This window comes from Rhinoraja longicauda, chromosome 1, assembly GCF_053455715.1.
Source record: "Rhinoraja longicauda isolate Sanriku21f chromosome 1, sRhiLon1.1, whole genome shotgun sequence".
NCBI lineage: Eukaryota > Metazoa > Chordata > Chondrichthyes > Rajiformes > Arhynchobatidae > Rhinoraja > Rhinoraja longicauda.
In genome coordinates this window covers 85195859-85317754 of record NC_135953.1, presented here as the reverse complement: position 1 = coordinate 85317754, position 121896 = coordinate 85195859, and the positions used below count along the sequence as shown (strand labels likewise).

The 121896-nt window shown below is 43.1% G+C and overlaps 1 protein-coding gene across 7 annotated transcripts; it reads left to right on the top strand.

Annotated features, from left to right (window-relative positions):
* Window positions 1–6988: 6988 nt before the first annotated feature.
* sec31a (SEC31 homolog A, COPII coat complex component) lies at window positions 6989–91958 on the top strand. Of its 7 annotated transcripts, none has more exons than XM_078401482.1 (29): window positions 6989–7492; window positions 13797–13889; window positions 18313–18436; window positions 19538–19736; window positions 21797–21892; window positions 25485–25625; window positions 28180–28322; window positions 29347–29446; window positions 29699–29860; window positions 33928–34080; window positions 34694–34927; window positions 37203–37277; window positions 37473–37526; window positions 40353–40427; window positions 41444–41549; window positions 43339–43517; window positions 43603–43729; window positions 51967–52112; window positions 55348–55521; window positions 57780–57962; window positions 68651–68740; window positions 71704–71839; window positions 73391–73675; window positions 76730–76768; window positions 79056–79117; window positions 80549–80815; window positions 82403–82522; window positions 84439–84510; window positions 87042–91957. In XM_078401482.1, the coding sequence occupies exons 2-29, from the start codon at window positions 13811–13813 to the stop codon at window positions 87219–87221; spliced, it is 3801 nt and encodes a 1266-aa protein (XP_078257608.1). In that variant the 5' UTR covers window positions 6989–7492; window positions 13797–13810; the 3' UTR covers window positions 87222–91957. The 7 variants fall into 7 exon arrangements, with proteins under 7 accessions (XP_078257608.1, XP_078257627.1, XP_078257617.1 ...); XM_078401501.1 differs by having other exon boundaries at window positions 6989–7497; XM_078401491.1 differs by having other exon boundaries at window positions 6989–7528.
* Window positions 91959–121896: the final 29938 nt, after the last annotated feature.

The window sequence follows — 121896 nt, the reverse complement described above, 5'->3', positions numbered from 1 at the left end:
TGCCATCGCACCTCCATTCCAAACTCTGTTTTTGACCAATTTACACTACGCCAACAGAGCCCACTTAAAATTGACATATAGCATCTCTTGCAACTAGGCACATTGGAAACTCAGGGCTCAACCAAAGTCTGTAGTCTCTTTTTTGCTCTGGTTTATTTTCACCCACGTGTTTAGACCGTAATGGTGTATCCTTATTGTTTTTGATGTGTTTATGCTTTATTCTTAACTGTTAACTATGTTTGTGTTGCACAGTTGTGAGCGGAGCACCAAGGCACATTCCTTGTATATGCATACTTGGCCAATAAACTTGGTCATTCATTCAATACAGGCCTGGCAGAGCATCACCAGAGAAGACACCCAGCAACTTGTGATGTCCATGAATCGCAGACTTCAAGTAGTCATTGCATTCAAAGGATATGCAACAAAATACTAAACGTGACTACTTTCATTTACATGACGTTGCTGTGTCCCAAACATTATGATGTCCTGAAATGGGGGGACTATGTATAAACATTGCTGTAATTTCTACATGGTGAAACCAAAATGCATAAAAATAGCCTTTATTAAAATCTGACAATGTACACTTTAACCACATGTGATTTTTTTCTATTACAAATCTCAAATTGTGGAGTACAGAGGCAAATAAATAAATGATGGGTTTTTATCCCAAACTTTATGGAGTGCACTGTATGTACCAAGATACAGTGAAAAGATTTGTTTTGCATGTTATCAGATCAGATAATACTATATATAAATACAATTAAATCGCACTCAAATAAAACAGATAGAGGAAGATAGTGCAGAATATAGTTCTCAGCATGAAATAGTAGTGTATCAGTTCCATAGCCAAAGTCTGCAATGGGGATAGAGATGAATCAGTTAGTACCCTCGCTTTTGGAAGGACTGTTCAGGTGCTTGAGAAGAGGTGGGGAAAAGCTGTTTGACCTGAGTCTGGTGGTGAAACTTTAAAGCTTCTCTATTTTCTGCCCAACGGGGGCAGGGAGAAGAAGGAATTATCAAGGTGGGACAAGTCTTTGAATATGTTGGCTGCTTTTCTGAGGCAATGTGGTGTAGATATAGTCTTCACTGTCTACTGTACCACCAATGTTGGTAATATCCACAGACTAACCATGCCATTTACATTCTCATCCAAATAAACAGCAAACAAAAGAGGATCCAACATCAATTTCTATGGCACTCCACTGTTCTCAGGCCTCCAATCTGTAAAGTTACTCTCCACTATCACCCTCTGACTCCTACCACTAAGCCAAATTTGTATTCAATTTTACTGGCTCACCCTGGATCCCATGTGATCTAAATTTCCAGACAAGCCTAATGTGTGGGAACTTGCCAAAGACTTTGCATACAACATATACCACCTTATGCTTTTGGTCACCTCTTTAAAAAAACTCCATCAAATTCGTGAGACAAAATTTATCACACACAAAGCCATATTGTCTATCTCCAGCCAGTACTGGCCTTTCCAAATGCAAATAAATCCTGTCTCTCAGAATACCTTCCAGTAACATTCCCACCACTGATGTAGGGACTCACCTGTAGTTCCCAGTGTTTTCCTTGCAACATTTCTTAAATAAAGGCACAACATTATCCTCTCTATGGTCTTCCGGTACTTCACCCATGGCTAATGATGATACAAATATCTTTGTCAGCTCCCCAGCAATTTCTTCCCTGGCTTCTCATGACCTTGGTCAGGCCCTAGGGATTTACTTACTTTTGTTCTTTCAAAGACCACTAGCTCCTCCTATTTTGTAACATGGATGTTTCAAGACATTACTGTTCTCTTCCTCCAATTCACTCGCTCCATGACCTTCTCCACAGTAAATACAGATGAGAAACATTCATTTAAGACCTTGCCCATCACCTATAGTTCCACTCAGATAACCACGATGATCCTTAAGGGGCCTTATTCTTTCGCTGGTTAAGCTTTTGTTCGTAAAAAAGATTATAGAATTTTTACCATTCTGCTTTATCTTATCTGCCAAAGCTACCTCATGTCCTCTTTTTGCTCTCTTTATTTTCGCTCTTAAATGTATTCGTGAATCTCTTATACTCCTCAAGTGATTTGCATGGTCCCATATGCCTATACCTGACATATGCCTCCTCCTCTCTAGCCAGAGCCTCAATATCCCTCATCAACCAGGATTTCGGTCAGTCATGCTCTTCACTCCAACAGGAACATGCAGGCCTTAAACTCTCTATGTCTAACTTGAAGCTCCCACTTAACAGACATCCTTTTCCTTTTAAAAAAACTCTCCCAGCCAACCATTGTAAATTCCTGCCAAATACCAGCAAAATTAAATTTGCCTAAATTTAGGACTTTAACTTGTGGATCAGTCCTGTCTTTTTCCATGACTACTTTGAAACTAATAGAATTATGGTCATTGATCCCAAAGACTCCCTCCACCAACACCTCATATTGTGGTACATAATGCAATGACAGTGTGCTGGTGGTGGAAGGAAGGAATATTTAGAGTGATAATTGGACTGCTTATTCCTCAAGAGTCAAACCACTTGAGCGTTGAATTCATGCCAGCAAGTTGAGAACATTTGATCACATTGGTACAGATTCTACAGATGCAATGGAGAAGGGGAGTTGCTTTTTTGATTAGTCCAGAGTATCCTATTTTCATACTAGACAACCCGTTGGGATCACGTTGTGACGCAAGAGACGCTCGGTTATTTCAAATTCCGTCTCTTCATTCCTTCTGGGCGCGTCGCCGTAGAGGATATCGCTGAGTAAGACACTTGCCCTGTCTCATTTCCCAAGAGGAGATTGAGTGTTGCCTCCTTTCTTGTAAGGCCATCTACCAATTGCTTGAAAGAACTTTCCTGGACACAGTTCTGCCCCTTCTAAGCCCTTAGAACTATGGCTGGATCAGTCAATATTAGAATCTCCAACTATTGCAAGGCTATTATACCTACAACATCTGCAATCTGCCTACATATTTGTCCCTCTCATTCCCTCTGACGACTGGAAGCATATAATGTATTCCTATCAAAGTCAAGCGTGAAGAGTGTTTTATTGACATATAGACCAAGTGGACCTGTTGGGCCCAAACCTCTCCTGCACCCACTCCTCCCGCTCTCCTCTCCCCATCTCCTCCCCTCCCCCACTCTCCCCTCCCTCCACACCCCCCCCCCCCCCCCATCCCCTCACACATATAAACGTACTGGATGTTCTCCTCACCAAGTACTGTCGTGATGTCTCCTTAATCAAAGAAGCAACCCTCTCTTCTCTTGCCCCCACCTCTTTCACGTCTGTATAATTTGTACCAGTGTGATGGAATACTCTCAACTTGTCTGGATAAATTTAACTGCAACGACTCAAGAGGTTTGACCCTGTCCAGGGAAAAGCAGCCCACCCATCACTCTAAAGTAAACATTCATTCCTTCCACCACTGGCACTGGATTACGTACCATTAACATAATTCACTACAGTTACTCATCTAAACTATTCCAACAGCATCACCCGCATCTGTGACCTCTGCCAACAACGGCAAGGACAACAGGCACATGAGGACACTGCCATCTGCAGGTTCTTATTGCTAGTCGCAACTCCATGCTGAAAATATACTGCCGTTCCTTCACTGTTGATGGGTCTAAATCCTCCCCAACAGCACTGCAGGCATGGCTTCATTAGAAGGACTATATTAATTCAGTATGTGACTCACCACCCATTTTTCAATAACAGACGAGGACAGACAATAAATGTATTTATTTTAAGTTTAAACAATGCACAGTAAAACTCTAATAAACCAGCACACTCAGGGATTTGGTGATGTCAGGCGGTCATATTTTCCATTGGAAAATGAAGCATTAGTCATTTTAAAGGGGACATGAAAACTGGGACCCCAGTGATTTGATAGCAAGTTGCCTAGGATGGGCCGTGGAGAGACAGTGAGGCAGCGCCGGCGAGAACAAAGAGGGGCCCAGCATAAGGGGGAGGGGGGTGCCGAGAACAAAGTGGGGTCAACGTGTCTCTAATGAGTACTTTTGTGATTTTGTCAGTGCCCCAAACATGGCAACTCTGTGTATTGTATTCAAAAATAAATAATTTCACTGAACCTAGGTACATGTGACAATAGAGTATCAGTGAGTTCAAATGGCGTGTGGGAACCTGGATGCTGATGAGTTAAAAGAGAGCGCATGAAACATCTCCTGGTGCATTAGATGCCAAACCATTCGAGTTTCTGAATTGCAGTCTGTATTGCAGATTATTGGAGCTTTTCTGTACAACTCTACTTAAAGAGCCATTTTTAATTATTGTGCGCTCCACTAGAGGGTGTTGCCAAAAATAAAATTCACCACTACAGCAAGGACCATAGGGCAAGAATAAAGAATGTTTAATTCTTATGTACCAGCAACAGAACAGTGAAATTCTGTCCTGTTGCAGCTTAACAGGCCTGTTAACGCAATAACACACAGACAAATATATGATAATCAAACTACAATAAATCAATAATCATAATCGAAGGGCCGATTGGCCTACTCCTGCACCTATTTTCAATGTTTCTTTGTTTGAACCTGTTGGTCCTAGTTTTCAGGCTCTGTACCTTTGTCACGATGGTAGTAGTGAAATGTGAGTGTGGCCAGGATGCTGTGGATTTCTGATGATATTGGCTGCCTTTTTGAGGCAGCGCCTCCTATATATCCTTTTGGTTGTGTCACTACCTGTGATGAACAGAGCAATGTCTACCACTCTCTATTGTCTCCTTCGTTCCTGTGTGTTCGAGTTAGCAAACCGGGCCAGATGCAAACAGATAGAATGCTCTCTCCTGTAGAAATTTGATGGCGTATTCATCCACATACTGAATCTTCTTAATCTTCCAAGGAAGGACAGATTTTTTTAAAGCTTTTTTTGTGATTGCATCAAAATGCTGGACCAGGGCACCTCTCACGCTCAGGAATCTGAAGTTGTTGACTCCCTCCACCACTGTCCCATTGGTGAAGACAGGTTTGTGGCTTTCTCTTCCTGTAGTCAACTCCTTTGTCTTGCTAACATTGAGAGTAAGATTATTATTCTGGCACCATTCAATCAGATTATCGGTCTCTCTCCTGTACTCCGACGCTTTGGACAATCAGACAGTACCCTGGTTTATGGGACAACCGTTCAGATGCCTGACAAGAGAAAGGAAAAAGCTGTTACTGAGTCTGGCGTTGCACACTTCCAAGCTCCCGTTCCTTCTGCTAGAAGGTAGTAGGGAGAAGGAATGGCCAGGGTGGGAACGGTCTTTGGTTATGTTGTCTGCTTTTCTGACTGGGCTACATCGACAACTCTCTGCAATTTATTTCAGTCTTAGGCAGCACCGTTCTCAAACCAAGCAATGAAGCAACCCTTCAGTACACTCTCTCTGTTGCGTCAGGGGCTATGGGGCTCAAGAAAGTACATCAATCTTCTCCCTTTTGAAACCTGCATTGAGCCTGGCCTGGCGTGATGCCTCACTGTCACTTGAGCTGCTACTTAGTTTTGCCTTGCAGGAAGTGATGATGTACAAGTCCTGCCACAGCTTCAAGTGCCCTGGGCAATCTCAGCGTAGGTTTATCATAATTATGTAAACATCGTTCAGTTCTGGGCACCATTTAAAAGGAAAGATATTGCCAAGCTGGAAAGGGTACAGAGATGATTTACAAGGATGCTTCCAGGGCTAGAGGGTCTGAGCTGTAGGGAGAGGTTGAGTAGGCCTTGGGTCTTGAGTATCCCTATTCCTTGGGATGCAGGAAGATGAGGGGTAATCTTATTGAGGTGTATAAAACATGAGTGGAATAGATTGGGTAGATGCACTGAATCTCTTGCCCATAGTAGGTGAACCAAGGACCAGAGGACATTGGTTTAAGGTGAAAGGGAAAATAATTAGTAGGAATCTGAGGGGTAACTTTTTCACACAAAGGATGGTGGGTGTATGGAGGTAGAGGAGGTAGTTGAGGCAGGGACTATCCCAACATTTAAGAAGCAGTTAGAGAGGTACCTGGATAGGACAGGTTTGGACGGATATGGACCAAACACTGGCAGCTGGGACACGTTGGCCGGTATGGGCAAGTTGGGCCGATTGGAAATTTATCACATAAATTGGTATCACTGCAAGATTGTTTCAGTACAGTTTAGATTATGAATACCATTGTTCAGTATCACCAAATTATTGTTCCAATGCAGTTTTGATTACAGGTAACATTGTCTGTCTCTGTGCAGGAAGGAACTGCAGATGTTGACTCAAATGTTCAGACAACATTTCTGGAGAAAAGGAATAGGTGACGTTTCGGGTTGACACCCTTCTTCAGACTGGATTGCCTGTGTCTGATTGCTCCCTGCTTTGTTGACAGTTGCACCTACTACATTACTCAGTCTCTCAAAGTGCTGGAATAAACCTTGGCGGGTCAGGCAACATCTCTGGAGGACACGAATAGGCGATGTTTTGGCTCAGGGTCCTTTTTCAGACTTATCAATGTCCTCCAGAGGTGTTGCCTGAGTTACTCCAGCACTTTATGTTCTATGAAAGGTTCCAGCACCTGCAGTTCCTTACACTCCATTGCTCCTTATGTTTCAATTAGAGTCATACAGCATGGAAACAGACCCTCCAACCAACATGTCCCATCGATGCTAGTTCCATCTGCCTGCGTTTGGCCCATATTTCTCTAAACCTTTTCTATCCAAATGTTTTTTTAAACGTTGTGATGATACCTGCCTCAACTACCTCTTTTGGCAGCTCATTCCATACACACACCATCATGTATATAAAAAAATAACCCATCAAGTTCCCATTAAATCTTTCCCTCCTCATCTTAAAGCTATGTCCTCTGGTTCTTGATTTTGCTCCTCTGGGAACATATTCTGTTGTGCTGCTGCAAGTAAGAATTTCATTGTTCTATCTGGGACAGATGACAATAAAACACTCTTGACTCGGTGTATTTACCCGATGTGTGTGTGTGTGTCTCTCTCTCTCTCTACGGTCCCATTGCAGAGACAGCTGAAGGTTGCACCAGTCTGTGTGTGTGTCTGGGTGTGTGTGTGTCTGTGTGGTGTGTCTCTGTGTGACTCTGTGTGTGTGTGTGTGTGTGTCTGTGTGGGTGTGTGTCTGTGTGGGTGTGTCTGTGTGTGTGTGTGGTGTGTGGGTGTGTGTCTGTGTGCGTGTGTCTGTCTGTGTGCGTGTGTCTGTCTGTGTGGTGTGTGTCTGTGTGTGGTGTGCGTGTGGGGTGTGTATGTGTGGGTGTCTGTGTGTGTGTGTGTGGTGTGTCTGTGTGTGTGTCTGTGTGTATGTGTCTGTGTGTGTGGTGAGTCCCGCACTGGCCGGGCCGGGCACTGGGCGTGTGGAGCAGCGGCGCTGGGCGGACTCTGGCGGCTGAGGAAGCGGAAGTGTTGCAGCCTCGACCCAATCTGCTTTGGCTGCCACGTTGGTGGAGACGTGGACTTGTGGCACCGGCGGGCGGCGCGGCAGCGGCACCGGCAGCACAGTCGCGGAGCGGAGCCCCAGATGAGGTGAGGTGAGCCCGGAGCTCGAGCCCGGAGCCCCAGGTGAGGTGAGCCCGGAGCTCGAGCCCGGGGCCCGGGGGCAGCGGCCCTGCTCTGCTCTGCTCTGCTCTGCTCTGGGCAGCCGCTTGCATCGCTGAGGCAGGGGGAGGGAGGGATAGAGGCGAGGCGGCGTTGCCGGGCCGTGGGCTGCACCGGAGGCTTTGCATTTAATTCAGTTGCATTGCATCGGCCTTGTTCTCCCAGATCAGGGTTTGTTTTACCCCTGCCCTGTTAAGTTCTTCATTACTCCGCTCCCCTTCACCGGATCCAACTTTACCTGAGCTGCAACCTCTCCTCCCTCCCGGCTGGCCCAGTCTATCTAACATGCAGTGTTTCAGGTGTCGTGCAGTCTGTGTGTGTGTGTGTACAGTATTATCAGCGGATTACTCACTCACTGTATACAGTGTCACTGCTGCTGCTGCCTGCCTGCCTGCAATGTTTATTACCCCCTCGGTGCTTCGTCCATATCTGGTCCACCAGGGCTTCACTTTGGTGGGTCACTTCTCTTCGTTCTGGGATGTATTGTTGGCCAAATCCCCCCTGTTTTCAGGATGCTGTTTATTTCCGACTGGGTGGGTCTTGTTTTCATGTGTGATCATAAAGACTTACTTGACATTGCATCACAGCATTGAAGTGGCTATCTGAATTCCGCGTTCCAGTCCTGGAACAAGGGTTTGAAACTGCTGACAAGCAAAAATATGCGGAATTGATGGATCACGAGGAGAGTCTGTATTTATGTAGAGTGAAGGCACAAAGTAATTCAATGTAAATTTAAAATCAACACAACAACAACAACAAAGGTGGAAGGAAGCACTGAATCTGGTACAAGCTTGTGGCAGTGCATTGTGAGTTATCACCCATGGTAGCTCAAGCCCAAGTTGACTGTGCACACTCAAAAGATTTTGGCACAAAATCTAGACAGGCACTGAACTGCAGTAGTAAGGGTTTGGTTAAAGTAATTATTTGGATTGCATTAAAATGGTCTGTTGGATGCAAATAATCCTGTGGCACTTAATTCGAAAGAGTAGCAGGTAGTTTTCTTAATTGATTTTCTGGCCAAAAAATATTTCTCAGCCACCAGAGTACATCTATATACTAAAACTCTCGTTTGTTTGTTTGTCCCTGAACTACAGCCAAAACGGTACACGATAGCAAGACAATTTTAGGCCACCTTACCGTCCTCCCTTTGGTGCCAATGGAGAAGTTTCATTGAAATCGGTGTTAGATTTTTTAAAGTTATTCACATTTTAAAGTTTAAATCTATCTCCTAAGGAGGAGGGAGGATAAGGGGGGGTTGAGGGGGATGGAGGGGGGGGGCAGGAAAGGGGAGGGGAGAGGAGAGCTGCACCAATGCAGAAGTTTGGCCCAATGGGTCAACTTGGTCTAGTAGTTAGGAAATTGCAAATGATACTAACGTTGATGTTATAGTGCAGGGGTGGCCAAACCGCGGCTCGCGAGCTACTTGCGGCCCTTTGACCTTTAATATGCGGCTCATGGAAATATGTTGGCTGAGCTCCTTTTTTCATCACAGTTAATATAAAAGGTAAATAAGAAAAAATTTCAAGCTTTATAATTATTTTCTGGGTATGAATTGAGACCCCATTGGAATAAAACGTAAGTTTAATGTTCATGGTTAGTAAAAATATTTAAGTTCATGTCTTGCGGCTCTCAAACATCTGAACTTTATCGTATGTGGCTCTTACATTAAGCAAGTTTGGCCACCCCTGTTATAGTGGGTAGTGAAGAAGGTTATCTAAGAACTAGACCAAGTCTAACTTGGGCCCTAACTTCAAAGTCGTAGCAGATCGCTAACATTTTCTTTTACCCTAAGACAATGACCACGACAATGCCGAGTCAGGTCGATACAAGTAACTTTTTTTTTAACTAGCACCTGGCTAAGAGATTATACCGTCTTCGAAAACTTTGCAAAATTCCCACGCTTATCAATGCTTCTCCGGCGTCCTAATTTTCGCTTAAATCACTGTCAAGTCTGTAATTACTTGAGAGTTTTGAAATATAACATCTTGCCCGGGTTACTGGAAAACCAAGCTTCACGGTAACAAGGCTAAAACAGGATTGACTTCCAGTTTACTAATAGCAGCATTAAGAAATGTCATGTTAAACGTGGTTAAATGGATTTTTGTGCGGAGTGTGGGCATTCTTTGAAAATGTTCGGGAGATGCATATCTGGTTTCTAGGTTGCATATCTGTGTTGGGAGCCTACTTTAAAAGTAATCGCTGATGGCCATAAACATCGCGAAATTCCCACGCTTACCTGAACGTCAAACTATCGCCTCCAATCTACCTGTCAAATGTCCTGACGGTAAATAAATTGGTTAAACACAAGTATTTTATGGTATCTTCAAATGACTTTACTTAATTTAATATTATGTGCTTCTAAATGCATCTGTGACAGCCTAGCAAACCTGAGGACAGCATGCGACAGTGGCCGCAATAAGCAACGATACCTGGCGACAAGCCAGCTGTCGCCGAGAAATTTCTATCTGGACAATTTCTCAGCGACGCGCTGAAAGTAACTACAATTCTTTGAAGACTTCTCACGATCATGCCCGCGACACCCCGGAGAACTGTCGGCGACAGCCTAGTCGCCTTAAAATCGCCCAAGTGGGACAGGCCCTTTACAGGGCTAGTTAGGACGACCACGGTAGTTGCAGAGTGAAGTCATGTACCTTCGGTGTCTCAAGGAGTTGGCAACCATGTCCGCTTGACTGCAGATTTCAGAGTCAAGAATACTTTTTGAAAAATTAGTTCCCTAAGAACTTAAAAAATGTTGATTGATGTGCAAAATCTTGTCAGCACAAGGGACTGCAGATGTTGGAATCTGAAGCAAAAAAAAACTTTTGGAGGAACTCAGCCGGGAGGAGGGGGTGAAAGGAATTGTCAACATTTTGAATCCGATGCAGGGTTTCAGCGAAAACTGTCGATTATTCATTTACCCTCCCTAGATGTTGCAAAATGTGTGTTGGCTTGTTTTATTAGTGAACTTTAAATGGATAAATGAACTTCAAATGTACAGGTATATATCAGTTAAGCAGTCATGGAAAATGATGCCTATGTTTACCTCACGTAGGCACAGCATGTAGCCAGAAGGAATCTAACTCCATTGAACAACTTTCTCTCACCACCCCAGTCATCTTGCTCCTTTACCCTGTCCCTTCTGCTCATCCTCCACCCCTCTGTACTCCTAGTCCCTCATTTCTCTTTTAATCCCATTCTTTCCCCTCCCCCTTGTCCTTTTCCACCCATATCTCTCCGTCCCGGCTTTACATTTCACTCCTTCCAATCCTGTTGGCTCCATTTCACTTCTAGCCTTTGCAACTATCTACACCCACCTGCCAGCCACCTCCCCTCACCTGTATCCACCTATCACTTGCCAGGTTTTGCCCACCCATCCCTCACTTTACCAGCTTTCTCCCCCCCCCCCTCCTACTCCAGCAGTCTGAAGAAGAATACCGACCCAAAACATTGCCTGTAGCATTCCCTCCACAGATGCAACCTGACTCGCTGAATTCCTCCAGTACTTTATTTTTTGCATCACACTGCTTTAGTCACTCCCTGAGGGGCATCTGGTAGAGACTTGACTTCAGATCCTTCCCTCTGGAATGGCAGTGCCTTTTGGGTTGGAAATTTAAAGCAATTTAGTGGAGCATGAAGGAACATCTATTTGCACCTAACCTTCCACACACCACAGCTATATTGTTAGGATTAAACGTGGATGTATTTGAAACATAAAGTAATGGCAGCTGAAAAACATGCAAATTTTGTCTTACAACTGATCTTTGCAGGCAGATTGCAGGCTCCCTGGTTTGAACTTGGTTTGTGCCGATTGAGTGGTAGGCCACAACAACTGGCATAAACACCTCCGTGTCAAGGAGTTAGTGATACCGTTAATGCTCTCCAGTTTACTAGCCATTGTACTTGTTCAATATGCACACAAAAGTGGGATCATGCTTGAACCAACCTCTCCCTGCTCCCCTGTAATGGTTGACTATCCTATTGATACTTGTGTGTATGGAGATGCTTTGTCTCGGCATCAATGTTATTCTACAGTGGGTCATGATGTGACTAGGTTGGTGCCTTCAGCAGACCTGTGGAGGAGATGAGCAGGTGGTAACCCAGATATAAAATGCATGAGAACCTTTGAGTATGTTTTCATTGTTCAGAGCTCAATTTACACTCAGCAATGCTGTAATTTGTAAAAACAACTGTACTCCACAGTGTTCCAATAACTTTGGTTAAAGTTTAATCCTTTGATAATAGCTTTGGGCTCTTAATCTTGGAAATTGCTTTCTCGGATTTAATCATTTTTGAGACCTTCCTTCTTTCTCTCTCGCCGGTCCTACCATCACGCAACTCAATCTAAATGGCGTCATGATCTCTCCTTGTCCCTTTCCTCTAAATTTTAGTTAAAAATTCTGGAGATAAGAATTTCTTCTTTGTTCAGTATATACAGAAAGGGGAAAATTGTTTGATTCTAATAGTTGAATCCTGTAATTATCATCAAAATATTGAATCTTCAGGGAAGTCAATCTGATGTTGGCTGTGGGTAAACATAGGTGCAGCGTGGACACAGGTCACCAAATCTGTGCTGACTTTCATTGGGGATGATGTGAAGGAAGCTTTTCATTGGGTTACTGTATCAGAAGGAACATGTCAACCGAGACATGTTGGATTAAAAATAGAAATGCCGGAAATAATTAGGTGAGGCAGCATCTGTGAAAAGACAAGCAGTCAATGCTTCAAAAGGATTACCTTGCCACACCAATTGGGGTAGGAAACCTACTTCAGTCTGACGTCACCTATCCATGTTCTCCAGAGACGCAGCTGAGTTACTGCAGCACTTTGTCTTTTTTTGTAAACCAGCATCTGAAGTTCCTTGTAAGTGTTAGACAAAACAACTTTTAAAAGGCAGCTCCTTTGAGGCAGCTCCATTCTCTCACTAATTTATACTAGCTAACTCGCCTTTATACTGAAAAGACAAACTGCTGAGCAGTCTGAATAAAGGTACCGACCAAGAGAGAGTTAGAGTTAGATTTAGCTCTTGGGGCTAAAGGAATCAAGGGATATGGGGAAAAAGCAGGAACGAGGTACTGATTTTAGATGATCAGCCATGATCTTATTGAATGGCGGTGCTGGCTCAAAGGGCCGAATGGCCTACTCCACCTATTTTGCTTTGTTTCTGTGACCCAAAACATCATCTGTTTTTTTCCCTCCACAGATGCTTCCTGGTCCACTGAGTTCTTTTAGCAAAAGAAGACTCAAAGTGCTGGAGTAACTCAGTGGGTTGGACAGCATCTCTGAAGAACATGGATAAGTGACATTTCGGGTTGAGACCCTTCTTCAGACTGATGGGGGGGCAAAGGAAAGGTGGAAGAGAGGTGGGGCAGGCCAAAGCATGCCATGTGATGGGTGGATACAGGTGAGGATGGATTTTGATGGGCAGATGGTTGGACAAAGGCCAAGGGTGAAAAGACAGAAAGTTTAAGACAGTTGAGAGTTGTAAATTGTGAAGCTAGAGGATGGAATATAGGGGGAGGCTAAAAATAGGTGCGTCCAGGTGGGGCATTGGAGAGAAGCAAGGAGGAGGGAAAAGGAAGGGGAGGGGCAGTGTTCTTAAAATTGTAGAATACAATATTCATACCATTGAGTTGTAAGCTACCTAAGCAGCATATGAGGTGCTGTTCCTCCAGTTTGTGTGTGGAGGAGATGGAGAAATTGAGAGCAGGGGATAGTGTCTTTGCAAGAGGCAGGAATTTAAGGTGTTAATTCCCAATGTTGATTTTTCCCAAATATTCTTACAACGTGAAGCAACTCAATTACAATTGCAAATGGCTCTTGTTATACTCTTCAGCCATACCCCTAGAATTACAAAAAATCACATCATGAAGTATTCTACTGGCTATCACTACGCTTGTGCAAGACACAAATAATGACCATCTGGGCAAGGTAGAGAAAGGTTGAGTCGCCGTTCCAAACAAAGGCAGTTTTAGAACATTTTCATAAGTTGTTGTTTTTTCTCCTCTGCTCCCATACTTGACAAGATATTAAATCCCAGTGGTGTTAACTATTACATGTCTAGTCACCATTTCTCATCCGAGATTAGTTTTGAACCTTACCATAAACTTTGGCTTTTGTACTCTAGTTTCTTTTTTTTAAGATATCCTCCATACGTGTCTGTGGATCAGTGTGCATTTTAACGTTTTTTTGCTCGATTGTTCTTGTTTATTCCATCATTTTGTTTCCATCTCAGCCTAGCTTACAAGAATGAAGCTCAAAGAGATCAATCGGACAGCTATCCAGGCATGGAGTCCAGCTCAACATCACCCTATTTATTTGGCTGCAGGTAAGAGAATTGCTGGCATGAAAGTTCAAGGGAAAATAGAAACATAGAAAATAGGTGCAGGAGGAGGCCATTCGGCCCTTCGAGCCAGCACAAATTCATTGTGATCATGGCTGATCGTCCCCAATCAATAACCCGTGCCTGCCTTCTCCCCATATCCCTTGATTCCAGTAGCCCCTAGAGCTCTATCTAACTCTCTCTTAAATCCATCCACTGCCCTCTGTGGCAGAGAATTCCACAAATTCACAACTCTCTGGGTGAAAAAGTTTTTTCTCCCTCAGTTTTAAATGGCCTCCCCTTTATTCTAAGACGGTGGCCCCTGGTTCTGGACTCGCCCAACATTGGGAACATTTTTCCTGCATCTAGTTTGTCCAGTCCTTTTATAATTTTATATGTTTCCATAAGATCCCCAAAATGGATTGTTTACTCTCATCTTTGGTACATCTCACAAATAGGGTAGTATCCATATAAAGCATCACAGATTTAAATCTATGAGAAAATGTTGCACTGATTTCAACCAGAGCACCACTAGTTAAAACTAAAAAAATGGATTTAATATTGAAGAAAAGCATTATGGCATGGCTGGTAGAGCTCCAGCCGTAGAGTTCCAGAAATCTAGGTTCAATCCTGACGGGTACTGCACTTATTTTGATGTGAAATTCCCACTTGGAACTATTTAATTGAGATATTTTGAATTTTACTGTACCTTAATTGGTATATGTGACAATAAACTGACCTTGAAACCTTGACCTTGGATAATGCTAAAGTAACTACTGCCCCATGCTCTTGTTTTGCTACTATTCTTCCAATGATTAGTGTGTGATATATCTGGTTATGCAAATATGCGTGGTTTACCTCCAGATAGTGTAATTTCCTCTCGTGTCCCAAAGACATGAAGGTTGGTAGGTTAATTGGCCACTGTCAATTGTCCCTAGTATGCAGGTGACTAGTAGAATCTGAAGAGAACAAAAGAATTTAAAATGGTAATGAATATAGGGATTAGTGTAAACTGAACATTTGATGGTCAACGTGGACATGATGGGCCAAAGGGCTTATTTCTGAAGAAGGGTCTCGTCCCGAAACGTCATCCATTCCTTCTCTCCAGAGATGCTGCCTGTCCCGCTGAGTTACCCTAGCTGTTTGTGCCGATCTTCGGCCTATTTCCATGCTGTGTTTCTCTCCGCTGCCTGGTTGTGATCCTTTGAACATGCGTGGTCTCTGATGCACCTTGGGATTAACCATATAGAATGAACCATTTGGGCAGGGGTTGAAGATTCTGTTTGTTGAAGAATTTGAACCAGTGACCAGGGGGTTTACCAGTCCAGTATTATAACTATTGCATTACTGTACCTATGTGGGGATGTTTGGCATAGAGAAAACAGTTACATTTCCACTTTTCTTCACTGTCCAGTCATCCTGCTGGGAAATGTATATCTTTGAATTAGGAGCGAAGGAAGATCAGACTTGGTGTATTGCTCAATTGAAGTGACTCAGTTTCTAAGTATCCTTAACTGGAGCAAAGTGCAGATGGAGTTGTCAGACTTGGCGCGCCCTTGAGAAAGGCAACTCTGGTTGGGTATTAATTGCTACTGATATGAATTTATAAATCTGTGACCTTGGCCATTGAAATTGCTCTGGTAGTCATAGAGAATGAAAAATGACGTTTCTTTTTTAATCAGTCAAACTAGTTCCATCTAATCTAACAGTATACTGTATACACTCTATGTATGGGTTCCTCACACTAATTATTGTAAGAATAGTAGCAAAATAAGACTACGAGGTAGTAGTTTAGCATTACCCAAGGTCAAGATTTCTAGGTCAGTTTATTGTCACGTTTACCAATTAAGGTACAGTGAAATTCGAATTATGCAAATCAAATAATTCCAAGTGGGAATTTCACACTAAAGTAAATGCAGATAATTTGTGCAAAAACCTTGCTTTGAGTATATAATAGTCTAATATTGTTACCTTTATAGAATGAAAAACAAAATACAACAAAGTTATATTGCATTAATATCTGTGATTTCTGACGATTAAAAGTATATAAAATTCATACACAGGTATTTATGTAAACCCCTACAACATTTAGCATATTTGTCTCTTCTTTGATTACATTTTCTTCACTATTTGCTGGAGCTAGCCTTTTCTGCAATTCCATTTGTGCACACAACAATTTTGATGTAAAATTACAATCACTTTTGTCCCATGTCCTCGTTGTTTTGCAGCCTTAACGTCTAATTTCCTTGTTTTTGGTTGATGCTTTGTTTCCAGTAATTACACGTGGTTCTATTAAAACACAATTTGATCTTAGTATGCAGACATATGGGACACCATGTTGATGCTGAAACATTGAGCAAAAACAAAATGTGCAATATGAGGGTGTCCTTATTTTTTTTTAAACATTAAGCTAGAGATTTGCTCTTACCTCACCAAAGTTCTAAAGCCTACACTGAATGAACATTGGGCTCAGCGGGCACTATGCAATGTGCTAAACACCCTTTGTCTTGCTGGAATCTACAGTGTTAAATTCCCAGTTCCCTTGTGCCCTGTGTCAGTGGACTTCAGCTACCAGTCCTGGGTGGTTACCTATTGACATGCTGCAGGCTAATGTGCTTACCGGTTTTTATTCTAGCCTACCACTGCCAATGTAAACTCTAGGGCTGAGAAAATCTAACAATAAAGCTACATGAATCCAAAATTACAGAAAATTGAGATAGACACAAAACGCTGATGTAACTCAGCTGGTCAGACAGCATCTCTGGAGAAAAGGAATAGGTGATGTTTCGGGCAGAGACCCTTCTTCAGAAAATGAAATTGTCCCCTTTCCTACCAGACTTCCCATCCGTAGCCACTGAACTCAGTGGACACTGCCTGCTGTGCTACAACGTGCTGTACTTGCACAAGGAACACCTTTCCTGTGCAGGGAAGTACAGGCACAATGACTGGTTGGTAGTGCAATTACAGCAGGGCTTTTAGTTTACAGCTGTGTTGATTGACCAATTCTGTAGTACAAACTTTGCTCTCCTGTTTCCTCAATGTTTGTCATGATGTTTAATGTATCTAACTGCAGCCAAACGCCAAAGATTCTTCAGCTCCACATCCAACAGGTGATTCCACTCTTCTGCAATGATGAAAGGAGGTGGTGGAATCACCAGAGAATTGGCATAAGCAGTTATGTTGATCTGTTAATAGACACAAAGTGCTGGAGTAACTCAGTGGGTCACGTAGCATCTGGGCAAATAAAGATCCTTTATCTCCAGAGATGCTGCCTGACCTGCTGAGTTACTCCAGCACTTTATGTCTAGCTTTGTTATAAACAAGCATTTGCAGTTCATTTTTATTACATTTTAATGCTTCTTGGTATTTGGTTTCTAAACCTGTGTATTGTGCTTCTGCGCATTCTAGAGTAGAATACACTGGAATACCTCAAGTTCTTTTTCTGGAAATTTATCTTAGAAAACCTAAAATTATATATTTTTTATTACATGTTATATTTAAAGTTTTTCTTTAGTCTACACTAATTTTCTTTCGTGTGTATGTCGCTCCATATCCTTGTTTTATTACATATCTCAATTTTATTTCTTGGTATTTTGAAGCCCCAGTTATCAAGCATAAGACAGTCAGAGGGTTGCATATTTGGTGTTCAGCAGCAGTAGGAAAGGGAAAAAGCTACTGTTGGCAAGATTAACTTCCTGTTGTGGAGATCAGTTTCAATTGTGGCTGAAGGCAATATTAATTTCAAAATGAATAACATTTCTCTTGCTTGTTTAAAGTTGTCATACCAGTAAATCCAACAGGAAATTGAATGGCCATAATTGTACAAGTTATAATTAGTTACGTCATAGACTAATTTATTTTGTTTCTATTGCGTAAAACTCGTCTTTTGCCTGTGTTTAATCTCAACTTTAAGTCCATCAATAAAGTTCACCATGTAACTTTAACTTGAGACTAAAATAGTCTGTTTTCTGGATATTAAAAAATTTGGGATTGTGTAATGGAGAATCTGTGCATTATCTATTGTGAAGTCACTTATTAAAATTTGTAATTTAATATTCAAGTGGTGTTCTTATAATAACAATGTAGAAATGACGGATAATGTCAGGGTATGGGGTCAGCAGCTATTTCTTAGGAAATCCATTTTGTAATCAACCTGAATAAAAAGTGGGGGTAGAGAGCGTAACATGTAACATTGTTATGGCAGTTACTGGAGGAAATAGCTTTCTGTTGGTTGCGCAGCCTCTATGTTTGGTAAATATTTATTTGAAGACAATAATTGATGTTTGCCAATGACACAACTTGTTCACGTTCAACAATATTTATGGTGATTATGTGTTGGATATGTTACTGTGTCAGATGTGACTGCTTGCTGTTGAAACCAGCCCATTAATTGCTCAACGGTAACACAGAGTGTAACTGTTAACAACAGGCACTTCAGCCCAGCAGCTGGATGCTACCTTCAGCACCAATGCTTCCCTGGAGATCTTTGAGCTGGACCTAGCTGACTCCACTCTGGACATGAAATCCTGCGGTACTTTCTCTTCCAGTCACAGGTAAATGGTACGAGCGAATGACTTTTGTTTGTCATGGTAGATTGACTGACTTTCTCTAATGAAGGAGGTGTCCTTTGCCAATCAGTATTGGCCGGCGGTTCGCCACATCACCTGAAACTATGCCGGGTAGAACTGACTCAAATTGGCACAGGTTCACACTTTTCTTTTTCACACGTTTTGTCAACAACCAGAGAGTAGTCCTGAGCTACTATCTACCTCTTTGTAGACCCTCGAACTATCTTTGATCAGACTTCACCGGACGTTATCTTGCACTAAATGTTATTCATGTCATCCCCTTTCTGTACTCTGTGGATGGCTCGATTGTAATCATGTCCTGTCTTTCCGCTGACTGGTTAACACTCAAGCAAGGTTTTTGCTGTACCTCAGGACACGTGACAATAAACGAAACTCAAATTCCTTGGTTACCCCTCAACCACTCCATTTGCTTATTTCTTCTAGTGCCCCCACCCCTCCCTCTCGATATACTCTACTTATTTAGTGATCTTTCCTCATTTACTCAGTCTTTCCTGCTCTCTCCCCTCCACACAGAGGGTGGTTTGACACGGAGGGTGGTGGGTATATGGAACGAGCTGCCAGAGTGGGTTGTTGAGGCAGGTACTAGAACAACATTTCACACATTTGGACAGCGACGTGAATAGGAAAGGTTTAGGTGGATATGGGCCATATGCGGGCAGGTGGGACAAGTGTAGATGGGGCACCTTGGTTGGGCCGAAGGACCTGTTTCTGTGCTGTTTGTCTCAGAACCCCCTTTCCCTGTTCCTTTCCAACATTTCCCTGCCTCCCCTTTTTTCTTTTCTCTCTTTCTCTTGTAGAATCTCTCTCCCTCTCTCTCCCTCCTCCACTCCCTCCTCCACTCCCTCCTCCACTCCCTCCTCCACTCCCTCCTCCTCTCCCTCTCCCTCCCTCTCCCTCCCTCTCCCTCCCTCTCCCTCCCTCTCCCTCCCTCTCCCTCCCTCTCTTCTCCCTCTCCCTCCCCCCTCTTACTCCCCCTCCACCACCTGTGTTTCAGGTAGATGATGTTGTGCCAGAACTAATTTCTGATTGCACTAACATGCATATTGATTCTTCTCTGTTCTTCAGGTACCACAAGCTGATTTGGGGAGCTCCAGGAAATGGCTCCAATGACCTGTCGTCTGGTGTCCTTGTTGCCGGTGGTGAAAATGGGAACATCATTCTGTACAACCCGTCTGAAATTATTGCAGGAGGCGAGGGGGCTGTGATTGGCCAGAATGATACTCACAGCGGTCCTGTCAGAGCACTCGATTTCAATCCTTTTCAGGTAATTTGGCAGAAAATTTAAAAAATAACTTTTGCGCTAGTGAGTGTTGAGGCAGGGAATGTTGAGGGAGCAGGGAGGCTGCAAAAGGACATGGACCGGTTGGGAGAGTGGGCAAAGTGGCAAATTGAATACAGCGTAGCAAAGTGTGAAGTCGTGCATAGTAGGAATCAAGGTGAAGACTATTTTCTAAATCGAGGGAGGATTTGGAAACCAGAGGTGCAAAAGGATTTGGGAGTGCTTGCACAGGATTCCAAAAAGTTTAATTTAGAGGTTGATAGTACGGAAGGCAAATGCAATGTTAGCATTCATTTCAAGAGTACTAGAATAGAAAAGAAAAGTTATAATGCTGAGGCCTAATAAGATGCTGGTGAGGTCCCATTTGGAAAATTGTGAGCAGTTTGTGCCCCATTTCTGAGGAACAGTGTGTTGGCATTGAAGAGGGTCCAGAGGAGGCTTATGCAAATGATCTTGGATGGTTGGGTTAACATATGAGGAAAGTTTGATGGCTCTACACTTGTACTCGCCAGAGTTTTGAAAGACGAGGGGTAATCTCATTGAAACTTACCGAATAATGAAAGGCCTGGTTAGAGTGGGTGTGGAGCGGATGTTTCCAGTAGTGGGAGAGTCTTGGACAAGAGGGCAGAGCCACAGAATAAAAAGATGAGGATGAATTTCTTTAGTCAGAGTGTGGTGAATCTGTGGAATTCATTGCCACAGGCGGCTGCGGAGGCCAAGGCATTGGGTATTTCTAATGCGGAGATTGATAGGTTGTTGATTAATAAGGGTGTCAAAGGTTACAGGGAGAAGGCAGGAGAATGGGGTTGAGAGGTTAAGATAGGTCAGCTGTGATTGAATGGTGGAGTCAACTTGATGGGCCAAATGGCTTAATTCTGCTCCCAAGTCTTCTGGTCTTATGTAGACAAACCTGGGGTGAAGGAGTAAGTTTTCTTTTCTCTCCTGAAAGTGAAGAATGTCCCTCCTTTAGTTCAGTTAATAGTTTAAGTGCAGCAAAACCTGCGTCAAGTATCAGGACATGGCTTAACTTTATCGGCATCTTTTACCTGCCACAGAAGGTAGTTGAGGCCAGTTCATTGGCTATATTTAAGAGGGAGTTAGATGTGGCCCTTGTGGCTAAAGGGATCAGGGGGTATGGAGAGAAGGCAGGTACAGGTTACTGAGCTGGATGATCAGCCATGATCATATTGAATGGCAGTGCAGGCTCGAAGGGCCGAATGGCCTACTCCTGCACCTATTTTCTATGTTTCTATCTTTGGCATCTTCAGTTGAACATGAACAATGTTACATTATTGGTATAATTGGCTTATTGGTGTTCAATTTCAGTTTCATTTGTGCTTTACATCTGTGCCTAACGGAAACTTGGTTGCAGCAGTATGCATTAATTTCAGTGAACATTAGCATCAGCAGAGAGAATAGACATGGAGAGGTATAGTATGGAAACAGCCCTTCAGCCCATGAGTCAATGCTGGCCATTGTCCAGCCATTTACATTAATGCTGCATGAATCCCATTTTTTATTCTCGCATTCTCATTAACTCCCCAGTTTCTACCACTCATCTACACACTAGCTACGATTTACAGTGGCCATTTAATCTACCACTCATGCACTCAATCTGAGGTTCATATTCAAGTTTTCAATCGAATGATGGTTGTAATAGCCCTGCTGAGCAGTTCATCTTGGCGCTGCTCCAGGGCATAATTATGCTACTTGTCTTTGTACGTGCACAAAAAGTTTGGTGTTTAAAAGAATATGTGCAGGGCCAGGGAAGGTTTTTCTTTGTAACTTACTTTAATTCCAGATTTTCTGGTGATCATTTCCTTGCTCCCAAAGTGGACCTCTTCCAGCAAAGTTAGGACATGCTGTTCGTCAGCTTTCCAACTGAACATGTTGATCTTTTCCTCCCAACTGATCAACTTACTATCGTTCAAATATTTTATGATTTTAACCTAAAGCATTGCTGGTGACTGTCTAACTTTTCCTCAGGTTTATGAGATTATTTTTTCTGAACTTTTAATAAAATGTTATTCTTTCCTTTTCACTAGAATAACCTTGTTGCCTCGGGAGCCAATGAATCCGAGATCTACATCTGGGATTTGAACAGTTTTGATACTCCGATGACACCAGGGTCAAAATCACAGGTTTGTTTATTCATAAACGTTAGTTTGTATTTGACCAACTATTCATTTGCTAGTCATATTGACAAATTGACATGAAGATTATTTCCTCTCTCAGAAAATGAATATAATCCACTGGTGACAATCAATGTTTTTCACTGTAGGGTTACCTAATCATTTTGAGTTGAATGAATATATCCCAGTAAAGCTTACTCACTTTGTTATGCTTCACTATCATAGTGGGCATTGGGATGGTGGTTTATCTGGCCTGCTTTCAGTTCCCTTCAATGTCTAAGTGTAGTCTTTGTGGGCATCTCTTCTATGTAACATTTGAAACTAGGTTTTGTGGATGTCCTGCCCATAACACCAAATTATTGAATAGTTTTGCAGATTTTTGGCCAAATTGTTTTAACTGAATTTGGGCTTATTTGACAAATGATTTTGTCCTTTTGGCTATCAAGAAGCAATGGATCTTGAACAAAAGAATAATTAGAGAATGGATTACCTTTCAACTCGAGCATGTTGTGGTTTATTTGACTTCAATCACCCGGTCTGAAAATAGCTTGTGCTTATAGTGGATGTCACAGCCTTCATTGGTGTTGTTAGCATGCAGATGAGTGCTGACAGGCTATTCAACTATTCAGAGCAAAGCTGCAGATCGGTGCAGATCTCAACAAGGTTTATGGGATAGAATTAGGAGAACTTCTACATCCTCATCCACCACATCGCCTTCCAAGCTCACAGATGGTTTCATCACTTAACTCATTGTAGACTTGCACCCATTTTATACATGAATACTTTCAAGTCAAACTCAAGTATAACAAATAGTGCAAAGTACAAGATACATAGTGCAGAATATCGTTTTCAGCATTGCAGAGCGTCAGTTCCATAGACAAAGTCCAATCCCCCTCAGTGGGGTAGAGTTGAATCAGATTATGCCCTTGCGTATGGAACGGCCGTTAAGAAGCCTGATAAGAGGGGAGGAAGTTGCTCCTGACTCTGGTGGTGCGCACTTCCAAGTTTCTATACCTTCTGCTAGACGGGAGCAGGGAGAAGAAGGAATGATTGGGATGGGACGAGTCTTGGATTGTGTTGGCTACTTTTCTGAGGCAGCGTGGGTGTAGATGGAATCAATGGTGGAGTCTGGTCTGTAATGGACTCAGCTACATTTACAACTCCGCTACATCCACAACTCCTTGGGCGGATCTATTCCCAAACCAAGTTGTGATGCAACCCTACACTATGCTTTCTTTGGTGTATCAATAATTGCTAATCTAATTATTTTGCTTTTGTATTAAAGAGTATTGGAGAAAGGGTTTTTTACAACTCTGCCTAAGGTTTTGCTTAATTGACAAATGCAAGGAATCTTCCCCAATTAGATTATTTTGTTTAAGGCATTTTAATTCCTTTATTTGTTAATTAAATTTAATTACTGTTGCTGTTGCATGGACTTTAATTGCATTTTGTGACTGTGAAAATTAGTTTTTCACACTGTTTATTGGTCAAGAACAATTTTTCATTGAATTTCAGTCCACTGAGAATTAGCTTTGATATTGTCTTTCTCTAACATTTCCATTTTGCCGTTCTTTGCAACATATGTTCTTTCCTTGTTTTATTAATATTCAATAAATAATTAAAGCTGGAATTTTGGTATTTTGCACAACCGTGTAGACCAAGCCTTTTTAAATGAACAAAACTGACAATCCATTTCTGTACATTTGCAGTAGAATCCAGATTATACTGCTGGCCAAAGATGCACTTTAATTTTCAGTAGGTTTTCGATGCCTCTACATTACAGAGAAAATGTAATTAAAATCTGTTGCAGTGGTTCCAGAGTTGAGTTATTAGAGTTATGCAGTTGGATTGGAGAAGCAGGATACATGGAAAACAGACTAGGCAGAGATTTGAGGGCGATATTCTGAAGGATTACGTAACTAAAAATTGATCAATGCAAAAGATTTAGAGACTAACTTTAAAAAAATCTTCCTCAAATCTCCAATAAATCTTCTACCTCTTACCCTAAATTTATGCTCTAGTCATAGACCATGTTTAAGGGGAAACATTGCCAACTGTCTACCCAATCTATGTCACTCCTAATTTTGAATACCTCAGTAAGATCACTCCTCATTCCTTTCTCCTCTAAGGAAAACAAACCCATATATCCCGACTCTATGCATAGCCAACTACAATATTCTAGTAAATATCCTCTGCATTGTCTACTGTGCAGTCACATCCATCCTATAGCATTGCAGCCAGAAGTACATATAGTCCTGTCCTCCACCTGTGGCCTAACTATTGTCTTTTATAGTGGTACTATACCTCATTATTCTTATGGTCCATGTCCCAGCTAACAAAGCTAAATCTCCCATTTTTGACCACCTTATCCACCTGTGCTGCCATCTTCAGGGATTGTTCAACATACACACCAAGGACCCTCTGTTCCTTAGTACACCTCAGGGTCCCACCGTCCACTGTATATATCCTGAGCAGGTTGGTCTGCTGTTGCTTTGGATTGGCAGAATTGGGAGCTTTGATGGGGTTAATGAAGGCAATGTGGAATGGGTGATGCTGATCTCTGCATTCCAGGGGTGCCACTCTCTTGCTTGCCTCAGTACACAAAACACTTGCTTGCCTGAAGACAGAACAACTTCTTAAAAGAGATCCCCTTATTAAGCTTTTGACAACCTCCAAAAATAATTACACGTAATAATTTCAGGTTCTTTCTCTGAGATATTTTTGTTTAATAAATGTGCTGCATAAATGTTGTTTTATTATATTAGAAACTGTCGCTTTTCATATTTGCTTAGTCAATGTTTATGTCTAGATCTGACATAGTAAGTCTTGAAGATGGCTGCCCTTAATTCAGGAAATCAAGAGCATTGCTCATTGAAAACCTAAAATCCCATGACACTTAGTTCTGCAGTTTTTAAATATTCCAAGAACAGGTTTTGCCTTTCCATTTTGACTGGCGTTCAGAAAGGACAACACGTTCGTTCCTACACAATCTCTGTTTTTAATTAATTTGGCTGATTAAATGTCAGGTTTGCATCATCGTGTTTTGTACGATGATGAATCTGACAAGTAGGTTGTTTAGCCTTTTTTATCATTGTGGCTGGTAATGACATGACTCAATGTGCCTTTCCTTGCCCCTTATACATTAAATCTTCACCTTCACAATGGGTTTACAGGTTACAGTTACATGATTACATGATCATAGATCAGAAAAGCAGGCCCTTTGGTCCACTGTGATTGTGCCGGCCATCAAGTGCCATTCCCAGTCCCATTCCACCACTTGATTTGTGGCCTTTTCTGCTCATTGAAAATATTAATATTTTGCACTTGTGAGAAAGGTTTAGGAGAAAATCCATTTCCAAAAGCACAACCTCCAGCTGATGCGGCTGCCAACATTATTGAATAGTCAAACACGTGACCAATGGGTGGAGTATGCCTTTGCGGTGCCGGTGAACTGCGATGATGGACCATTTTATTCGCTGAAATGCATTCAATGATGAACAAATTATCGCCGAATTCTTTGCCAGATAGTGATGTTGAGATTCCAGCAGGCACATGTATCATGCATTTTAGATTCTCCATAATTGTTTTTTTTTTCTCTCAGCCGTCAGAAGACGTCAGTTGTGTTGCCTGGAACAGGCAGGTTCAGCATATCCTGGCCTCGGCTAACCCAAGTGGCCGCGCTGTTGTTTGGGACCTGCGGAAGAATGAACCGATATTGAAAGTCAGCGACCACACCAACCGGGTAAGTGGGTCTCCGGGGGAACCGGTGAAATCTGGGTCCGCCTGCCTCGCTGTTTAATTGCAGCAAAGAATATTAAAGGCATTTGAGAGTGCCCCCAACTAGAATGGTGATTAAATCCAACGGCCTCTCTCCCGTGACTGTTGACGGGGACAAGGTGGAATATTTCTCTGTTGCTTTCCCTTGTGAATGGCCAATGCCTGTGCAATGTGCCGTGTGTACTGCAAGCACTGCTACTGTTGCCATGCCAGTCGCCACAGGTAAATTAACAGAGGCATGGGATTGGCGGGCTCCTAGAAATGTTGTCTTAAACAAAATGCACCATTTCTGAAAATCTGCAACAAAGCTTGATCCATTATTATGTTTGGGCACAAATCTAACGACTCAAAAACCTCTGAGTTATGCTGTGTGTTGAAATCAGACTTTAGAATCCAATCTCAATCCCTATCTGCTGGGATCAGCAGAACTGAGCAATGTGTGATTCCCCCCCCCCCCCCCTCTCTGGCAAGAGTATATTGGTGTTACTTTCCACTTCCCATGTGTTGCTTCAGACTCGTAATCAAGCCCAGGAAATGTGAGGGCCAACGATGACATGTGTAATTGTCTAACCTACAAGATTGGTGAACCATGCAGAGGACATGGAAAGGCAGCCCGTCAGCCCTGGGTTACATAATATGCCGGCAGCTCCAAGTAATTTTCTGGAATTCTTCCACATGTATGAGCTGATGGATTTGCAGCCATTGCGTTCATTGACTTGGTCTTGCAAACCTGCTTCACGCTCCCTCTATGGGCAGAATATCCTTCCTCAGATAAAGAGATCACACACCTCTGGGTCGGGTGCTTCTGCATCATCTAACCAGATAAATCACAAAATGACAGTCTAATGGTCTCCCATTTGCTAACCATTTTAGCTCCCCTTCCCATTCCCATGTTGGCCTTTCTGTGCTGGGCCTCCTCCATTGCCAGAGTGAGGCCACACGCAAATTGGAGGAACAACACCTCGTATTCTTCTTGGGTATCTTACAATCCAGTGGTAAGAACGTTGAATTTTCTAATTTCTTCGACTAACACACTCCCCTCCCCCTTGCCTTCTTCCTTCACTAAAAGCCGGTTAACCAGTTCCACAGTTTGCAACAATGTATGCCTCATGACATCACACCTTCCCAAGCCTACAAATTGGCCTACCAGGGAACCATGCTGCATGAGTCATCTGTTGCCGGCCCTGATTTGTCCTGGTCTACCTATCCCCCCACCCTCCCTCCCTTACTTTCAGTCTGAGGAAGAGTCCCGACCCAAACCCTCACCTATCCTTCATCTCCAGAGATCTGCCTGACCCGCTGAGTTACTCCAGCACAGTGTTTAACCTAATAAAACATTATTTTTTAATTTTGAAGAGATGTTGTCAAATGTAAACAGCTCTCACAAGCACCGTAGGAGACAGTATTCAGACTATCCTGTCCTTCAGTGTAGGAGCGTAAGATAGCTTGACATGTGTTGCCCTGAGGAGGAGTGATCAGAGGCTGAGGCTCTACGTACTGACAGGAGGGATGTGCACGCGGCTCCCTCTTTATAGGGGGTTATTCAAAGGCAGTGGATGTTATCGTTGTCTGAAATCAGAGACTACAGACTATTGTGATGACAATTTGCTTGGGGTCAAAGAAGTTTGATCATCCTCTTAAACTGTGCCTGATGTTATTTGCTGCTGACTCTCTCTCTCCTGCCTTTTTCCAGTTTTCTGCCTTTCACTTCCCTCCTTTTTAGGTGGATGGTGTGAAAGTGAATGGAAATGTCGGTGCTCGACAATACTGTAGGGTTTGTGGGGGAATTGTGGTCATAAATAGTATCTACCTTGCCCCGACTCATCCCTTTTTACCTTCCGGCTACATTTCCCCACCGTTTCACTGCTCGTTCTTCTTGACCTCTCACTTCTTGCATCGTTCTTGTTGACCTCTCACTTCTTCCAGCCCCCCTTGCATTCCAAACCTGTCCTCTTGGCTGCCTTGACCTCTCCCTGGCTTGCACTTGGTTCTCTCAACCTCCATCTTTCCCACCCTCTCCTTCACCCCTCGACCCCCTCCAGTCCCTACCGCATCCCCAACCCCTCTCCACTCCTCTTCCTTCTCCTGACCCCCATCTCCTGCCTGTACCTCTCGCCCATGGCTTGTCCTTATTTCTCCACCTTCCATGCCCACACCCCTCCCCTTCCACGACCACACTCCTCCCCTTCCATGCCCACACTCCTCCCCTTCCATGCCCACACTCCTCCCCTTCCGTGCCCACACTCCTCCCCTTCCCCAACAGATTGGTCATCTGGCAATGCTCTAAATTATCAATGTCATAAGATCATAAGTGATTGGAGTAGAATTAAGCCATTTGGCCCATCAAGCCTACTCCACCATTCAATCATGGCTGATCTTTTTCTCCCTCCTAACTGCATTCTCCTGCCTTCTCCATATAACCTCTGACACTAGTCCTAATCTGTGCGGGTATCTATACAATGTGCTGTGATGCTGGTGTCTCATGCCATCCCGCGTGACTGCCTTGTGCCCATCGGTAGATGCACTGCTCGGGCCTGGCTTGGCACCCCGACATTGCCACGCAGATGGCCGTGTCCTCCGAGGACGACCGAATGCCGGTGATCCAGATGTGGGACCTCCGGTTCGCAACGTCTCCCCTGCGTACGCTGGAAGGCCACACGAGGTAGAGTTCACACCGCCACGACTACACTGCTGGTTTGCTTTTATATCTTGATTTACTTAAGGCATTCATTTTTTTCGTGTGTATTTAGTTTGCAGATATTTCTTGAATCTAAGTGGTTAAGTATTTGGCAGAAAAGGAATTATAGAAAGTTACTGCACCGAAACGGATTGCAGGCCAGTGAGCCCATGTTAAAAACCAACCAGCCCACTTATATAATCCTACCATAATACGATCATTTGGGGCCCGTATCTGAGGAAGGATGTGCTGGCATTGTAGAGGGTGCGAAAGACCCTCTACATGAGAATTATCCCGGGGATGATTGGGTTAACGTATGATGAGCGTTTGATGGCACTGGGTCAGTACTAGCTGGAGTTCAGAAGGATGAGGGGGGACAGCATTGAAACTTATCTAATAGTAAAAGGCCTGTATAGAGTGGATGTGGAGAGGATGTTTCCACTAGTGGGAGATTCTAGGGCCATAGGGCATAGCCGCAAGATAAAAGGGACATACCTTTAGAAAGGAGAAGAGGAGGAATTTCTTTAGTCAGAGGGTGGTGAATCTATGGAATACATTGCAACTGATGGTTGTGGAGCAAGTCATTGGGTATTTTTAAGGTAGAGATTGATAGATTCCTGATTAGTAAAGGTGTCGGGGGTTATGGGGAGATGGCAGGAGAATGAGGTTGAGAAGGAAAGATAGTTCAGCCATGATTAAATGGCGGAGTAGACTTGATGAACTAAATGGCCTAATTTGGCTGATCCTGAACACTAGATCCATGCCAGCATTTTCAGTGCGGTTCTGTGAGAATCAATCGAGTATTTTGGATGGAATATTATGCAAGCGAGGGCTGTTTGTGCTGAGCTACAGGAAGATAACTAACTCTGACACAAGTCTACATTTGAATGAGAGAAGAAAACAGAGGGGAAAAACTGCACAACATAACTTCAAATCCTGATGCTTTCTTTCAAATTTAAAGAGCAGCGTTTGAGTCGTGTTAATGTGATGAACTAACTCTGTTTTGCAGAGGGATTTTAGCCATTGCCTGGAGCCTGGCAGACCCAGAGCTGCTTCTGAGTTGTGGCAAGGATAACCGCATGCTCTGCTGGAACCCCAACACTGCAGAGGTAGGTCAATGGGAAAACTCGGGCACTAGCTGAGGGGAGCAATCTTTCATCTTTGTGCACACTTATCCTTATAGCCAATGCTGAAGATGTGCAGGCATTGCTGAGGACACTTGTCTGCATGTTGTTTTCTGTTTTTGCATTGAATGGTGAAATCGGAAATCAAAAGATTACCATGTTTTGGAATTCCAACAATGTATTACGATCTACCCTGTGGTTTACTCTTGTTATTTTCTTGTTCTTGACTGTGACCAGGTTGTGTACGAGCTGCCCACAGCTACCCAGTGGTGCTTTGATATCCAGTGGTGTCCCAGGAATCCAGCTGTCCTCTCTGCAGCTGCTTTTGATGGTCACATCAGCATCTACTCCCTCATGGGTGGAAATCTAGATGCACAAAGGCAGAAGCAGGTTGATAATGTAAGTGAATATCTTGCAAAGCCAGCAGCGATATATCTCATTTAGTGTGGGTTTTGTCACTGTTCTTTCATCAGGGTATTTCTGTGCTGCATCAGCAGAATTGAAATTCAGAAATCAGTAACCCCCACTGAAGTAGAAGGGTTTTTAACAGCAGCCCATCAATTCTGATCGGTAATTTTCTAACAATAACACGCAATGGTTAGATTTATTCATCTGGCAAGCGCCATGCTGTGTTGAGTTTTAAATTCACAGCATTTATATTTTGCTTTAAAAGGGTATTCCGATTGAATATTGGAAGATCTACCTTGAAGTTAACAGGGGGCTTTTTTTTAGCTGTCATAAGTACCTTTTTTGAATTTTCTCTCAGCACACCATTCCCTGACTGAAGATGTGGGGAAACTGGTCTCAGGTTCTGTCGGCATCGTCTGTCGTCATGGATTGCATCTCAGTGCTGATGTTTAGTGTTTTTTTTATAATTGCAATTTAAAATAATGTTGTTATGAGATAATGGGCTGGATTTTTCTTGATGGGAAATATGGACAATTTCACAAGTGAAAACTAGTGATTGAGCTGTTTATTTTACCCAAGCCATTCATCCATCCCTTCTCACTCTCCCTAAATGTCATCTGTTTACATCTGGAAATGATCAGCAAAGCATTCGACAAGGTTCCGCATGGTAGGCTGCTCTGGAAGTTTAGATTGCATAGGATCCAAGGAGAGATAGCTGAATGGATAGAAAATTGACTTAATGGAAGGAAGCAGAGGGTGATGGTCGAAGTTTGTTTTTCGACTGGAGGCCTGTGACTAGTGATGTGCCTCAGGGTTTGGTGCTGGGCCTGTTACTGTTTGTCATCTACATCAATGATTTGGATGATAACATCCATGGCAAGATTAGCAAGTTTGCTGCTGATACAAAAGTGGGTGGTTTTGCAGATAGCGAAGATGGTTGTGAAAAATTGCAGCAGGATCTTGGTCGATTGGCCAGGTGGGCTGAGGAATGGTTGATGGTTGAATTTAACACACAGAAATGTGAGGTGTTGCATTTTGGGAAGTCTAGCATAGGCAGGACCTTCACAGTGAATGGTAGGGCTCTGTGGAGTGTTGTAGAGCAGAGGGATCTAGGAATGCAGGTGCATGGTTCCTTGAAGGTGGAGTCGTAAGGTGGTCATAAAGGCTTTTGGCACATTGGCTTTCATCAGTTAGAGTATTGAGTATAGAAGTTGGGAGGTCATGTTGCAGGTCACCTGGACCGAATGGACTGCACCCCAGGGTTCTGAAGGAGGTGGCCTCAGAGATTGTGGAGGCATTAGTTGCGATATTTCCAGAACCACTAGAGTTCGGAGTAGTTCCTGCAGATTGGAAATTTGCAAATATCACCCCGCAGCACAAGAAGGGAGCAAAGCAGAAGAGCGGAAACTATAGACCAGTTAGCCTGACTTCGTGGTTGGTAAGATTTTAGAGTCGATTATAAAGGAAGAGGTTACGCAGTACTTGGAAGTTCACGATAAAATAGGACGGTCAGCATGGTTTTGTGCAGGGAAGAGCTTGTCTGATGAATCTGCTGGAGTTCTTAGAGGAAGTTAATAGCAGGACAGACCGAGGGGAGGCTGTAGATGTTTACATAGAATTTCAGAAGGCCTTCGATAAGGTGCCGCAAGTCAGGCTGCTAGGGAAGATGTGAGCCCGTGGTATTAAAGGGAAGATACTAGCATGGAGAGCGGGTTGGCTGGATGGCAGAAGGCAAAGAGTTGCATTAAAAGGTGCCTTTTCAGGTTGGTTGCCAGTGACTAGCGGAGTTCCGCAAGGGATGGTGCTGGGGCCACTGCTCTTCACGTTGAATATTCATGATTTGGATAAAGAGATTGAAAGCTTTGTGGCCATGTTTGCAGATAGTTGGAGGGGCAGGCAGTGTAGAGGAAGCAAGGAGTCCGCAGAAGGACTTGGACAGGTTAGGAGAGTGGGCAGAGAAGTGGCAGATGAAATACAGTTAGCAAAGTGCAGAGTCAAGCATTTTGGTAATAAGAATAAAGGCATAGATTATTTTCTCAATGGAGAGAGAATCATGAAATCGACGCAAAGGGACTTAGGAGTGCTGGTGTAGGACTCCCAAAAAGTTAATTTGCAAGTCGAATCGGTAGTAAGGTTGGCAAATTCATTGCCAGCGTACAATGGTAGCCTCGCCAAAAGTCTGTCTCCTCCTTTTCTTCTTTTGTTGATTTTAGTCTGTTGTTAAATATATGTTTTAGTGTATCTTTAGTTTTGTATTTGTGTGGGGGGGGGAGAAACTTTTTAAAATCACTTTCCTCGACGGAGATGCGACGTTTTCCGTATCGTATCTCCGCCCGCACTGCGGTCTAACATCATGGAGCTGGTGGTCCCTTTGCTGGGGATTGATTTCGGGAGCTCCAACCGCGGGAGACTGCAGACTTAACATCGTGGAGCTTGGTTAGGGATCGACTTTGAGAGCTCCAACTTCGACCACCCCGATCACGGGAGCTTCGATCGCCCCGACTTCGGTCGCCGGCTGCGGGAGCTTTGATCGCCCCGACTGCAGATGGTTGCCCCGACCGCGGGAGAATAGGAGGGAAGAAGATAAAACGTTATTGCCTTCCATCACAGTGCGCTGTGGTGGATGTTTATATTAATTTTTATGTAGTTGTGTGTCTTGTTGTTTTTTTTGGTATGACTGTATTGCAAATCAAATTCCTTGTATGTTTTTACATACTTGGCTAATAAATTAATTACACTACAATACAATACAATATATCAAGAGGACTGGAATACAAAAACAGATGTAATGCTGAGGCCCTATAAGGCACTGATCAGGCTGCATTTGGAGTACTGTGAGCAAATTTGGGCCCCATATCTGAGGAAGGATGTGCTGGCTCTGGAGAGGGTCCAGAGGAGGTTTACAAGAAAGATTCCAGGAATGAATGGGCTAGCATTTGATGAGCGTTTGACAGCACTGGGCGTTTACTCATTGAAACTTACAGAGTAATGAAAGGCATAGATAGAGTGGATGTGGAAAGGATGTTTCCATGGTTGGAGGATTTTAGGACCAGAGGTCATAGCCTCAGAATTAAAAGGTGCTCTTTTAGAAAGGAGGTGAAGAGGAACTTCTTTAGTCAGAGGGTAGTTATTCTGTGGAGGGCTGTGGAGGCCAAGTCAGTGGATATTTGTAAGGTGGAAACGGACACATTCTTGATTAGAACAGGTGTCAAGGGTTCTTGATTAGAACAGGTGTTAGAATCAAATTAGAATTAGAATCAAATTTTTGGTTGGAACCGGTTATCACAAAAAAAAACTTTATTGGCCAAGTTTGTTTTGCAACATACGAGGAACTTCATTTGCCATACAGTTATAACAATAAAAAGCAACAGGACACACAAAATACATTTTAACATGAACATCCACCACAGTGACTCCTCCACAATCCTCACTGTGATAGAAGGTGAAAAAAAAGTTAAATCTCTCCCTTCTTTGTCCTCCTGCGGTCGGGGGCTCTAACCTTTCGTTGACGGGATGATCTTGACTCCCGTTGCCGGTGGTGAGCCTTCCTTGTCGGGGCGATCAAGCTCCTGCATCGGGGGGGGATCTCAGCGCCCCCGCGCCGGCGATCTACCCCGGGTCGGGACCAGTCGAACCTCATGCAGCTTTTGGAGCTCCCGACCGGTCTCAACACGAGACTGCGAGCTCCTGATGTTAAAGTCCGCACGCTGCATTGGAGCGTCGATCCCAGGCAAGGGATCACAGGCTCAGATGATGAATCCACGCCCCCGCGGGGACTCAAGGTCAGCCCCAGGCAAGACCTCCAGCTCCATGATGTTAGGCCGCAGAGCGACCAGAGATACGATCCGGAAAACAATGGCTGGTATGGTCAGGTTGGGCCGAAGGACCTGTTTCCACGCTGCATCACTCTATGATGATGAGCCACTGTAGACACAGTGAGAATATTGAAGCCTTTTGGTCAGGTTACAGCAATAACCTTGGTGTAAGCATCTATCTGAATTCTTAAGTGATGTCTCTTTATTTCCAAATGTGCATTCATGCTCTCTCTTGCTCTGTAGATTTCCTCCTCCTTTGGGAACTTGGATCCATTCGGTACAGGACAAGCTCTTCCTCCCTTGCATCTCCCTCAGTCCATCACCCAGCCCAGTGCCGTGCTGCCTCTGAAAAAGCCTCCCAAGTGGATCCGCCGCCCCGTGGGAGCTACATTTGCTGTAAGTTCAGAAAACTCTCGTCATCTACCACACGGTGCATAATTTGGGAAATGCCTGAGGTTTTCCAGCTTTCTCCCCTCTCCCTGGATTTGATTTTTTTGTGCTGGACGATGCATCTCCAATCTCCAGCTCCTGTTATCCAGCAGAATAACTGAGTAATGACTGAATGAATGGCCTCTGTAAATTGTCCCTCGTGTGTAGGATGGAACTAGTGTATGGGCAATCAATCACTGGTTGGAGCGGACTTGGTGGGCTGAAGGGCCTGTTTCCAAGCCATATCTCTAAACTAAACTAAATTAAACTATATCATTTCATTCTTCACAATTCTTCCATTTTATTTAACTCCCCCCCAAATCACTTCTCTATAATGAGGAAAAACTTGACCATTACCCCTCCATTGACGGAGTGAGTGTAGTTGACAACCCACATTGTATCACACTTCCACTTGTGCTTTTGCAGTGATTTATTTAATGTTGTGATAGCCCATTTTGTTGATTAACTTGACCTATAATTATGTACTTGCCAATGTTGTAAAGTGAACCTAACTCGTGGCCTGTTTTTCTTTCTCTCTGTGGCATATTTGCCTGATGTCCTGCCAATGTTTGTGGTGAAGTTTGGAGGAAAGCTGGTGACGTTTCAGAATCTGAAGCCTCAGGCCCAGGCCCAGCAGCAGCAGGAAGCCCCGTTCCAAGTGTTCGTCAGCCAGGTCGTTACCGAGTCCGAGCTTCTGAACCGTTCCAACGAGCTGCAGAATACCATCCATTCAGGAAGCTTTGTGGAGTATTGTCAATCAAAAATTAACGCTGCTCAGACCGACTTTGAGAGAAATGTTTGGGGGTTCTTAAAGGTGAGAACAAACGAAGGAAGGATTGTTGGGACTCTTGACAACTTGCTTTTGAACTCTAACGTATATTTGTGAACTTGTAGATAAAGTTACTGAAGGCACATGTTTTAAGTTTCCGACTTTGCAGCCCTTTCAAAGTTTCCCTGAATTTATTTTTGTGGAATCTGAAAGTCGTGCAATACCTATTTGAATGCCTTGAGTCAAAGAAGACCCACCTTCAACTCTGGAGCTATCTGGGTGGAGTTTGTATCTGAATGAGCTTCTCCAGGTATCAGAGAATCATAGGTTCTATGAGAGAGATAGGTTCTCTATGTCGCATAAGTTATTCCATATTATTTTCACATTAATTCCACCCTAACACACCTTACACTTCCCACATTCCTTTCAATCATTCCGCTGCCCCTCTAACTTTCAGATTTCACCACTCACCTACATAACACAGGGCAATTTATAGTGACTAATTAACCTATCAACCAATACTTTTTTGAGATGTGGGAGAAAATCAGAGGAGACCTACCTTCACAGGGAGAATATGCAAAATCCACACAGAGAGCATCTGAGGTCAGGATTAAACTTGGCTTGTTGGCTCTGCAGTGCCAGCTGTGGTTGATGATTCAATGTGAGCATGAGTCAGTTTTTCTTCCACATCCCAGAGATGTGAGAGTTGGCATTAGTGATCTCAAAATCCCAGGGTTGTCTGAAAATGATAAGAATGGATCTCCATGTGTACTTTGTTGCAGCCCTTGCACTGTTTGTATCTGTACCTTTCCTGTAGCTGCACGTTTGTGTATAGATGTATAGCCTTATATAGAAGATTTACCTGGACAAAATGCCAAAAATGTTTTTCATTGTATCTTGTTAAACATAACAATAATAGACCCAGGGGGGGGACTAGGATGTGGTCTTCTGGTCCAACGGGACAACTAAATGGAAAGTCATCGGCTTTCATGATTCATTGTAATCTATCAGGTTTCAACTACATTCCATTCCCTCCCCATGGATACTGCATGGCTCCAAGCCCATGTTGTAACTCAGGTAACAGAGGCATGCACAGAATACTTTACGTCTAATTTCATTTGAACTGTGTTGAGTGGCAAGATCTTCTTTCTCTCTGCCACTGTTTTATTTTTTTTGTGTTCAAAATCCATTGTCTTTTTGTGAGATCACTGCTCCACCATTAGTGTAAGAAAATAACTGCAGATGCTGGTACAAATCGAAGGTATTTATTCACAAAATGCTGGAGTAACTCAGCAGGTTAGGCAGCATCTCGGGAGAGAAGGAATGGGTGACGTTTCAGGTCCTCTCTCACTCAGTTCCCTCAGGGTCCTCCCTCACTCAGTGTGAGGCCGTACATTCAATATCAGCAGGCTGTTCAACAGCACAAGCCCTGCCACAGAACCTGATCCTAATCTTGTCCAGTGTTGAAACATTATCCTGCTCCATCGATCATTGTTAGCTGGTAAAGGACAGGAGTGCTGCCCATTTGCTCATTGCTCTACTAAGCAGGGCAGAGGGTAATTATAACTGTGTGACAACACCATCCACGATGAGATTGGCTCACGCAGTACAAACAAGGGATCAAACCTAGGATCGCGTGATGTGGATCCATGTGTGGACACTGAGGGGTTTTGTGAAAGCTGAAGTGGATAAAACGTCAATGAAGTTTGAATGCATGCTCAGGCTTTACTCCATTAAAACACGAAATGCTGGATCAGGTGTACAGTTTAAGCCAATGTAAACACGAGTCCACTCACAAACACATCCTCAGATTTGCCGCCCGACAGCGTCCATTGAGGAAATAACCGCTAACAGTAGCCACAATCTATTCAGACTCACCCTAGGTCACCCTCCCTCATCCTTTATTCACTCAGTCCCCATTTCCCAGCTTCCTGCCCGCCCTTGCTCTCTCTCCCTTTCTTTCCCACTCTTTGCTTCCTTTATTTTCTGTTTTCTCTCCGTCATTTGCAGACTGTTTTCTGTTTTGAATCCAGTATGTACAGTCTTTTCATCTCCATTATGTGACATTTTCTGGCTAAATGTATTGCATAGCACAGCACGGTTACATGGGCTGGCTGAGAACGTTGGTTCAGATTGCACTGCAGTCTTGCATCATTCTGCTGTTTTGCACTCCTCGTGTATTTATCATTTTTGTCGGCTTTTGGCAAACTCTGTGAGCTTCATGTGAACAAAGAATTTCATTGCACCCAGGTATATCTGACAAGCTAATCTGATTCTTAATGTATCGTCACGCATGTTGATTTCTCGGTCTTTTGTGCAGGTTAACTTTGAGAAGGATCATCGTAATAAGTACTTGGAGCTTCTAGGATACAAACAAGAAGAACTTACAGAGAAGGTAGGAACATTTATTACTGATATCAGTGAGGTTAAAAAAACAGACCAGAGGTTAATTGTAGGAATCACTGGTCTATTGGTGAAAAGATTAATTGCAGACATGTACTTGGAAAGTCAGGTGATGACTGCTAGTTTAACAACATGTTTCTCTTGCAGTGGCACCATTTAACCTTGATGTTGTGCATTTTTGCTTCAGATTGCAACGGTGCTGCAAAGTGGTGCAGACAAGATTGGCCTTCCAGCAGATCAGGTATAAAGATTGTATAAAGCAGAGGAAACGTAGCGCAAGTCTCTGCTCCTGCAGGCTGTGATACGAGAAGAATAATTGTGCTAAAAATAACACTCATTCTCAGCTTGTTTCGAATTTACATTCAAGAGATCCTGCAGTCTAGCATACCTATGTCAGTTCTTTGTGAAAAATATATAATTAATGCCCCAGTCCTCTTCCTGCAGATCGCACTTTCCTCTGCTTGAATTATTTATCTACTCTTCCCTTTAAAGGTGTAGTGGTCTTTGCTCTTCATTAACAACTTTCTCACTCGGACATTCCTCTTGAACGTTTTCCCTCACCGCCACTCTGAGTGTTCCTAGTTAGAGGGTGAAACGTGAGACTTTGGTCGGGGCGTGCAATAGATGATATCAGTTCAGTCACTTGTTCCGTACCCTGCATATATCCCGTGGCATTGGACTCAACAGTGAGTACGTTGGGTAGGTTGCTCAATCAGCAGCTAAATCAACATCTCCCAAAAATACTGTACAGGTTCTCAACAAATGATAATTGAGCCAAAGCGGGAGACATCAGACAAGATGATTAAAAGCATATTGGAAGAGGTAGCTTTTTAAGCATGTTAAATCATACGAAATTTCAGATCTCTTGTATTAAAAGGCGGTGAAGGCATGCTTCCAAGTGGTGACCAAAGGGAAGGGGGTGCATGAGACATCAGAACAAGGAGAGGATGGATTGGGATGTCCCTTGTTGGATAAAGGACATGGTGTGGAATGAGCAAGAACTGATTCAAGCTGAGATGTGCAGTGAGCTTGGCCGCATGCTCTTTCAGGGGCTTCAGTTCACCGAGTCCACGCCGACCATCGATCATCCATGCACACTAGTTCTATGTTATCCAACTTTTGCATCCACTCCCAACACACAAAGGGCAATTTACAGAGGCCAATTAACCTACAAACCCGCACGTCTTTGGGATTTGGGAGGAAACCAGAGCACGAGGAGGAAACCCATGCGATCACAGGGAGCACATGCAAACTCCACACAAACAGCACCCGAGGATCAGAATCAAACCCGGGTCTTTGGTGCTGTAAAGCAACAGCTACGCCATTGTGCTGCCTATTAAAACTATTTTCCCTATTTACCTATCAACCCTCTGATTTCTTTGAACGCTCCTTATTTCTCATTACCTTCTTGCCTCAATCTCTAATCGCAACACTACTACTCTGAATTATCATTTTGATTTGACCGAGTAACCTTTTATTAAATTGTGCTAATTACTAAATTAAATCATTGTGTAACCTGAAAAGTCTTTGATTTTAGCTGTTTGATTTGTATTGATATTACTACTATGATACAAACCATGGGAAGAACATTATTCCACAAGAAGAATAAAGTGTGATCAAACTGGCTGGCATATCTCTTAAAGTTAAATATTTAAATGTTTCATTGGGCACAAGGCAATAGTTCCCCCTTTGTGTCGTGAATTTAAATCCAAACTGGAAGAAACAGTTGGATAGTTTCATCCTAAGGGATCAAAACAGGAGGGTAACAAATTAATGTAGTTAGGAATGTTCTCCTGAATTCAGGGAAAGGGATTGCAGGCCGGAGGAGAGGGTGTAATATTATGCTCCTCCTAAGCAGGGCTTGGGTCTGGAGATGAGGGTAGGGTGATATGCATCCAGGTAAGAACATGGCCAATGCAGGCTGTGCAAGTGGCTTACAATGGTAACGATAACAATCTAACCAGTAGGCAAAATGAAATAAATTACTTTTGCCCCAGCTTGGCATGTGTGAATTAAGCAAGCTGAATATCAGATATTCTTGCACTGAACATCCACGTTGTTGGCAATAAATAACAAGGCACCTCTGCTGTTGAGCACAATAACTCCATAAAACCTGAACGCCAAATAGCGTCACCATATTAAAAGTACAAAATGAATAGGTGGGGCAAAATAACAGGGTGTTAACATATTTCACACTGCTTTAGTTTTTTTAAAAGGCCACAAGACCCAGGAACAGAATTAGGCCATTTGGCCCATCGAGTCTGCTCCATTATTCAATGATGGCTGATCTTTTTTCCTTCTCAAGCCTATTGTGCCTTCAACCTGTAACCTTTGACCCCCTTACAGGGGTCATTATGACCTAGGTACCCTGCGCTCATCTTTGCCTTCAGGTTAGAGCTATACGATCAAAATTCAAGCATACAATTTTTATTTTTAATTAAACATTTTAATCTTTTTGGTTGATTATTTTGAACTGTGGGGGGAGAGAGAAGTTATTGTTGAGGGATGCCATGTTTTTAAACACCTTTGCGAGCAGAGTTCTCATGGATCAGGGAAGATGCATAGGTTGCAGAACAAGACGTCCTCTGCTTTGCCTTTATGCTGTGTTTCACTCTCAGGGTGGCCAGTCCTACACTGGTGGGATGAGTGTTTGCTGCACCAGCCACCTAGTGGTCCTTCTAAGGGAGTTGCCATTGCAATGCTGGATTATGTAATAGTTTTACATTAACCCACACGTACCAGGAAGAGATAAATCTGGATGGGACCCATAATTAGCAGCAGCCCATCATATAACTATCTGAGTCATTGTAATTTTCTAATATATTTAGATTTAATATTTAGGTATATCATTAGAATCATTGCAAGTGATGACTTGAATCATTTGCAGTTCCTCGTTAACTTTAATTAAATAGTTTACAAGTCTCCATTGCAGACCTTTGGCATTGTGATCTTTATCACTTGTGGAATAAGTTCCTGACCCCATTTTGGTCCTTGGTATTGTTATTTTCTGGCTTTACTGCTGCTTCCTACTCCTTATGATGTTGTCATCTAACACTTCCACTTTAAGGATCCTGGAGACTCTGAGCAGACAGCAGAGAGTGCTGAAGACAGCCTTGCTATGGAAGATCAGTTCCTAGGGGAGGTATCAAATAAATCCCACTTTATTTCTTTGTCATTGTACATAGTGATACTTTGTGCGAATTGTGCTATTTTTCCTTTAAAATCCCTCATCTCATCTTGAAATTTGCATTTATCGACCTTGGAAGTGAATGTTCCTTCTTAATTGTTTTTCAAATGGGATTTCACTTCCCATTTTCTGCTTTCCGTGAAGATGCTAACCCCTTGGTGGGATAAATTGTTCCTCCATTTCCAAGGGTAAATGGCCCTTACACTACATTCTGGCATGTTTATGGTGAAAGGTCATTGTAAGCGGGTGTATATTTTTCTGATGTCCATGTACATTTCCTAACATGAATGCTAGATGTTACCTGGTGTGAAGGGAGGAACTACAACAAAGATAGACAAAATGCTGGAGTAACTCAGCGAGACAGCCAACATCTCTGGAGAGAAGGAATGGGCTGCGTTTCAGTCTAAAGAATGGTCTTGACCCGAAAAGTCGCCTATTCCTTCTCTCCAGAGATGCTGCCTGTCCCGCTGAGATATTCCAGCATTTTGTGTCTATCTAGATGTTACCTAGATTGGGAGCGACAGCTGACTTTCCTTTCTTTAACTGAGGCCAGTTGTGCTGCTGCTCTGTCTGAGATCAGTTAATGGAATAAACTTGTGAATCGAGCCGTGCTTGTTTCGGTGCTCCAGTAATTCCAGTGCTCACTGCTGGAGAAACTGACTGAACCATCGAGGAAAAGTGTGATCTAGTCTGGAACTGTGTTTGCGGTCTGCCTTAAGTGGGTACATTACAATCTGGAGTTGGACTGTGCTTCACAATCTATTTTATGACTGCATCACAGAAGGAATAAAACTACAAACAGTTATTGATGTTCACGTTATAATAGGTTACATCCCCCACCAATTATGCAAGTAGCAAACTGAACCCATGTAATTCTGTGATTGTATTTTGAGTGCAAATACCAATGATAACATGAATTGTTTGTGCTTTCTATATTATATGCATTTAGTTCTGTATTTGTTGCTCAATAGACAGACGATGAGCATGAAGAGGATGAGGAGGATTTGGACCTAAACATGGCCACATCCGAGAAGCAAGTTGAGAAAGAAACAAAATTCAATATCTCTGTCAGTGGAGGTAATTAGATTGTACAAGGGTTTGATTCGTTTTCAAAAGAAATGTACGCAAAAATCAATACCTTGTAGTAAACCAAGCGTTGTGAATCAAACGGGTTTTATTAACGAAACAGTGGTTGAACACACGCACGCTCAGTTGGGAGAACAGTTAGGTGCTTGTTGCTGTTGAGAGGAGCACCACACGTCTGTTCACTCGTGGACTCGAGCTGAGCTTCTCATCTCCAACTCAACTCTCATCTCCAACTGTCAATTCTCATTTCCAACTGTCAACTGTCATCTCCCTGTCACGTGATCGTCCCAGTTCTGGTGACGAAGGTTTGATTTGTGCACAACCCGCAGGCATTGCCACTTTCATTTCACTGCACATCGAGTATGTGTATGTGACAAATAAATTTGACTTGACTTGACTTGACTTGATCAGTAAGTGGCTTGACCCCCAGGTGGTGCCACAACCTTTTATTTAGGTAACCTTTTTGTTTGATAGTTGACCCAATAAATCTCAGCCCTAAAATCTAAAATTAATTTTTAGATTTTCCAAGAAAAAACGTTTATAAAACTTGTGATTTTAATATTTATAAAATGGGAAGAGTGAGGCCATTTGGTCCAATGTGTCTGCATCAGCTCTTGCTGGAATGGGAGTTGCCTCTGTTTCACCAAATGTTTTAATTTGAATAATGAGCAGAGCCTGATGTTTTACGTCATAAATTATTCTGGCTTTAAATCCCTTCTGGAACATATGTCCAAAACCAGGGAAATTAATCCACCATCACTATTAAAGATCAGCAAATTTGCAAAGTCCCCTTTCTATGTAAAGGGGAATATCACTTGCCCTATGCAGTACCTTCTGTATAAAATATCATTTTGAGCAAATTGCATGTGATTTTTATTTTACTGATTTATTGGAGTGTTGGTAGTCCTCCCGGGATCGTCATGGCAGAGATTGTTTCCTTTAACCTTGCTCCCAAAGCATCAGATTCCTCAGGACAATAATTTCTAACATTTCTTATATAATGATTTTTGTTGGGTCTTTTATTGCATTTAAGTTTCAAGTTGAGAGTCAAGAATGTTTAATTGTCATATATGCTGACAATGGAATAATAAATTTCTTACTTGCAGGAACATAACAGGTTTGTAAAAACACTACTTATAATAACATATAGTAAAATATATATATATTTTTTAAATGTTAATGAAGTAATAACTCCAACCCCAACACTAATGCATAAAAAGCCCAAAGTCCTTAGTTTCATAATCTTCTCAATGCAAACAATAAAAGGTCAGATTCTGTGAATGCATCTTGTTTTTCTTGCCTTTGCGTGCCAATTTCAGTCCTGTGCATAATTAGAATTGTGCAAATTTTGGCTCAGGAAAGGGAAAGAATGAATTTGCTCATTAAGTTTCCTGGATAACACAGGAGATCTGCATCAAATGGATGACTTTTAACACACAGCACTTGGTATAGATTGATGTAGCAATTAATTTGTGCAGATCATAGTCTCACAAACCTCATGCAATAGGTGCTCAGTGAATTGCTTTTAATGGCAGTACTTGCAGGAGCAATGTTGACCGGCTCACCAACAGAATCTGCTGTTCTTGGTCGCGTCTTGGGGTATTTTATATCCACCTGAGCTGAGAGGGGCTCAGTTCATTGCCTCATCCAATAGATGATTCCCCTGATAATGCTGCTGACAATCCTTCAGTTTTATGTTGAAGGGGACCCATGCTGCACAGATTGGACGAAGATATTTTGGCGAGAAGATGTGTTTTAAAAATTCCCTTCCGTTCCGCAGATGTTGACGGGTTGATTACCCAGGCCTTGTTGACAGGCAACTTTGAAGGAGCCGTTGATCTGTGCTTGCATGATAATCGAATGGCTGATGCCATCATCTTGGCGATCGCTGGAGGCCAGGAACTTCTGGCTAAGACGCAAAAAAAATACTTTGCCAAAACAAAAAGCAAGATTACCAGGGTAAGTTGGTTTTTGCTTTGACCACTGTTTTGATTTTTATTATGATGCATTAATATTGTCCTTAACTTTTGGATGTAATGTTTAGTTGATAGATGCTGTGGTGACAAGGGATTGGAAAGAAATTTTACAGTCATGTGATCTTCAGAATTGGAAAGAAGCTTTGGCTGCCTTGTTGACATATGTTGGGCCTGATGAGTTTGCCACACTGTGCGGTGAGTACAATTACTTTGCCCGATGGTCTAGAGTGTCTGTGATGTAAATAACAAGATTCATAAAGTTTGATTCAATACGACCTAAAACATTAACTTTGCCTCTCCCACCAGACTTGCTGCCTGACCTGCTGAGTATTTCCAGCATTTTATTTTGTATTTGTTTCAGAATACCAGCAATTGCATTTTTATTTGATACACAATTCTTGCAGCCTGTGGGGATGAGAGCAGACTGTAGAGAGGATGAGAAAACGGATCCTTGTATCCTAGTGCAATGGGGATATTCTATTTGGGGGAATGGAAGGGAATGCTGCAATGCATTAGCATGCAGGGGCAGTGTGGTTAGGGGGATAGACACCATTCTCTGTAACTGTGACCATGAGTCTCGAAGCCTGTGTTGACGACCTGGTGCCAGGATTGAAGGACATCTCCCCAGGGCTGTAGTGGAACCTGGTGTGAGGGGAAAGATCCAGCTTCAGGGTTTAAGTGGGAACCATTGACAAAGATTGGACAAAGGAGGAGGTTCCACTGAAGGTGTGTGAGTAATTGGGATCCAAAATAAAAAGTCAAACCACAGAGGTGGTAATTGTAAGGTTACTACCCAAGCTATGTGGAAATATGCATGCAGTCAATTAAGGTCGAGAGTTGAACACCTATCTCAGATTGATGTAGGAAAAAATGAAAACTGAAATCCATCAGTTGGCACTGGCACCTGTATGTGAGAAAAAGGGAGTTTCACTTGGACGGAGCTGGGGCTAGCTTTTAAACTCAAACAGTTCGGGGAGAGTTCTGATGAGCTGACAGTTCTTTATCTTAATGCATGCAGCATTTGTTGCAAGATGGGTGAATCGGGCACAAATGGAAATAAATGAGCACAAACTAATCACCATTTCAGATTGCAAAGTGACCAGGGCTGGAAAGTAACCAGGAAACTGCAGGCAAGTGAGCTTTATGTCATAGGTAGGGAAGTTATGGAGAAGGCAGGATTGATGTATGAAAGGCAGGGGCTGACCAGGGAGAGCCAGCATGGCTTTTTGCAGGGGAAGTCCTGTACTGCTAATTTGATTGTTATGGAGGAGGCCGATCCTAAGTAAATTGATGGGCAAATTGCTAAATGTTGTCTACATTAGTAAGGCGGACGACAAGATTCTGCATCGTTGCCTGGTCCAAAAGGTTAACTAATCCATGGCAGGCTGGCTATATAAGAAAATAACTGCAGATGCTGGTACAAATCGATGGTATTTATTCACAAAATGCTGGAGTAACTCAGCAGGTCAGGCAGCATCTCAGGAGAGAAGGAATGGGTGATGTTTCGGGTCGAGACCCTTCTTCAGACAGCATGGCAGGCTGGCTAATTGGACAAAGAAGTGGATTGGTGGTAGTGGAATATCTGGAGGTCTGTGACTAGTGGAACACTGCAGGGATCAGTGCTCGGACCTATGTTGTTTGTAATATATATTAATGAGTTGGATATAAATGTAAAGGGCACCACTTGTACATTTGTAGATGAACAAACATTTTTGGTGTTGTGGATAGCAAGAAAGTGTTTCTAAGTTTACAGCAGAATATAGATCAGATGCAAAATTGTGTGGATTATTGCAGATGGAATTTAATCCCAACATGTGCGAGCTGATGCATTTCAAAATACGGTAGGACATATGCCTAAATAGCAGGGCACAATGGAATGTTGATGAACATAGAGACACCTAGGGGTCCAAGTCCATAGTCCGCTGAAAGTAAAAGCATGGGTGGATAGGGCATGTTGGCCTTCTTAAGTCAGAGCATAGAATACAAAGATGAGTCATTATGTTGCAACTTTAGAAAATACTGGTTATACCACATTTGAAATATTGCATACTAATATTGGTCATCACACAATAGGAAGGATTTAGTTGGGCTGGAGAGAGTGCTGCGAAGATTTACCATGATGTTGCCTAAATGGTGCACGGTGGCGCAGCAGTAGAGTTGCTGTCTTACAGCGCTTACAGTGCCAGGTTTGATCCTGACTACGGGTGCTGTCTGTACGGAGTTATCCCTGGGTTTTCTCCAAAATCTTCGGTTTCCTTCCACACTCCAAAGACGTATAGGTTTGGAGGTTAATTAGCTTGTAATAAATGTAAATTGGCCCTAGTATGTGTAGGATAGTGTTAATGTGCGGGGATCGTTGGTCGGTTTGCATGAGTTTTGCTTTGAAAAATGTTTTAGCAACTCATTGAACTAAAAGCTGATAAATTACAGGGCCTGATGACCTGCATCCTGAAGTTTTGAAAGCGGAGGTCGTGAATTCATCAGTTGTGGATGAGAGCTTCAAGTTCCTTGGAGTAAATATTACCACAATCTGTCGTGGACCAACCACATTGAAGAGACAGCCACGACAGATTGTGGTAATATTTACTCCAAGGAACTTGAAGCTCTCATCCATTTCGGCACCTTTGATTCTGATTGGGGCATATACCCCACTTTGGCATAAAGTCGATAACTTGCTTCCTCATCTTCCTGATATTGAGGGAGAGGTTGTTGTTTAGTTTAGAGGTACAATGTGGAAATAGGCCCTTCGGCCCACTGCGTCCACCCTGACCACAATCACCTGTACACTAGTTTTATCCGACACACACTTGGGACAATTCATCTAATTATATTATCTCATTATTTCTCTCGGATTGATATGCACAGAGTGCCAAAATAGCAATTTTTAAATAAATCTAATATTAATCTTCTGCTCGTATTTCAGTGATATGGGATGTAGTTTCATAGAAATATATTTTATTTTGGTAAAGGTAAGAAAGAAATGCTGATAAGGTGTAAAACTGCTCACATTGTGGTTATGACATCCAAAGTGCTGTCAAGAAAGATCAACTTTCAGAGTCACCTGTTCAGGAACTGAACCTGTAAAATGAGCTGGCAGACACAAAATGCTGGAGTAACTCAGCGGGACAGGCAGCATCTCTGGAGAGAAGGAATGGGTGACGTTTCGGGTTGAGACCCTTTTTCAGACTGATGTCAGGGGAGTGGGTGGGTCAATGTAGTCGGAGGCAGTAAGACTGGTAGGGGAACTGGGAAGGGGGAGGGGATAGAGAGGAAAAGCAAGGACTATTTGAAGTTAGAAAAGTCAATGTTCATACTGCTGGGGTGTAAGCTACCCAATCGAAATATGAGGTGCTGTTCCTCCAATTTGCGCTGGGCCTCACTCTGACAATGGAGGAGGCCCAGGACAGAAAGGTCAGTTTGGGAATGGCAGGGTGGGTTGAAGTGCTGAGCAACCGGAAGATCAGGCAGGTTAAGAGGGACTGAGCGAAGGTGTTCAGTGAAACGATCGCTGTGCCTGCGCTTGGTCTCACCGATGTAAAGAAGTTGACACCTGGAACAGAGGATACAGTAGATGAGGTTGGAGGAGGTGCAAGTGAACCTCTGCCTCACCTGAAAAGACAATAGACAATAGGTGCAGGAGTAGGCCATTCGGCCCTTCGAGCCTGCACCACCATTCAATGTGATCATGGCTGATCATTCTCAATCAGTACCCCGTTCCTGCTTTCTCCCCATACCCCCTGACTCCGCTATCCTTAAGAGCTCTATCTAGCTCTCTATTGAATGCATTCAGAGAACTGGTCTCCACTGCCTTCTGAAGCAGAGAATTCCACAGATTTACAACTCTCTGACTGAAAAAGCTTTTCCTCATCTCCGTTCTAAATGGCCTCCCCCTTATTCTTAAGCTGTGGCCCCTGGTTCTGGACTCCCCCAATATTGGGAACATGTTTCCTGTCTCCAGCGTGTCCAACCCCTTAATAATCTTATATGTTTCAATAAGATCCCCTCTCATCCTTCTAAATTCCAGTGTATACAAGCCTAGTCGCTCCAGTCTTTCAACATATGACAGTCCCGCCATTCCGGGAATTAACCTAGTAAACCTACGCTGCACGCCCTCAATAGCAAGAATATCCTTCCTCAAATTTGGAGACCAAAACTGCACACAGTACTCCAGGTGCGGTCTCACTAGGGCCCTGTACAACTGCAGAAGGACCTCTTTGCTCCGATACTCAACTCCTCTTGTTATGAAGGCCAACATTCCATTGGCTTTCTTCACTGCCTGCTGTACCTGCATGCTTCCTTTCAGTGACTGATGCACTAGGACACCCAGATCTCGTTGTACGTCCCCTTTTCCTAACTTGACACCATTCAGATAATAATCTGCCTTCCTATTCTTACCACCAAAGCGGATAACCTCGCACTTATACTGCATCTGCCATGCATCCGCCCACTCACACAACCTGTCCAAGTCACCTTGCAACCTCATAGCATCTTCCTCACAGTTCACACTACCACACAGCTTTGTATCATCTGCAAATTTGCTAATGGTACTTTTAATCCCTTCATCCAAGTCATTAATGTATATTGTAAATAGCTGCGGTCCCAGCACCGAGCCTTGCGTTACCCCACTAGTCACTGCCTGCCATTCTGAAAGGGACCCATTTATCCCCACTCTTTGGGTGGAGTCGAGGGGGGAGGTAAAGGAACAGGTGTTGCACCTTCTGCGGTTGCTGGAGAAAGTACCTGGGGAGGGGGTGGTTTGGGTGGGAAGGAACAAGTTCACCAGGGAGTTGCGGGGAGAACAGTCTCAGCAGAAAGCTGAAAGGGGTGGAGATGGGAAGATATGGCCAGTAGTGGGATACCTTTGGAGATGGCAAAATGTTGGAGGATTATATGCTGTAAAATTAGCTGCTCACCAAGAGCGGAGAGCCATGGTTTGTTTAGTTTAGTTTAGTTTATTGGCACGTACACTGAGGTACAATAAAAAGCTCAATTGGCAGAGAGCAGGCAGGTGCAGGGTAATAACCCTTTGACTATGTTCAAATTCCATTGATGAATGAATAAGTTTATTGGCCAAGTATGTGCATATCAAGGAATGTGCCTTGGTGCTCCGCTCACAAATGACAACACAAACATACAGTTAACAATTAAGAATAAAGCATAACCACATCAAAACAATAAAGATACAACATTATGGTCTAAACATGTGGGTGAAGATAAACCAGAGCAAAAAAAGAAATTACAGACTTTGGTTATTGAGCAGAACTACAACTCGTGAAAAAAAAGCTGTTTTTATGTCTGGCTGTGGCTGCTTTGACAGTCCGGAGTCGCCTTCCAGAGGGAAGTGCTTCAAAGAGTATGTGGCCAGGGTGAGAGGGGTCAGAGATGATCTTGCCCGCTCGCTTCCTGGCCCTTGCAGTGTACAGTTTGTCAGTGGGGGGAAGGTTGCAGCCAGCAACCTTCTCAGCTGTGCGAACGATCCATCGCAGCCTCCGGATGTCGTGCTTGGTGGCTGAGCCAAACCAGACCATGATGGAGAAGGTGAGGACGGACTCAGTGATAGCAGTATAGAATTGGACCATCATTGCCTGTGGCAGATTGTGTTTCTTCAGTTGCTGCAGGAAGTACATCCTCTGTTGGGCCTTTTTGTTTGTGGAGTTGATGGTGGCTCCCCATTTAAGGTCCCTGGAGACGATGGTTCCAAGGAACTTAAATGACTCCACAGATGTGACTATTATGTTGTTGATGATGAGTGGGGGGAGGGGAGGGGGATCTCTTTGAAAGTCTACAATTAGTTCCACTGTCTTGAGAGCATTGAGCTCCAGGTTGTTACGAAGGCACCAGGATGCCAGCTGTGTCACTTCCCGTCTGTAGGCAGATTCCTCCCCACCCTGGATCAGTCCAATCAGGGTATTGTCATCCACAAACTTGAGGAGCTTGACAGAGGAGTCTGTGGAGGTGCAGTCGCTGGTGTAGAGAGAGTAAAGGAGAGGGGAGAGTACGCAGCCTTGTGGAGCTCCTATGCTGAGGGTCTGCGAGTCCGAGATGTGCTTTCCCAGCCTCACATGCTGCTTCCTGTCTGTCAGGAAGTTGATGATCAACTGACAGAGGGGTTCAGGCACAGTCAGCTGGGAGAGTTTGTAGTGTAGTAGTTCTGGCACAATGGTGTTAAATGCAGAGCTAAAGTCCACAAACAGACTCCTGGCATGGGTCCCCTTGCGGTCTAGGCGCTGGAGGATGAAGTGCAGGCCTAGGTTGACTGCGTCATCCACCGATCTATTGGCCCTGTATGCAAACTTCAGAGGGTCAACAGGTATGTTTGTGATGTTTTTCATCACATGATGTTTTGAATTGTACTGATCTCGAGTAAACCAGGAGAGGGTGTTCCTCTGCTTACTTATGAGTGTAATCAATGAAAGTACAGAGTAAAATCTCTGTTTATCATTAACATTATTCATTTCAGAGCAGACGCTGGTTTGTGGCATCTCTACGTTATGTTTCTTAACGTTTATGTCCAAGACCATCAACATTTCTCATTTCCCGTCAACTGTGGATAATCCTGGAACAAAGCAGCATCTGGCTACCTTCCCCTTGCATTCTTCTGTTAAATGGTGCTGACTTGCACTGAACTACAATTCCAACGTGTCCACAGCTTCCAATGTATCAGTATAGACACTGTTACTGGGAAGCTATTTATTTACCAGAGTTGTGAACAATAGCAGGGCTACAGTCAGCAGTCCAGGTGGTTTGGTGAACAATATAGATGGAGTGGAACCTGGCCCATTTGAGATTTCTGTGGTTCAGCTGAACTGAACAATGCATTCGTCCGTGCAGTTGTTTGTGAAACTGCTGATCTGAGCGTAAACTCTAGCTTACCATGTCTAACGCTGGTGCTAGCTCTCTATTTGGGGGTGAATTAGTGTGGATAAATAAATTCAGTGTCCACACTTAGTTGTTAGTTACTCGACGGTTGCCTGATTTTATTCTCTTATGAGGGAGCGTCTCTCAGAGGACCAGCATCTGTATGAGTCCCGCCTGACTTGGTTACATTCAGTCAGTCTTTATAGGCAGAGACAAACAACCTTTCCGCCTATCTTGTGATGAACAACCTTTTAATGTGTTTTCCTAAGCTAAGTTTAGTTTCTCCAGAAGTCGTTAGCCACTTCCAGAGAAAGCAGTTGTAGTCTTCCCTGTGGCTTGCAGCTTTAGCTAAATCAACCGTACTGTCTCCGTATGTCTGGCATACAAGAAGAAGTGTCTCATCGGTGTTTTTTCTGTAAGCCATGCAACATATTTTTACTCACAATTAGAGATGGCGACAGAGTGATCCTGCCAGTAGAGCCGCTGCCTCACAATGCCAGAATCCTGACATTAGGTCCTTCTGTTGGGAGTTGGACCTTCTCCCAATGACTGCATGGGTTTTCTCCGGGTGCTTCAATTTCTTCTCACATTCCAAAGACGTGTGGGTTGGTTTGTTAACTGGATGCTAAATTGTGGGCGTGTAAGGTGGTGGTGGGAAGAGGAGGGTTCATGAGAAAGTGAGGTGAATAAAAAAAAACAGGATTAATATAAGTTTAGTGTAAACGGTCAGCTCGGACTCGATGGATCGAACGACCTGTTTCCATGCTCCATCTCTTTGACTCTTGAGTGGACACTTCATTTGAGGGAAATTTGATCAGTGGTTAAAACTTGCCTTTTAAAAAAAATACAAATGTGTAAACTCATAACTAAATGTCAATGCAGAATAAAGAAATGAATTAAATTTGAAGGACGGCTTTCAGGTGAGGGAGCTTAAATCAAAATAAAAGTTCTTGAGGTGTATATACATAGCAAAAGAATATAACTGGGAGCATGGCAGAGATGTGAATCATTGGGCCGCTACTCTTCAATGCTGCTTGTCAGAGTGCATCGCTTGGTCACTCATTCACGGCACACATTGCATGAGTTGAAAGGGGCGGGGTATTTGGGAAACAAGTGTAACATGTTCGTAGCGTGTGGTCTGATGTTTGTAACACTTTAACCTTTGGTTTGAGAATGGAAGGTACACTCAGTCTCCAAGTTAAAAGTAGAAATGGAAATTAACTTGAAACAAAAGTCAAAATAAACCTCCAGAGCCAGCACATTGGCATTAGTATTGGCATTATAGATAGGGGTGCCAACTATCTCACTCTCAAATAAGGGACAAGGTGACGTCACCCAGCCAGCGACCACCTGCTCCCGCTCCACCATTGGCGGCCGCCTGGGCCGAGAGGCAGATTGCTATGCAACCTCCGTTAGGCGGTGCCCGGACCTCTGGGCCTACACGGTCCGTGCCTACACTGTCCGGGCCTACAGTGCCCGCCCCGGCTTAATACGGAACAAGAGCAGTCCCATACGGGACAAACCAATATCTAAAGTGAGATATTAAAAAAATGTTTTTCTTTGTTTCATCCAAGATTATTTGGGCGCACGTTTGGAGAGTGAAGGAGACAACAGCCTTCAGGCTCAAGCTTGCCTGTGCTACATCTGTGCCGGTAACGTGGAGAAAGTAGTTGTCTGCTGGGATAGAGCTCAGAATGGCAACTCTCCTCTTGCTCTTCAGGTTAGTCTGGCTGTAAGTCATTGGGGCTATGCTGTTCCCCTTTTGAATCTATTAAGGAAAGAATGGTAGACACAAAATGCTGGAGTAACTCAGTGGGAAACATAGAAACATAGAAAATAGGTGCAGGAGAAGGCCATTCTGCCCTTCGAGCCAGCACCGCCATTCATTGTGATCATGGCTGATCGTCCACAAGCAGGGTCAGGCAGCATCTCTGGACAGAAGGAATGGGTGACGTTTTGGGTCGAGACCCATCTTCAATCTGAAGAAGGGAAGAAGGGTCTTGATCCAAAATGTCACCCATTCCTTCTCTCCAGAGTTACACCAGTATTTTGTGTCTACCTTCTATTTAAACCAGCATCTGCCGTTCTTTCCTATACATATTAAGGAAAGGAGACTGCGATACTTTCTTGAGAGGCAATGTTTTGACGCATTTACATTCCAGTGGGATCTCTTCTCTATTCCCCAGTGTTTGCTGATTGCAGTGCAAGTCCCCAATGGCACTCCCTTTGACTTGCTAAAGTGAAAATTATCCTTGCAAGCTGTTTTTGCATCTGGCTGTTCATCTTCGACAATTATTTATTTAAAAGGCATGAATTGGCTATAATTATCAAGTGCAGAGTCATACAGCACGGAAACAGGACCTTCAGCCCAACCTGCCCATGCTGACCAAGATATCCCATCTACACAAGTCCCTCTAAAGAGGGAAATGGACCAAACGTGGGCAAGTGGGATGAGTGTAGATTGATGGGGCATTTTGGTCGGCGTGATCAAGTTGGGCCAAAGAGCATGTTTCTGTGCTGTATGACTATGAGTTGCATCTTTGTGTGAAAACATCTGGCTAAAGGCAGCCTTGATGACATATTTGCATTTATATCAAGCCTTCCCATAAGTCTGGGCTGGAAGATTTCTGAGCCTGATACCTTCTCGTTCTCAAGTCTCGCCCTGTAATTTTTCCAATAGAAGACTAAGGTTTTACTTTGTTTTTTCCACCAAAGGTGCCACTAGAATTGGCAACTTGAATTATCCCTTCACTTCACAGGACTGTGCAGTGGTATTTCACAGTGTTGAAAACATTCAATGTTAATTACTGAATTGGACCATGTATTTATTCAGCATCTTATTAAATATCTTCTCCACATCCCTGATTAATTACTCCTGGGCATAATCTTGTGGAAAAGTGCAATGATTATTTTTGCACCGAGCCAGATAGCTCCAATCATTAATGCCATGAGTGACAAGTTAATCTGTGTTGGTGCTAGGCCCGTTCACAGAGTAATGTTCACCACGATGCTGGAAGAATCCCTGCACTTTGAACTATGTCATAGCTTCTTTGACCTCACCTGTGCCACTAGAATAATCATGTTTTAAACAGGCTTTTAAACTTTGATTTAAACAGGCTTTCTGAAAGACAGCATATTTCACAATGCAAAGCCTTGCATGCTATTCAACAAGGTGTCATTAACTCTCCCCAAAGGATGTACACTCTGATCTTGGAGTGGTCCTTGAATATTAGAAAAGCATTTTGGGGTGTTTAATTGAGTAGTAATATTAATGGATTTGACTGCGAGTGGGACAGGTTCCTTTTACGTTAGGTTTCCAAACAGATACTGTGCAAGAGAAATGACATCACAGTGGTGCAGCTGGTAGAGCTGTTGCCTCACGGCACCAGAGACCCAGGGCAGCTGTCTGTGTGGAGTTTCCATGTTCCCTTTAAAACTAAATTGTCCCTAGTATATAGGATAGAACTAGTGTATGGGTGATTGTAGGTCGGCACAGACTCAGTGAGCTGAAGGGCCTGTTTCTGCGTTGTATCTCTAAATTAAACTAAACTAAACCGTGTGGGTTTCCGCCCGGTGCTTTTATTTCCTCCCACATCCCAAAATGAGTGGGTTTGTAGGTTAATTGGCCTCTGTAAATATTGAAAACTGATTAGGTTATAGAAGAATTTGTTTTCCTGATCAAGTGGAAAAGATTGGTGTGAGTGTAATGTGTCTGTGATCCCACCAGTCTGAGTGAATTAATGTGGAACTCTGTCCTGTCTTAGCACAGAGACTAATCCAATGGGGAATCTAAAGCCAGTGGTATGTCTGAGGTACTATTCCCCACTGGCACACTGTAGGACTCAAGAGTCTGCACATTGGATGTGAGCCAAGTTTTTAAGTTCAGCATCCTCAATACTCACGAGGCAGCGGTGTCATAAATTGGCTGGATCTTCTGAGCAGTGAACCTTGAAATATGGCAAATATTTCGTACCCACCCAGCTGGCACCACTTCTCCCAACAGGAAATTTCCTCAAGACCTTCCCGTTGTTTGACCTGAAGTAAAGATGCTACGTTTGCCCTGCACCTTTGTTGTGACCTGACTCCAGAATGCCCAGGAGCCCACAGGGTTAACATTATTAAATGAACAAACCTGTACCCAGGAATCCGTAGAGTTAACATTATAAAAATGCATGCTCCTGTGGTCAGCAGCCCATCAGGATAGCAGAATGAAGATTTGCAGCTCAGTTTTTCAAAAGGCTCATATTTTTTAAAGTGTCAAATCTTCCATCAGGTCCTCAGCAGGTTGCAAATGGCCAACTTGCTTACTGCCTGTTTCCATGAGCGGACATTTGGGCGACAGGCAGGATGGGTTTGCCAGGTGGTGCGGGGCTGCAGACATCTTCTGTTGTGTGGAAACTTTGTGGCAACTGCATTTCTGACTTGGCTACTGTTCGGGTTACGAACTGTTCTCCGGAACAGAACCTTGTCGTAATCTGGGTAGGACCTGTATAGTCTATTTCACTACCAGTATTGACGTGGTCTCGTTTGCCTCCATTTAATTGCAAATGCAACCAGTGATCTAACACTGGTTGATGGCAAAGCTATCATCACTGTTGGACGACTCTTCCCACCCCATGCAGGACACTGTCACTGCACTGAGCAGCTCCTTCAGTGACAGACTTCTTCACCCCAAGTGTGTGAAGGAGAGATATAGGAGGTCCTTCCTTCCTGCTGGCGTCAGACTGCAAAATCAGCACTGCTCCCAGCAGACCAGTAAATAAAGATAATTACCGTTATTTTATTTTTTAATGAATGCTTATTTATTTTTGCTATCCACTTTGCTGCTGTAACACTGCAAATTTCCCCATTGTGCGACGAATAAAGGATTAATTAATTATTGATTAACACAGTAGGTACATTTTCCTTTACCAAAATCTTGATTTTGTTCCTTTTTTAAAAAATGGTCTTTTCAGGATCTCATTGAGAAAGTAGTGATTTTGCGTAAAGCCATCGAACTTACCCAAGGAGTACACAATAATGGAGTTGGGGCTGTTCTAGCAGAGAAGATGAGTCAGTACGCTGGTCTACTGGCAGCCCAAGGAAGTCTGGCTGCTGCTTTGTCTTATCTGCCTACCGACGCAAATCAGGTACTGATGCACAGTATTTTGCCCTTGATCCCACTTTCTGTTACATAATCCCAAATAGTCTTGTAAACTATTTTATCAAGATGGGTATATCAACACATTTTTTGGTTCGGGCAAAACTTGCAGGAAAAAACATTCTATAATACCAATGCCAATGTGCTGGCTCTGGGGAAGGTCCAGAGGAGGTTTACAAGATGATCCCAGGAAGTGGGTTAACATATCATGAGCGTTTGACGGCACTGGGCCTGTACTCGCTGAATGAGGAGAGACCTCTTTGAAACGTACCGAATCGTAAAAGACTTGGATAGAATGGGAGTGGAGAGTATGTTTCCACTCATGGGAGAGTCCAGGACTAGAGGTCATAACCTCAGAATTAAAGGATGTCCCTTTAGGAAGGAGATGAGGAGGAATTTCTTTAGTCAGAGGGTGGTGAATCCGTGGAATTCTTTGCCACAAGGAGGCTGTGGAGGCCAAGTCAGGGGATATTTTTAAGGCTGAGTTAGATATAATTCTTGATTTGTATAGGTGTGAGAGGTTATGGGGGAAAAGGCAGGAGAATGGGGTTAGGAGCGAGAGATAGATCATCCATGATAGAATGGCGGAGTAGATTTATCATATCATCATATCATATATATACAGCCGGAAACAGGCCTTTTCGGCCCTCCAAGTCCGTGCCGCCCAGTGATCCCCGTACATTAACACTATCCTACACCCACTAGGGACAATTTTTACATTTTACATTTACCCAGCCAATTAACCTACATACCCGTACGTCTTTGATGGGCCGGATGGCCTATTTCTGCTCCCATCACTTAGGACCTTATGATGCTAGCACTAGCCTACACTCTGGGGATGATTTACAATTTTGCAGAGTCAATTGACCAACAAAACCTGTATTTCTTTGGAATGTGGGAGGAAACTGGGCTCCCGGAGAAAACCCATGCTGTCACAGGGAGAACGTACAAACGAACAAACATACAGACAGCTCAGACTCGATGGATCGATCGACCTGTTTCCATGCTGCATCTCTCTAACTCTGGGTGGACACTCCATTTCAGGGAAATTTGATCAGCAGTTAAAACTTGCCTTTTCAAAAAAATACAAATGTGTAATCTCATAACTAAATGTCAATGCAGAATGAAGAAATGAATTAAATTTGAAGGACAGCTTTCAGGTGGGGAGCTTGTTAGCATATGGGATTATCAGATTGGATAAAAATAAAAGTTCTTGAGGTGTATACACATAGCAAAAGAATATAACTGGGAGCACAGAAGATATTTGAATCATTGGGCTGCTACTCCTCAATGCTGCTTCCCAGAGTGCGGTGTTTAGTAGTCTTAATGTCTAATGTCCAAGACCATTGTCGTTTATCTTCGGTTTAAACTAGCATCTGCAGTTCCTTCCTGCACCATTGTCATAGAGTCGTACAGTGTGGACTTTGTCACGCCGACCAACATGCCCCATCTATACTAGTCTCAGCCCACTCTTGGCCCCTATCCTTCTAAACCTATTCTATCCATGTACCTGTCCAAATGTCTCTTAAACGTTATGATAGTCCCTGCCTCAACTACCTCCTCTGGCAGCTCGTTCCATACACCCACCACCTTTTGTGTGCGAGAAAGCGTTTATTTATTCAGCATAGCTGTATTTAAAATGTGAAAATCCACCAAATTCACACAGTGTACATCACGTCGCTGTATTCTATTAATGTGACAGACTGCAGTTTGATTTATTTATACATTTTTAAACTGCAATTGAATTTGTAGTGATTTGTAAAACATTAATTTTGCTTGTAAAATAAGTCTGCAAAAATAATTGTGGTTTACTTAAGATAGAGATTACTTCCAAATATAACAGCCATGCTAACACATGGAATTATTATGCATCTTTTCCTCTGAATGCAATTCTGGGTTCATTTTTATTTAAAATTTGCTCTTTCCTTATAGAGTTTGCAGTTGGACATTTGCTATTTTTAACCAATGAAGGGAGGAAGAGTTGAAAGTTGTTGTAATAATGGACAGTTTCCTGCATATCTACTTTATTTTTTCCAGAATTAATGACCAGAAAAAAATATTAGCTGCATTTAGTGCAGAATAAACATCCTTAGTTTGACAAGAAAAATATTAATGACTTTTATGGTATGTTGCTAATGTGTCACTTAATCAAAGCTCTCCTCAAAGGAAGGAGAGGTGAAATGAACTGCCTTTGTGGCTTTTCCCTTAAAGTAATATCTCTCTGTTTCTCATTTTTAATCCTGAAAGATGGTAATCCTACATTTACGAGACAGACTGTTCCGTGCCCAGGGTGAACATGCAGCAGGGCAAGAATCAGCTTCTTTATCTCAAGGGAAGCATCAAGCTCCAAGAGGCAGAGCAAGTTCTGGTCATTCACTTTACCAGGGGAAACCACGACATACGGCACCCACCCAGCAGTACTATCCACAGGTGAGACCACGTCTGTCTCTTTTACCCAAGGCTGGCCAACCTTTGATATGGTGTAGAACCTTTGTGATTTTTAAAAGTAAATGAAATAGGATAAATTATGTGTTGAATTTTTCTTTGCGGAATCTCCTTGTGAGAATTACGCAGCACATTTAACAAAATGTTTAAGAGTAATATATGATCCAAGGTAAGTCTCCATGCTCTGCAATATCTTGTTATATGATATTATAAATTTAGGTTATAATATATTTTGAACTGAATTCGATATTGTTACGTCACTCCTATTAATGATAGTCCTGATGTCACAGAAGACTAGTTTCAAAGCTAGAAGGATGAAGGAGCAGTTTGAAAGGTTAATTATTATGAAGTAAGACGTTTAAAATAAATCTGGTGAAGCTCAGTGGAAATGGTAGGCACACATCTTAGATTAATGATGGAAATAGTGACTTTAATTACAAGTCACAGAGATTTAATTGAATTTTCAAGTATTGCCAGAAAACTGGAAGGATACCAACTTAACATCTCGTTCACAAGATAGGAATGAAGATCGGATAACTGTAGGTCAAAAGGCTATTGTGAGTGGGTAAATGCCTGGAGGACATTTTACAAAGTAAGGTGTATTCACCTTGAAAGATATGGATTAATTAAGGATGGATTAAATGACAGGTTTATTTGACAAATTTCATAGTTTTTTGAAGAAATCGTGCACTGGATTGATAAAGTAAATCTGTATGAATTTTGAGAAAAACATTTTAAGAGACTATGCAAGAACCAATCAAACTTAGACATTTAATTATTAATAGGCTTGACAGACAGCTGGAATTGAACAGAGAAATATTGGGACGGAGAATAAAAGATATACATGACTCTTACACTTCAAAAACCATAGAGAATTGTAGGATACATATATGCACACTTAAAATGCGTGCAGAGGTTTCAAATTTAAAAAAAATTAAAATCTGGGATGTTGGATTTAATAAATGGGGCATACAGTATAATAGTAATCCTAAACTCCTGTGAACCACCCATTTGGCCACAGTGAGAATTTTGTGTGCATTTCCACAGGCTTGCAAGATGGATTCAACAATGGCTGAATGGGAGATACCAGAGGGTAACGGTTGACAATTGTATGTCAGGTTGGAGGCCAGTGTCTAGTGGAGTGCCCCAAGGATCTGTGTTGGGTCCACTGTTGTTTGTCATTTACATTAATGATCTGGATGATGGTGTGGCAAATTGGATTAGTAAATATGCAGATGATACTAAGATAGGTGGAGTAGTTGATAGTGAGGTAGATTTTCAAAGTCTACAGAGAGACTTGGGCCTTTTGGAAGGGTGGGCTGAAAGATGGCAGATGGAGTTTAATGCTGATAAGTGTGAGGTGCTGCATTTTGGTAGGACAAATCAAAATAGGACGTACAGGGTAAATGGTAGGGAATTGAGGAATGCAGTGGAACAGAGGGATCTGGGAATAACTGTGCATTGTTCCCTGAAGGTGGAATCTCATGTGGATAGGGTGGTGAAGAAGGCGTTTGGTATGCTTGCCTTTATAAATCAGAGCATCGAGTATAGAAGTTGGGATGTAATGTTGAAATTGTACAGGGCATTGGTGAGGCCGAATCTGGAGTATGGTGTGCAGTTCTGGTCGCCAAATTATAGGAAGGATGTCGACAAAATGGAGAGGGTACAGAGGAGATTTACTAGAATGTTGCCTGGGTTTCAGCACTTAGGCTACAGAGAGAGGTTGAACAGGTTGGGTCTTTATTCTTTGGAGCGTAGAAGGTTGAGGGGGGACTTGATAGAGGTTTTTAAAATTATGAGAGGGACGGACAGAGTTGACGTGGGTAGGCTTTTCCCTTTGAGAGTGGGGAAGATTCCAACAAGGGGACATAGCTTCAGAATTGAGGGACAAAGGTTTAGGGGTAACATGAGGGGGAACTTCTTTACTCAGAGGGTTGTGGCTGTATGGAATGGGCTTCCGGTGGAAGTGGTGGAGGCTGGCTCGATTTTATTATTTAAGAGTAAATTGGATAGGTATATGGATAGGAGGGGATTGGAGGGTTATGGTCTGAGTGCAGGTAGATGAGACTAGGTCAGGGAGAATGGTCGGCGTGGACTGGTAGGGCCGGACAGGCCTGTTTCCATGCTGTAGTTGTTATATGTTATATGTTATATATATGAAATGGTGTTTGAAAGGGCACAAATAAAAATGACTGAAGTAAATTTAATGGCAGGTTATTAAAGCCGAGTTTTTTTTATATGCCAACCATGGAACAATGCACAGTCAGAGAAATGTGTCCAAATATGTTGCCATTAGCTATGAAAAAAATTGGATTTGAGAAATAAATGGTTATAATGTTAATGTTTTTTTCCATATTAATAGTTTTATTTTCTATTGAAGTTTCTGTTTATTATTAAATGGTATTTATTATCGGCTGGAGAGTCAGCCTCGTGAAATACGAGCTTGTAAACAAATGATTGATTGGGCATGAAAGGAACTTGAGGTTCCAGCTCTCCAGAGAGAAAACCATACAAAACACCTGTTGAAGTCAATGGAACATTCTCATTAGCAAAATTCTCCAACAAAAAATTAGCAACTAAACTTATTTTACACTGATGCAGTAAGTTTCTTAAATGGATGGTGAATTAATCATTGCGCAAAGGGGAAAAAATAGAAGGGAAGATTGTATTGACATTTGGTATTGGTTCTGACTGGAACCACCAGTACTCAGCTATTGAATCTGGAGTAAATAAGGTCATGTGATAGGAGTAGAATTAGGCCATCAAGTCTGCTCCGCCATTCAATCATGGCGGATCTATCTCTCCCTCCTAACCACATTCTCCTGCCTTCTCCCCATAACCTCTGACACCTACTAATCAAGAATCCCAAACTTTGGAGCATGCAATGTGGAACATGGAGCCAGCTGATGGATGTGCAGGACTGCAGCTGTCTGTTTGCCATGCTGCAGCGAGCCCAAGCACTGGGCCCAGTCTTGCTGGGATTCCAATCATTGACATGGGTTGCAATGGGGATTATATGGCAAAGGGTGGTGAACCTGTGGAATTCTTTGCCACAGAAGGCTGTGGAGGCCAAGCCAGTAGATATATTTAAGGCAGAGATGGATAGATTAGCAGGGGTATCAGAGGTTATGGGGAGAAGGCAGGAGAATGGTGTTCAGAAGGAGAGATAGATTAGCAATGATTGAATGGAGGAGTAGACTTGAAGGGCCAAATGGCCTAATTCTGCTCCTATCACTTATGATATGATGATTTAGGAAATAACAGGAGCAGATGTAAAATGTTTAAAAACATTTACTTGAATTGGAGTTTCTTTTTGGTGCATTTAATGTCAGAGGTGTTTAGAAATTGCAGCTGGCAAAGATTGTCTTCCAATAACTGCAGCTGGCAAAGATGGTCCCACAATAATTGCAGCTGGCTAAAACTGTCCCCCAGGTTGAGTGGGCTGAGCCTGGGTATATATTGGTAAGGCCACTTCACTGCTCTGGAAGCCCTGTTGTCCAGACTGGGACACAGGATGCTTGGCTGAGTTCCTTTGCATTTGGTCCCAGGTTAGTTGGGATAGTTAGGACTATCCATTCCAGAATGATTTGGATGAAGGATCCTAAATAAATTAACTTCTATTTTCTCTTGGCAATCCTGCTTGCATCATCTTCACTATTATTTTAAGCTCCCAAGGTGCAAAGAGTTGTCTTTCAAGAGAGAGCTAGATAGAGCTCTTAAAGATAGCCGAGTCGGGGGGTATGGGGAGAAGGCAGGAATGGGGTATTGATTGTGAATGATCAGCCATGATCACATTGAATGGCGGTGCTGGCTTGAAGGGCTAAATAGCCTCCTCCTGTCTATTGTCTTTTTACCCTCTCTAACCCACGTCACCCAGTTATTAGTTCTCCTGTCTGCATGAACCCCTGCACTTGGATTGTAAGTGGGTGCAGCATCAGACTATCATCAATGAAACCAATGTGTGGTCCCCTTGGTCTCTTGCCCAGAGTGGGGCAAATTCATCCATTGGTATGCTATTAGGCTGAACTCTGCACTCCGGCCTTTCACCTCCAGCAACTAGAGTGCAAAATAGTAACATTTTTCCCAAGGCCTCCTTCTCATACTGTGATCAGCTAGTTCCTGAGGGAGATTGATTAATTATTTTATTTTGTATAAAAATGTGTCAAAAACTGAATTTATAGAAGGATTGATGTACATTAATGAAAACAAATCTAGTCGAATAACAGAGGAATGACTAACCAAGGGAATAGTGAGATTACAATGGCCTAATGGTGATGACTTATTTCCCCCGCGTGAAAGCTCAGTTACTGTGTGAATTCTCTTCATTTCTGTTTTTGCCATGGATCTCCCTGTTGTTGTTGTCTGCCTCCGATTCTTTTATCTTCGCAAAGAACTCGGCATCAACATTTATCATCTGATTATTTCACTAACCAAGCCTTGATTGGTATTGAATATCTCAAATGATTATAAGACACGGTTGACTATTTAGTAGCTGTGTTCATCATCATAGTGCAGAGCTGAACAGCTGGAGTTCAGCGGAGCAGATAAATATGAAGCTGCTTTCACTCAATTCTGAACATGTCTCAACATTGCCCTCGATGGTGCTGGGAATAGATTCATTACTAACTTCCAAAAGGGCAGGGCATAAATAGTTGAAGGGGAACATTTTGCAGGGATGTAGAGAAGGGAGTGGAGAATGAAACTAATTGGGTAGCTCTTTCAACAAGCTATCACAAGGGGCCAAATTGTCTGCCTTTGTGTGTTGTTATGTTTAATCATTTGACTAATAGTCAATAGAGCACGTCTAACTGCTATGTGCTAGATTTACATAGCAATGCAACTGGCATGTAAGACACTGAAAAATAATCTGCAGATGTTAGAAAAACTCAACAGGTCAGGCAGCATATGTGAAGAGAGAAACTGGTAATGATTCAAGTCTGAAACCATTTTGATCGCTCTGTTCCTCTTTCCACAAATACAGCCTGACCTGTGGAGTGTTTCCAGCATTTTCTAGTCTCAGTGTGCATAGAAGACATGATTCAAACGAGGAACTCATTTAACATTAGAATTATCTTTGCAATAGTATTATAATTAGTTAAACATAATGCTTTAATCTATTGACAGCTAGGACGCAGGGAGTGTTATGGATCAGGATGACTGAACAAATCACAATTTGTACTACATTTATCTATTAATGCAAAGAAACATTGATTTTCTGATAAATGAGGCAAGGGCTATGTCAGAAAATTGAAAAGTAATAGCAAATCTTGGCTTAGATGTTTACCTGCAATGTTAACATTTTAAACATGACTTAAAAATTGTGGCATAAAACATAGAACAGTGCAGCACAGAAACAGTCCTCGTGCCGAACATGATGCTAAGTTAACCTAATCTCCTCTGCCTACTATTGATCCATATCCCTCCATTCCCCACGAAAGCCTCTTAAATGCCACTATCGTATCTGCCTCCACCACCACTCCAGGCAGTGCGTCCTTGGCACCCATCACTCTCTGTAGATATATATTTTTAAACCCTGCATATCTTTAAACTTTGTCCCTTCAACTTAGAGCTATGCCCTTTAGACTTTGACATTTCCACCGTGGGAAAAATGTTCTGGCTGTCTACCCCATCTCTGCCCCTCACAATTTTATACACTTCAGGTAAATTAGGTTAATTTAGACAGAAGTTCTGTGATATATGTAAGAATTTTATTTCCATTTGTTAAAAGTAAGATTGTTCAGACATGAATTAAGGTATAATGCATTCTCGCTGTGATTTCCTGAGAGTATTTGTTCCAGGGAGTTTGCAAGTGATGAGGGAGTTTTTCTCTCCCAAGAGGAAATGCTGTCATTTTGTTTTTTATTGCCTTGAATCGTCATTTTTATTTGATAAATTGGTTTTTTAAAAATCCCATGTTGTTTTGGTGTCATGTTGTTTAGGCCACAAGGGTGCTGAGCAGATAGATTGTTAGGTTAGCAGCTAACTGCAGTTATTTTCTCAGGCTGCCACACACCATGAGGTTACTAGAATCTCTGGTTAAAATCTTTGTGAGAAAAACAATCAGAAAGTTTATGTCTGATTTTAGCTTAGAGCTGCACATTGCAATGGCAGGTATATACTGTGTTTTCCTGGTTTCACTAACTAATTTGCTCTCATTAAATAGAGAGCGGGTGATCATGAAACAATATGAACAAATTGAAACTGTTCACACACTCATCAGAAATATCAATGTCTTTACCATAAAAGTCTTGCTTAAAATATGTGTTTTGTTTAAATTTAGTTAAGAAACTTTTCCAAGCATTTGTTCTTCTCATCCATTATTGTTCTGTAACCTTCACTTTCAAAGTCATTTCAGTCCATACCCAAGAAAGAGACCAAACGAGCAGTCATCCAGGCAGTCTCAGTGTTTGGCCATGGATTTTGTCTTTCCTTAATCACAGTGCTTTTTCTGTGGTCCAATTGTAATTCATAAAATGAAGAACACTTGAGACATTTTGGTTGTACGATAAGGCTATATGTAATTGCCAATATTTATTTTATTCCCCTATCCTAGCATGTTACCAATAGAAGCATGAATAACCTGCTTGAATATTGCTGTGTTCTTATTTGAAGACTTTGTAATTTCTAAGAATTCTAATACTTTGTTCACTTCAGAGGTTGATTATTGATAACGTACGCACTGCACATTTTTGACTTCAGGCTTATTGAATTAAGAATAATTATATTGATACATGGTATATAATTTTATGCCTATCCGTCAAGCAGTAACATTTCACAGCAATAACAGTGAATTGCACCAGGAAACTGGCAGTGTTCTGTGTTTGTCACACACGCTGTGTTGGAAGGATGTTGTTAAGCTGGAGAAGGTGCAGAGAAGATTTACAAGGATTTGCCAGGGAACCACAGAGCTGTGTATTTTCTTGTGGAGAACTTGCATTTCTGATGTAGGTGCAGATCCTCTTATTTTGGACTGTGACAGCTCCAATTATGCTTTTCCTATCCATGTATCTGTCCGAATGTTTTTTAAATGTTGTTATAGTTACGGCATGAACTATCGTCTCTGGCTGCCCATTCCAGAGACCACCAATGTCTGAGCAAAAAAGTTGTCTCTTGGGTTCCCATTAAATCTTTCCCCTCTCACCTTAAACCTATGTCCTCTGGTTCTTGATTCCCCAACTCTGGGTAAAAGACTGCATCGACCCTATCTATTCCCCATTGCTTTACTCTGGTTAAAGGACTGTGTATTCACCCAATCTATTCTCCTTATGATCTTGCACATCTCTATAAGATCAGCCCTCGGCCTCCTGCGCTCCAAGAATAAAATCTTAGCTCGCCCAACCTCTCCTTAAAGCTCGGGCCCGTGCGACCTGGCAAATCCTTGTAAATCCTCTCTACCCTTTCCAGCTTTACAACATCCTTCCTATTATTAATGAGCATTACTGAGCACAATACTCCAAATGCAACTTTACGAATGTGTTGTATAACTGTAATATAACATCCCAACTGCTATACCCAGTGCCCAAATTTATGAAGGCAATGTACCGAAAATTAAAACTCCATTAGCACATTTGCCTAGCTGATCAAGATCCTGCTGTATTTTTTGATAACTATCTATGTTACCACCCACTTTAGTATCATCTCCAGACTAATCATGTCTTGTACATTCTCATCCAAACCATTGATATAAACCACCTACAGCAATAGGCTCACCACCGAACCCTGAGGCGGACTACTAGTCACAGGCCTTCAGTCCAAAAAAAACCTTTCACCATCATCCTCTGCTTCCTTCCATGAAGCCAATTCTCTATCCAGTTAGCTAGCTCTCCCTGGATCCCATACGATCTAACCTTTCAGAGCAGTCTAGCTGAAGTCCATATAGACAATGTCTACGACTTTGTCCTAGTCAACCTTTTTAGTTATTAACCTTTATCCCCTTTTTATTTGTCAACTCCACCCATATAGCCTCACTGGATGAACTGTCACTAATGTCATCTCAGACTACTGCTGTGACATTCTCCTTCAATGAAGCAATACCCCTCCTCTTTTACCCTCACCTCCATCTCTCCTGAAGCACCTGCACCCTGGAACATTAAGCTGTCAGTCCTGTTCCTTTCTTAGCTAGGTTTCCATAACGACTACATTGTCTCAGTCGCACGTACATATCTACGTCTTGAGTTCATCTGCCTTATACACTGGAATTTAGAAGGATGAGAGGGGATCTTATCGAAACGTATAAAATTATTAAGGGGTTGGACACGTTAGAGGCAGGAAACATGTTCCCAATGTTGGGGGAGTCCAGAACCAGGGGCCACAGTTTAAGAATAAGGGGTAGGCCATTTAGAACAGAGATGAGGACAAACTTTTTTAATCAGAGAGTTGTGAATCTGTGGAATTCTCTGCCTCAGAGGACAGTGGAGGCCAATTCTCTGAATACATTCAAGAGAGAGCTAGATAGAGCTCTTAAGGATAGCGGAGTCAGGGGGTATGGGGAGAAGGCAGGAACGGGGTACTGATTGAGAATGATCAGCCATGATGACATTGAATGGCGGTGCTGGCTCAAAGGGCCGAATGGCCTTCTCCTGCACCTATTTTCTATTGTCTATTCTATTGTCTATTGCCTTACCCTTCAGGCCTCTCGAATAGAAATAAATCCAAATTAATCCAACCGTCCTTCCTTGCTCCCTGCCGTGCTTCTGCCTGTCCTTCCTACTTGTTTTCATCACCATCGAGCCTTTCATCTGCTCAGTCCTGCATTGTATCCCCATCTGAGTAATGATTTCTTCAGTTTAATATTGAGACTTGCGTCCTTGTGATGAAAAATTACAATTTTCCACAGCTCCAGTACACAATATCTTTTGGAGAAATGTTAGCAAAACAAAGGAACGTAATATTGAGCCATTGATTTCTGGACACGTAGCACTTCAGGCCAGATTCGTGACTGGCATCCACCTGCATTAACATTTTCCTTTCTAGATTGTTGGAGTCATCCAGTAACTCAGAGTATTTTCTGATTCCTCTCTTTCTGGCGTGTTTTCCCCTCCTCAATTCTTTCATTCCTGTGGCCAGAATATATTTACAGCAGGAATGTGGTGACATTTCTATGGCTATGGAGGAACTCAGTGGGTCATGCAGCAGCTGTGGAGGATATGGACTGATGACATTTTTGGTCGGGACCCTTCTTCGGACTGTTAATGTGTTTTGAATTGTTTCCACTTCCTTAACCACCGGATGATGTTTGTTCAATATTTATATCGCACTGCTATGTTGACTACTTAGCACACGGCTGGAGTATGGCAATAGTGACAGTAATATATTACACTCAGTCAAAATGCAATTAAGCCTTGCTTGATTTCACTTCCCCCCCTCCTTGCTAAGGAAGTGTTTGTCTGGGCCTAGGAATCCTCTGGTACCTTGCAAACCAGTGTAATTCTTCACATATCCTGGGAGCTTATTTAGCAGCAGAGAATTTACGGCCCTGCTTGATCCAAATCAATATCCATATTTCCAGCAGATTTTGAATAGAGATGTGCTGTCTGGACTAAAAGTGTGGGCCAGTTTGCTTTAGTGTAACTAAGGAGTTCATGACAATTGGTGCTTCCTCTCTTCTGCCCAGTTGAGATCAGCCATTAGGGCAAGAACCAGCATTTAAATCTGAAGCTGTAATTTTCCCTGGCTCCAACTGTCTCGCCACACTGGAAAAGGAATACTAGGATAGGATCCTTGCATTCCTTATCCAATATTACACTTTCTATTCCTAAGCGCACCAAATAGTAATGAGAAGTGGGAACCTTGTTGAACTCTTCGATTTCAAAGCTTGGGAAGTTCAACCAAATTTCCATGTTGGCTGTGACCAGATTGGGTCCAATTTTATCTGTACTCCACCGTATGGAGCATTTAACTAGGCCACCAGGAACCAAGTCATTTTCTACTCCGTGTGTTTCTTCCCACAGCTTCCTGTTCTTTTCCAATCTCTCTTCACTGGGATACCCTGTGGGTGTCCAATACAGGCTTACTTTATTAATCACACAGGATGGCTGCGGCAAATGTCGTGGAGTTGTGGAGTCATACAGCACAGAACTGGGCCCTTCAGCCCAGTAGGGCCATATCCAATGCCTTGCCTCTTTAATTATCTCTCCAAATACCTCTTAGGGGTTGGATTGGATCTATCTCGCCTCTGGAAAAAAATTCCAGATATCAAACGTTCTCTGCAAAACAAATATTTTTTTCTCTTCGGCCCCCTTGAAAATTCTTCCTCTCACCGTGTACCAATGTCTTTTTTTTTTTGATCCCCTACCATGGGAAGAAGTATCTGACTATCTGCCCTTGGAGTGTCTTGTGTGGATGTTTGCAGAAGCTTGATTCTAATCTAGGACTCCTGTTTTGTGCCATGGTGTAGTGCAAGATGTTTGAACTGGTTGTGTGTCTTCATGACGATATCAGTGTTATTTTGAATAGAATGCATGCAATGCAATATTTTTTAAGCATCTCTAAGATGTGGTCAGTAATGTTGCTTATCTTCAAAATGAAAATGGCTTTATAATGCATTGCTCATTTTGGTTTTGTTTGTGCATATTTCATGGAGCTTTTATGCCATCCTTTACTTTTTTTTGTATGTGTTTGTGATTCCTTATTATTTTTTTCCTATTATTGGTGTCTGTCTCTGTTTGCTCCAGGTTAGACCAGCCCCTACTGTTACGTCATGGAGTAATCAAACATCCACTGCCCTTCCCAGCATTATACCAACCTCTGCATCTAACGCACAGGTACAATGGTGTTAATCTTCTGCTCTCTGAACCACTGCTCTTTTCACATCAGAAACCTGGGAAAGAAATCGTCCTCGGTCAGTAGCAATAAACAATGTTTGTACTGTGCTTCCAAAAATCGATTCCATTGACTTCAATGGAACAGAATTTCTTAAGCGGACTAAACTGGGAAGCCACTAATATATCAAAGGCAGAAAAAGCCAGAAACACTTACTAGATCAGGCAGTGTCCTTTGAAAGAGAAACAGAGTTAACTTTCCAGGTTAAAGACATGAAAACCCATTAGAACGATCAGCAGTCTCATAAGAACCCATATCCTGTGTTTAGTGCTACCGACCTGAAGGCATTTCTCTTTCATCATGTTGAATTAAGCTTTGGGTCTGGTTTACTGCTATCTTGTCTGGATTTTTTTTGTTGTTTAAATTTGATGGTGGCGGGGGGGGTTGGGTGGCGAGGAAAATCCGGACATCTGATTTTATACCAGGAGTCACATACATGCAGTTAGATTTAATTCCATACAGAAGTTTCCAACATCAGGCATTCCAGAAATCTCTTTGTCTTTATGGAGTTCACTGGACACGAAGAGGGGAACAATGAGAATATTTAACATCGATTATTCTCTCTACTTTTGTGACTCTTCGTTATTGTAACTTAGTTCAATGTAGCTTTTTACAGTTGGGCAGGAGTTAGTGGTTAAGGAGAGCATTGGGAGGTTCAAGAAATAGCATGATTTGCCATGACGGGTGTTTAGCAGTGTTTGCAAGACTGCTAAAGAAAATGTAATGAAAAGATCCTTTGCTGAGGTATGAGAAAAATTCAGTTGCTACTGCGTTGTACAGGTTTCATTAAAAGTTTATAGCTGTTTTGTTGTACTTGATTACTGGGGAAACTGTTAGTTGTACTGAAGATATGGCAGGTCCCTTTATTGACTATTGTTGGCAGAGCTCAAAACTTAGGGCTCAAAACATCTTCAGATATGCTTTCACTTTTCTGCAACATAAAATAAATGTTTCACAACCAGATGGAAAGAGATCCAATCTCTCAAACTCATGCATTGCAAGTCGATCGCAGATTTTAACAAAGTACAAAAAAAGTTCTATTCTAAATTTTGTTCATTTTAATTTAATTTAATATCAAAAATGTTACTTTTAAGGGAGAATTTTGCGCACACTTTTAGAATTATTGCTGCTTCAGTTTGATTTGCTATGTAGAAAACAAAAAGGTGGATGTTGAAGAAGGTAAATGGGAATCAAGCTCAGCTCTTCAGTTTGACTTTGAGCAATTCCGCATTCAGGAATGAAATTTGATGGAGAGCTTTACTCTCAAATGTCATCCGTGATGCAGAAATGTCGGAATTTAATTCAACTTTTAATCTAGAACAATGGCGCGAGTTGATCTATTGCAATTTTAAAAAAAAGATTGAGTTCTAAATGTACAATTTATATTTAGACATTTCGTGATGATCTTGAAGAAATGTTGCAAACTAAATATATCCTTTGCTTTCCCAGCAGACGTGATGCTTGTAGAATTAGTAAAAGTAATAGACAGTTTGTCAGTGAAAGTTCCCCAGTAACTTGCTTTCCCATGACTGATTACAGGGACATACAAAATCATGAGGGGCAGAGATATGGTGAATGCACACAGTCTTATTCACGGTCTGAGAGAATCAAGAACTAGAAGACATGGGTTTAATGTGAGAGGGAAATATTTTACAGGAGCCTGAGTGGCAATTTTTCATACACAGCATGGTGGGTGTATGGAACGAGCTGCTAGAAGAAATGGCTGACAACAGTAACATGAATAAACAGTAAATGGGCATCTTGGTCAACATGGATGATGAGATGGGCTTGTTTCTGTGCTGTACGACTCTATGACCATAGACCAATAATTATAGTTCTTTTGCATACTGACTTTTGTTTTCATTTATCATTGGGCCATAAAACTAAAAATGACTATAATTACAACAGTAACATGAATAAAATGGCAATTAGGTTTTCAGTAAGAAAATTGAAAATACAACTTGTCTTAAAAGAATGGGCTGTTTTCACTGATTTCTATCTACTTGCTATTGGGTTTACTTTGTTCTTTTGTCTTACCTTTTGACTTCTGTCAGTGCTCTTGTGTGCTCAGTGGTTCTCTCCCACAATCCCTTGGCTTTGTTACCTTGCCTCACTTCCACAAATCATTCCTGTTCTATTTTCCCTACTGCCTTTGATTCCTCTGCTCTCAATCCTTTCTTCCTTTTCTTACTTATTATCTGCTGTAGCTGTTTGAGACATTCTTGTAACAGGGATCGGTTTCATAAAAGTTGGTTATGTTAAAGTTTGTACTTCATTGCAGACATATACATACTCAGTATTTGAATGAAATTACTCAGAGGGCTAACCCACATCTTGGTTCCATGCAAAAATCTTTGTAATCTACATTCTAAAATGTTATTGTTTGTATTATACCTTCATCCTTGAATTTAGACGGATGAGAGGGGATCTTATAGAAACGAAACATATAAAATTCTTAAAGGATTGGACAGGCTAGATGCAGGAAAAATATTCCCGATGTTGGGGGGAGTCCAGAACCAGGGGTCACAGTTTAAGAATAAGGGGTAGGCCATTTAGGGCTGAGATGAGGAAACACTTTTTCACCCAGAGAGTTGTGAATCTGTGTAATTCTCTGCCACAGAAGGCAGTGGAGGTCAATTCACTGGATGTTTTCAAGAGAGAGTTAGATTTAGCTCTTTGGGCAAAAGGAATCATGGGATATGGGGAAAAAGCAGAACGGGGTACTGATTTTAGATGATCAGCCATGATCATATTGAATGGCGGTGCTGGCTCGAAGGGCCGAATGGCCTACTACTGCACCTATTTTTCTATGTTCTATCCTTTTTATAGATGGGTGGATATCTTATCGAAGTTGTGCATTGAGTTTGGTTCCATATGTTCAATTGCTGTTGTGTTCATTCCTCAGGGTGAAGTCCCCCCACCACCAGGTTTTGCATTGCAGGCAATTCCAAATCCCGCTGGGCAGCTGCAGCCACAAGGGTCGACATCCACTGCATATAATGTCTATTCTCAAGTCGGGTCACGTCAGACGTTCCCTCCAAGTAAGTGTAATGGAGGCACACTCTCTCCTGGGTGGTTATTCTCAAGCAATCTTGTGATCCTTGAATTCATTTGTAATCCATTGGAGATATCCACTTAGCTGCACTTTAAATATCTTTGAATAGTTGAGATTGTAATGGTGCAGCATGTAGAATTGTGCGATCTTAGGCTAGCAATAACTGTGGGCAGTGACATTTGTAAAGATAGAGTTCTGATCGGCTGGTCAACAACATAAAGTTTTTGCAATCATTTTTATTTCAAGAAAAATATTGTATCGTAAAGTACTGAATCATTTGCTTGATGATATTCTCCGTATTCCCATTTTTGCAGTTCCATTTCAATGTAACGAATTTCTACTGAACATTGCAAGTGTGATAAATGCCAGGCATTCTGCATTTTATCATTCACCACTTCTTGTACATTGTGTCTCAATGTCCATATCCCAGCTCGATTTCTGTCAGAGCTCTGGTTATTTGGGGTAAGCAAGTGACAGATTGAACTTGCAGCACATCTTTAACCTTAAATCTCCAATAAGAGTTCCAAGAATTTGAGAAGAATTATCTATTCTTGTCGGAGTTACAACATGGTCAGGCTTGTCTGATGGAAAATCCGACGGTAACTTCCTTGTTCAGACCAGTGACGAGTATAGAGCGAGAGTTGAGGTGAGCACCGTGAATTCCAAATCAGACGAATATACGTTAAATAAGGGAAACACAATGAGAGGTTTGTGCAGGAACAATGAGATGAAGTGAGAGAAGGCTTATATGAAGTAGAAACACTGGTGTAAACCTATTGGGCTGAGTGACTGCCTTCTGTGCTGTATATATTGTTGTAATTAAACCAAGATTGGATGGTTGGAGTGAAGCAAGCTGTAGGTAACTGGGATCATCATCCAAGATGTGGAAGGTGAGGAGCAGTGGAGGGAGTCAGGCAGCACGATGCCCCTCATTGCATGTCAATCAGCTTGCGATCCCAGTTACGTACAGCTTGCTTCACTCCAACCATCCAATCTTGGTTTAATTACAACAATATATACAGCACAGAAGGTGGTCACTCAGCCATGATTGAACAGCTTCTTCCCCTCTGTTATCAGACTTCGGAATGGTACATCCATTAGCTAGAGTACAGTCCGATTCAGCTCCATCTCATTGCGGACATTAGACTTTGTCTCTGGAACTGGTACACTACATTACTGAGAACTGTATTCTGCGTTCTGTATCTTCCTCTTTGCTCTTGCTATTGTACCTGTACTTGAGTTTGGCTTCATCATATTTGTGTATAGTGTTATCTGAATTGATTGGATAGCATGCAAAACAAAGTTTTTCACTGTACATATGACAAAATAAATTTAAACCTACTGCTGAGAGGGCAACTGTGTGTGCCAACAATTTCAACCCCTTGCTGGTAGCATTTTGCTTATACATTTTAATACAAAGATTGTAATGAAATCATAGAGTGAATCTAGTTCTCTCTCTTGACCTGATATTTTAATAGAAAGATAGCGTAGTTAATCATTCTTTCTTGTTTACTAATGTGGTAATTTTGTTCCATAGCTCATCAACCGCAGCAGTACCCTCACGGAGCAGGGGGTCCAACGTATTATCAACCTACTGCATCTCCAGCCCCTTCTTCCTACCCACCTGCATATTTGCAGTCTGTTCCTTCTCACTCTCTACCTTCGTCTGTGGCTTCTCAGTACCCGGGACAGCCGCAGCTTTCCGCTGCAGTGTCTGGGCCTGCCTCTGCTTTTCCTCCTCTCCCCGGAGCATCCTACCAGCATGGCGGACCTGGAGCTCCGGCATCGTCAGTGGCCTACCCTCCATCAGCGGGACCACCAGGTACCTCACCTGCAAGTGTCGATCTGCCTGCCTCACAAAGCACAGGTCTGCTGCTGTTTGCATGTCGATACCCTTTCTTAGTGTAAACACATTTTGCTCTTAACATTAAGTGACCGCTGGTTGGGATGCAGGAGGACAATTGCTCACGTCCTTCATGAGGGCAGCAGCATCTTTCTGTCCATTGCTCTCAATGTAAGGACCATTTAAAAACAAATGAAGATGTATTGCATCATAACATATGCTTGCGTGATGTGTGCATGAGAAAAATGGTGCATGGCTCTTCCCTATAAGAAGCATCAAGGCACATTTACCTTTGCATGAAGGTAGTACTTAATTTAAAGGTAAGGTTGTAAGCATGTAAGACAAGTTGTAATACCTTAGAAGAGTGAGTAAAATGTCACCTTTCTCTGCGCAGTCTTGAGTTACTCATTCAGACTAATGGGTTTTGCATTTACCCTCTGCTGCATGGAGCAGGAGTCTGAGTCAAAATTCCATCAACTAACTTCTCTCTAAACTAACTCCTGCATGTTACTCCAGCAGTGAAAACATGCGTTTAGTTAGAATTTCACCACCAACCCTGGGATAAATACTGGTCCTTCCAATCCATTGTATCCCTTTTGTCACCTACAACAGTTCCAATGCTTCGACCATAATTCTTCATTATTCCTCCATATCTTTCTTTCTATTTCCATCTCCATTTTACATTAATTTGGCATCACAGCCTTTCTGACAAACACATGCCACATCTTCATACCCCCCTGTGGGAATGTTTTCCTGGATTTGTTTGAAACGACCTTAGCTCTAGATTCTGAATTCTCCCACTGGATACAGAATTATTCCTTCTTTAAAGGTCGGGTTTCTTCATTATTTTAAACTTGTTAATCAGATCACCTTGGATTAATCTCTCAGTTAGAAATTTGTCGACTTGATCTTAATCTGTAGATTTAAGATTAATCTTAAGCACAATATCAAGGTTGGCACTTCAGCCAAATGATGAGCAGAGCTTCACAATAGGAGGTATAATCTTCAAATGTAGAAGATCACATGGCATTATGATTAATATTTTCCTGAGTTATAATGGTTGACAGCATTTCATCAATGTGTAGTTGGGCGTGAAGCAATTTGGAAAGCCCTAATGTTGAAAAGTTGTCATACTTCCTCTAATTCTTGAATGTTTTTACATTTGGAGATTGTAGCACAAGGTTATTCAGCATAAGGAGCATTTTCTTTGCCAGCTACCAAGTCTGAGTCATTTGTGAGACTAAATTTTCTTGAAATGTGGTATTATTCCAAATGGGGCCTGACTGTTCATCATTGAAGCATTATTTCTTGAGACCATTTAAGATATTGCCCAGTGCCCCATTATTGCCTGAGCATGTGTTTCATTGCATTGGGATATGGGCACCTAAACCCTTGCATTCATGGCATAGACTATGGTACTTTCCATTTACAATGTCCTTCCCTGCTGTGCATTTAGGATTGACCACCTCATTTTGGTACATAAAGATCCACTTGACAGTGAATTTGTTCAATCCATGTCCATTTGGAAAATGTCATATAAACTTTTGCTGACTATTTAGGTTATTTTGAATACAGATTTGGAGGTCATTGGGCTACTCTTTCGTGGGTGCATCATTTTAACTAAGATAGTAGTGCAGAATATTTCTCCCAAATTCGGATTAACGTTCATGTGCTTGGTATTGATATCTGGGATGAGCCCATTAGCACATGAGAGGCACCAGATACCAAGGTTCAATCCTGACTATGGGTGCTGTCTGTATGGAGTTTGTATATTCTCCCAGTGACTGCTTGGGTTTTCCCTGGGTGGTCTGGTTTTCTTCAACACTCCAAAGACGTACAGGTTTGTTGGTTAATAGGCTTTGGTAAAATTGTAAATTGTCCCTTATAGGATAGTGCTTGTATATGGTGATCGGTGGTCTCAGTGGGCCTAAGGGCCTGTTTCCGAGCTGTATCTCTAAACAAAAGTAAACTAGGCGACCATTTCCATATAGTTGAGAAAGCAGGTAGGTCAAACGGTTAACATCTCATCAGAAGCACTGTTCCAACAGTGAACAATGCTTTAACTTTATCTTCCTATGATATTTATTATCAAAGAAATGTGTTAATGATCCCTGAAGCGCCTAATGTTTTTTTTCTTTAATTGTTTCCTGAAGTAGCCTGAAAAATAACAGACAAGTTTTATACAGTTGAGTTTGTGAAATGCACCATAGTGTTAGCTAATAAATTTGGGAAACCCTTTATTCAAAAATTGGTTAGAATGGAGGTGTTAATGGCATCTGGACCAGTCAAGATCAATATTAGGTCAGCATGAACGTGGGCTGAAGGGCCTCTTTCAGTGCTGTATGACTCTATGGATAAGCTGAGAACATTTTTTTCTGATAACATTATTCCATGTGCTATTGGATAAAACATGTATTTATTTATCACAAGCAGCCTTTACTTTGTGGTCTGTGATTTTAACACCGTAATATAGATTTTAATATTCCATTTTTGGACGTGTGGCATTTCTCTTCAATTTAGAAATAATCTTAGAGAATCTATCCAAAGCACAGTGAAGTGCAGCTTCCACATTTTTACAGTATGACAGGAGCACTCAACTATTTTCAATGAACACACTGGCACGGCCACCGTGTGGTGTGTAAAGAGCAGCAGCCTGCAGGCTGAGAAGTGGGAAGCCTTGCCCTCTGCTCCTCAGTGTTGGTGGTAACATGCTTCCTCTTTGTCAATGCATGTGCGTACGACTGTAGGTTTCATTTTTAGCAAATCATCAGAGCAATTCATCAAAACACTAAGCTTTCAATGTGCTTTCCAAAAAAAGTAGGACAACACCCAATATCTTTGAAGGAATACTGATAAGAAATTTATCAATTTTGTCTCTGAGGATGTGGTGCTTGGTAGATGTACATTGTTAAGCCAACCTGCTATTTGATAATTTGAGATAACCCAATTAACAAAAAAAAACATTTTTAGAAAAAAAAACCAGCTCATATTTGTGTATCTCTCGTTTTGAATTAACTTTGCTTTTGCCTATAGGATACATATATTCCGAAGACCAAACTACTTACTTAGAAGGTGAACAAGAGACAGTGAACTACTATACTGCAAATATCAGATGATTTGAATAATTTGTAAAAATTCAAATATAATTCCAATGATGCCAAATTTTAAATAATATTCAGCAGATTATTTTTGATTTCATTAATACCATGATAATCCACACCTCTGTGTAATGTTAATTTTACTAAATTTGAAGAAATTAATCCTGCAAAATTGTCTGGTTTTAGGCTCTATTCTGTATGCCTAGGTTTACTTTAACTGGAAAATTTTGGTTCAATTTTACTTTAACCTAGTAAAGTTTTGCATAAAATAACAATATTCACCTTTTGGATTCAAACAATTCGCATCCAGTGAAGTGTGAAGAGGGTATATGTTTTTTTTAAATCTAGATCTAAAATCAAACTGTTGTTGCTCGGCCAACTGCAAACACAGTATACCCTCATTTCAAGGGACCTCTTTGTAATGGATTTTGGTTATAGCGGACGGACTGACATATCGATAGCCGCCCCCAGCTCACGCCGCTTCCAGGCTGGACCTATTGCCGCCACCACTAGCTCACACAGTTTCCTCGGCCACTTCCAGACCGCACCTATCACCGCCCCCACCAACCCTAACCTGCACTTCGTCCCGTGTGCCGCAACCAATGGCATCACAGATCCTTGCCTCTCCCCCGGCTGCCTGCAGACCAGGGCCGTCAACCCACCTGGATTCCAGGCCCAGTCCTGCACTGAGATGCTGGAGAAGGGGCTTGACCCGAAACGTCACTTATCCATGTTTTGCCTGGCCTGCTAGTTTACTCCAGCACTGTGTGTCCTTTCGTGTATTAACCAGCATCTGCAGTTGTTGGTTTCTTTTACTTATACAATGATAATCCCTTACTCAGTTATAGAGGACAATCGCCAATAACACACACCATCTCCCCCCCCCATGGTTGGTTATAACGAGGATTTACTGAACTGCGAGCAATGCATAACCTGAATTTGGCTGCAACAGTCTAGACATAATATTTAGTATTACTTTATGATCTTTGACATATTTAGTTCTCACAGCTTCAATCCTTTCAATTAAACCCAGAGTTCATGATTAAAATATCATACGCAAGAGTCGGAATATTGCAATCAATAGTTTTTCTACAATCCTATTTTTCGGTGATCATAAGATTGGTGAACTGAATTTAATGAATTATCCTGTGATTTTATGTTCTCTTTGGCAATGTATTGACATGTAATTGTATCCGTAGCAGTATTTTTTAATTTTGTTAGCAGATTTGGTGGGTAGCAGAATGGGCACTTTAGTATTCAATGTCCATTTCTATAACTTTTAAGATGATTGGATATATTCAGCCTGCTAAAATCCTTTGTCCTTAAGTAGCAGGTAGTAGGGATAATAAATTCTTTCAAAAAAGCACAGTTTCCAAGACAAAATTGCAGCAAATGTGCAGACGTGAAATTTGATGTTTTCATGCTTAATGATTTGTGATTCAGGGTACTGTAGTGATTCAAAATGAGACGATGTGGACAATTGGGAAATGGTGACTAGATGCTGATAAGTTTGGTCTTCAAAACTTGAATTTTGCTGGAGCAAGGTTTAAGACCTTTAAATAAGTGGGATCGGCAGAGTAACTTGGTGTAGCAGGAATTGTTGGAAATAAATCCAAGTTTAGGGAACCACATTCCACAACATTTCTTTTACAAAGGGCATCTAAATCTTCAGGTGATCCATTGCACCCGTCATTTGTAATGTGTGGAAATTTGTATGCTGTTTTCTTGGTGAGCTGTTCAGATCCAGTTTAATCAGAGGTTAGACTGAGAAAGGTGAGGAAAGATCAAGCTTTGGAACTTCTTTAAATTCTTGCATTGCTGCCGTGTACTAATTTAATTGCTTTGGGGATTCCGTTGTTCAATCATTTTTTAATCTAGTTTTACTTGTTATTAGAATATTTTGGCAGTGGATGAAAAAATATTCCAGGTGTTTAATGGTATAAAAAACAAATTATTAGAAGCATTGTCTTCACCATCACATTTCTGAGAGAGGTAGCTAAGTAACATATTGGCAACTAAATACTTCCAACACGACGGCTCCAAATTCTGCTGATGTTTAATATCTGCTGATCAATAATTCCTCCAAGTAACCTCTTTGTTGTTGGAATCTGGCAGTAAAAATCAAAACAAGAAAAATATTGAAAAACTCTCTCTCACCCATTAATGGTGATGCATGCTTTTAAGATTAATATTCAGGTAGTTTCTTGTTTCTGTCTAGCACTCTTGTAATTTAAATAAAAACAAACTTTTTTTTCCCAAAGGACCTCAAAATGGTTGGAATGACCCTCCAGGTTTGAGTGGGATGCCAAAGAAAAAGCAAATGGTAATTGAACAAATATTTAACTATTTTTAACTCTCATTTGAAAGTCAGTGTTAGTCACCAAAGGATAATTAGACCAAGCACAGATTTACCCAATGTTCATGATTTAAAAGTGAAGAAATAAGGAACTGCAAATGCTGCTTTACAAGAAGAGAGACAAAAAAGAGACATACACCAGCATCTTGTGTCATTTTTCATGATTTTAAATTTCCATCATGGATTTCTTTGCCCACTATTAGATTAGGATCAAAGCCAGAGATTGTCGCGAAAGTGGACCAGTGCTGGTGATAATTAAGATAAAGGGATAATTAGGCTAAAGAGCGATTCAACCAATGTTCACATTTTTTAATTTCTAGTGCATTTTTCTTGGCCCACATTTATAATGGTGTTCCCTACGGAAGCCAGCCATTGTGCTGTAATTACACCATTCTGTCGCGGAGCAGCAAGCCAGTACTGCCTCGCATCTCCGCTATCCTGTGATAAATACTGACCAGTGGTGCTGTCCTTGTGATCATCTGGTGCTCCAGTTTCTTCCTACATGCCAAAAATGTGTGGATTGGTAAATTAATTAGCCACTGTAAATTGTTCCTAATCTAGGTGGGTTAGAGGGGTAATAGGGTGGAATAGTTCGGCATGTGAGAGAGAATCATTTAATGTGACTTAAGAGACAAAAAGAGATGGGGGGAGTTGGGCAGCAAAGATTTGATGGGTAAAGGAATACATGAAAGCATGAAATGGTTGTTGCACTATTGCCTGCAAAGGAGATTGAAGTTATTGATCCCCAATCCAAGGCAGTATATAAACGCTTTAATTTCATTTTTTAACTTGAATGGCACTTCATTGAAAGCAATGTGAAAATCTAGATGCACCACATCCACTAGTTTCCCTCATGCCTAATCTGCTGGTGTTAAAATGTCAAGCATGATTTCATTTTTGTAAGTTTACGTTGCCTTACCCCAGATGGACACAAAATGCTGGAGTAACTCAGCGGGTCAGGCAGCATCTCCGGAGAAAAGGAATAGGTCGAAGCAATTTTGTTACTATGGTGGCGGGTGTGTCCTATCAGCGATATCAGATCTCAGAGTGAATGATCCTCACCTGAATGTTTCACATTTTGATGCCATTGGCCCTGCTGCTTGTTTTTATTGTTAATTTTTTTTATTACAAAGTTAAATATTTATGTTTTTATTGATTATGTTAATACAGATATATTTGCATATGTGCACATATATTTGCAAGTGTGCTGGTATATTTATTGAGCTGTTAGTTTATCATCTTCGAAACCCACAAAGTTGTGAATTTCCACTTAAGTGGAAACCTAACTTTCCTACTTAACTTTCCTCTTGTTTTTTTAAGTTTTAAACATTAAGCAATTCAAACTGATTTTTGATTTGTCAGTAATTATCCTTTCTTTCCATTGCCAATGTTTTGCAGTTTCCAGGCAAGTTTACACCCTTTTCTCCCATCACTGCTCCCATAATGAACCCAGTGGCAGAGCCTCAGGCCTCGATGCAGAACCAGCAGCACCTTCCTCCACAGCACAGTTCCTTCCAGGCTTCCCAGCAACCTGCAAGCCAAGCCGGAGCTCAGAATCAATACCAAGGAATGATGCAGCCTGGGATGCAGCCAGTGGTGCATACGATGGTGCCTAAACACAGCACTGAAGAAGCTCCCGGTGCTCCAACTGGTGACATCATGCTGGTACAGAGTCTTTCTTGTGTTTTATGCATATTCGTGTATTACATATGGGATCAGCTTGGCTTAGTTGAAATTAATGTATTTATTCTCTCATAGTGATCCAAAATAGGAATGTTGAGCATGTGCACTACATCAAAGTTCACATTAGTCTCGTACATGCCACCAGCACAGTAGTTGCTCTTATCATCTTCTGCATCAAGTAATGTTTCCTTGACAAGGTCAACCTATTGAACCTTCCATCCATTTCTAGCTTTGCTTCTCCTTGTCGGAATCAGATAAATAAACTAAAGAACGGCTCAGCCTGTTGTAATCGAAACATTAGTACATACCTTTGTTTTGGATGCATAACTGGCAAAGTTTGAGGCGAGCAAAGAAGGACTAAAACAATTGGTTGTCAGAGTAGAAAGTGATCTTCCATTTTACTTCCAATAATATTTGGTGTGGATGTGTGTTTAGTTTCTAAACACCAGTTAAGTTGATTTTCCTGCAGAAGATCCATTCAGCTACGGGGGAACAAATACTGTTTGATACTCCAAGTTTTACACAGGCTCTGTGGTGATTTATGTGGGCAGGCGATGTGCATCATTTTTTGTGTGTGATTTTGTGTAGATGTATGACACAAAATATTCTCTCAAACCAAATTTCATTTCTCCACTTAACTACTTGCCCCAATTATGCCACAGCTCCTCTCGGCCTCAATTCGTGTCTGTTTTTATAATTTCTAACTTATTCAATTGGAAATGCTGGTGCTGCCGACAAGACCAGCATTTTTCATCCATATTTTCTTGCTCTGGAGACGGTGCTGGAGATAGCTTTCAATTATATATACCCCGATAAATATTAAGTGTTTGGCTATAATTGCCCCTGTTCAGCTCAGCATGTGGGAGCTTAAATTAGACGAACCCCGCGTTACGGCTGTTCAGGTTACGGAAATTCACTCTTGCAGAATTCATAGTTAATTGCCCAGAAATCTGAGGTTCATTAGTTATAGGAGTAGAATTGGACCATTCAGCCCATTGAATCTACTCTGCCATTCAATCATGACTGATCTATCTTAACCTCTCAACCCCATTCTCCTGCCTTCGCCCCATAACCCCTGACACCCGTACTAATCAAGAATAGGTCAATCCCCACCTTAAAAATATCCATTGACTTGACCTACATTGCCATCTGCGGTAATGAATTCCACAGATTCACCACCTTCTGACAAGAAATTCTTCCTCATTTCCTTTCTAAACCAATGGAATAAAGTTCACTCTCTCAGAATTTGAGTGAAGCAGCAGTAAAGAAATCAAAACCAAATTCATTTATTTTCAACTTTCATTTCTGGACACGTGCAGATGACACTGCTTCGCATGAGAGAGAACCGCACGCGGCCCATCTTTGGGGAACACCACTACCTCCCTTCCCTGTATCATGGGGGTCGGCTGCAATGGATAACAGCCGCAGCAGCTGAATACGTTTGCTGAAGCTTCTGTTGACTATCGGCATTCATATACTTCCCATGCTGGAGACTGTGAGATGCACAATGGTAATGCCAAAGCAGGTGCATCATTCATCTGAGGGTTGTGTGTTATTTGATTTCTTCAGCCAGTGCAACCAATAATGACTGAGAAAATTGCCAAGAAGCCCATTCCAGAAGAGCATGCCATCCTGAAGATCACATTTGAAGGATTGATTCAACGATGTATGACAGCAGCTACTGACCCTGTAAGTACTGACCATGCAAGTATTTTTATGGTATAATTTATTATAAATTCTGCATTGCTCCATAGATGTATTCATTGATCTCTGAGACCACCAGTTGATCATATTGTGAGTTCACAGTTGTTGAGCCCTGCTGTTACGGTTTTAAGTAATTTTGAAAGCATACTTCATTTACTGAACCCAGTGTAGATTTGGCAACTGTTACACTGAATGTTTACACTCGGTCTGCCTCGGCTGATGGGATCTCCCGGTTGCCAACCATTTCAACTTCCTTCCCATTCCCACACTGTCCTTTCTGTCCTGGGCGCTTCCATTGCCAGAGTGAGGCCACACGCGAATTGGAGGAACAGCACTTCATATTTTTCTTGGGCAGCTTACAACCCAATGGTATGAACATTGAATGATCTCATTTTAAGTAACTTTTACTTACACTCTCCTCCCCCCTTGCCCATTTCCTTCACCTGAGTAGCTTCACCGTTTCTACATTGTTTTCCTCATGAGATCACACCTTCCCTAGCCAACAATGGGCTTACCAGGCACCACCCAGCCTAAGGCCATTTGTGGCCGGCCCTGATTGGTCCTGGTCTTTTCTAGATCCTCCAGCTCTTCAACCCCTCCACCCCACATCCCCTACTTTTGGTCTGAAGAAGGGTCCCAACCCAAAACGTTAAAACATACTTTTTCTCCAGAGATGCTGCCTAACCCGCTGAGTTACTCCGGCACCTTGTATCTATCTTTGGTATAAACCAGCATCTGCAGCTCCTTGTTTCTACATAGTGAGAATTTACATTGGGTGAGTGGTAGAATCTGGACATGGGTGATAGGAATGTGGGTATAAAATGACATTAGTGTGGGATTAGTTTAAATAAGTGTGAGATGATCAGTGTGAACTTGGTGAAACTTCCATCAGTCTGAAGAAGGGTCTCAACCTGAAACGTCACACATTCCTTCTCTCCAGAGATGCTGTCTGTCCCCCTGAGTTACTCCAGCATTTTGTGTCTATCTTGAACTTGATGAAAGATCTGTTTCTGGGTTTAGTGGCCAAGATTCTATAATCAATGCCTGTGGCTGAACAGTTAACTACATTATTCAGGTGGATGCTGATCTATATTTTCCAAGTGCTATATTTGCTGGAACCATGATCCTTGTGTTGAAACTGCCTCCTTATCACTGATGGGAAAGGGAGGTTACCAAGAGCTCTTGGTATCCCTTCATTGTAAAATGTACCTTTTGTTGGACTCCACTGGAAAGAAGGGCGTATTTTAAATATAGGTACAGTGTAATGTAGGAATCTTGGCAGCCTATTTGCACTCAACAAGCTCCCATTGTCCGCAACGTGATGCTGATGAAATGTTTAAGAATTGGTACTTCCAGTACCTTTTACTTCCAGTATCCTTTTGACATAGTGCTGTCGGGTCAACTAAAGAAATTAAGGACATTGGAAATTGAAGCCTCAAGCCTGTTCCCTACTCAATAAGACCATGGCCAATGCTGGCCGATGGAAACATGCAAATGGCAAAGAAGGGGAGTGGAGTTGCACTGCACAGAAACAGATCATATGGCCCCTAAGTGCATGGCAAACATCAGGCCCCTATTTCCATTCGTCTAATTTTCCCTTTTGCTTCCCTTCCCCCACTATACCTGATTCTTCAGCCAATCGCTTGAGCTGGCAATAACTTTTATTTGCCAATTAATCTTTCCCGCTGGACATGCCCACACAGTCACAAGTAGGATTTGCAGTCTTCTCACAGGTTATGTGTGAACCTGGGGCAGGTTGCCGGAACCATGAAGCAGCAGTGCCAACCTGCATGGGTCACTGGATTTTCAACTTCATTAATGACAGTAAACTTTGTTTTATTTAAAGATTCTTCTGCTGCTAACTTTTGCTAATTACATTTAAAATAAAACCCTTTGTGCAGCAAACTAAGAGAAAGCTGGATGATGCAAACAAGCGACTAGAATCCCTGTACGACAAGCTGCGAGAAGAAGTGGTGAGTGAGCCGACGGTTTTTCTTCATATGTTCCATATGTTGACGTGCTACGTCTCCCGTTTCCTCCAGCATACATCTTATGCAGCCATTAATTATCCAAATTAAACACAATTCCTTACAATGACCAAAAAGGTTATTTGAAAGAACAAGTAAAATTTGACTCTATTTTATGCCATATTGAATATCCTTCCTCATTTTTTATTTCTCCCCAGAATAATACATTAGAAACAATTATTATTAGTGCTTCACACCCTCTGGTAATCGTTTAAAATTCTTTCCATGTAGATGTAGTTTTCCGTCTGTATTTCCCCCCTCCATTTCACAAATTATTAGACTCAAAATAGTTTGCGGCCCACTCCAAATTTTTCATGTGTTCTGACTCTTGGAACTGGCTGCTGGCTGAGATCAATCTCACTCCCATCATATGAACGTTGGAAGCGAGTATTACCAAACCACTTGATCAATGCAACAGTCTTGGCAATGATCCCTATTCTGGATCGTAAATACATCATGTGCCTTGATTTGTTTTTAAATCCTGAAGTGAGATTGAAACTCATGTAAACCTTTTTTTCGTTCAAGAAACCCAGTCAATTACTTGTGATTGTGAATCAAGTTTTGCAAGCACTGCCTATATTTGTGGGTCCCTTGGGTCTGTGCTCTCTTTCTCAATTGGAGCATCTTTGCTTTTTTTTAAAATAAGTCTAAAATCTGGCGGAACTAGGCATGTAGCTGACTATGGTTTTGCAGCCTTTTTATTAACAGAGGAAGTCAGATGTTGAGATATATTCGAGCTGTCCCCATCTCAGACTCCAGACAGTGTGGGACAGAGGGAGGGAGGAACCTCTCCATCTTCCTCAGAACAGTGCTTGCAGTAAACCCTTGCAACAACATGCCACTATACAACGGATTTCAGTTATAGCAGATCAAGGCTCCCACTGTGCCGCAACCCCCCCCACCCACCCCCTTTTGAGCCAATGAGCTGGTGCCGTCACGTAGCCTGCTTCCGGTTGAGGGAGTGGAGACAGTGAGCAACATGAAAGCCCCGTGATTACCAGGCCCTTCCCTGGAGCATTGTGTGTGGGGCTGGGAGCTCTGCGAATTCCAGCTTGTTCAATCCCCCCCCCCCCTCCTCATGCCCCGTTTCTTCCTTCCCCACCTTGGATTATACTTCACACCCCTCACTTGGTTATAGTGGCAAATTGACAATAACGGGCACCATTCCCCATCCTGGGATGTTATCGCGAGGATTTACTGTATGCAGAAGCTTTGCCTACTCAGTTTGCGTGTTTAATCTTTTTAAAGAACCATTCCTAAGACTCAGAAGTTAGGCACAAAATGCTGGAATAACTTAGCGGGACAGGCAGTATCTCTGGAGAAAAGGAATAGGTAACCCTTCTTAAGACTCAACCCGAAACGTCACTTATTCCTTTTCTGCAGAGATGCTGCCTGACCTGCTGAATTACTCTAACATTATGTGTCTATCTTTGGTGTAAACCAGCATCTGCAGTTCCTTCCTGCACATTTCTGTGACTCAGTTCACTAACTTCATTGTGGTTCTGGAAGAACTCTGTGTTTATTTTGTTTAGCCACTCACTTCTCAGTGCTTTGTCATTAGAAGAAAAAATAGAAATGCATTCTCAGTATTCCAGCCCTAACACTGCACAATGTGAAGGAATATAGTGTTACATAGAGTCCAAACCACTTCACATATCCTCTCATCTGGCCAGACCATTATCGCTCCCGGTTAGAAATGAAGCCTCCTGCTTGTTACTCGGTCTTAATGTACGCATTCCAGCTGACCTATTTCAGAGTACCATTAGTATTTGCATGGCAGATGCTGCTTTTCAATAAATACCCACATTAAAAGTGCATGGAAAAACAATATTTAAGTGCACAAATCAGCTGGACGTTAAATTTCTTTTCATGTGTCACCCCAGCCTTAATGGAGACCACAGCTCCCATGTTATGACTTGTAATGTCTAGTTTACTGGTGGAAACCTGCATCATATCCTACCTCACCTTGTATTGGTTTATCAAATATTTTCCCTGCAACCATTTGCCCTCTCCCCCTGTTCACACTTCTCACTTGTCAATCGTCCATAGTCTCCGTTGCTAGGGGAGTATTCAGTACCCAACAGAAAGATAGTTTGTGTACCTTTGATTTTTCCTGGCAGACTGATTTCAGTGCACAGAGCATCTTGACGCCATGATGAGAGATCTTTAATAGCTTTCACTTTTAAACTGTGTGACCTATTTTGATATGTTGCAGTCTTTGAAAGAACTAGATAAATGTAGGAGCCGATTGGTGTCTGGCATTGGTCTCTGTTTTTGATTGTAAATCACTGTCTTACAATAGACAATAGACAATCTTCTCATGCTCCCAAGACCCTGCTATGGAAGGTACCTGAAGACCATTGAAAGTAGCATGAATTATTTAAAATGGCGCCATTAATATTATATAAGTTGCAAGATAAGTTTAGCGCTCAAGAATATATGATATTGATTTCAACAATTTATTCTGTTTCTTGCAGCTCGCACCAGCCATAATTGGTGGTTTACATAACATAGCCAGGAGCATTGAAAGTCGGAACTACACTGAGGGACTAAGCATCCACACGCACATCGTCAGCACCAGTAACTTCAGTGAAATCTCCGCCTTCATGCCTGTCCTCAAAGTGGTCCTCACCCAGGCTAATAAACTAGCTGTTTGATATAAAAATGTAATTTGAAAAGAAAGCATTATATACTTTGTGAAAAGTAAATATTGGCCAAACCTACATTGGTGTAGGTGGAAAGGGAAAAAATCTAAACAAAGACAATTTGAAAACCCATGGTTAAATGTAAAATGAACACGTGTTTCATTCCACATTGCATTTTACCACAACGCCTTATATAACAAGGCAAAACATTCCAATATATAATCAGATGAAATTAAGTCAATGGGAATGCACCTTGATCTTTTAAATCTGTCTATGTTGCCTGTTTTTTATTTTAAAAAAGAACCAATGAAAAGACATGACCTACATAGGACAAATGAAATCCGCACAGTATTGTTATAATCCAACTGCATGCATGTCTGATCAAACTATCAAATAATACAGGTTTATCCCACTGACTTTAGCTGCAGAGTGTACTTTAGAACACAGGCCTGTGATTAGCACAAATACATTTATACAGAGTGGAAGAAGATGGAATATTGACCTGATGAAACTCGATTAATGGCCAAGATTCTCTGGGAAGTTGAAAGAGCTGTTTGCATTGCAGTGCAAGCTGTGCAAAAACTACTACAGGCTTTTCCTACTTTATGATTCAGAAACTCACCTAAAATTCATCTTATTTTAAATAAACATTAATTTATTTAAGTGTATTGCCTTTTAGTATTCTGTTAATCCTTCATACCTGTTAAAATGACTGAGTATCAGGGCTGTATATTTGACAAATAGTGTCACAAGCAGTAAATGCAGGAGTCTGTTATGTCAGTATAATCCCCCTTTGTGTTATTTCTGGAGCTTTCTGTTGACCAGGTAAAGCCTAAAACAAATAATGCATTTTGAATATTGAAAGAAGCTCTTGAACAGTGGAGAACTCCCACTGTTGCTAACTGCATCCTGGAACAGTGCTACTTGTCTTTCGTGTAAAACAATGTACCAGCAAATTAATGGGAAATCAATATTCTCTGTTATTGTTGTTCTGTGAGCTATAAACTAAGCTATGTTCCTCTAATGATCACAGTTTCCACAAAATAGAAACTGTCTATTTCTAGTCTCACCCATGATAAATTGAACTAATGAAGATAATCACTTTGATTTTACCTAAAGCAAATGTAAATGAAACCTTGACAAAAGACAAACTAGTGGAAGAACTCAGTAGGCCAGACGGCATTCACGGAAGAAATGGACAGACATTTTGGGGTGCTTCTTCAGACAATTTCCCTCCATAGATTCTGTCTGGTCTGCTGAGTTCCTGAAGCAGGTTATTATTTTGCTCAAAATTCCAGCATCTGCAGTTTCTTATGCCTCCATGTTAATTAACCTTTATTCTCTGGTGATTTCTGCCATGTCACAATAATGAAATCTGAGGCTATTCCATCCAATACCTGCTAATGTAAATCGTGTTTTCTAAATTTCGGTTTCAGCATCCAGAGAATAGATATAAATTTAGTAATGTGTCAACAAATACTAACAACTGTTAATGTACAGGACTATTGCTACAGAAGTGTGTATCCTTAGCTAGTGAATGTGGGAAGGAACTGCAGATGCTGGTTTAAACCGAAGATAGACACAAAATGCTGGAGTAATTTGGCGGGAAAGGCAGCATCTCTGGAGAGAAGGAATGGATGACTTTTCAGGTTGAGACCCTTCTTCAGACTAGGTGAATATGATTGTTTCACCAAGCCAGGTTCCCTTGGCATAACCTGAAGATTTCAAAAGTTCAGAGAATGGTACCCTTGGGACCATATCATGTTGTAGCAACCAAAATTCATCTTTATATTTAAGAGGAAAAAGAATCATTACTGACCAGAAATAGAAACCTTGGATGGTACACTTTATTGCCACATACATCACATGAAGCTGTCTCCTGCTCCAAGTAAGCAGACGGAGTGTACATCGTTAAGCTGCCTCATGCCGATGAGACATAAGGTTCCACAATATAATTCGGGTTGTAATTCATAGTTAAGCACCATTTCAACTTTTATTCAGACATGAATTCTGTTTCTTGCTTCATAAAGGCTGCATGACCTGCCAAGTACTTCCAACATTTTCTATGTTTATATCATGTCTCATCTGTTGGTTTAAAAAAATGTCAATTTGCTTATAAAGGACGTAATTTATTTTATCAATATGTTATTGCCACAATGTTAAATCCTTCTAAAACAGATAGGGTCATAGTCTGAATAACTCTAATGACAATCTTTATCAGCTGCTTTGATCTTGAATTTTGTCATATCCCCAACATCAAAAGAATATTCCCTTTGATCATTTATATTGATTTCTATGTTTTGAGTTTGCTTAAAGAATACAGATGTCAATGGGGATCTGATTGAAAACAAAACATTAATATAACAGAAGGGATCTTGTCCAAATGAAATAATAAATTACCAGATAGGATCATGCTGGAAAACTAACGAAAGTATTTAATCAGAAGAAAAAGGATACCAATACAATATTCTAAATGGCAAAGGAGCATCAAGTTCTGGTTGGATTTTGATTGAATCTAGAGCTTTAATAAACCTTGGTAAATGTAGATCTGCTGTAACGTGACAGTTGTGTTCCTAATAATACAATTTGTTATAGAAAATCATATTATAAAGACTATTGTGTCAATGGCGGAAAGAGGATTAGCGGCTAGATTTGCAGACTCGCAATGGCAGTTATTTTTACCATGGGATTTTCAAAATAAAAGTATTTTTAATAACATTAAGTTTATTTTTCTTACTGCAAACTAAAAATACAGAAATCTGTATATTACATTAGTATCGCTGGGTATCATTGCACAAGTGTCAAGAGAAGCGATTTGTTCTCAATTTCACTGGGCACCCACGGTTAAAATAGCAGCTGTATTCTTGATAGACAGTGGTATCTGCTTACAGCGGGGAGGTTACATGGAAAGTTTTTTATAATCCTCTACACTGTTTAAACCCAAGACAACTATTTATCTGCTTATCAATTTCCAAAGTAACTTGTAAGTTCCCGATCAAAATTGTCTTAATGAACTGGCATGCAAATTGGAGAATATAGCATATTGTTTCCAATTTGATTACTAAAACAATGAGACAGTTTGAAGTTGAACTACATCTCCGAACCCTAGCTTTAAAGTACACAGGCTTTTCCTTCTTGAAAACAAAGGACTTGGATGTGATCTTAACAGTTGTGTCTAAAAATATTCACAATGAACGAGAATCAAAACACAAGATGTTGGAAACGTTCAGCAGGTCAAGCAGGATCTATGGAAAGAGAAACAGTAAATATTTTGGGTCTATAAGGTATTTATCTTCAGTTCCACAGAAGGATTTCAGATAAGAAAAATTGACTGTTTCTCTTTCCATAGATGGTCTGTTATGTGCTGAGTTTTCCAGCTTTTTCTGTTTTAATATTGGATATCCAGCATCCAGTTTTTACATTTTCACAGTGAACCCAGGCAAGCTTAAGGCTTAAATGTTCAAATTAGTAATTGGTAAATTAAAAATATTAAGAAGTTTACCAAATCGTAAAATAGATTCCAGGCATTGAAAATAGACACAAAATGCTAGAGTTGCTCAGTGGGCCAGGCAGCATCACGGAGAAAAGGAATAGGTGAGGTTTTGGGTTGAGATCCTTCTTCAGTCACTGACTCAGAGTCTGAAGAAGGGTCTTGACCTGAAATGTCACCCATTCTGCTTCTCCAGAGATGCTGCCTGACCCACTGAGTAACTCCAGCATGTTGTGTCTATCTTTGGTGTAAACCAGCCACGGCAGTTCCTCCTTACTCCCAGGCATTGAAAACTTTGAAGTCATTAAAAAACCCAAGATATTATAATAAAAGAACAATGGGGGTTCTTCCGGACAAGTAAATTATTGCCCTTTCTTATATTTCGCTAATATGTGAAATCAGGATCTGACAGCAGAGGAAAATAGTGAGTTTTGAAATCACGTATGTATTAATAAAGAGAATTGGATCTCCGTTCTGGATCAGTATCTCAATCTCTGAAATGACGTCAGACTTGCAATATAATAACTGGACCTGATTAGATATGTATTGTGCTCGTGTAGTAATCTCAGAAAGTTCCAAAGTTCTTTGGAGCTAAAGAAATACTCTTGAACGTTAAAGAAGCAAAAGCTAGTTCTTGCTCAGGAAACTCCCAATCAGACATATTGCTGTGATTTTTTTTTTGAGGGTTGTTTATTGCGAGTTAAATCTGGCCCCTAGCACCGACTGTGTTGGAATAGCACAGTAATGTATTTTCCTCCATACGTTTCTCCAGTGTGTCTTTCCAAATTGAATATGTTACCCCATATGTTCGGTGGGTCTTTGAAATAAAATCTCATTAATAATTCAGACCTTTAAAAAGATGAATGCAGCTGCCTTAATGTATGTAATTTCCACTGGTAGAAATTAGCTCTTTATAGATATATAGCTGGGTCATAATTTATTTGGTGTTAACTGACCAAAATAAAGATTTTAAACAATTGAAATGTCATTAGATTTTCTCCAAATCTATATAGAAGACTGGGTGTTAAATGAAATGAGGTAATGTTACTTGGCTGAGTCACATTGCTCTGATGGATATTTTTACTACTTTAGGACAGTTGGCTATATCAACTAAGCTGTTCTGCCAAGTTAGGCCTGAAACTCTTACACAAAACAACCTTTTATTAATTCTCAAAAGTTTAGGCATTGATGGCAAGGCTGATTTATTTTTTTTTCACCTCAAATTTAGTTTAGTTTAGTGAAGCAGTATGGAAACAGGCCCTTCAGCCCATTGAGTCCCCGAGGCCCAACCATCACCCATACACTAGTTCTATCTAGGGACAATTTACAGAAGCCTGTTAACCTGCAATCCCGTGCATCTTTGAGATGTGGGAGGAAACCAGAGCACTCGAAGGAAACCCACACAGTTATAGGGAGAATGTTCAAACTCAGTACAGACAGCACCCCTAGTCAGGATTGAACCCCAGTCTCGGGTGCTGTAAGACAACAATACCATTACGCCACTGTGCCACCTTCAAGTTGTTCTTCATAATATGGTGGGCCCTTTTGTGGGAGGTAGTAGTGTTCTTGTCCTTCTAGCTGTGGAGCTAAGTATTGCCAAAGAACACATGGCAAGTTCTAAATAATGTCTCACATGGGGCAGTGCACACTAATGCCATGGTCCACCAGTGGTGGAGTGTGAATATTTAGGATAATTTGGGCTTCAATGTTTTGCATTTTTCAATTTAATTAAACTGCTCATTGTAGGCAAATGGTATTCAATCGAACCACATTCTTGACTCGTGCCTTGTCATAAGGTCATAAGGAAAAGGAGTAGAATTAGGCCATTCGGCCCATCAAGTCTACTCTGCCATTCAATCATGGCTGATCTATCTCTCCCTCCCAACCCCATTCTCCTGCCTTATCCCCATAACCTCTGACACCTGTACTAATCAAGAAATTCAAGTCGGACTCACTTGCTCCAGAATACTCAACTTTTACCTGCTTTGTGATATATGATTTGGTTGAGTTTATGGTTATTGATGTCGAGACAAATAATCTACAGTAATGGTAATGCTTTTAAATGGCCTGTGGTACTGGTAAGCACTCTCATGTTGATGATTGTAAACCCATAGCACGACCTGAAATTGTATACGCTGCTCAAGAGTGTACTGGTTAATTTTGAGGAATTACAAATTAGATTATTTTTTAGATTTAGAGATACAGCGCGGAAACAGGCCCTTTGGCCCACCGAGTCCGCGCCGCCCAGCGATCCCCGCACATTAACACTAGGGACAATTTTTTAAAACATTTTACCCAGTCAATTACATTTTACCCAGTCAATTAACCTACATACCTGTACGTCTTTGGAGTGTGGGAAGAAACCGAAGATCTCGGAGAAAACCCACGCAGGTCACGGGGAGGACGTACAAACTCCGTACAGACGGCGACCGTAGTCAGGATCGAACCTGAGTCTCCAGCGCTGCATTCGCTGTAAGGCAGCAACTCTACCGCTGCGCCACCGTGCACCGCACCCACAAATGGAGGTGAAAACGGTGTCCCCTTTTATTATGGAGGGAAGCTTCTCCACAAAGCTTCAGATATTTGGTTCGAGGGTGCAGCCTTGCAAAATTACTGATGTAATATCCTGGGCCTCCAGACTGAATGGTTGTAATTGGATTCTTCCCCCACATTGATTTAGATCAAATCGATCCCACGATCATTAATTCATATTGTGCAAACTGAAACAATTTTTAATTAGAATTGAATAAAGTGTTCAGTTATGAATACAATGCCTTAGCTTCATTTATCTTGTTTTTATTGTATGAATGTCTTCACAATGTTCATTTCTTGACAAACTAGTAATGCAATAACAATACATAAAGACATAAAAGCACAGAGCCTTGTGTGCGTGTCCTTCAAGGTTAATAATGGATTTTATATGGCATAAATTATTATTCAGGTATGTTGCGCTAACTAAGACGCATTTTTTTTAAATGCCAGTTTGCCTTCAGGAAGATAAAAATTATTTTTTTTGCGCATGTTTGATTGTCACACTTGGATTGCTGGCAAGATGCTGTATACCCGGAACTCTCTCTTTTTTAGGTAGACACAAAATGCTGGAGTAACTTAGCGGGTCAGGCAGCATCTCTGGAGAGAAGGAATGGGTGATGTTTTGGGTCGAGACCCTTCTTCAGACTTTCCTACTCTTTTTTTTTTGGTGTACTAATAGATATTGTTGGTATAAACCCACATTTGGAGTGCTGTATGTAGTTCAGAATATTCCTTCATAAATTCATAAATGATAGAAGCAGAACTAGGCTATTTGGCCATTCAATCATGGCTAATCTATCTTTTCCAGTTAACCTCATCCTCTTGCTTTTTCCCCATAGCCCCTGACACCCATACTCATCAAGAGTCTAACTATCCCTGCCATAAAAATATCAATTAACTTGGCCTCCACAGCTTCTGTGGCAATGAATTCCACAGATTCACCACCCTCTGGTTTAAGAAATTCCTCCTCATCTCCTTCCTAACGGCACGTCCTTCAATTCTGAGGCTATGATCTCTGGTCCTCGACTCTCCCACTAGTGGAAACATCCTCTCCACATCCACTCTATCCAAGTCTATCACTATTCAGTAAGTTTCAACGAGGACATCCTCATCCTCCTAAACTCCAGCGAGCACAGGCCCACAGCTGTCAAACGCTCATTCAAGTTCTTGCGTTCAGGGGTATCTCAGGAATCTGCCCTGCGTGGGCTTACGTAGTTAGGGTGGGGCCCCATTTTCCAGCAAGGAACCGGTTAGTTTATTTGAGAAGGAACTGTTTACTTGGCAGCTCAGTACTGAAAGCCAAACTGGAAGGGCATTAGTGGGCAAGTGTTACGAGTCCTAAAACCACTCGGCTGCTCCTGTGGCTGCACAGTAGTCTTGTGTGACTTGAACATTTTTGCCTTCTGCAAAGGCAGTGGGACAAACACCCCTGTAATTTACACCTGTAACCAGTCTGAAGAAGGGTTCTGACCCGAAACATCGCCTATGCACCGATGTAATCTGCAAATTTATTAATCAACCCATCTACATTTACGTCCAAGTCATTTATTTGTACCGCAGGACCAGATGTTCTCGCATAAATCTCTATTCACCACAGGCCACAGACTTCTTGCACCACTGCCCTCTGACTTCTGAGTCAGTCATTTCTGAATCCAAACTACCAAAATACTGTGGATCACCTGCATCTTAATTTTCTAGGTCAGCCAACCATGGGGAATTTTTAACAAATGGTTTACTAAAATCCATGTAGACAATTCACGTGGGGGCAGCACAGTGACTCAGCTAGTACAGCTGCTGCCTCTCAACGTCAGAGACCGGGGTTCAATCCTGACCTCACATGCTGTGTGGAGTTTGCACGCTCTCCCTGTGACCATAAGGGTTTCCTCCGGGTGCACCGGTTTCCTACCACGTCCCAAAGATGTGCAAGTTTGTAGGTTAATTGGCCGCTGTAAAATTGCTTGTATTGTGCAGGAATACAAAAGTGTTATTGTGTTAGATACAAAAGTGGAATAACACAGAACCAGTGTGAACGAGTGATTGATGTTCAGCATGGTGGGCCTTTCCCAGCAAGCTGTTTCCATGCTGTATCTCTGAACAACCTCTGCTGCCCAACCTTCATCAATCACCTTCATCACCACCTCAAAAAAACACAATCCAGTTATCAAGACATGACCTGTGAACATCCACCTTATGCCTCTCATGATTTTATAAACTTCTTTAAGGACACATCTCGGCCTCCTATGCTCCAGGGAAAATAGACCTAGCATCTTATACTCAAGCCCTTGAGTCCTGGCAATATCCTGGTAAATCTACTTTGCACCTTTCCTGCAGCAGTGAGACCAGAACTACACTCAGTACTCGGTTTGGTTTTGCCAATGTCTGTAACATGACATCCCAATTCCTGTACGAAATACCTTTACTGCCGAACACCTTCACTGTCTAGTGCGTGGTCCCTATGATGGGTGTGTACACATGTCTCTGGGTCTCTCTGTTCGACACACTCTCATGGCCCTATCATTTTTTGTGTAGGTCCTGACCTTGTTTGATGTCAAAGTCCACCGCCTTACACTTGTCAGAGTTAAATTCCATTGGCCATACCTGGCCCATTACCCTAGTTCCTTTTGTAAACCTGGATAGTCTTCATCACTGTCCACCCTACCACCCACTTTGGTGTTGTCTGCAAATGTACTAACCATGTTAATTATATCAGAATCCCATCAAAGCTGCTGGACAATTTAAATTTAAATAATTAAATAAACAGAATGAAAATCAGAGCCAGTAATGGTAAGCACAAAACACGAACCCATCAGGTTCATTAATTCACTGTTCTTGGTTTAGAGAAGGAAGATGGACCCATCAATGGAGTTGACTTTTAACTGCTCTTTCCATTTTAGGAGCAAAATGCAATAGATGCTGGGATGGCCAGTGGAACAACATTCCAGAAAAGAATGAATTAAAAAATATATCTCATTCTCAAGGCAATACGGGGAGAAAAGATGAGGTACGAGGGTAAACTAGCCAATAATATAAAGGAGGATAGCAAAAGTTTTTTTAGGTACGTGAAGAGGAAAAAAATAGTCAAGGCAAATGTGGGTCCCTTGAAGACAGAAACAGGGGAATTTATTATGGGGAACAAAGAAATGGCAGACGAGTTAAACCGTTACTTTGGATCTGTCTTCATTGAGGAAGATACACACAATCTCCCAAATGTTCTAGGGGCCGGAGAACCTAGGGTGATGGAGGAACTGAAGGAAATCCACATTAGGCAGGAAATGGTTTTGGGTAGACTGATGGGACTGAAGGCTGATAAATCCCCAGGGCCTGATGGTCTGCATCCCAGGGTACTTAAGGAGGTGGCTCTAGAAATAGTGGAAGCATTGGAGATCATTTTTCAATGTTCTATAGATTCAGGATCAGTTCCTGTGGATTGGAGGATAGCAAATGTTATCCCACTTTTTAAGAAAGGAGGGAGAGAGAAAACGGGTAATTATAGACCAGTTAGTCTGACATCAGTGGTGGGGAAGATGCTGGAGTCAATTATAAAAGACGAAATTGCTGAGCATTTGGATAGCAGTAACGGGATCATTCCGAGTCAGCATGGATTTACGAAGGGGAAATCATGCTTGACAAATCTTCTGGAATTTTTTGAGGATGTAACTAGGAAAATTGACAGGGGAGAGTCAGTGGATGTGGTGTACCTCGACTTTCAGAAAGCCTTCGACAAGGTCCCACATAGGAGATTAGTGGGCAAAATTAGGGCACATGGTATTGGGGGTAGGGTACTGACATGGATAGAAAATTGGTTGACAGACAGAAAGCAAAGAGTGGGGATAAATGGGGCCCTTTCGGAATGGCAGGCAGTGACCAGTGGGGTACCGCAAGGTTCGGTGTTGGGACCCCAGCTATTTACAATATACATTAATGACTTAGACGAAGGGCTTAAAAGTACCATTAGCAAATTTGCAGATGATACTAAGCTGGGGGGTAGTGTGAATTGTGAGGAAGATGCAATAAGGCTGCAGGGTGACTTGGACAGGTTGTGTGAGTGGGCGGATACATGGCAGATGCAGTTTAATGTAGATAAGTGTGAGGTTATTCACTTTGGAAGTAAGAATAGAAAGGCAGATTATTATCTGAATGGTGTCAAGTTAGGAGGAGGGGGAGTTCAACGAGATCTGGGTGTCCTAGTGCATCAGTCAATGAAAGGAAGCATGCAGGTACAGCAGGCAGTGAAGAAAGCCAATGGAATGTTGGCCTTCGTAACAAGAGGAGTTGAGTATAGGAGCAAAGAGGTCCTTCTACAGTTGTACCGGGCCCTGGTGAGACCGCACCTGGAGTATTGTGTGCAGTTTTGGTCTCCAAATTTGAGGAAAGATATTCTTGCTATGGAGGGCGTGCAGCGTAGGTTCACTAGGTTAATTCCCGGAATGGCGGGACTGTCGTATGTTGAAAGGCTGGAGCGATTGGGCTTGTATACACTGGAATTTAGAAGGATGAGGGGGGATCTTATTGAAACATATAAGATAATTAGGGGATTGGACACATTAGAGGCAGGAAACATGTTCCCAATGTTGGGGGAAGTCCAGAACAAGGGGCCACAGTTTAAGAATAAGGGGTAGGCCATTTAGAACGGAGATGAGGAAGAACTTTTTCAGTCAGAGAGTGGTGAAGGTGTGGAATTCTCTGCCTCAGAAGGCAGTGGAGGCCAGTTTGTTGGATGCTTTCAAGAGAGAGCTGGATAGAGCTCTTAAGGATAGCGGAGTGAGGGGGTATGGGGAGAAGGCAGGAACGGGGTACTGATTGAGAGCGATCAGCCATGATCACATTGAATGGCGGTGCTGGCTCGAAGGGCTGAATGGCCTACTCCTGCACCTATTGTCTATTGTCTTGTCTCAAAACTCCCAGGCTACATTCTAATTGATGCATGGAGATGCATCTGTAACGTGATATCTGTAAATATGATCTATATTTAATATACACGGTCATTGTTGGTCATTGCATGGAACTAATTTTGTGAAATTTATATGATTGCAGATCCTTTTGTAGATTTTCTTTTTGTTATGATGTTAATCTTGTTCTATTATCGATTTACTTACTAAAATTCATTTTGTTATGTGTTTCTGAGATTTCAAATTTCCTTTTGAACGGAAATTAGAGTTGTTAGTTGCACACTGAGATAATATATACATGATAGATTGGATTTTTATTTGCTGTGAAATACTTCCTGTTTGAAGTGCACTTCTAATATATCCTAAAAAGATATAAATCTATGAGTGAATATCCATTGTGATTCTAAACATGGAGCAGCAAGAATTTCTGGGGAATATAGTGAAGAGATTATTGTGAAAAGATTGGTCAGATTACTTTATTAATTCACATTTTAAAAAGCAGAGCGATTGTATGGGAAGGTTGTAGATCCTCTCCTGGGTAGAGCACGCAATGAGTCGCCATGTTCCGGCGTCATCTCATTAGGAGTTTTATCCTGTGCATGTAACACTTAATTATAACTCATACGTGTAATATAATTTATTTCCAAATTTTGATTTTCAAAATTCATTAAATCGATACCTAGATTAGAGAATACAAACAATTAAATGACATATTGACTGCAATCTTTTGAGGATTGTGAATGTAACGTATTAAACAGGACGTGAATGATAATATTGGACATTGCAACAAAGCGATATCCAGCACAAGATGGCCTGTGAAAATTCTGATGGATGATCAGGAAGGTAGAAACATGAAAGTAGGCATAACAGAGTTCAGTGGATATGAGCTTTTGGTTTGTAAAGTGCTGCTTTTGTAAATGTTGTTTCTTACATGGATAGGTCTTGGTGAAACCGTAACCTTATTGTTATTGAATACCCTAAGATATTGTTTAGTAGAATTTCCATAAGTTGCATTATATGTGGCAGAGTTGAAACCTTTGTCACTTCATCCTGGATTTAATAATGATCAGTCAACCACTCACAATGTTTAACCCTGTTTAAAACAAAAAACAGTGTTAGGGTAGCACTCATTTGCTTCAACTATTCCTTCTGGTTCCACCCTTTAACTTTTATCATTCTGTTCACTAAATGTTATCTATCTTTGTACGAAAGAGACATTAGTAAAATTTCATTTATAGGATGTGGGGACTGCTGTTATGACATTTTAATTATTGTCCATCCCTAACGCGCTCAGAGAAGATGATGATGACGAGTCCAATGATTCAATTGGAATTATACTTTATCATTGAAGCTTCTGGTGAACCTTCTGACAATATTGCTGGAGTGTTCAAAGTGTTCTTTGTCTCAGTTACAATGTCAAAACTCGGAAGAAACCAATAAGTGATAGTCCCATGCATCGACTGCCATTGGTGGTTTGGGAGGTGCTCTCAGAGTGGAACCAATTTTTCAATGCCATGTTCGTACACACAATAGTGCTGTAATTTGATAACCTTTTCCAGCAATATTAAGAGGTAAAGATGGGGAAGCCACTGGGGAAAATTCCTCTCAGAGTCATAGAGTGATACAGTGTGGAAACAGGCCCTTCAGCCCAACTTGCCCACACCGGCCAACATTGTCCCAGCAACACTAGTCCCACCTGCCTGCGCTTGGTCCATATCCCTCCAAATTTGTCCTATCCATGTACCTGTCTAACTGTTTTTTAAACATTGGGATAGTCCTAGCCTCAACAACTTCATCTTGCAGCTTGTTCCATACACCCACCACCACCTCTTATTCCAAACAATGGCAGAGTTTGAGGGAGGTGGATGTAAAATTCGACCCCGCAACTGAAGCTCCTGACGAATATGGCAACTCGAGTTTCTGACTCCCAGTGTGGTGAGGGGTTCTGAGGGAAAATGTTCATGTCCATTTATTCAGTGAGTTTTTTTGAGCTTCTTGTGTTTAAATATGATTAGCAAAAGAGCACTCTATACAGAATGTGTAGGAAGGAACTGCAGATGCTGGTTTACACTGAAGGTAGACACGAAATGCTGGAGAAACTCTGCGGGACAGGCAGCATCTCTGAATAGAGTTTCGGGTCGAGACCCTTCTTCAGACTCTGAAGAATCTATCCAGAGATGCTGCCTACCCCGCTGAGTTACTTCAGCATTTTGTGTCATCGTCTAGACAGAGCGATTGGTTACTTCATACATACTTGCATGAACTAGACTATTCTTTCGCTACATCAGTCTTGCTGACCCCTACTGGTGAGCCCAGGAAGAATTCCCTGAATTCTGTTGTTATGTGGCATATAATCAAACCTAAGTAGCATCCAGACTTGCACAAAGGCATTATTTCACCAGAACTCATGTCTTGTTTATGTGAACAATTGCTTATTATGCTCGCTACAAGCATAATTATTTAAAAAGATTGTTATTGTAAGCATTTAGAATACATTAGGAAAAATAATGATGTCCCCTTCAAATATGGTATCAAAATTTCATTTCATTTGTTGCGTAAACAGTTTCCTGAATATTGTAATCTGGATTTTTATTTTGCAGAAATTTGTATTTGAAAAAGTTGAAAATATTATTTCAGTTTTTCTTTTGATACTTAACGCAGTCACAAAATACAGTTTCCGTTAGTGCTATCAAAAAATTAAGCTTGTTGATTTCAAAGGGATTTCTTGATCATAATGGTGCAGTCTCCATATGGTTGAAAAACTGTTTTACTTTCAAAAACAAATAATTTAAAATATATTAATCCTCCACCTCTAAAGAAACCAAGCATATATTTAGATTAAAATTACTTTAGCTAATACGTTTTAGTTGTATTAGAATCCAGTTGCCACATTTGGAGTAAATTTTAATTTAAAAAATACATTACAAAGCCTTTGGTCAAAGACTTTGGTCAAAAGGACAGTTTAACACTTAGTCCCATCATGAATGTTGCATACAAATGCCATTATTACTAATTCCCAATGGTGATTATGGACTTGCATACTTTGTGGCCAGGGCTATTCCTCTATTGCCATGTTTCTACAGCACAAAAGATTGCAGACTCTCACTTTATGCATGAAATTCTGCAAACTTTTACATTGATTTACATTGAACTAACACCCAAAAACATCAACAAATGGAAGTCTATAGCACAGGGTCAACCCTTCAGGGCAATCTCTTTATAAAGACACTCAGGATCTTATTAGTGGTAATTTCTACTTTGGACAAGGAAGTGCTAGTTGAGACAGGATATCAGATAATGGTTATCATAGTGATGATAATTATGATTTGGTGTCGGGCAGGGAAGCACTTGTAATCCTTTGAGAGTAATCTTCTAATCCTCGATATGACAAGAATGTTTGACACAACCATTTGATAGTATCAAGGACTTCTTGACATCATGGAACAATATACATTAATGACTTGGATGAAGGGATTAAAAGTACCATTAGCAAATTTGCAGATGATACAAAGCTGGGTGGTAGTGTGAACTGTGAGGAAGATGCTATGAGGTTGCAGGGTGACTTGGACAGGTTGTGTGAGTGGGCGGATGCATGGCAGATGCAGTTTAATGTGGATAAGTGTGAGATTATCCACTTTGGTAGTAAGAATAGGAAGGCAGAGTATTATCTGAATGGTGTCAAGTTAGGAACAGGGGACGTACAACGAGATCTGGGTGTCCTAGTGCATCAGTCACTGAAAGGAAGCATGCAGGTACAGCAGGCAGTGAAGAAAGCCAATGGAATGTTGGCCTTCATAACAAGAGGAGTTGAGTATAGGAGCAAAGAGGTCCTTCTGCAGTTGTACAGGGCCCTAGTGAGACCGCATCTGGAGTACTGTGTGCAGTTTTGGTCTCCAAATTTGAGGAAGGATATTCTTGCTATTGAGGGCGTGCAGCGTAGGTTTACTAGGTTAATTCCCGGAATGGCGGGACTATCATATGTTGAAAGACTGGAGCGACTAGGCTTGTATACACTGGAATTTAGAAGGATGAGAGGAGATCTTATCGAAACGTATAAGATTATTAAGGGATTGGACACGTTAGAGGCAGGAAACATGTTCCCAATGTTGGGGGAGTCCAGAACAAGGGGCCACAGTTTAAGAATAAGGGGTAGGCCATTTAGAACTGAGATGAGGAAAAACTTTTTCAGTCAGAGAGTTGTGAATCTGTGGAATTCTCTGCCTCAGAAGGCAGTGGAGGCCAATTCTCTGAATGCATTCAAGAGAGAGCTAGATAGAGCTCTTAAGGATAGCGGAGTCACGGGGTATGGGGAGAAGGCAGGAACGGGGTACTGATTGAGAATGATCAGCCATGATCACATTGAATGGCGGTGCTGGCTCGAAGGGCCAAATGGCCTCCTCCAGCACCTATTGTCTATAACATCCAGGAGCTGTGGTAAAACTGAAGTTAATGGGTATCAAGGGAAAAACATTCCCATGGTTGCAGTCATACCTTTCTTGGATGAGGAAGACTGGCTGCTGTATGTCAATCGTGCAAGCCCCAAGATGTCTCTGCAGTAATTCCCAACAGTAGTGTCCTGATACAGTCACCTTCAGTTTCTTTGTTGATGATCTTCCTTCCAGGGAATGGTCAGAAGTGGGAATGTTGACTGATGATTGCAAATTGCATCCTCCGCTCCAAGTTCAACAGACTGTACTTAAATGGAGCAAGACCTACAAAACCTTCCAGCATAGAACACACAGCATAAAACAGGCTCCATGGCCCACAATCTGTGTGCCAAACATTACGGCAAGATAATCTAATCTCCTTTGCCTGCATAAGATCTGTATCCTCCCCCCCCCCCCTCAAATATATTCATGTGCCTATCTAGAAGTCTCTTAAACGCCACTATCATATCTGCCTCCACCACTGCCCCTGGCAGTGTGTGGCAACCACCCAGCACCCTTTGTGTATTAAAAAAAAACTTGCCCTGCACATCATCTAACATCTAGGTTGATAAAGGGCAGATAACATTTATACCACAAAAATGCCCGGCAATGATGATCTCCAGCAAGAGAGAATCTAATCAACTACCCTCAATATTCAATGGCATTTCCATTGCAAAGTCCACTGTCATCAACAGGATTGGAACTATATTGAATACTTTTACAACTTTGTTGGCGCCCTATGCTCTTTGCAGACTTGTGTATTGTATGCAAAACAAAGCATTTCACTGTACCAAGTACGTGTGACAATAAATCAATCAATCAATCAATCTATGACCCTACATTTGAAAACAGCAACATTTACGTTGCAGTCCTATTGCTGGTTTGGAGAATTCTGGTTCTGAACTTGTCAGAACAGAGGCATGGAGTGGTGATCGACTGATGAGCTTTGGAACTCTTCACTGTGATGGTGCTGAACATGGAAGATAAACATCGAACACTGCAGTGGAGACAGGGAACCGCAGAAAGGAATAGGAATATTTTATTGTCATATGTGACGAGGCACAGTGAGATTCTTTGCTTGCATACCCAATGCATACAAATAGCAGCCACCTGCAGCGCTGACAAAGTTACAAAGCACGCCGGCACCCCCTTTTGTCCCCCCTACGCCGGTCCCCATCGATCTTCCCCTCCCCCCTCACGGTGGTTCTCCACGCTCTCATCGACCGCTGCGACGCCCCACTTATACCTGTACCGCCATTCAATGACTGACCCCTCTACCCGTACACTCCAACCAACATATCCCTCATCTCCAACAGCCTACCCGTCTCATTCTTACACGGCATCTAAAAATCCCAAGTCCATGTACTCTGGGCAACATTTGGCTGATGTGGCTCGGCACTGCTCTGAGGTATTGTCTACACGCCATTCCCTGGTTGGCATAGTGCTCAGGCTGTGCACAATTGGCGGTGCACTTCTGCTCTGCCTGCAAGTGTCTGGGGGCTGGGGTCTGGAGTCTGGGGGTCTGGGGCTGCATTGGGAGGTCTGTGGCTCCAGCCTCTCTGATTCCGGGTATGTCCCACTCCGGGTGCCCGCCTGGCCCTGGGCTCCCGGCCCCCACTCTGTGTCCCTCCTCATGTTACGTGCAAGAAGGAACCACAGATGCTGGTTTAATCCGAAGATAGACACGAAATGCTGGAGTAACTCAGCGGGTCAGGCAGCATCTCTGGAGAGAAGGAATGGGTGGCATTTCGTGTCGAGACCCTTCTTCAGACTAGAGAAACATCACCCATTCTTTCCCCCCTCATGTTACTCTGGGTGCACGTTGTCCCCCATCTCCTCCTGTCTCTCTCCATCTCCCCATGTCACAGCCCCCCTGTCTCTCCCCCGTCCCCCCTGTCTCTACCCCCCTGTCAACCTCTCACCCCCTCCTCCCTCTCTCTCACCCCCTCCTCCCTCTCTCTCACCCCCTCCTCCCTCTCTTCTCCCCCTCCTCCCCTCCCCCCCCTCTCTCTTCTCCCCCTCCTCCCCTCCTCCTCCCCCCATCCCCATTCTCTCCTCCCCCTACCCCTCCCCCCCACCCCTTCTCCCCCCTCCCTCCCCCCCACCCCTTCTCCCCCCCCACCCCTTCTCCCCCCTCCCTCCCCATCCCCCCCCTCCCTCCCCATCCCCCCCCTCCCTCCCCATCCCCCCCCTCCCTCCCCATCCCCCCCCTCCCTCCCCATCCCCCCCCTCCCTCCCCATCCCCCCCCTCCCCATCCCCCCCCTCCCCATCCCCCCCCTCCCCATCCCCCCCCCTCCCTCCCCATCCCCCTCCTCCCTCCCCATCCCCCCCTCCCTCCCCATCCCCCCCTCCCTCCCCATCCCCCCCCTCCCTCCCCATCCCCCCCCTCCCTCCCCATCCCCCCCTCCCTCCCCTCCCTCCCCATCCCCCCCCCTCCCTCCCCCCCATCCCCCCCCTCCCTCCCCATCCCTCCCCACCCCCCCCCTCCCTCCCCATCCCCCCCCTCCCTCCCCATCCCCCCCCTCCCTCCCCATCCCCCCCCTCCCTCCCCATCCCCCCCCTCCCTCCCCATCCCCCCCCTCCCTCCCCATCCCCCCCCTCCCTCCCCATCCCTCCCCATCCCCCCTTCTACCCGACCCCCTTCCCCCCTCTACCCCCCTCCCTCTACCCCCCACCCCCTCCCTCTACCCCCCACCCCCCCTCCCTCTACCCCCCACCCCCCCTCCCTCTACCCCCCACCCCCCCTCCCTCTACCCCCCACCCACCCTCCCTCTACCCCCCACCCACCCTCCCTCTACCCCCCACCCACCCTCCCTCTACCCCCCACCCACCCTCCCTCTACCCCCCTCCCACCCTCCCTCTACCCCCCACCCACCCTCCCTCTACCCCCCACCCACCCTCCCTCTACCCCCCACCCACCCTCCCTCTACCCCCCACCCACCCTCCCTCTACCCCCCACCCACCCTCCCTCTACCCCCCACCCACCCTCCCTCTACCCCCCACCCACCCTCCCTCTACCCCCCACCCACCCCCCACCCCCCCTCTACCCCCCACCCCCCCTCCCTCTACCCCCCACCCCCCCTCCCTCTACCCCCCACCCCCCCTCCCTCTACCCCCCACCCCCCCTCCCTCTACCCCCCAACCCCCTCTACCCCCCACCCCCACTCCCTCTACCCCCCACCCCCCCTCCCTCTACCCCCCACCCCCCCTCCCTCTACCCCCCACCCCCCCTCCCTCTACCCCCCACCCCCCTCCCTCTACCCCCCACCCCCCCTCCCTCTACCCCCCCTCCCTCTACCCCCCCCCACCCTCTACCCCCCCACCCCCCCCTCCCTCTACCCCCCCCACCCCCCCCTCCCTCTACCCCCCCCACCCCCCCCTCCCCCCTCTACCCCCCCACCCCCCCCTCCCTCTACCCCCCCACCCCCCCCTCCCTCTACCCCCCCACCCCCCCTCCCTCTACCCCCCCACCCCCCCTCCCTCTACCCCCCCACCCCCCCTCCCTCTACCCCCCCACCCCCCCTCCCTCTACCCCCCCACCCCCCCTCCCTCTACCCCCCACCCCCCCTCCCTCTACCCTCTACCCTCCCCCCCCTCCTCCCCCCCTACCCCCCCACCCTCTACCCCCCCTCCCTCTACCCCCCCACCCCCCCTCCCTCTACCCCCCCACCCCCCCTCCCTCTACCCCCCCACCCCCCCTCCCTCTACCCCCCCCACCCACCCTCCCTCTACCCCCCCCACCCACCCTCCCTCTACCCCCCCTCCCTCTACCCCCCACCCCCCCTCCCTCTACCCCCCCTCCCTCTACCCCCCACCCCCCCTCCCTCTACCCCCCACCCCCCTCCCTCTACCCCCCACCCCCCTCCCTCTACCCCCCACCCCCCTCCCTCTACCCCCCACCCCCCCTCCCTCTACCCCCCACCCCCCTCCCTCTACCCCCCACCCCCCCTCCCTCTACCCCCCACCCCCCCTCCCTCTACCCCCCACCCACCCTCCCTCTACCCCCCCCCCACCCACCCTCCCTCTACCCCCCACCCACCCTCCCTCTACCCCCCACCCACCCTCCCTCTACCCCCCACCCACCCTCCCTCTACCCCCCACCCACCCTCCCTCTACCCCCCACCCACCCTCCCTCTACCCCCCACCCACCCTCCCTCTACCCCCCACCCACCCTCCCTCTACCCCCCACCCACCCTCCCTCTACCCCCCACCCACCCTCCCTCTACCCCCCACCCACCCTCTACCCTCCCCCCTCCACCCCCCCTCTACCCCCCACCCCCCCTCCCTCTACCCCCCACCCCCCCTCCCTCTACCCCCCACCCCCCCTCCCTCTACCCCCCACCCCCCCTCCCTCTACCCCCCCTCCCTCTACCCCCCCCTCCCTCTACCCCCCACCCCCCCCTCTACCCCCCACCCCCCCCTCCCTCTACCCCCCACCCCCCCTCCCTCTACCCCCCACCCCCCCTCCCTCTACCCCCCACCCCCCCTCCCTCTACCCCCCACCCCCCCTCCCTCTACCCCCCACCCCCCTCCCTCTACCCCCACCCCCCCTCCCTCTACCCCCCACCCCCCCTCCCTCTACCCCCCTCCCTCTACCCCCCCCCACCCTCTACCCCCCCACCCCCCCCTCCCTCTACCCCCCCACCCCCCCCTCCCTCTACCCCCCCACCCCCCCCTCCCTCTACCCCCCCACCCCCCCCTCCCTCTACCCCCCCCACCCCCCCCTCCCTCTACCCCCCCACCCCCCCCTCCCTCTACCCCCCCACCCCCCCCTCCCCTCTACCCCCCCCACCCCCCTCCCTCTACCCCCCCTCCCTCTACCCCCCACCCCCCCTCCCTCTACCCTCTACCCTCCCTCTACCCTCCCCCCCCTCCTCCCCCCCTACCCCCCCTCCCCCCCCTCCCCCCCCTACCCCCCTACCCCCCCACCCTCTACCCCCCCACCCTCTACCCCCCTCCCTCTACCCCCCACCCCCCCTCCCTCTACCCCCCCACCCCCCCTCCCTCTACCCCCCCACCCCCCCTCCCTCTACCCCCCCACCCCCCCTCCCTCTACCCCCCCCACCCACCCTCCCTCTACCCCCCCTCCCTCTACCCCCCCACCCCCCCTCCCTCTACCCCCCACTCCCTCTACCCCCCACCCCCCCTCCCCCTCTACCCCCCTCCCCCTCTACCCCCCTCCCCCTCTACCCCTCCCCCTCTTCCACCCCCCCCTCCCCCCCTCTACCCCCCCCCCTCCTCCTACCTCTCCCTCTCCCCTGTCTCTGGGGAGGGCGCTGCTGCAGTCTGAGCCGCGCTGCGATTGGCGGTGCGCTGCCTGAAGGCGGGCGGTCGTGGGGCTCCCGCTCACTCCCCGCTTGGCCGCGGCGGAGGAGGAGATGGAGATGATGGCGCACGGCCGGCGATCGCTGCCCCTCCCTCCCACAGCCTGAGCCGCCGTCGCTGCCGCTGCCGCTGCCGCTGCCGCTGCCGGCCGGGCAGGAGGACCCGCTGTCTGAGCGCCGCTCCCACACTCAGCCATGGGGAATGCGGAGAAGGTGCTGGAAGGGGCCGGGGCCGGGGCCGGGGCCGGGGACGCCCCCGCTCCAGCCCCCCTCTCCCTCTCCCTCTCCCTGCACAAGATCGTGTGGAGGAACGTGGTGCTGATGAGTCTCCTGCACCTGGGCGCCCTGTACTCGCTCATCCTCGTCCCGCAGGCTCGGCTGCTCACCTGCCTCTGGGGTGAGTGAGGGAGGGAGATGGAGGGAGGGTGAGGGAGATGGAGGGAGATGGAGGGAGGGTGAGAGGGAGGGTGAGAGGGAGGGGGTGAGTGAGGGAGGGGGTGAGTGAGGGAGGGTGAGGGAGTGAGAGAGGTAGGGAGGGAATGAGTGAGTGAGGGAGGGAGAGATGGAGTGAGGGAGAGAGGGAGAGTGAGGGAGGAAGAGATGGAGGAAGAGATGGAGTGAGGGAGAGATGGAGGGAGGGAGAGATGGAGGGAGGGAGAGATGGTCAGGGAGGGAGGGATGGAGTGAGAGAAAGAGGGAGGGAGGGAGTGAGTAAATGAATGAGGGAGAGAGGGAGAGTGAGTGAGGGAGGGAGAGAGTGTGAGGGAGTGAGAGTGAGTGAGTGAGTGAGGGAGGGAGTGTGAGGGAGGGAGGCCAGGCCGGGCCGGGGGCCGGCAGGAATGGCGCAGTCGGCGAGCAGCGCCTCCCGGGGGGGGTCGGGCCCCTCCACAGGGACCTGTCAATCACCTGGGGAGGGAGGGAGGGAGGGGTTGGGAAGGAGCCCCATCTTCGGACACTGAAGGGCAGGTTGTTGTTTGTGGGCCGAGTAGAGCACGGTGCCCCCAGCCAGCCCTCATCTCCCACAACGTTGGCCTCCATCCCCCTCTCCATCAACCCCCATCTTACTTCTCTCCACCTACCTCTCGCCTCACCCCACCAATGTCGACCCTCTACCCTCCTGTCCTTGCCCCCCCCCACCCCACCACCACACTACCACACTCGTACACGGCCGCATCTTGCCCCCTCTGGCATCCAAATCATCCACGTCCCAAACCCCAGGTATCTTTCGTTACTCCAGCATTTTGTGAATACATCGATGTGTACCAGCATCTGCAGTTATTTTCTTATACCCCAGGTATCTTTGTCCCCCACCCCTCACTCTGCTCTCAACACCTTACTCCCTCCCACACCCACCCACCCCCAGCTCTTTGTTCCCCTTCAGCCCAGCTAAACGTGTCTGTCTGGCCCCCCACCCCCAGCCCCAGCGGCCCAGGTCATTCGTATTTCACACGAAGCCCAACTGTGATGAATGGTGTGAGCCATGGACGGCGTCGGTGAATAAATAACCGATAAATAAATAACCAAAGACTGACTGACTGTGGTCACGGTTAAAGAATTGTCATGTGTTTGGATGTCAGTGGTGATAGGAACACGTTAGTTTTAATTACACATATAATTGGATATTACAGTGCGTGCTGTTTTAAAGAGAGTGCAGACTGTGCAGTGGTTACAGAAAAGAAATTACAGTTACGGAATGACACGCCGGGTTTGTTTTCAACATCTTGAGTATCAATGTCTGGTCAAGGAATAGCGAATGCATTCGTCCCTAATCTAGTATCATGTGACTAATGAAACGTTGTTAACTCCGTTTTAAATGGTTATCTGCTTATACTTGTACGCTGTATGCTTGACCATCTTTAAACAACTTGGGTTTGAAGAAGGGCCTCGACCCGTAACGTCACTATTCCTTTTCTGCAGAGATGCTGCCTGACCCGCGTAGTTACTCCAGCTGTTTGAGTTAATCTTGGGTTTATTTGACACTATCTTATTGCAGTATTGTAAAAGCTCCCGACGCATTTTCCAGGAATGTTACCCATCATAATTTGAGGTGGAGGATATTAGGAAAGATGATAAAAATTCAGTCTGCCCCTGCAGATGTCAAAGGATGCAGTTGAGGCCATCTTTTAATATCCCAAGGGAGTCAAAATATTGATAAAATCTATGCCTATTTTGGGCAGAAAGAGTTTAGATTGATTCATGATGGAATTATCTTGGATTTGTTTAATTTAGTTTATTGCCAATTTTGAGTTGGAAAGTGGAATAGTTAATAATTCAGTCTGGAGTCATATCTGCCAATGGCAATCAAAAACTACATGAGAAGTTGATCATGCTCGATCTGATAAGGGAGGATGTTTATAATGTATTTCACACGACTAGTTGAAACAGCTTTAACAGATTCAAACAACTCCATCAGAAATAGATTTTAATATTGTTAAATATGGGCAAAATTTGGTCAAAATTAAGAACATTAAAAATTTAGTCTTTTGAATTCTGATTTGCCAAAATTAAATTTGTTGTGAGATGCGTTACGAAGGTGGACAAATCTCTCGGCCTGTTTGGATTTATTCGAGGACACTGGGAAGCTCGAGAGGAAATTACAGGTGCGCTGGCTGAGATTTACGAGTTGTCATTGAATTTGTATGAGGAGCCACAGGAGGGTGGCAAATGTTGTGCCTCTATTCCAGAAGGGCTGCAGGGAAAAGCCTGGGAACTACAGGCCAGTGAGGCTAACATCTGTTGTCAGAAAGTAACTAGAGAGTATTCTGAGGGATAAGATATACAGGCATTTAGATGGACAAGGGCTGATATGGGATAGTCAGCATGGTTTTGTAGATGGGATGTCGTGTCTCACAAATCTGTTTTTTGAAGGCGTGATCAAAAAAGTTGATGAGGGCAGAGCTATAGACATTGTATATATGGATTTCAGCACGGCATTTGACAAGGTTGTGCATGATAGGCTGCTCTGGAAGGTTAGATCGCATGGGATCCAAACAGAGATAGCTGAATGGCTTCATGGAAGGAAGCAGATGATGGTGGTGGTAGGTTGTTTTTCACTGGAGGCCAGTGACTAGTGGTGTGCCTAGGTTCTGGTGCTGGGCCCATTACTGTTTGCCATCTATATCAATGATTCGGATGGGAATGTACAAGGCATGATTAGTAAGTTTGCAGATGATACTAAAGTGGGTGGTATTGCAGATAGTGAAGAAGGTTGTCAAAAATTGTAGTGGGATCTTGATTGGTTGGGCCGGTGGGGTGAGGAATGGTTGATGGAACACAGAGAAACGTGAGGTGGTGCATTTAGGAATGTCTAACAATGGCAGGACCTACACACTGAATGGGGAATGCTGAAGAGCAGAGGGATCTAGAAGTGTAGGTACATAGTTCCTTAAGTGGCATCACAGCTAGATAGGGTGGTCAAAAAGGCTTTCGACATATTGGCCTTCATCAGTCAGAGTATTGAGTATAGAAGTTGGGAGGTAATGTTATGGTTATATAAGTCAATGGTGAGGCCATATTTAAGGTACTGTGTTTAGTTTTGGTCACCATGTTATAGGAAGGATGTTAAGCTGGAAAGGGTATAGAGAAGATTTACGAGTATGTTGCCAGGAGTTGAAAGCCTGAGTGATAGGGTGAGGTTCAGCAGGCTAGGACTTTATTCCTTGGAGCACAGGAGGATGAGGAATGATCTTGTTGAGGTGCACAAAATCATGAGAGGAATAGATTGGGAAAATGCCCAGTCTTTTGCCTGGAGTAGGGGAATCGAGAACCAGAAGACATAGGTAGAGGGAGAGGAAAGGTTTAATAGGAACCTGAGGGGCAACTCTTTTTACACAAAGTGTGGTGGGTATATGGAATGAGCTGCCAGAGGAGGGAGTTGTGGCAGATACTATCGCAACGTTTAAGGAACATTTAGACAGGTACATGAATGCGATAAGTTTAGAAGGATATAAGCCAAACGCTGGCAGTTGGGACCAGTGTAGATTGGGCATGTTGGGCGGCATGGGCAAGTTGGGCCGAAGGGCCAGTTTCCACACTATATGACTGTCTCTGAGTTCATGACTGTCTGACATACTGAAATGTAGCTCTTGGATAATAAAATAAGTCCAGGTTCCATAATACAAATATGGGCACAAGTCCATCACTTTGTAATAGATTCTAAATTATTTGGATATCCTTGTAAGTATGATTACTGTGGTTACAAGATTACATTCATCGATTACATAGAAACATGGAAAATGGGTGCAGGAGGAGGCCCTTTGAGCCAGCACCGCCATTCATTGTGATCAAGGCTGATCATCCACAATCAGTAATCCGTGCCTGCCTTCTCCCCATATCCCTTGATTCTGCTAGCCCCTAGAGCTCTATCTAACTCTCATTTAAATTCATCCAGTGAATTGGCCTCTACAGCTCTGTGGCAGAGAATTCCACAAATTCACAACTCTCTGGGTGAAAAAGTTTTTTCTCATCTCAGTTTTAAATGGCCTCCCCTTTATTCTTAGACTGTGGCCCCTGGTTCTGGACTCCCCCAACATTGGGAACATTTTTCCTGCATCTAGCTTGTCCAGTCCTTTTATAATTTTATACGTTTCTATAAGATCCCCTCTCATCCTTCTAAGTTCCAGTGAATACAAGCCCAGTTTTTTTCAATCTTTCCTCATAAGACAGTCCCGCCTTGTGAACCTACGCTGCACTGCCTCAATAGCAAGGATGTCCTTCCTCAAATTAGCACTTCCCTTTTTCTGAATCTGACACCATTGAGATAATAATCTGTCACCTTGTTCTTGCCACCAAAGTGGATAACCTCACATTTATCTACATTATACTGCATCTGGCATGCATCTGCCCACTCACTCAACCTGTCCAAGTCACCCTGCAACCTCCTAGCATCCTCTTTGCAGTTCACACTGCCATTCAGCTTTGTGTCATCTGCAAATTTGCTAGTTACTTTTACTTCTATCATCCAACTCATTAATATATATCGTAAATAGTTACGGCCCCAGCACTGAGCCTTGCGGTACTCCACTCGCCACTGCCTGCCATTCTGACAGGGACCCGTTTATTCCTACTCTTTGTTTCCTGTCTGCCAACCAATTTTCTATTCATGTCAATACCCTACCCCCAATACCATGTGCTCTAATTTTGCCCACTAATCTCTTGTGTGGGACCTTATCAAAGGCTTTCTGAAAATCCAGATACGCTACATCCACTGGCTCTCCTTCATCCATTTTACTTGTCACATCCTCAACAAATTCCAGAAGATTAGTCAAGCAGGATTTCCCCTTCATCAATCCATGCTGACTTGGACCAATCATTTTACTGCTATCCAAATGTGCCGTTATTACTACTTTAATAATTGACTCCAGCATCTTCCCCACCACCGATGTCAGGCTAACTGGTCTATTATACCCCATTTTCTCTCTCGATCCTTTCTTAAAAAGTGGGATGACATTAGTTACCCTCCAATCCACAGGAACTGATCCTGAATCTATAGAACATTGGAAAATGATCTCCCAAGCATCCAAGATTTCTAGAGCCACCTCCTTGTGTACCCTGGGATGCAGACCATCAGGCCCTGGGGATTTATCAGCCTTCAGTCCCATCAGTCTACCCAATACTATTTCTCGCTTAAGCTTACCCTCGTACTTCATCTTTTCACCCTGTATTGCCGTTTTTGTTGCCTTCTGTTGCCCTTTGAAAGTTTCCCAATCCTCTGGCTTCCTGCTATTCTTTGCTATGTTATACATCTTTTCTTTTAATTTTATTCCATCCCTAACTCCCATTGTCAGCCACAGTTGCCTCTTGCTCTCTTTAAAATCTTTCTTCCTCTTTGGAATGAAATGATCCTGCATCTTCTGGATTATGCCCAGAAATTCCTGCTGTTCCACTATCATTCCTGCTAGGATCCTTTTCCAGTCGACCTTGGCCAGCTCCTCTCTCATGCCTTTATAGTCCCCTTTGTTCAACTGCAACACTGATACTTCTGATTTAACCTTCTCCCTCTCAAATTCTCAATGACGTTTGTAGCAAATCCATTAAAAGGTATTTTGTTGCATTACTAAAATGATTAGGGATTTACATGACAGATTTAGATGTGGAGTAAATCTTCCAAGATTTAGTGTGTAGTATTAAGATTAATACAGATTATAAATAATCAATTTGGTTGTAGATGGAAGTTTTGTTTAAACAATAATAAGATTAAAATGGGTGATTGCTAAATAATCTGATTTGCATAGAAGATGTTAAGATTATCGTACAAAGAGAAAAGTAACAGCCTTTTAATAGTGAATGCACAATTCTCATTTTTAAAAAATGTTTCCGTTTCCTTTGCAATTAATTTGTATACAATGACATGTTGATGCAATGGTACAATGATTACTATTGAAAAGATGATTGAAGGGAATAATCTTTGTTCATCAAAAACAAATGTAAATTGCAGTGATGTTTGAAGAATTCAGAGCTGTGCAGTTATTTACATAGGTATCCTTCCTCAACTGTTGAAGATATCTACGGATGGGTAGATGATTGTATCCTTAAGGGTATTTAATTTTTAAGATGCATACAAGTAGACAAAACAACCTGAAATGTCTTCAGCAGTTCTTTGGATTGAGGATGACTTGCAGTTAAATGGATTCTGGAGATGCTGCAGAGTTCTAAGCAGTAAGTCCAAACTCCACCTGTTTGGATCTGTTGTTACTTCATGGGCCAGGCGATTGGATAGTTTGGAATGTAATACTGTGCTTTAGGTGTTTGTACATGACCTATGCATCCTTCCACAGAGACATTTGGTGCCCAGTCTCTGCTGGAAATCAGTTTTTTTCCATTTTGACAGGTCATAATTTTACGCAGGTCGATGCGAAATTCTACATTTTTCTTCCCCAAAGAGAGCTTGAAAAGGTCTTTGAAACATTTTGGCTTTTGGGAATTTCTTGTTATGAGGAAGCTTGGGGTAAAGTGCCACTTGTTGAGTGTGGTGTCTCGCAAGCAGACCATGGAGCTCACTCAACCACTGGTCCTGGTTGTGTGGTCAGAGTCTGGTGTTAATTTGGGAAAGGGCGCTGAACTGTTTCATCTTTCCCACTATTGGATTTGCAGGGGGTGCAAAGGCAATTTTGGTGATACTTCTCAGATACTTGAGTTGCCGACATCCCCAAAACATACCGGAGGATGGGTATAGATACAAAATGCTGAAGTAACTCAGTGGGCCAGGCAGCATCTCTGGAGAGAAGGAATGGGTGATGTTTCGGGTCAAGACCCTTCTTCAGACCCTTCTTGGAGGATGGGGATCACCACATATGGAAAAGGATAGGATTGGTTCATAGGTTGAACCACAAAATTGGGACTGGGGGGAATTTTGATGTTATTAGACTGGGGGTGGGGGGGGGGGGGAGGTGGCAGGCAAAGAGATGTCTAGCAAATGGGTGGCTTTTAAACGTGAGCTAGGGTGAGTTCAGGGCCAACACGTTCATGTTGCAGCTGGCAGAAACAGGTACACTTGATGACAAAATATTGAAACTAGTAAAAAAAAGTGGCCCATCTTTACAGGCAGATCAAATAAATTCCTTGAGGAAGCTAGGAGGTGTAGGAGTACACTTGAAGGGTCAATTAGGAGGGAAAAAAAGACTACATGAGGTATTTTTGGTAGATAAAATAAAGGAAAATCTATGGCGATTCTACAATTCCATTAAGGCCAAAATAGCAACTAGGGAGAGGAAAGGCCCCATTAAAGATCAACGAGGTTGTCTGTGGGAGATTAGCAAGATCCTTAATGATTATTTCTTATCTGTGTTTACCATGAAAAAAGACATGGATGCTAGGGAACTTGGGAAAGTTAATAATGTTGGCTTGAAAGACGTCCACATTGCAGAAGAGGAGGTGCTGGAGGTTGTAAAAACACATAAAGGAAGCTAAATCCCTGGGACCAGATCAAGTGCATCCTAGGACACTGTGGGAAGTGAGGGAAGAGACTGCAGCCCCCCTGGGATAATATTTGGCTTGTTGATAGCTGCAGGTATAGTGCAGAAAGACTGGAGGGTGACTGATATTGTGCTTCTATTTAAGACGGGCTGCAAAGTCCAGGAACTACAGGCTGGTGAGTCTAACATCAGTAGTGGGTAGGTTATTGGAGGGGATTCTGAGAGATAGGATCCAGAGAGATAGGATCCACATGGATGTGTAAAGACAAGGATTGATTAGGAATAGTCAACACGGCTTTGTGTTTGGAAATCATGTCTCTTGAATTTGAGTATTTTGAAGAGGTGACCAAGAGGTTTGAGGGCAGTGTGGTAGATGTTGTGCATGTGGGTTTTGGTAAGACCTTTGACCAGGTACCACATTGTTGGGTGAGTTAGTCAACTGGATGCAAAATTGGCTTGAATGTAGGAGGTGGTTGAGGGTTGTTATTCAGACTGGAGGCCTGCAACAAGTGGTGTGACACAATGATAAGTGTAGGGTCCACTACTTTTATTTATATATATATTCACAATTTGGATGTTTGTTTGAGAATGATCCTGAAATTGTTGGTACAGTGTGCAGTGAAGAAAGTAGACTATAATTACAACCAATCTAGATCAGCCGGGCCAGTGGGCCGAAAAGTGGCAGGGTGTGAAGAATGCTTTTGGCATACTTGCCTGTATCGGTAAATATTTTGAGTATATGAGTTGGGATGTCATGTACAAGATGCTTGTAAGGACATATTTGGAGTACATGTACAGCTCTGGTTGTCGTGCTATAGGAAGGATTTCATTGAACTGGAAAAGGTGCAAAAACAAGATTACGAGGATATTACCAGGATAGGCGAGAACTTTTTTTCCCATGGAGCAAAGGAGGCTGAAGGGTAATCTTGAGAGGTTTATGAAATCGTAGACAAGATAAGTAGCAGCGGACTCATCCTCTGGGCAGGGGAGATAACCCAGAGGGATATAGTCAAGTAGCAGTTAAGTGGGACTAGCTTGGTTGGCATGGATGACAATAGACAATAGACAATAGGTGCAGGAGTAGGCCATTCAGCCCTTCGAGCCAGCACCGCCATTCAATGCGATCATGGCTGATCACTCTCAATCAGTACCCCGTTCCTGCCTTCTCCCCATACCCCCTCACTCTGCTATCCTTAAGAGCTCTATCCAGCTCTCTCTTGAAAGCATCCAACGAACTGGCCTCCACTGCCTTCTGAGGCAGAGAATTCCACACCTTCAGTTGGGCTGAAGGGCCTGTTCCTATGCTAGATAACTGTATGACCATGATTCAGTGGACTAATGCTGACTGAATCTATGCCCTGAGTTAACAACAATAACATTCCAGAATACTTAGTAATACGACATTTTGTGGGGTCAACAGAATTGCAGTCGTTCTTTACTCCAAAATTAATATTGACTAATTAGGTTTTGTTAAAGGCACAGCAAAGTGGGAATTTTGTCTAAAGATGTGAATTATTAGATAATGGAATCAAGATAACAGGATTATTCATTGAAAGTTGGAGATTCCTTTCACAAATTTTCCAATGCTAAATCTTGAAAAAAATTACTTCTAACTGAAAAGTCATGAGAAATTGCTGCTCTTGCTTGCTGGCTTGAATTCTGGCTTAGATATATGAACTGTTTGATATCCAAACTATATCTGATATGGTTCATAAATGACAGTAGGCATACATTTGCCTACCAGAGATTAAATCGTCACGTACATGATTCAAAGCAGAGTGAGCTGCTGCATTCTCACAATGCAAAAATAAATGCACTCCATTCTTCCATATCTTAATGGTTCACAATTTAATCTTAAGGGTCTCGACCGAAACGTCACACATTCCTTCTCTCCCGAGATGCTGCCTGATCCGCTGAGCTACTCCAGCATTTTGTGTCTACCTTTGATTTTAACCAGCATCTGCAGTTTTTTTTCTACACTATTTAATCTTTGTTCCTGCATTAATTTAAAGAAAACTCTATGATCGCAGTCACCAATTTTGTCATGTTGGATATTGTACAAAGAATATGGCATGAATGAGACCAGACATTGTTCTGATATGGTAATTAAAAATATATTAAGATGTATGCGGTTCACAATGACTTTGTCGTATGGATTCAGCTATTCATAGAAGACAGGTTTGTGGTGGAAGGTCAGTATTCTGGCTGGAGGTCTGTGACCAGTGGAGTTCCGCAGGGATCTGTCCTGGGACCTCTGCTGTTTATGATATATATAAATGACCTAGACATGAATGTATAAGAAAATACCTGCAGATGCTGGTACAAATCGAAGGTATTTATTCACAAAATGCTGGAGTAACTCAGCAGGTCAGGCAGCATATCAGGAGAGATGAATGTAGATGTGTTGGTGAGTACGATGACACCAAAATTAGTGGAGTTGCAGACAATGTGGAAAGCTGTCAGAAGATACAGTGGGTTTATAGATCAGCTGCAGAATGGTCAGAAAAAAGGCAGATAGAGTTTAACTCTAGCAACTGTGAGTTTTTGCCCTTTGGGAGGTTGAATATAAGGATAGAATATACAGTAAACAGCATTAATTTGTACAGGGATCTTGGACTCCAAGTTCATGGCTCACTGAGGTTGGTAGCACAGGTAGACAGGGTGGTTAAGAAGGCATACGGTATGATAGACAATAGGTGCAGGAGTAGGCCATTCGGCCCTTCGAGCCACACCACCATTCAATGTGATCATGGCTGATCATTCTCAATCAGTACCCCGTTCCTGCCTTCTCCCCATACCCCCTGACTCCGCTATCCTTAAGAGCTCTATATAGCTCTCTCTTGAATGCATTCAGAGAATTGGCCTCCACTGCCTTCTGAGGTAGAGAATTCCACAGATTTACAACTCTCTGACTGAAAATGTTTTTCCTCATCTCCATTCTAAATGGCCTACCACTTATTCTTAAACTGTGGCCCCTGGTTCTGGACTCCCCCAACATTGGGAACATGTTTCCTGCCTCTAACACGTTCAACCCCTTAATAATCTTATATGTTTTGATAAGATCCCCTCTCATCCTTCTAAATTCCAGTATACAAGCCTAGTCGCTCCAGTCTTTCAACATATGACAGTCCCGCCATTCCGGGAATTAACCTAGTAAACCTACGCTGCACGCCCTCAATAGCAAGAATATCCTTCCTCAAATTTGGAGACCAAAACTGCACACAGCACTCCAGGTGCGGTCTCACTAGGGCCCTGTACAACTGCAGAAGGACCTCTTTGCTCCAATACTCAACTCCTCTTGTTATGAAGGCCAACATTCCATTGGCTTTCTTCATTGCCTGCTGTACCTGCATGCTTCCTTTCAGTGACTGATGCACTAGGACACCCAGATCTCGTTGTACGTCCCCTTTTCCTAACTTGACACCATTCAGATAATAATCTGCCTTCCTATTCTTACCACCAAAGTGGATAACCTCACACTTATCCACATTAAACAGCATCTGCCATGCATCTGCCCACTCACACAACTTGTCCAAGTCACCCTGCAGCCTCATAGCATCTTCCTCACAGTTCACACTGCCACCCAGCTTTGTATCATCTGCAAATTTGCTAATGGTACTTTTAATCCCTTCATCCAAGTCAGTAATGTATATTGTAAATAGCTGCGGTCCCAGCACTGAGCCTTGCGGTACCCCACTAGTCACTGCCTGCCATTCTGAAAGGGACCCATTTATCCCCACTCTTTGCTTTCTGTCTGTCAACCAATTTTCTATCCATGTCAGTACCCTACCCCCAATACCATGTGCTCTAATTTTGCCCACTAATTTCCTATGTGGGACCTTGTCGAAGGCTTTCTGAAGGTCAAGGTACACCACATCCACCGGCTCTCCTCTTCATGATTGCTTTCATGCTCGGGGCATTGAATATAAGAGGCAGGAAACCATGATACAGCTCAATAGGACTTTGGTTAGGCCACATTTGGAGTATTATGTGCAGTTCTGGTCACCCCATTACAGTAAATATTTGGAGGCTTTAGAGAGGGTGCAGAGGAGGTTTACCAACATGCTGCCTGGATTACTGTGTTTCAACTACGGGGAGAGGTCGGATAGACTTGAATTGTTTTCTGTTGAATGTCAGAGGTTGAGGGGCAACTTAATAGAAGTATATAAAATAATGCGAGGCATAGGTAAGTTAGACAGGGTGGCAATGTCCATTGCTCGAGAACATAGCTATATGATGGGGGGGGGTAGTTTAATGGAGATGTGCAGAGCAAGTTTTTTTACACCAAGGAATGGTGGGGGCCTGGAATGCCATGCCTGGGGTGATGGTAGAGCCAGATAGAAGAGACTTTTGGGTAGGTACATGGAAATGCAGGGAATAGAGGAATATGGATCATGTACAGGCAGATGAAATCAGTTTAACTTGGTATCATGTTCAGCACAACACACTGTGGGCCGAAAGGCCCGTTCCTGTGTTGTACTGTTCTATGTAACCTGAGCAGTTTTATGAACTATTGCCACTGAAACAGCTGTAACAAGGAAGATTTGTCACAAATTAAATGAAGCATCTTGCAATTTTCAACAAATTTCTATAAATTCCATTTGATAACTAGTCTTGTTGAAAATGGGTAAATGGATAGAAAAAGTGGGTCGAAGGCAGATGGACCTTGGAGATGGAGCATAGATGCCAAATGCAGGCAGATGGAACCAGAGTATCTTGTTCGGCATAGTTACGTTGGGCCGAAGGGCCTGCTTCTACACTCTGACCCTCATTCATGATAGCAATCTTTGAAATTGCTGAACAACAAGAGCTCTAGGGGCCTGCGGAATCAAGGGATATGGGGAGAAGGCAGGCATGGGTTACTGATTGTGGATGATCAGCCATGATCACAATGAATGGCGGTGCTGGCTCGAAGGGCCAAATGGCTTCCTCCTGCACCTATTTTCTATGATTTAATGTTTCTATGTTTAACAAGAATCTGCATTTATGTAGCAATAAAGTAAAGGAACAACCTGTACATATTACTAATTTTAAAGGTTGAACAACTAATTTCCTCCATGCAGAGTACGTTAGGATAGGTGACTTTATTTTGTATTTGCTGTGTACTTGCTTAAGCCAGCCATAGTGGGTTGTGAACACATAGTCCCTGTACAGAAAACTCCATTGCATTTGCATTATGTACACATAGCTGGAAACTGGTGCATGCAGGAATTTTGGGCTTGGTTTTATAAATGGGGTCAAAATAGTCTTGTGAACACCCATTGCAAAACCCTCTGCTTTAATAGTATGGTTGTATTGTGGATTTGAGCATTGAATCTTCAGTGGTAAATTCACAAGTAGGGAAATTAGTGAAAAGATACACAAAGTAATTCATAAAATGTTCTATTATGAAAATAAATATAGTTGAAATCTGGGAGCTCTTGCGCATTGTTTAGGCCATAATAACTGAGACATTCATCAATGAAAGCAGTACATTTAGTCCGAATTCATTCTCTCCATCTAACTATACTTCAACATTTTAATTAAAAGTTTGCATTTAATTTCAGTCACGGGATTTTATGTTGACTAACTTTTTAAAAACACCCTTCAAGTTAGTCTGCTGGAGATGTATTCCTTCAATCATAGCAGATACATTTTTGGGGTTTGACCCTCTTCAATTACCAAATTTCTCTCAAATTTACCGTGAGGTCTTTCTTTTTAAATTTAAAGTTGCACACATCACAAGTCGTTTCACTTATTTCTCATGTTTGAAAGGGAGGTGAGTGTCACCATAGGGAGTGGAGGAAAAAATGGCGGGTTGTTTTTGCACATGTGCAACCATTAATACCATTCTGAAATTACCAGGCCAATATAGAAAAACTAACTTAAAAAAGGAGGAAAACCAAAGCTTTCCACATTGCCAATTAATGTTGTATTTAACTGGTTAGATCCTAGGATATACAGTGCTCTCCACAATGTTTGGGACAAAGACCCATCATTTATTTATTTGCCTCTGTACTCCACAATTTGAGATTTGTAATAGAAAAATCACATGTGGTTAAAGTGCACATTGTCAGATTTTAATAAAGCCATTTTTATACATTTTGGTTTCATCGTGTAGAAATTACAGCA

Bases quoted from the DNA above. Each gene is read 5' to 3' on its own strand.
- sec31a (XM_078401482.1), top strand. From the start codon at position 13,811: ATGAAGCTCAAAGAGATCAATCGGACAGCTATCCAGGCATGGAGTCCA. The intron at 40,428-41,443 runs GTATCAAATAAA...GTTGCTCAATAG, and splicing joins AAGATCAGTTCCTAGGGGAG to ACAGACGATGAGCATGAAGA. The intron at 57,963-68,650 runs GTGAGACCACGT...TGTTTGCTCCAG, and splicing joins CCCAGCAGTACTATCCACAG to GTTAGACCAGCCCCTACTGT.